Here is a 144,179-nt window from a genome sequence, read left to right on the forward strand (position 1 = left end):
CCATATGTTGAAATCCACTTTTCTATGTGAGCGATGGATAAATGTGCAATATTAACATCAAACTTTGAGAATAATCTGTCTCAGCAGAGCAATGACTCATCCTGGGAATCTCCAATCACTCCATCACAAAGCAAAACAGTTTTGACCTGACTCTCACACCCGGCATGATGGCACTTGGGCGGAACAATGTGACCAAACGGAACAATGTTTACTTTAGCCAGTCAGCCATGGTTAGCAAAACCAGTTCATAATAACACATTACGCAGCATTTCACACTAACACAGTAGTAACACGTCTACAGTCATTGGACGGTACTTTGCTTACGACAAATTTCCCGACAGAGGTGCTAATAAACAGTGAAAAACTACAGCTTTCACTACTGTTTATACATGGAGTAGCCATCTTGGATTTCGAAGTCGTGGGTGGTGCAGCTCCTCCGATCTTCTGAGTTGAAATTCCGACTGGAGGGGGTATTCCAGTTGCAACTTCCGACTCGGGGTTGGTAATTCCGAGCTCGGAGGTCTAATGTAACGCGGCATAAGCCATAGCAATATCACATGTCAACCGAATGTGCCAAAGGTGGCCCGAATTAGTTTTGTGACATCCAGATTACACCTTTGCAAAAAAGGGCCCACATTTGTCTTGAGGTATTTGTGTCACATTTGCAAGTTTACAAGTGGTGCAACTTTAGGCTCATATTGCTTTGTCCGGGCTGCAAGAAGGCCAGAAGTGCAGCGTCATCGCCTGAAGTGGCCCACATCCGTATGCTGGCCTCCACCTGGTGAAAAAATAAATACATGGTTAGTTTTTGTTCCACGTTTCCCGACATATTCCCACAGGTTTATCAAGATCATCTGTTTGTCTCATCAGATATGAAATGAGAAGGAATGATGACTATGTAGAGGAAGAGAGAGATAGAGACTGATGCAACCAGTTATGGGAGAGGCTCTTATCAGATGACTGGAGAATCAGCAGGTAACATGTGGCTCTGCTGTGCTCAGTCTGAAGGTCGAAGAGAGTGTCATCCATCCTGGGGGTGGGGGGGGGGGGATGTCGAGCCCTCCGTCGCCTCGGTGGCCCCCGGGTCTGTGTCGGTGTGATGCAGTACAACAACCTGACACTGGTGCGCGCACTGCAGCTTCAACACCGTCCAACTGCTCCCTCCACCACCACCACCACCACCAGGGTCTGCAGCAGCCGGAGTCAAGCGAGAGGCAGGCACAGACAGGAAGCTCACCGCCGTCCCTCCAAAATAAATCACAGCAAAACACAAGTTCATCGTTTTACATGAGGCATATGTAGGGTATTTAGGAAAAAGAAGAGGTGAAATAAATATATGTGGCATTCAAGCAAAACATTTAAGAAATCTATAGAAATATTTAAAAAAAGTATGTATTCACTTATATAGCATATATAAGGTATTTAAGTACTTTTGCCTCGTATTCAAGAGGCAAGAAAATAGACTAAAACTTATGATATGGGCCTATGGATCAGATCTTTTAAATTATATTTCTTTACTTATTTTAATTTAATATATTATTTCCGTTTGGGCATAAATGGAGAGGAGGTTTGGGTGAAAATGTATTTATCTGTTAAAGGCACATCTGATACTGAATAACTTGGATTGCTCACAAGTGCAAAATGAGAAGGTTTATTTATTATACATTTATATGGCCGAGTAATAACTCAAAATAACAAAATAAAAATCTGCCAAAAATACAAGCAAATATATATATTCATACCTATAATTTAACTTGGCGTTAAACCTAAGCACAGTCATTTCTTTTCCTGCACTTTCTTTAAACTTTAACATTAACATGTTTATATTTGTATCTTTTTTGTATGTAAAGCACTTTGAGATGCACTTCTTGTACGAAAGGTTCTTTACAAATAAAGTTTATTGTTGTTCCTGTTATTTGTCATCACTCAGTGACATGCAGCCTATTACATTGAAAGCTCCTGACAGGAAGTGCAGTGTGTCCCCTCCGTGTTGTTCCTTGACACCGGCCGTCCAGCAGCAGATCCCCACAGAGCAGCCTCGACTGCCGGATTCACAGACCCCCAGCTCCCCTCCTCCAGTTTCTGTTTCCGCCGCAGCCTTTTCTCCTCTATTTTACCCCCGGAGCGGCGGATCTGTGCGGCCGCCGGACCCCGGCGAACCCCGTCAAGGTAGGTCGATGCTGATAAAAACCGTCGTGCATGGCGGAAACGTCGGAGGAGGCAGCGGCTCCTTCCCCGCCGCTACATCCCGGCCTGTTGACTGCGTCGCTGCTGGGACCGCGGTGCCCAGATAGCAGACGCGGCAGGGGAGGAACGTCTGGTCCCGTTATACCAGCGCCGCTCCTCGGCGCGATGCTTCTCCTCTCCCGGGTGGATGTCTGCTGCTCACATACGTTCACATCCCTCCCGCACATACACTGGCTCCTCCGCTGCCGTCCGTGTCGCGCCAAGAAAAAGCAAGTGTTTCAAAACAACCCCCGGCTCGCAGTGCGTGAAGAGCGGGGTAGCTCTGCCGGAAGCCCCCGGTGCAGACGGCGGAGGCAGCGGAGGCTTCCCCCCCCCTGGATTGTGTCGGTGTGAACGTGGGTGTTTAATGTGGCAGCTTTATTGACGGCTAACGGCGCTAGGAGCATGTAGCCTGTAAGCTAGCTGCGTTTGTTTTCTGTTGCTGGGAGTTGAATGGGAGAGAAATGACCTCCACCCTCACACACACATATGGACATAGAGACACATGACACACGGGAGGTGTTTGACAACGTGTGTGTGTGTGTGTGTGTGCGTGCGTGCGTGTGCGTGTGTGTCCTCCGGTGTGTTCCCCGTCATTGTGTGTGTCTGATGCGAGGCGAGCGGACAAAGCTGCCTGTGTTTCAGCCTCGGTGCACCGCTGCTGGTGCCCGTCAGGACCCGCTCTGCGAGAGGCGTGCGTTTGTTTGCGGTGTCCAGAGGTGTGGTTAATGCGTAATAAGTCCCTGTGACGGGTGATGATCCTCGGCCTGGGTCTCACCTCCATCACCGCGGGACAACCAGAGGGATGTGCCCCCCCCCCATCATCTCCTCACACACACACACAAACAGCTATCCTTGTTGGGACCTTGCTTTCACTTTCCATTCCATTCATTGTAGACAGCCCAACCAGAACCTGCTCCCCAACTGCACCTATGACACATGCATGCCTAACCCTAACCTAAACGTAACCATGATTCAAACCCTACTCCAAACGTCAGAAATGTCCCATGAGGACCAGACTTTGGTCCCCATGAGGGCTACTGGTTCTTAAAAGGTCAGTGTTTATGTTAGAGCGGTCCTAAAGAGGTAAACAACGTACAAACACACATTGTTGTGTTTCCATGATTTACTCTAATCCTTAATCTAACTGTAACCTACCCTCAACCTAAGCCTAACCTAGACTTTGGTCCCCAAGAGGTCTACTGGTCCCTACAAGATCAGTGTTTATGCTGGATAAGATCACACACACACACACACACACACACACACACATGGTTGTGTCGCAATGACTTCAGAGGACAACTTACTCTAACCTGTAATCTAACTGTAACCTAACCTTAACCTCAACCTAGGCCTATGTCCCCAAGAGGTCTACTGGTCCCTACAAGATCACTGTTTATGCTGGAAAAGACCCTACACACAAACACACAGACACACGCACATAGTTGTGTTTCCATGACCTCGGAAGATGAATTATTCTAACCAACTGTAACCTAACACTAACCTCAACGTGACCATAATTCACATCCTACCCCAAACCTCAGAAATGTCCCATGAGCAGCAGACTTTGGTCCCCATGAGGGCCACTGGTTCTAAAAAGGTCAGTGTTTATGTTAGAACGGTCAAAAAACCACCAAACAAACATGCACCCACACACACACACACACACACAGTTGTGTTTTCATGATCTACTCTAACCCTTAATCTAACTGTAACCTAACTATAACCTCAACCTAAGCCTAACCTTAACCTAACGTAGGCTTCGGTCTCCAAGAGGTCTACTGGTCCTGATCCAAAACCTTAACCTAACCACGCTTCACATCTTACCTCTAACCTTAACCAGGACATCAAAAATGATCTTTTGCCTCATAAGGGCAAGGCTTTGGTCTCCATGATGTCTACTGGTCCTGATAAAGTCAGTCTGCAAACTCTCAGTATATGGATGATGGTAATATTGTCATGATCTCAGAGGTAAAGCTGAAACCAAAGCATGCCTGGGAACAGCATCATGTACGTGCCTGTGTAATCTTATTTAACAGGACAGATTCAGTGGAAAGGAAGTGCAGTATCTTGTAAGTACATCATCTCATATACACACCGTTACACACTTTTCAACCCTGATGATTATGTACAGTCAATGGCGGCACCACCAGTACACAGACAGCGTTTGTGGGTCTGTGTTCAGTGTAGCTGCAGCTGACTTCGTGCTGGTGAGGCTGAAAGGTTCAGTTCCCAGCAGGGGCTCCCATTCGAAGATGTGTGCATTCATAGTGTGGTTAAAAACAAAGAAATTGCCACCAATTGGCATTTAAATGAATGTGCAGCTCAGTCTGCAAACTCTTAGTATAGAGATGGTTGTAATATTGTCATTGTCTCTGAGCTGAAGCTATAACCATTGCATGTCAGTGAACAGTATGATGGAAGTCTCTGGTTAAATCTTCTTTAACAGGACAGATTCAGTGAAAAATAAGTGCGTATTTGTGATACCGATAAACAATGACTCTTTTTTTTTTTTTTGCTCAACTGTTTCATATCACTTAACGTCCGCTGCTGATATTAAAAGACATATGTTAGCCCTGTGAAGCACAAGGTGATTTTTCTTTCTTTGACAGCATATTGTCTGACAGTAAATTATTCGCTCGTGGTGTCATGTAGCACCACAATTATCCCCCAAGTTTCGATCCATTTGCAGCCAATATCCATTGTGTTCTCATTTGAATTGTAGTTGCTGACAAGGGAGGAAACTCAACACCTATAGACAACGAATGCATCATTAATGTTATCTAATAAAGTCAGCCTTGGTAACTGGAAGTGGATTGACTGAGTTAGTAGCCCTAATCCATTCATGAATAAGTAAACAGCCATATATATTGCGGCGACAGCAGTCTGTGCCACGGCAGGAGAGCTCAGGCTCGGATTCCAGTGGCAGGGCCCGTGCTGCTTCAGACAGACGCGTATTTGAATATTAACTGCTTTAAAGCGTCCGTGGCCAATTATTTTACATATAGTAAAGCGCTCTGGCAACAATTTGCTTTGATGTGGGCTTTGTCATTTTTGGAATCAATAGGCGTAACCATGGGTGGACACATTTGTATCAGCCAAGTGCAAATCATAACTTTAGAGCAGTTCATTTGCGTGTGTGTAATTTTTTGATGAAGCACTTAAATCCAATAGTGGCCATAACACTCAAAATCGCCCTTGAAATTCACATGGCATGTTTGAATGTTCGTTGCAGGAAGGACTCTCGGATTGTGTTGTTTCTGTTCGGTGAGTTGATTGTTTTGGACAAATGTTGCATTTGCACCCATGTACCTGCTGTAACAAACAATACCACATCTATAATACAGGAGACTGCTTTCCAGAGAAGTACCCCCTCTCTCTTGCACTTCAGCTGATCTATTTTCTCTCCTTCCCCTTCTGTCATTTCTCTCCCTCTCTCTCTCTCTGCCCTTTGTGCTTCCACCTTCCATGCTTCATGCCACTGCCTGTCTTCATTTTTCTCTAATGAGTTAATTAAACATATTAGTGTTGCTCTGCCATAGAGGTTAGATGCAGTGCAGTAAGCAAAAATGGGCAGTGACTTATTCCGTAATTTTATCTGTATTTAACACCGTGCACATTTGTCATGTGGCATTTCTCTATTTGGTTTAGTGCAACAATCCGCCGCCAAGTGGAGTTTTATTTAAAATAGCATTTGGATTTGTTTTTCATTTCAGTTCTGTCTGCAATACCAGCTTGTCACCTGCACAGCAACCCGCCTCTGTTTGCATGAAAAGCCATTCTAATTTCAAGCATCACAGTGTTTTGGCTCAGTGTACAGTGTGTGTATACATCCCCCTTTTGCACCCTGTTGTCCCAGATATATCCTGAGAACGTCAGACGGATGAGAAGAGAAGGCTGAATAGAGCTATGGAGGAAACAAACAAACACATTTTGAAGACATGTTCCCAGTTTTGGGGTCTCCTGCTACAAACACAAAGAACATCGAACTGAAGAAGCATGGAATGGCAATGCTTGTAACGAGTTCCAGTAACAATGCTACCGAAATGGGCAGGCTCATCTGGTAGCATTGTTTTGTTTGCATTGTTTATCTCTGTTTAGGGTTTTTCTGCTCCCCAAATTCCAGACAATGTACTATAAATAGAGCAGAAGTCATTGAAAAGAAGCTTTTGCTTTTGTTGTTCCTGCTTTGAGGAAGGAAAAGATTGAAATGATCATGTATGAGGACATGGACACCCACTGATTTCTGAGCCTTATTATGAAAGAGTCGGTCTGTGAAGAAAAGAAAGATAAAGGATAACGGCTACTGTGTATGGTTGAGTGAACAATCACTGTAAAACCAGTTTTGGCATTTTGCTGGCATTTATCATGTGAGACTGGAGTTTGGTCTGTTTTCTCTCCCCTCTGCCCTCCAGGCTTTAAAAAACACCAGTGGAGAGATATGAAAATAATCATGAACCCTTAATGATGGCAATGATTGGAGAATCTTAATGATGTCTTGAACATTAGGGTAAGGGCTGTAGCGCTGCGCACCTGCAGGTTGTTTGCAGCGACATACCTGTGGTCTTTAGGTTCTTATACGCTTGCAGAATGCAGCCTTTCTAAAGGGCAAAATCTGTAGGAAAAAGGCCTTTGTGCCATCACTCTCATCCTGCCGGAGGGCCATTACTATCTGTATTGTAAGACAGAGTGTCTGTCTAGTGATCGTATGAGCCAATCACAGGGCGAGTGTCGGGCAGGTTTCCATGGAGAAATGTGGGCTGGGCAATGAGGCTGCTGGAGCTCAGCTTGAGCAGGCTAGCCTGATCCATGCTGATAGCATTCTCCAGCAGCAGGAAAAGAAAAGGCCCCAACAGGCCTGCCCTGCTGTCTGCCCGTCCAAATGTTTCTATGCCTGTCTACCTGTCTTACTCAACTGAATGTCTTAAGACAGGGTGAAAGAAGGGGGGTCTGGAGAGGAATTCGATCAGACAGGCACAATAGGAGCTTGGCCCGATAGGCACGTGGCATCAGATTGGATTTGTGTAAGAGCTATCTTTGGTGGATTTGGAGGCAGTTTGAATGTGTGCTGTGTTTGGGTTGAGGGGAAGCTCTGAGTGTGCCCTATCCCTCTTAGTGATGCTGTGACCAGTCAAAGATCCTGACCTGGACGTCCCCTCAAAGAGTGTAAAACCCAAGCTCTGTTGGGCCCTGCAGGAAGGCTGATCAACCGGCAGTGCACTCACGTCAGAGAGGATGTGTATTCGCGTGTGTGTGTGTGTGTGTGTGTGTGCACTTGCTCATATGTGCTGGCTTTTGCTCTATCTTGGGGAGTTATTGCTCCTACAGCCTGAGCTGAGAAGTGGGTCTTACAACATTTCTTCTTGGCTCATTGGAGCCTTCCAGAAATAAGCAAGTACCCATCCACATGCACCACTTAAATTCTATCCTGCCATTTTTTCTTTTTCCAGAAGGAGGCATTTAACTGCCCCTTGTTGCACAGCCTCCTGTGTCAACCTTGTTTGTATTAATTTCTATAACTAGAATAATAACACAGACAGAATGTATTTATATATATCCGTAGTCAGTTTTTTTTACTGTCTCTGTGAATGACTGGCTCTAAATCAAGAAGAAAGAAAGATGCAGTGAAGTTTGTAGTGCCTCGTCTCCATAAGGAACTAAACTCACATGGGTATGACACACTGACAATTTTTAGCTCATCAAAAGTTGTGTGCAGCTTACTGTGCGACACAATCAGCCCACATGCTCCCTGCCAACCAACCACCCACCTACCCACAAAATCCCCTGATGCACTGTACCCATGGCCCATCAAACAGCCGTGTCATTCCCTCTGAGTCCACAGCTCAGGCCAGGATCAGAGCAGAGATGGAGGACTAGTGGGATTCAGCGATGCTGCTAAGAATTCTCTGCTGCCTGACAAGATACAGCACTGTCTGAATCTTATATACCCCACAGCATCTGACTTAAAACAGGATCTAAACCTACTTCAGTCTCTAAAGGGCTCTCTATAGCCTCCTGAAAGTACAAACCCATAATAGTTGCATCCACGGATGGATGGGACAGAGATTTGGAGTGCAGAAGAGGCAGAGGCATATGGAGGGGAAATTAGGAGAAAAGAGAGAGGTAGTAATTGGGACAGCTGCGCAGCTTGAGGCACAAGCAGCCAGATCACCCACCTCTTTCCCACCCCTCCACCCCTCACTCTCTCCACCCCAGAAAATAAAAAAGAGAGCCAGAAAGCCAGATGCTGGCCATTAGGATCACAGTGACAATAACCCAAATTCATTCTGTGGCCAGACCACAGAGGGCACAAGCCCACAAAGACACACACATAGGAATAGAAAAGCTCCTCTGACAGAATGGGTGCATTTCCCACTCTTGGGTAGAATGGTTGTGTGACAGGCCTGCATGTACATAGGGGTTTATGGATATTATTCTATTTCAATCAGGAAGCACAAATTCCCAGCAGCCACTCCACTTCTGCCCACACACATGAGAATTATTGAATGGCCTCCATTTAGCCAGTGGTATCTGATCCAGCACTGTCCAGGACTGGATGGCCGGCGTGTGACCCCCACGCAAGTCCAGAGAGGGTTCAACCCCAGGGCCCGTGGAAAGTGGGACTTGGCCGACGATGAAAGGCCTGCATTATTTTTCTCACATGTGGGGGTCTATTTATGCCATTGGTGCCATTCCTGCTTTCTGAAGGGTTTGTTTGCAATGGTGGGGGTGGTGTTTGTGGATTTTTGCTGTAACTCTATTGATCCCCAAGGGGTAAATTCATCTCTGTGACCTCCATTAAGAGGTCAGAATGGAGGGTCAGCTACAGTTTGTAGTGCTCGCAGCTCGAGGAGAGTCAGTGTTTCTCTTTGCACTAATCCCCCTAAAGTCTGTGCCAAGTGCACAGGAGGTGAGGTGGTTAATGTGCATGTGTCCATCTCCATATCTATCAAAGAGTTCCTTGTAAGTGCGTGTGGCATGTGCAGTGTGTGTTACTGATGGTCGGCGGTGTAGGGCGCCGGCTGAGAGGATTGTGAGGGATCGTGGAGGATTGGCCTGATTGGATTTCCGTTGCAGGAGTCCTGTCACCTGGCTCAGCGTTGCGCTCAGGAAAACAGCAGGGTAGCAGTCAAACAGCAGCCACGCTGTGAATATACAGTGAAATCTGCATTCAGGCACTGCAGACACAAACACCCACTGTACAGAATAGAGATAAACCTCCCAATGCCAAGTTGCAAACATCTGCCAAATCCTTGACTTAGTCCCTTTAAGAGGTGTTAATAAATATTCCTTGTATGGAAAAAAATCTACTTTCAGACACTTAGGAAATAATAGTAGGGGTTCGTTTCTTGAACCATTTAATTGCTTTATGATAGTTTTCCTACTTCCTGCAGAGAGTGTAATGTGATATTTTCCTGCATCTAGCAATTTAAAGCTCAAATTTCAGGTTTCCATATCCACCCCTCAGAATCACACAAAAACACTTTCTTTGTAGATTATGACGCATAAGTCATAAATACATTGTTAACCAGGTCGTGGCAGCAATTTAACCAGTATGTAGCCTCTACTGACCAGAATGCAATGCAGCTACAGCTTGTTCAGACATCAGAGCACAATGCTCTTGACTGAATACAAAATAAAAAGGTATGATATAATCTTCAGACCTACATATAGGTCTATAACCCGCAGGTGAGTTAACAGTCTGTTTCATGGAGCTTGTCAGGCCTTTTCTCTGGGGGTTGTTGAAAAGCACTCTGGGAAATATAAGAAATCACTAACTGAAGTCGAATTAGACAAGGAAGGCTGAAGGAAAGTGGCTACAACAAAATAGTAATTATAACAATTGCAGAATAACTCCTGCAGTGAATACTGATGATTTTCAGCAGCATAAGAGTATCTGGGGGTGGATTATTCTTTTTAGTTATTTTCTCACATATCTCCCAACGGACATCAGCAGAGAATCAGGGTGGTCAAAAAGTGGATGAAACATTTATCAGCATTACTTTTGCAGTTGCAATGCATTTGAAGAATAGACTTAAGGTTAAATAACTTAAAAGATGTGACTTAAAATCATTTCGGGGAGCTTCCCCTCTTTGAGGATTGTGGAAATATCTCCCACTGGACTTCTCAGTTATGTCCAGTTGTGCAGCTTAATGGTATTTCTGTGCATTAAGGAGTTCTGCGTGCCAGAAAACTCTCATTCCCAGTGTTTCAGCTATTGATTGAATTATGAAATGAATTTATAATGCTCATGTTGCAGGCTTTGCGTTTACAGTTATCGAATTCTTTTGATACTGAGACATCAATATGAAATGTTCAGCCCTTGCACAGCGCAGATGGAGGGTATCTGTTGGTTGCTAGGGCAGGTCATAGAAGTAATGTGCATGTCTAGTGAAAAGTAACTTGTATTACTCTCAAGGTAAGACGGACCTCATTGGTTGCCAGGGGCCTTCCATCAAAAAGAGGAAAATTGATTTTTTTGGTTTCACATCGCATTATATTTATCTATAATAAATAATTACAAAATTTGCTGCACAAAGTTGTGGTCCTACAGTTGCAACACAGCTTCTCACTACTAGTTGATGCTGGTGTGTCATATAAGCGATAACTAAGTAACTTGATGACAGGCCCAAATTAAACTTGGCCATTGTTGGTTTGTGTGCTCTCTGCAAACCACTGTCGGTACTTGTCACAGATAGTGTGTGAGTGAAGCACCGCCAGTCTGTACCACCACAGTACAACTGCGAGTGACCTACGTGTTTCTGCACTTCCAACAGTGATAGCTATTGTCAATTGGCCCAACACTACTCTGAAAGATGGGTCAGATACAGCTTATCTATAGTTCAGCTGGTTACATGTGGGGAGACAGCCTGAGCCTCACAATTTTGATTTTGAGACTCAAGAGGATAGTGTGGGCTTTTATCACTTCAGAAGAGTTGCTTCTTCTTTTATGTGTCATTAGGCTCCATGATTTTCAAGAAGGGGAAAGTACCAACAACCCTGCAACACTAAATCTTTAGTGCTTTGCCACATAAACACTTTTCGATCATGCATCTGGCTGCTTCTGTAAGCTTGATGATGCCCCTCAGTCCTCCTTAAGCATTTGTGAGAGTGGCAGTACTGGCATTCACCTATGGCAAAGCCTTTGGCGAACCAGCATGAGATAATTAGCATCTGACATGGTTGTCATGTAGCCCAAGGGCTGTTGCAGCACACAGTGTCATTTCCTCCCCTTTCCTCTCCATTTATGTTATCATAGCATGGTCCTCCACAACCCCACTGCTCCCTACTACCAGTGCCATAAATGCAGAGGGGACTTAAAAGGGCCTACTTGGCAGACCAATTCCTCAGTATTAGCTGTGTTCTGGGAGAGCAGTAACAACATGCCAGTCAGATATAAGAGCCCCTAATAGGACTCAATGAGATGACACAGCAGTCCAAGGCCTATTATTCTGCCTGAGCTGTGGGACAGACAGGAAGGGAGCAAGAGAAAATGACTGACCATATACCAAAAAAAAGATGAAGCATGCCTTATGGAAACAGTAGAAAAGAGAACTGTATATAATAGATTGAGGTTCTCTGAACTGGATGCATTTTGTCTTTCCTGTCTTTGTTGGTGGCCGAGGGGTAAGTTTGATGTGGATTGAGCAGACATTCATGTTATGCCAGCCCCACTATCAGGTTTTCAAATATGCATCTGTAAAATTGCAGTGTGACAAGCTGCTCCAGAAACAGAAAACAGCCTTTCCCTAGCCTATTTCTTTGTCTACTTTTCTTTGATCTTGTGACAACAGCAAAGAATTGAAGTTGACACATCAACTCAGACTAGAGCTTTAAACACATAGCAAGGGCTTTGCCCCCTCACTTTGATTTGTGGAGTAAATTGAGGATTATTATAGATGAATCCAGTGTTATGGTTGTCCTCCAACTCTTGATGTTTTAACAAAAACTAAAACAGTGCAACTGCTGTGCTGTCGCATTAGAGGAAGAATAAGGCAAACCGCAACCCTGTATGGCATACTCACTTATCATCATTCCACATGCGCAGCATCGAGAATGTGTTTTTAAGAGTTACAATGGTACCATATAGTCTTCACTGAATAAACTCCCCTGTCTGCATTTGAGAGCTAATTACATGTTCACTATAAAGGTACTTGTCCCAGTGTGAGTAGGGAAGTGGGGAAGTTTTTACAGCATGGAGAGGCTCAGGCCTGGCCAAGGTCAAGTTGTGAGGGTCAAGCTTCATCTGTAAGCTTACCCCTCTATTTGAAAGCTGACCCAGCCACTCGGTTGAAATAACAAAACGCCTCTGTTACCCAGCCTCTTTTTCGTTCATAGTGGCATCATCCGCCTCACTCAGTCTTTGCTCTCCTCTGGCAATTGGCGCCCTAATTGAGGCACTCTTGAGCCATGTTTAGCACCGTGGCAATGTTGCCCTGCAGATAATCATTGTCTTGTGGATTAGCATTACAACAGAGGAGAGGCTTTGCTTTAATTCCACTAACACTGGACCAAGCTCCTTTGTGTCGACTCGCCTGCCGGGGTTGTCTTAACTGGGATTAGAAGGATGGGCTGCTAGCGCCCACCAGGCCCCCACACTGCGCTCATGCCCCTGCCTTTGTTCTTGAGTGAACCCTCTTCGTGCCCTTGTATGTTTCTGAACGTCAAAACCACAAAATCACAATTTTCCCCTCACCATTGTATTTTGAACCTTACCTGAATTTAGCACTCTATCCTAAAACATAACTTGAAAAGAGAAGTTCACCATTAAATATTCATGTCAATTGAAACCAATACAGTAAGAATTACCCCCAGGTTCGATCCTGGCACACCTTCTGTCAAGTTAACAAGGCTATCTTTGTATTGCTAAAGAAAAGCAAAAACCTCTGACAAATTTGTCCATGAAGCTTATGCAGCATGCTCTGTGCCAAATAGTTTGACTTTCCTCTACTTGTAAGTTACCCTGTCCTTGAATGTGTGCCAAAACCTCAGCCTTTTTTAATGTAAATTATATGTACAAGCATACTTCCTCACCCTCACACACATTGAGCCTAGCGTTAGTTCAGGCAGGCCACGTTAGTTCAGGCAAGCTCAGCTCACCTGACAGCTACAGCTGCTGATCTCAAAGCCAGCCCACATCAGCTGATGGCTCAGCTGACTCTCTTCAACACATTCGTTGGCAAAGCTCAAACAAGGCGCCTCATTTAAGCTGTTTCAGTCTGCCTTCCCCGGCTGCTTCCTCTGCAAGTCATTTTGCAACCCAGCTCCCCCTTTTTCATACTGTGTTTGATTTATTCAATTATGTTTCTGTTGTCATTGATGCCCGCTCTGTTCTGTTCCCTTTGGGGGCCTTGCTGCTGCTCTCCCTGTCTTAAGATTTCCATGTAGGCACATGGAAGGACAGAAAGGTGTGATCTCTCTTTCCACGTATGCATGTGGAAGGGCAGGGAGGTCCGAGAACAGAGCCATAACGCCAAATGTAACTTATGCAGATGCAATGAAGATTTCCTCAACGAAAGTGGTCCTGACTAAACTGACCATATTATGCAAGAAGTCGATTTTCTATTTGGATTGCCATTTTCCGAAAGTTACTGGAATTGTTGCATGTGGTCCCTCCAGATCTGACTTAATAATAATATTCAAATCTCTCTGCCTGATGATCCGATCCAGCTTGTTTGAAGCAGGCTGATTCATTAATCCTGATTGGAAATCATGCGCTATTTTACACCCAAATGTAATCTTCAAAATATCACAAATCAAATACCAAGACTGTACTGAATCACAGTGGGTAACAAGTGGGTTTGGGTGGTGGCAAGTGCAGGCAGACAAGGCAGACGTGAAGCAGGCACACGCCACGCTGTCCTTTCCTAATATGTTGGTGCAATATTGGAGCTCCCATGGGAGACTGGCTGTATCCACTTGTCTGTTTTTTGTGCTGGCTGGAGGGCAGAGGGGAGCTGAGAGCACAGAGACGGAGGAGTGAATGGGAGAGAAAAGGCGTAGGGGGGAGTGGGGGCAGCTGCTGACCCTGTAAGCACATAAGATTAAGAGGAATAATAAAAAGGGGTCTTGGCAGTGCTTCACTAATATGCATGATAATTTGAAGATGCTTCGAAAAGAAATGTCAGAAATGTGTGGGTGGGCACATTTAATATATGTGTGTGTGTGAGGAGGAGACAGATGCACACATCAACAATCTCCATGGAGGATTCCTGTGGCAAAGAATTCAAAGCTCCCAAGCAAACAAGTGGTGAGGCGTGCAAAAGGAATTTCAGGCCCTCTCAAAAAGATGACCACACCATTACAGCAGAGCTCCTTTGAAAGATTAGCAGAGTCTATATGCTTTTACCGCACACACGCACACACGCTTCTTTGTCCTGTTAGTGGAATAGTGGTTTCACACTTTTTCTTGTGGCGGGCATTATTCAAATACGTTTTCCTTTACAAGGCTTTTTTCCATGGAAAATTTGCTGTGTTTGAGGCAACCAACCTACCAGCCAGCAGTGTTTAATTCAGTTCAACTTACAGTGTCAGTGCTTGGCGAGGCCACGGTGACACAACATAGCCGGTAGCACCGCATAGCATTTCTCATACTTAATACAAAGGACTTTTATGGTGACCCTTGTTTTGATCCCATTTTGGAAACAAGACAATATGATTCAATCTAAATAACAACAACACTGTGGGCCGCTTGTATTTGCCTCTGGTGTAGTGGGCTGCTTACAAGTGGTGGGGGGAGGGCGATTTGTGTGAGGCAGCCTGCTGGAGCAGGTGACATCTGTGACCCAGCACAACAGTGGTGGATGCTGGACACATGCTCCTTCCTCAAAGGCTACTGGCGCCCTTTCCGCCTCATTAGGCTCGTGCCCACATGCATGCCCTCAAATACATGCACAAACCTAATCTGAATAAATCCACTGTACTTAAGTTTATGTTGAAACAATGACCTTCAGTGGCAAATCCCTAAGATATAAAGACTAGAGCCAGGCTGATATGGATTTGTGGGGGATGATGCAAATGGGAGTACAAATTATATTTAAAACATTATCTTGAATCAGAAAATTCACATGTGTTTTTAATGTTAACACAAATGCACACCTACTCTGCCTTGTTTTTTCTGTAAAAAAAGTTTTCACATCAGCAAAACGAGGACAACGATGTGGCTTACTGGAGGATTTTATCGGCTGATTGATATACTAGTTGTTTTCGTCCTACATAGTCTTTTTGTCTGTTATAGTGCCCAGAAAGCAGGTTTTTCCCCTCTTTTATTTTAGACAGTTGACCTACACTCAAAAAGCTGCTAACGGCTACTTTGTGAACACGACAGACTGCCAAACATCCGGATCCACACAGTTTACAGGAAAAATACTCCTAACATATGCAGCTCAGAGCTGATACTAGGTCAGTTTGTCTATTTCACATAAAATCTCTCATGGAAAAACACATCTAAGGAACGGCTGATGTTACAGCACACACACACACATGCTCACTCACATAGAACATACTGTACAAACACATGTGCATGTGTCTGCTGGGACTTTCTTCAGCATCACAAAACAACAATCAGATGATTGATCTTGCTTGCTGGGTTATTAACCCTTTACCATTTACCAAATCGTTAGCTGCCTGATAACTGAACTGTTAATTAAAACAACGGCCTCAGTTCATCCTATTGAATCTCTAACTCCCCTAACTGTTGTTGCTGGAACACTTAATGATTCAATGACTGATTTGAAATTAACAAAATATGTTGGTTGGTTGATTTATTTTAATAACGTGATGCACACACAGAAAGCTTCAGTTCACCTTATTAACACACTTTAACAAGCTAGACGGACAAACCATGACATTTTCGCTCCACATCACGTTGCCCCCATTTACAGTGATTTTCTGTCTGAACGCTCTGCAGACACGGTGACCATCTTCGATCATGTTTTCTCCTAGCATCCACATAAAACCAAAAACCCACCACAGTTAAGTCTTACTCATTTCATCACGGATGAAAAATATCCAGAGCGCTGTCACTGCCTTCCAGCATGTTTTCATTGATGCTGCTGCATCTGGGAGACTGCTAAATGTGGTTGATGTCGGACAGTATTTGAAAGCGCAGACGGTTTTAATGGTAATTACAATAATGCAATGTTAATACTAATTGCTGGGATTTTTTACCAAGGTTTCCTACCTAATCCAACAGAATCCACACACGTGTTTGTTAGTACAAATATTACAGTCTTACAATAAGTCAAAATGTAATATTGTTTAATTTTATTTTAACACAGCAATGCATGATTCATAATGCAGTTTTAGCAATCTCCCTCCACATTGCCCATCCCTTCTCCTCCCCTCTCCCTGGAGGGAGTGCATTTCTCCTCCTGGTTTCTGGTTGCACTGTGATAAAGCAGACTCTCCCTCTGATGTCTCTTATCTCTTCTCATCTTCTGCAGTAAAGACTGTCTCTGTTTGTTTTATGCTTTCTGCCAGTTTTTTATTTTTTCTTGCGTTTTTTTTCTCCCCCCCCCTACTCATCTTAGGTGACGCCCAGTGCCTCGTCCCAGTTTTGTGTGCAATGGATCAGAACTGTCAGAATAACTTAATGGAGTGCTGACCCGCCGTCTGACCCCCGCTGTTTATCAAATTCTATCATATACTGTTGCTAGATACCCCCCTCCTCACCCTCCCATTGTGTGAGAGGTATAGATTTGTTGCTCCGTATTTCTGGCAGTGCAGCACTATGCTTGCTTACTGCCGTTGACAGAGTGTGTGTCCAGTTCAGGCTGTGCTTGGCTGCGTCAGGGTAATGCTGCTGGCTAGCACAGATCAGGCAAACAAACAACATATACTGCATTAGATTGGAGGCAAAGAGAGTGGTTCTATAGCCAAGGGGCCCTCACTGTGTATGACCACAATGCGGACCACACTGCAAGAAGCAGTAGACCCAGACTGTGTCAGACCTGCTCTAACCAGGCTCAAGGCAGTGGTGTAATATCAGCAAAGTCAAATTTGCCTGAAGTAGAAGCTGTTTTCATTGTTTTTTTATATGCACTCTATGCCAGTGGTGGTCCAGGAATAGAGGTAAACGTAACCAATGGAAACTGGAAAACAGACGTGAAATGATTAACCTTTTAATTTCAAAAATAGTGTGTTACTTTTCTTTGATTTCTTTAATATTAAAATGATATAAATATATATATTTCACTATATTCATCAACAAAATGATTAAAGAAGACATGAATTAGTTGTTGCCTTCGAATACTATTTTTGTCGTTTTGAATTTTGGACGAATGTCACGTTCGTCTCTAAATATTATTTTATACACATTTCATAGACCAAACAATCCCTTAAATAATCTGCAGGACAAAAAACTTATCCTGATAATAGTATCATCATATTAAACATACTGTATGATAAAGAGTTTAGATTCTGGTATTTGAGACAGAAAATATTGTCTCCTTATGCTGAGTGTGAGAACTGAGTTGCCTCATCAGCTGTTCCAGATACTGTCGGTCAGCGCACCTCTGATGTTTTAGTCCAGTTGCACTGTGGCAAACTGTGGAGCCCTGTTTGCAAAGGATTTGCCTGGTCTAGCCAGCCTGTCTGCCGGTCCACACTGTGGAGTCTTACGCCAATTCAAGGCTTTGTGTCCCTTCACTAACCCCAACTCAAATGCTTCCCTCCGTCCAAAAGAAACGGCTGAAATGAATTTTTACAGTAAGTTTCCTATTGGTTTTAGAGGCGTTGAAGTCAAGTTTGCTAGTAGTAGTTTAAACACCCCCCTATAATCTATTTCCTTTTTCACATGAAGCATTGAGCCAATTTCATTTTCACATCCATTCCTGCAGCATTACTATATAATTTTCTCTAATCATATTTGTCATTCATCTTCGGGCACGTGAGCACAAAAGCCTCAGGTGATGTGATTAATGTAAAAGGAGCAGCAGTTGTGTTTAGGGACGCCCTTGTCAATACGATGTGACACACTTGTGATGTCTCATTTTGTCTCCATCTGTCACTGTCCCTCACGCAGTTTCCCTGTGCTGTGGTTTGCTGTAGGAACACCGGTGGCTGACAGATTTATTGAGATGTGTGTAGTCTTTATATCCAGAATATTCCCCGTCTCTGTCACCACACACACACACACACACACACACACACACACACACACACACACACACACACACACACACACACACACACACACACACACACAGTGATCAGGTTTGTGCATGAGGTGACAGTCTGCTCTCTCCGTTAGTTCATCGGCTCCCACCAGCCTTCCAGATGGCCACAGCGTCGACACCCCACCTTTTCCCCACATGACACTCGTCCTTCCATCCCAGCACACACCCCCTGCTCTCTGTTACAAAGTACGCAATTACAAATGAAGTGAAAGACATCTTGTACAAAGTTCCTTATTAGCATTAACGCTGCGGTGTGAATATAGCTAAGACTGTTATAATTGTAATAATAAACTTAATTTATGAAGCACTTGTGTGTGTTACAAGGTGCTTTACAAGGAAGAAAATCACACCAGACAAGTAGATAAAACAATGGAACAAGAGCAGAGAAAATATAACGATGTATAAAAGGATTATACTGGTGACAAAAAACTCAAGGATATACAGCATCATCACATTTGAAAAGCGCAAATCATCACAATTGCAAAGCTCAATTTTTGCTTTTAAATGAGCTGAACAAATATCAAATATGAATTGTTATAGGAGGTTATGATTATTATGTTGTTGACTGATTAATCGATGATTCAAACTTTGCCTCACAACTGGCAATAGTAGCTCTAATTATGTATAATTATGTTTAAATGTAACCTTTTTTGAGACGAGGCGAGGAAGGACCCACAGTACCATACACTTAATTGTTCTACAAGAGCAAATGAAAAAGCTTTCACACTCCGTCTATTGATTGAATCGCTAATGCTTTGGATCAGTCGGCGAAAAAAGAAAATAGAAAAACCCAGACTTTTATTTTTTTAAAGCACTGGTCATTAAATTATTCAGTGAAAGTTTGCAGTGGATGTGCGCTGTTCTTCTGCAATGCCCTGTTTCACATTCATGCGGCAGCTCAGAGTTGCTCGGGGAGTTCTGCAGGAGAACCACACATTTGTTTTCTTCTTGTGCTCCAGCGCAGCCACACTGGAGCAGATTGGACGGCATGTGCTGAGGGAGTGGGGAGGGCGTGGGGGCGTAGGGTGGGGTGGGCTGTTTACCCGCAGCTGGACCACTTCTGGTTTCATCTCTTGTGACTTGTTGCTGATTTCCATTTTTCAGGCCACTTGTTCGTCTTTTAATTCTTGTTCCCGCCGTCACACTCTTTAGTCATGATTGCTGCGAGGTTTTGCTATTCAAAAGATGTATTCCCATTCAGTCTTTGTGCCCAGCAGCGCCCCTTTTCATTAACGTGCTTCAGTCACTCCATGCTGTTCTCTGTTAATACATTCATTCACTCAACTCCCCGGTGAATTCCTCGACACTGTATATATAAACTCCCCATTTGTTGTCCTTATCACGATCATCTCTCCTGTTGCCCTCTCCTCCTCTTCTTGCTGCTCCCCTCCCTTTCAATCTTCTCTCTGCCATGTGCTCTCCGTATCCCCTCCCCCCACTCTTGCGTTTCTGTCTCTCCCCGCCTGCCTCCATCCTTACTGCAGGGTTGAATCATCCCCGTTTCTGCTTGCCTTGTCACGTTTGGCCCCCGTGTGCATCAGTCCAGGCCTCATCACAAAGCGATGGCGCGAGCTGGGCTGACATCTCGCCGCAGCGCTAAGGGCCTCTGATGTCCGTGACGCTAGCGCTGACCTGTCCCTCACTCCTCAAAAGTACTGACATCATCAAAGTGGGACTTATTTCTGACCGGGGGGGTATTAATTGCTATATGAGGTATATTCATTCGATGCTGTGTCTAAATTAGAAGAGAGGAGGTGAGGAATCTTTATATCGTTGTCTTTTTTTTGTTATCAAAGATGTATTCTAGCCGGCTGCGGATTTTTAGTTCTTTTCATGTAGTTCGTATCCTGCCGTCTTCTCACTTGGTATTCTCTGGCTGTTGTCAGAAAGAGGGACCACATCAGCACTATTCTCCTCAGAGCTTTCCCTCACAGGGGAGCCACCGTTTCCCCACGCACGCCGCTTCAAACGCCACACCTCACATCACACGCGTCCATACGCTCACATGCGCACGTTCACTTCCAACAGCAGAACCTCCGTCCTTTATGCAAAAAATGCACACAAATGAAAGCCCCGGCATCCTCCTTGGTGGAAAATTGAGTCATGGTCCTTCTGCTTGCGTAAACAAGCCAAGACAAGCCAAGCGAAAAATGGAATCAAAATGTTCCTATATTGGGGAGTGTGTGGGAATGAGCACTGGCACCGTGTGATTCTATAACAAGCACATGCAAATCAAGTCGACCCAACCCCAGGCTCATTAAATAAAACATGGGACTAAGGACAAAAGCCTGCTTCCACATTAACCTTGCATATTCATAATAATCGCTCTTTCCTAATGGGGAGTGGAAGGATGTTACGAAGGGTAACATTATGTGGCTGGATGCTCCTTGTGTGTGTGCTGTTGTTCCACAGACTCCAAACAGACTTAGTTCCGTACTCGAGAATATTGGACATTTGTAAAAACCAAAGGTTTAAAATGTCAAATTTCAGTTCTCTAAAGTCCTGAGTCAACTTCTAAGGTGTCACTGAGTGTGTGAGATTTTTCAGTTACAAACTGCAACATATAATTAGTTAAAAAAACTGTGCCCTAGTGCGAAACAAAGATGTATGTACTGAATCTATTTACAGAAACTGCTTGTTCTTCAAATAGATGTTTTAAGTAATGTAAAAATTAGGTGTTTTTTAAAGATTTCATACATCAGATCATGTGTTTCTGAAAGTATATAAAATGGGACCATTTCATCTATAGTGTAGGGCAGAACTGATTCAACTTTTTCTTTTGCACTGCTGAGAACCAAACTCCTCCCTCACATTTGGTAATTTTTAAATAGTCAATGTCATGCACCAATGACTTCTGTGGCATTAAAAACTGACTATTATTTTATTTCTTCCCCCATTCATTTAGCAAAATTTTGGAAGTTTATAAATGTTAATGCAGAAAGAAAACTTTTTTTTACCAACCTTAACTGTTACTATGCTGTTTTTGAAGTGTAAATCCCCCCCCCCACCCAAGTGTTTTCCCATATCACAGACTGATCCAAGGATGAGACTCAGTTCTCTTTGGTCCTGACTTTGACTTGAACAACACCAGGCTAGCCATAGCAAACACAAAAGGGAGAGGAGCCTGGATTAGATGCCTCCACTGATCTTGGTGATCCAGAGCCGGCAGCGCTGGCCGCAGGGAGAGGAAAGTGAGAGAGAGCCCATTTAGATCAGGCCACGTTGATCCGTCGCCCAGAGTGACGGCTGAGAGATCTGCACAGAGGACTGAGACTGTGACAGGCAGTGTTCATTAATGTTCCTGCCTCTGCTGTAGGGTCCAGTCAAGGGGCTCCACACAGAAGCACCCTTAAACATGAGCGCTCTCTTGCGCACACACACACACACACTGCTATGAAATGAATGAGACAGGCGGGCTAAAGCGTGGGTACTGATGGCTTCACTGCCTCAATTGATAGGTGCTTAGAGGGGAGGGAAAAGGGAAAGCTGGAGATATGGCACCAGCGAAACTGAGTGTGTGAGAGATCCAGCGGTGGGTCTGCTCCGTCGATGACTCTGATAGCCTGAGCTTAGCACCACTCCTGCTCAACATGCAAAGCCATTACATTAACCCACATTGCGGCCCAGCTGTTTCCATTAAACGCTTCAATCCCGAAAATCTCTTGATCTGTCACCACATACACTAAAACCATAATAAAGCGTTCTCACTTCCAGGTGCTGAATTATATGTTTAAAGAGCTGTGTTACATTTTGTAGATTTCAGGCGTTTAGCCAATGCTTGTATTGAGAGAGTCAGAGCGAGGGCAACAGTAGAATTTGTACGTTTAGTTTTTGTAATAAATTGCAAACATTACAGGCAACCAATACTGCATAAACATCCGTAAGTAGAAGGAACTGGCAAAGCTCCGCTGTGGCAGAATGTGATCGGGAATCTACAGTTGCTGCTGTGTGGCAGACTTGGCAAGGCACGGAGGGGTGTCTGTCACACTACTCTGTCTGTTTGTACTGTCATTCAAATGTTTACCTCCCCAAATACCCAACTGAAATGTAATCAGCAGTGTGTGCATTGACTGTAAGCCTGTTTGGTGGTCTGATTGACTCAAAACGCTGGACAAACAGGCAGAGAGGCTGCGAGCGTTTCCCTCAGATGAAAAGGACAAATGCTGACTGCAGGCATGTCGCCCCTGATCCGTCCTTGACCCAGCTGGGGAGAAAAACGAGACTGTGTAAAGCGGAGAGCGAGTGCACGGGGTTGCTTTGTGAGCAGTCTGCTGGATACAGGTATTCACAGCTTTTAAGGACAATGCCAGTTTACGGTGTTTGATCGTTCTCTCAGGACATTCTCTTGACAAGAGATGCATGCTACCTACTTTCTTCTATCATGGCAATAAATCTGCATAAATAACACAGTTTAACACCTCGTTTTGTGGATATTTTAAGCCATAATCATGTACGATCAAGTTTAACTTTACTGTAGTCTGTGACAGCATATTTGTTTTTGTCACTCGGCTGAAAGAGAAGATGGACTCATAAGCAGAAAGAGGAAGCGAGACACTTCCTCTTATTTCTTTTCATTTCTGCTCTCGCACGCTTCTCAAATTAGCAGATTTATAATATGACACCGATGCCTTTCTGTGATGCAATTCAACAAAATGGATTAACTGAAATTCAAAGTCTCCAGCGTTGTTTTATTTAACGTTTTGAAAAAGGCAGGAAGAGATTTGGCAAAGTAGTTTTGAAAATATCTTAAATCATGGTGCAGGCATGGAATAGATTTAATTTCTCATGGAGAGAAAATGTTAAATAAGAGCAAACCCTGGAATTCTCCTTTTTAGGCAAGTGTGATGTTCCCTTGAGAGTACTTATATTTGGTTGATGGTTTCAAAAGTAGTAGTCTTTGCTCTCTTTAATAAAAAAGAAAAGATTTTCGGTCAACTAATTAGTGACGTTGTTAGTAACAGCCTTCGTCAGGTCCTGCTTGAAATGCTCTCGTAATTTCTCCTTTAATCTGCCTTCCTCGATTTGCATGGATCATGCTTTTCCCTTAAGTGTCCGTGTGTGACCACATGAGACGGACGATAGCAGGGATGAGACCAATCCGTCTCATTAGATAAGCTGATGCATGTGCATCCACTGTATGCGAATGAGTAGCTTTGAGTGGCAGCTGGATTTGTCGCAAACCAACCTGACTGGTTTGGAGCTCCCCCTCGGCGTGTGTCCCCGTGAGCAGTCGGGAATGAAAACAGATCAGGTTTTGCTCCGTCAGGAGTGCGGCATCGAGCGCGGTAATGAATTCCAGGAGGCTGAGCAATCTAACGGGTTCATTATTCCAGCTTGGTTCAGGAGTAATTACCATTTTGCATCCAAAGCCATCCAAGACTGGGTTGCTTTTGTCAAATTAAGTCAACTGTGAATTCAGATAAATATTTGCATAAGCATGAAAGCACAAGGTGGGGGCTTAGCGACAGCCAGAGATCAGTGTGGACGTGTTGGATAAATTGTTTTCCCATCCTAAGTGGTGAAGGTTTGCAGATATCCACATCTGTCCAGGAGCTGTGGAGCAGAAGCAGTGTCTCTGATGGGCTGATCGCCTCCAGGTCCAGAAAGTGATGATGAGAGCATCTCTGAGAGGCCTCACGTGAACCTGCGACTCCCTTCCTTTCATCCCAGTCTGCTTTCCAGCTCCATCACACCCTCTCGTTTCTCTGTCATTTCCATATTTTTTCACGAGATTGAATATCACACGATCCTAATAAGCAGCCATGCATAGAGCCTACATCTGATAAGCAGACTCATTTAGGTCTCAGAAGAACATCATTAATTATTTAAGAAAAAGTGCAGGCTCTCTCTAGTTGTCTGTTTTTCGTGTGGTATTCCCTCACTTCCCTGGGTGCATAGTCACGATGGTGAATCTGCAAATGTATCCACTGTGAACATCAGAGCTCTCCTATGCGTCATTAAATCCTTTCACAGTTTTCCAATCAATTTTACTGAAAGGATTTATCAAGTACAACCCAACTGGTGCGTGGAGAGACGGTCTGATTATTGAAAGTGATTTGCCGTCCTCCCCAAGCTAAATTTGTCACATTGGCAGAAAAACTAGCAGTTTTTTTTTTTGCCCCTTCACCTTCACCAGGACCTTAAAATTTCAATTCACCAACATTTCATCTTCATTTTACAGAGCCTGTGAGATTTAGGTCCAACTATTCATAGGCTGTGGATTCAGATTTGAACATCATAACTCAAAAGTAAGGTGTGTGTATGAAAGTGTTTTCCCCTGTGTAGTTTTTGTCTTTCTTACTCTGTATTAAAAGATGTATACTACCCATAGACTGTGTATAAATATGTATGAGGTGAAGCCAAATCATCTTGATAGCCCCCTGGTGGCTTGCTGCAATATAGATCATAAGCCTTGCCTCGACATGGGACTATATGTCACACTGATGTATGCTCAAGTGTTTATTTTCCGTTTTGGGTTTAACTACTTATTTGGTGCATTAAAACGGGGGGGGGAAACATCATGATTGACAGCTGTGTCGCAAGATGGTAGCATCCGTATCTTTTTACAAAGTGAGGAAGTGGATACACATCATCTATGGTTTTTACCAAAAATAACATCTTTCATTACACATGCATGAGAGACTGTAGGAAGCTAAAATACACTTGAGAACTATCACACTTCATTATATGTTTTACAGTACATTATGTGTACTTTGTGTGTAGCTGCAGTAATGTTGTACCCATGATTAAAGTACGTTACACATCCTCAGCTTTGATTAGCACACACATGATTGTGTGACACAGACATGCTGTTCACAAGAGTGAAACATGAGGCATCAAAGCGTAACTGTTCCTTTCTTAGAAGTGCCTGGAGTTAACAGTCAGCGTAACATTGCATTTTCACAAATAAATTGGCAATATTGCTGCCTGTGGTATGAGACACATTCTGCAGCGACACAGATTCGTAATGGAAATGGTGCATTACTACAATGCTGACTGTGTGCATCGCCAGTCCCCACCCAACAGCATTTATCAGAGGGCCTTTGTTGTCTTGAGTAAATAGCCATATTACTGAGAGTCCAGAGTTCAGACCTCACTGCCACCCAGCCACAGGCAAACACTCAGTGTGGGAGAAACTCGAGCGTTTGAAAGGGAACGTCCCATGATGGATGAAATACGACTTTAACCCTTATTTCATTATTCAAAAATGTCAAAAATCCATATGCTTAATGAAGGAATATGAGACAAAGGTCCTGTCTGGGCTGTTTTCAATTTATTAACATTTTTATTCGTAAAGCCCATATTCACAAATCACATTTTGTCCCCTGTCCTTAACCCTCAACAAAAGTAAGGAAAAAACTGCCAAACAGTAAAAAGATATTGTGAAAGCATCATAAATACAGCACAGATAAAGAGTTACTAACTTGAGTTACTACTGCTACTGACAGCGGGGGGGAACTCCGGCAGTGTTGAGGAAAGAAAGCCTGGATACGTTCTGGTTTGTTCATCTCACAGGTCAATAGAAAATAACCCTTCAAGTCCAGAACCTCACTATAATGTATGGTAGTTTGACCTAATCCACACAGCAGCTGCTATGTGGTGCTAACAAACAGTACATTTGAGTGGTTTTTAAAACTGTACTAATTAATTAACTTATTTGCTCTGGAGTCTGTGCAACTGTTTCCTTCTGTTGATGTCACAAGGACGGATTGTGCATTTCAGTTTTGGGAGCCAGCTACAACTGCTTGTGCACTACTGGGATTTGTAAACTTGAAATCACAAAGATATCTTTTTCTCTCAGAAATCTGAAGAATGTGGAAGAAATAATAATCTCACTGATTTCTGCAGGGTGAATATTTAGTTGCTAGGCAACAGTTGTTGGCATTCGACAGGAACCCTCAAGTATAAGAGATAGTGAAAGAGGCGGGTGAGCCGGGGCGTGTTTGTGGCAAAACGGAAATATTGAGTGGATTGAAATGGACTGTATGGACAAAATGGCAATTTCCCCAGGCCTGAAGTGGCTATGTTGTTTCGAAAAATTGGCCCACATGCAGGACAGTTGTTTACCAAACCAAGGCCATTTTAACAGCGTGGCCCACCATTATTGCAGCCATTTTAGAGTGCACTCATTCCAAGCTCTAAACTTTCAAATCCATCTTTTTTTCTACAGATTTCTAATCGTGATAACGATTTTTAACAGTGATGTAAGGCTGCTCTACATTTATTTGTTTTGATTGCTCTGCTCAACTTTACATCATGCATCTTTAACACAGCTTCCTCACTAAACCAGTAGCATCTGCAACTGTCCATCTTCATCCTCTCTCCCCGCTACTGTTTTTTTAATCTGTTTTGAGTTTTCGTAGCCATTACCCGCTTCTCTCTGCCCTCCGGCAACCAGTGACACGGCCGTGGAAATGATGCAGGATTTTCTTAACACGATTCCCCATCCAAGCCCATTTTCTTCGTCACATCGGTAGTTTGGATATTTATAATCTTGGGGCACCAGCTAATGGTATTTGTAGAGAAAAATCAGTTTAGCGCGTGTTTTCCGTAATGGCTTTGACTGCATGGCATTGCCAAAGGCCCTGTCGTGAATGGTGGAAGGATGGCTCTAATTTGGGCTAATGGGTGACTCAGCCGTCATCATCATGTGTACCTCAGTAGGATGCAGATGGCTGGTGAGCCATGGGTGCAGCGGCGCCACCGTTACACACACAGCACAACGCGATGCATCAAGTCAATGACACATGCAGCCAATGCTGACATTTGTAGAGACACATCCAGTGATGGGGGGGAGGAGGATGAAATGAGACTTGCTCAGCGATAGTTGCACAGAGGGAGAGGTTAATCAGTGGCCAAGCTAATCGAATCATTTGTCATCAGATTAGATTAAAGTGCTGAACCTTCCCTCGGGCAATCATCTAGGGAGATAGCTGCAGATGTGTGAGGCACAGGTATCCAATTGCTGTGAAACGATGGTGCGTGGTAAGTGACTGCTCGCCTATGTTCAAACTAAACTTATCGGCTCGCCTGAAAATAGGAACTAGGTAAACAAATCTCCGTGGCAACTGGAACGCAAGGTGGGTGCTAGGCAGACAGTTTAACAGGGATGGCGGCACTTTGTGGTGGATGCAGGACTGTACGGGGGGAGGTGGGGGGAACACTGAGCAACATGATGGATCCCTGGTGGGCAGAGCTCTCCATAAGCGCTGGCTGCTGGCCAATCAGCAGACTACTTATTTACAGTATGTCTACTCAGCTACTTTATTGTATTCATTTTTTACTCAAGAAAATTGTTTTGATCACCAACCTGTGATTCACAATGCATGTACATGTTAAGACCCACGTCTGCTTCAAATCAATACCAGCGTGATGATAGAGAAACATGCCTCTGTCAGCGTCAGTCCTGCCTTTTAAATGCTCCATATAAATGTGTGTGTGCCTTCAGCTGAGGATGTGTCCTGCCGAACAAAGAGCGTAGACTATAGAGAGAGAATATTAGCAAAATAATTGACGACAGGAGACATCCACGTAAGACGAGCTACTTCGGGAAACACCGGTGGCAGCAACTTGACGACTGCCCAGTAAGCATTAAAAGGTCCACTTGTAGAGCTGCATATGCAAAGTAACACCACAGACCATATGGAAAGTATAAGGACCTCTGTCATATGAGAAAAAATTTACAGATCAGGCTCACGCTGTTATTTCACTTTTAAAATGGCGTCAAGCACTTTTGTTGGCCAATTATAATGTCAGATGTCTCAAGTCATGTTTCAAAAATAGAAAACGTTATAATTGAACAGCTGTAATATACTGAACTCAAGTATATGCAGTTGCCTGCCTACTTCCCTGAGCTGTGGAGTTCATCAATAGAGAACAAGAGGGAGAGGAAGGATGCCACCCAAAAGGAAGCTTGAGTGTAGTGGAGAACAAGCTTCTTAAAGAAGAACACGGTTTATATATTGAATAAATTGATTAAAAAGAAAAACAACAATACCCCAAAATCTAATGATGTCAAGGTCCGTCTAAATAGGCATGGTTTTAAATAGCCATATGGGCTACAATGCACAAGAAGCAAGATTCTCTGTGAAAACAAACAAAAATACGTCACATCTTCATAATCAGTGAAGGCAAAGTCATTACGATCACTGTATACAAATTTGGGCTTCTGCAACCAAAGTTTTTCTTTGGGGAGTGGGGGGGCATAATCCCTGCACCCCTCTCCAGGTCATTACTCCCCCCCCACAGGCTGTCTCCTCCATATCCTTGTGGAATCCCCTGACTGAGGCCAGGCAGGAGTGCTGCATTGGCTAGTTTACATTCCACAGAGTCGGCTAAGCTTCACCAACCTCTCCTCTGCTCAGACTACATACACCAACAAACACACACACTCACACAAGCACGCACATGTGCAATTCCCGTATGTCCATCGACCCATAGCTGCCCGTACCACCGGGACACAATTTGCCTCACACCAACCATGTATGCAGATAACAAATCAGCTCATCTGTACAATCAAACGGCCGTTCTCTCCCACACCTGAGTAACCTTGGCAACAGCGTCACTTTGCTTCATTGCAGTGCAGGGTGAGAGGAAGGGAGGGTCGGTGAGGGTGAGGTTGCAGCACGGGGGAGTCAGTCAGTCCCAGAGGAGGGGCCAGCCAGTTTACAACTGTCCAGAGCAGCATAGACTTGACTTGACTCACCCCCCCCCCCCCCCCAGAGATTAAGATTACGAAGGGTGTGTGCAACTTGTCAAAGATCAACCACAAGGGTGTATATGAGTGGGGGTGGGGGGACATGGCATGCCTGGACTGTGAGGAGATAACTGGTCTACTGAGCATCATCTGTGTATGAGCTCCTGAAGGAACCAGTAGGTTACCAGCTGTTTGCAGACTCTGCAGTTCTACACATATTAATTTGAACTGGGCAGCTGGTCCAGGTAAATTAAAGCCTCATGTTAATATTGGTTCTAAATTCATTTTGGCTTCCGTGATGTCGTTAACTGGTATGCATGCGTGTTTTTTGTTTTTTTTCAAATAAAGATGTTCAAGCTGTATTTGGCAACTTTGCACTTAAAGGTCAGGTCATCCTCCAGCGGTTTGATCCCCAGCTCATCCTGTCCAAGTGTCTTTGGGCAGAGACTGAACCAGACATTGCTATTATTAGTAGCTTGTTGCCATCGGTGTGTGTGAACAGGTGAATGAGTACACATTGTAAAGCCCTTTCAAATAATGGATAAAAGCGCTGTATGAATGAAGTTATTTACATTTTATGATGGCTGCAGTGGCAGAGAAAATGCATAATGTGTATTTATAGTTACACAAAGTAAAATGTTTCTAACAGACTGTCTTTGTATTGGTGGTTTTTAGGTAGAAGTGGTCTTAAGATATTTCTCAAGAGACTTTTATGGTAGTAAGTTTTCAGTCATCACATTCAGTTTTTCAACAATAAGTAAATCCCAACATCAAGATTTCATTCCAGCAAACTGGCAAAATGTAATACCCGTGCAAGTGGAGGAAATTGGATCCGCTTTTTTATGTCATCTTTTGTGATTGTAGGCTGCAGCAGTGTTGTTTTTTTACACGCAAGATTTAAAGCTGCCAAGCAGTGAAAGACTTATTGAACTAAAATGGTCATAACACACTGCACGTATGATGCAAGATGCAGGGGTTGGAAAATGAGTACATTGATACGTTTAAACTGCAATGCAACAGTGTGCAATAGCCCCGCAATGAATGCCAGTGTACCTTTTGTGAAGCTTATGGTGTTTTATTCTTTTAGAGACTGTGTCAGAGAGATGCTGATCCGACTGTGCAGTCAATTTTGAGGTCACACTTGGTTGTAATGTACGATGCTTCTGTGTTTTTCCGGTGGAAAATAAATAACTTCCAACAGCATAGTGCAATACAACAAAAAGGTTTTTCTGTTATGCTGAAAAATAATGGAAACACACCGACAACACAACAGAACTACACAACCGCAAACTGCAGCCTTGGAAATTACCATAGGGTTGAGTCAACACCTTTCTGACAGAGTGTCAACAAAAATATATTACCGCCTTCACCAAAGTGCTATATATATTACAGGACTGTTGCACTGAGTTGCATTAGACTGTATTCATCTTGTGGGTTTTTTTTCTCCACCACTTGTGTAGAGACAGCTGCCACTCATGCAATACAGGGATGGTGATGTTTGAACCATAGCCTCCGTATACGAGATGCTGTATAGATAACCAACTGTAAAGCGTGTGTGTTGCACAGTATGTTTGGGAGCGTAGTCCACTAAATTCCCCTGAGCCAGTTAGGAAACATGAGTCTCATTAGCTTATAATAGTGTGAGGGACTTTCCTGCCCGAGGAAAGATAATATATTGAGCTGACTAAATTAAATGTCAACAATAGTGCTGCCAAAATACAGCCCCTCTTTGATGTGGACACCCAGATGAAAATGAATGAAAACTACTGACAAACAAGTGGTGGACTGAGGATTTAGGGATAGTTTAGAAGTAATTAACAAACATTCCCCATGCCTCTGTCCCTGTGTCATTCAGATCAAATGGGAAATGCTGCAAACACCATGAGTTTGTTGATCTTAAAGAATACACAGTGAGCCTCTTGTGTGTGTGTGTGTGTGTGTGTGTGTGTGTTTGGGATGATTGTGTTGTGAGCTTGTGCGCCTGTGCATTGGTTTCCTTGTATGCTTGAGTACACTCGGGCTCTGTAAGTCCAGTCACCCCCTCCCTTCCAGTGTCACCCCCGGCTCTGGCGAAGCCACCGAAATCAAATCAAATCAAGTCAGACTCATTTCTTGTCCCCCTCCTCCGAAGAATTTAGTCTGACATCCCTGGCACCAACAAAAATATAAGATGACATTAAGGCAGTGCGTAAACATCCAGTGTACATAAGATGACAGAGAGAACGTGTATGGAACACACACACACCATGTAAAGATAATTCAAAGCACTGGCATGTGACAGGTTGTATACATAATGTTCCTCCATTTCCACCCATATAGTCGTACAATGCCTAGTTGAAAGGACCTGTAGCCCAGCGTGTACATCTTGTTTCCAGTAGACAGCATATAATGAGAAAGCACCATTATGGGTCCAGCAGGAGCCTGTGCCTCTGTGCTGCTGCCGCTGCTGCTGCTACTGCCTCTGCCACTGTTACCCGTGAGGTCTCTCTCTTTGTTAGTTAAGGGGAAGAGCAGCCGCAGACGTCCCTTGCTCTCTGCTTGTTAGCCAGCAGTAATGACTAGGCGGTGGGGAGCCAGGCAACCAGGCCAAGGCGCTGGCAGCCCGTTCCCCTCTGCTGGCCCTCAGCTCACTGACAGGAAGGGGAACAGAAGCAGACACCACAGTGGACACACTGGGAGGATCAGATTCGACAGACTGAGGAGGCAAGAAGGGAGCGTAGGGGGAAAGGAGATTTTTGCCTGCGGACAGACCAAGACTGAACTAGACCATTACTGACACATGCAAGCACATGGGGTCCAGCTAGCACCCTTCATTCTAGATCAATGCTAGTTGAGCATAGTTAAGATTAATGCGTTCGAAATGTGCCATGCAGGTCCGTGTGGTTCACCAGGATCATGTTTTTGCAGGAATGTGATTAGATTTTCTAGGTTGTTAGAATTGGAGCATGTTAGCCGCAGTATCTTAAAACACAATCAAATGAGTAAAACTTTTATCTCAAGTTACAAAAACAAAACCCTGCTTGTCCTGTTTCAGTTCACAAAAGAGGAATTTAGCAAATGCATTTCACAGCTCAGTTCTTTCTATGAGCCCATGTTTTAGTGGCTTCCAGATGGTCCATGGTTATCAATGATAAGAGATCTATACACACACTCATATCCTGTGTGCAGTGGCAGCGAGATATTATTGTGTCCGTTAATTGTGTTTTCATTACATCAGCAGATCAATAATTCAGAGGCGGACACACAAGCAGTCTATGTAACAAGGTAATATAGAAGCAATAACATGGAATTGCCTGTTTGTCAGCATGCCCATTCCATGGCCTTCATGAAGAGCAATGGTTACAACTCTTGTGTCTGCCATATGGTAATAAATTTGTGGATTCAGATGTTGTATGGATACTAATATGCAGTTTAATGCACTCGAAGGGCCCATAAACAATGATCTGTATGAGGGAGAGAATCTGGATGACTCGCTGTTGATTGCATTTTTCACACGCCAGAATTTTGGTTTGCTGAGTTGAAGATGAAGCCATCGATGCCGCCTGAGGGGCAGATTAAACAGCGGGGAAGCATTTCATTGCTCGGCTTGACCAGTATCGATAGGTTTGCATGGGGTAAGTATTCAAGAGCCACACCAACAGGGCTCGGGAAGGAGAAGAGGCAAATGCAGGGTTCATTTTAGTAGTTACTATCAAATTAAATGTATAGGGATTTATTTTAATGTCAGTACACTAGAGAACATGGCTGTCTTTTTCTATTTATAATTATCATCATCATCCACCACCCCTTCTGGTGGATTGCAGCTCAAGTTCAACGACGCACAAACATCATCTGCACAAATGGCAAACAAGCTCTCCCTCTGTGCCTCGTTCTCCTGCCAAGTCCACCTACGTTCTCTCTCATCTGCTCAGGCCATCACCCCCTTTTAACCCTTCCTCACTGTTCCTACTGTTGTTGCCTTCAAGAAGACTCATCCTTCGTCTGGACTGTTGACACAGGCCCGGTCTGTCAAGCACTATGAACTTACTTGAATGGAACTGAGCTGAGCTGAGTGCAGTGCCGAAAAACAATAGGCCGTGCATTATTGATTATGTTTGTGATCTAACCTTGGTGCACAGGAGTACTCTTCCCCCTCTGTCCCAGTGCCCATGCATAATTTCTAGAAAAAAAGGCTGAAATATTTCGACCCCTTAATGGAAAGTTGAGGGAACTGTAAGATATTTCCTATAACTGGTTTCAGTATTCAAGTTCAGCTCCCTCTGTTTACCCAGTTGTGGAAACTTGTTCTGGGCCTGTTAAAGGTCACCATGGCAGACGGAGAAAATAGAGAGAAAGTCTGAAATGGGAGCAAAAAAAGACAGCGGTCCATTATAAATAGATGCCATCAATCAGGGGAATGTCCTTCATTTGGCATGCATCAGTCCTGGAGGGAGAAATGCATATTCAATCTTGAACAATGACTGTCAGTCACACCGCTTTCACCAGACACATGACAGCTGTGCACAGTAGCTGGGCGGCGGACTTGGAGAATAGAGGCTGCGAGAAAGTGAGGGGGTGAAAGCCCAAATTATTGCACAGGGGAACTGAATAAGCAACAAACAGAAGAAGGAACAATCGAAGGAAGGAAGATTGATGGACTTCCCTCTGCTGTCTAGACCCGTGTCAGCACCATTGTGTAAGACAACATTACATATAACACCGCGATAATATCTGAGGTGTACAACATGGCTGACACGTAACGTCCTAGAGCACAGTGAAGGAGAGCTACAGTCAATGTCCCCACAGGTTGTCTCTCGACTAATCCTTGCAACTGGAAGGGCGGGGGGGCAGGCACTGTGTTGTTGGTGTGTTATTGAATCAAGGATGCAGCTGCTCCCAGTTGGATCACAATGTTCTGCCAGCAGTTGAAGTGTTTAGTCTCTCCCTTCACTTTAAGCGTTTACAAAGTCACATTGTGTAAACTCCTGCTCTGGCTCGACTAAGTCCTAATAAGGCCTCAGTGGTGCCTTCACAGGATAGAAAGAAGGCATGTGAAGAAATATTCCCATTTGAGGTGATGTGTGATATTTACTTTTCTATATTCCTTTGTGAGAGACGCAGCAGTAAAAAAGGTGGGATTGTGTTTGTACATGTGATTGCATCAGCTCGGCGTTAGCACTGCCCGGCACGCTGTGTATTGAGTTCTTTCATCTGCTGTTAGTTAATGTGATTTGAGCAACGGGTCCTGGTTAGTGGCAGGTTGTGTGGAGAGGGGGCGGTTTTCTCAGGATCCTTTAATTGGGGGTCAGGGAAAACAGTGTGCCAGTATTTCTCTTTAATCGCATTTCGGAAATTTCTTCCTCCAGAGGTGAAGTTTCCCTTTTTTTTCCCAGTGATTCTTCTGTCTTTTTTATTGTACTCCAGAGGAATGCAGAGTTGTACCATTTAAGGCCAAGCCCGAATGACTACACTAAAAAAAGCCTGTGGTTATGAAAAGCCACTGTAGCCTGTAATTGTCAGTTTCATTACGCTAACAACCTATGGTATATCCAAGTCAAGCGAGTCAAGGCTGAATGCAGTGAATGTGAACAGCCTCTCCAGCGAAGCAGAATCACTTCATTCTTGATGACAGGATTGTTTTCCCACAACACCAGAATAAACTCTTGTTGAAACGCTTAAATAAAATCATGTTAGCCATTGCTGCAGTGCTGTATCCGCTTCCAAATGAAGGTCTACACGTGGAGCTGTGACACATCTATACGTTCCAAACATTAACTATAAATTAGACATTGACTACGAAAGACTGGTAAACAGGTCACATCAAGCTGAAGGGGTATTCAAGTGGAAGCTGATGGGCTCAGCAGACACACACACAGTGTCAGATGTAGAGCCAGAGTCGAGGAGACAGAGGAGAAGTCAGGCGGACAAACAAGTATGGACCCAGAGCAGAAAACACAACCTGACTGCGACGAGGAGCTCTGTCAATATGGCTTGTGTTGTGACGCATGCAGGATGCTTCTGTGGAGGGACAGGGAAGAAGCAGGAAAGATGGAAGAAAAAGGAAAGAGTGGTGTGAAACAAAGCTTATTATGTAAAAAACTTAGAAATTGGGCACAAGCCAGCCCACAATCCAGCAATATCTGTCTACTCCCATCAGTGCTAAGTTATGTCTCATCGTCAAGTGAGGTAAAGTGTATTTTAACATTTTCAAACAATCCTGACCCAAAGCAAAGCAATTAAATGGAAAATTCAGTGCAAGCTTACTCAAGTCTATTCTAGGCAGGTCCCAGTGGATTTGGGTTTAAATGTCAAGCTCTAACAAAAATCTGTAAAGATGAGGAAGAGGAAATTGAGATGAAGCCAGCAACCGAAATCAAGCAATAGGGAGTCGAGCAGAGAGTTGAAAGAAGGACAGCGGCGCACCCGCGTAGATGCAGTCAGGCGGGAGCGCGGCACAAAAACACCCATCTCAACTTGTCAATTATTAATTTCGTAGTCCGCTTCAACATTTATTCATGCCAGTCGCCAGTCCATCACAAGGCCAATACAGACAGGCCAGTGCACGCAGCTGTGGGCAATTTCAGGGTTTCATTTCATCTCACATGTCTTTGGAGTGCGAGAGCACCTGGAGGAAACTCAAAAGGAAGAAGAGACACGGGGGTGAAGTTGATGCAGAGAAGTCCACAGCTGAGAGTTGGCGACTTCACCATCAGAGGTGACATCCTGACTTTGAACTGCCGAGTTGTTTTCAGCATCTGCGGCAACGTCTTTCAACACATTTATGCGAGGACGGAGCCACCGTAGAATGGATGACATTTCAAAATGTTTGGAATGGTGCTTTTTTCCCCCCAAGATGAAGGCAATTGTTTGAACAAATGCTCAGGAAGTTATCTCGCAATCAAGCTGCCGGATATTTTTTTCCTCCCTTGTCTTGGAAAAGGCACGATTTTGAGGCCCAACAGAGGATGAATAAATTTGTCACTTGTTAATGCTGACGTGTTTTGGCAGTCTGGGGATTTAAGGTCACAGAGCAAAAGAGCTAAAGGTTGAAGACGAGAATGGAGGTAATGTAGCAGAGAACGATGAATCGGTGGGAGCTGTGTGTTATTGCTGTTTATAGAACTCCTCCTCTGTATTAGTCAGGACTCGAGCCCCTTGGGGGGGAACACTCTTCATTCTCTCCCTCTGTCTCTGCATCTACAGCCGCCATCTTTCTTCTGATTACCACCTCCCTGGCTCCCACATTTTCATATTTTCCCCTCTCTCTTTCAATGGCTATTTTTTTCTTGGAGCTTTTTCTGTCTGGGCATTCTTGTCCCTTTTCTCTTCCCTTCTCCTCTTCCTGCTGCTTAGTTCTCTTCTGCCACAGCTCTCTCTCTCCATCTTTACCCTTCCATAGTCATTGCTGTATCATTTAATCCTTGGCCTTGGAGAGGGCACTTTTGCCCTGAGCCAGGATATAATGGGAGTTAACCACTGACGGTAAATTCTGCCGCAGAAGATGAGTGAGGTTAGTAGTGTTCAGGAGTATGGTACACTGCTTATTGTGTTGGAAATGTAACTCATTGCTCGAGAGCTAGCCGAATCCCCCTGTTCTCCTCAATCATGGGTTTAATGGAGGACTGCAACAGGAGATCAGGACAATTTTTTGTCACTGTCCTCCTCTGTGGTTTGGTGTCCCCGTAACCGCCGGCTTTGGCACATTCTTTCTGTCTGTTCTCAATGTGGTGTCATTTCTGATTTCACTCTCTTTACCTTCCTGCCAAACTGTGGTTACAGTCCATTTCAGTGTGATTCATGATATTTGATCACTGGCTAACACAGCCGTGCAGCCGATGTTTAACCTGGAAATGCCTGTTATACTATCACACTAATATTAAAGCACCCCTTTTCCCTCATGTCGCGCTCATTGCGGACTGCAGCCAAATTACATAGAGCTGTTATCACAATGTGAGCCTGACCACTTCCAAGTCTTCTTTCAAAGGTCTGATTGTAATCTGAGCAAAATCCATATTCAGTGGATCTGGGCGTATCGCATTATGCGTCACCGCATATTCAGAAGATAAAAATCACACAATTTAGCACAGTGTAACAGTAGCTGCTCTCTCTCCCTGTCCTCAGTTTCCTCCTCCTCTCCCTCTCTGGCTCCTGATTTATACTTCTACTGTTCCTACTTTTCAGTCTCTCTTTTCCTCGTGAGCATTCACACACTCATTAAGCCGCTTTAAAGTGACCGAATGAAGGTTGGCACCCTCTGTATGAGGTCACCGCAAGCCCCCCCCCGACACCCTCCCTCCCCCACTGCCTCCACCTCTCTAGCTCGTCCCGGGCACCCCCGGCCGGGAAAGGTCAGCCGTCATTGGGACTCATTATGAGGAAGAGAAACTGGAACAGACAGGAAGTGTGTGCGTCCTTGTGTGTGGATCTGAGCAGGCATATAGCTCAAGCGATGTGGTTTTCTGTTTCTTATGAATAAGGATGGACAAGTTTCTGTGCGGCTTTTTCAGAGGAATATATTTTTATCAACGCTGTTTTGCATAAAGTAAAGGATCAATTTGTAATGATGCTTGATTTCAAGATTTCCTTACAACTCTCCTATGCCTGAATCAACACTTACTCTTACTTTCTCACACTGACACACACACACTTTGACACTTAATGTCCTCCGTGCTCCAGGCATGATACATGCAGCTGCTTGAGTGGCACTGGCTCTTGCTCTTTTCCAGTCATTCTCAATGACCCTCTCTGACACAGTGAATTTACAATGCCGTCCTTGACCACATCTCTAAGCTCCGTGGTAGGCTGTCACTCGTCAGGTGACACATTGGGTTTTTGTGGCCCCTGCACAGGCCTACATTTTTATTTGGGCATAAAAAGTAATAAAACAGAGGAATGATTGGTGTGTTTTTACTGCTAATCACATGTTCCTCCATCCCAATTAAAAACCTGTTTGCATAAACCATCAGCACAAACAAATCGCACCCCCTCCCTCTCTCCCTCACACACACACACACACACATAGAAGCAGAGCCAAAGAGTTTGTTTGTGTGTGTGTGGGTGTGTTTGCCTATCTGTGTGTCGCCGTGTGAGTGTGCGTGTGCACGTGTGATTCCGTGTGCATGTGTATCCTGCTGTCAGCGAATTCTCCACAGAGATAACCTTGAAGGAAAGGCTGTGTGCTTGGCTTTGATACCGAATGCCAAGCTACCGCGGGCTCAGCGGTGGCATGGCTGGAACTTCTCTGACACCTTTAGCCACTTCTGCGAGACTTAATCCCAAAGTTGCGACGAGGTGGGCTGGCTTCAGTGTTCAAGAGGGAGAGCTGCGCAGATGGCTGGTGCCAGATGATGAAAGTGTGTCACTCTTTGAGAACAAGACCCTCTTTGAAGGGAGCTGACAAATATTTGTATGGTGGCCTGAATGCTGTTTTTAAAGAACGCCTTTCTGTGCCAATAATGCACATATTATTCTATAAATTCCTTGATTTCATTTCGGTTTAAGTTTTTAGAGCAGCATGGTGTTACAGTCTGTTGCATCACAGCAAGAAGGTTCCCGGTTTGAATCCCAGTTAGGCCAGGGTCTTTCTGTGTGGAGTTTGCATGTCCTCCATTCTGAGTTCTCCCATGTTCTTTACATGTTTTCTGTGGGTACTCTAGTTTCTTTCAAAGACATGCAGATTAGGGTTAATCTGCATGTCGTCTCCCCCCCCCCCCTTCTAGACCCTCAAAGGATAAGCGGTATAGATAATGGAATAGATAAATAATCCATTATCTGTCCATTTTTCTGCAATAAGTATGGTGCACTTTGTATGTCATGCGTTTTATTCTCTCGGCTCGCCATCCCTCTGCTGCCTTCTCTCTCCCCTAGCTTGTCCCCCACACCAGGCTTCCACTCTGCTGTTTAGCCCAAGATAATGGACTCCTGCACATTCAGCTCTGAAATGTTGTAAAGTAAACAGCAGCTCATGAAATATTCACTGCTCTCCTGTATGTGTGTGAGGGCGCACATCTGTGTGTGTATCTGTGTATAAAACACCGGAGCGGCCCGAAAAGCGAAGGGTGTCTCCGCATCTCGGCTCTGAGCCAGCTGAGAAGCGAAAAGAGAGCGCTGGGAGATGGAGCACTCTGCTGCTGAGTGAGTCAGATGTTTGCTGATATTCATATTGCAAAAATCACGGAGTCACACTCCAAATTTAATCGGGATGTTTTTGTTGCAAATGGCAGGAAACAAACATTTCAGGATACAGTCCTCCTCCCTGAAGCATCTGTGTTGTTTTCCCATGTTGCTGCTTTTTTGTGGAATAAATACATTTTGATCAGTTTTTAAGTGCCATCTCCTGATTTATATTTTTTTGTCTCCAGAAGTGTTGAAATGTGTCAAGCCTTGTGTTCCTGATACTAGTGTGGTCCATCCCTTGGGAACAAGGCTAGAGGCTGAAAGGTCACCGGCTTGAACCCCGGACCAGCTGAGAAAATAACGAGTAAAGCTGCTCGGTGACCATTTGTTGGAAACTGTTTCCACACCAGGCAACCATCAGGTTAAAATGAGTGTGGCTTTATGGCTTTAAATAAGGCATTGTGTTTCTCAGAGAGAGTTGGGTTTAAAAGATTCCAGTGGCAGCTGATGTTTCAGTTATTTATACACCTGCGAGCTGCCCCTTGGTGAGGTGGAACGTTTTATTTCTTCCAAATAATCATCTGCTCCACAGTCATAGGTCACATTCAGCTTCATTCGTCAACTAGATAAGATTGTAACTACAGATGTGTAAACACCTTTTTCTATTTTTGTTTTTTTTCCCATTGGCATTGTATTTGTCCCTGATCTCCTCTGTTTGTTTCCAGACACGCACACTAACACATCATATCTATGTCACCACGTTACATATACACCTCAGGGCTCCCCTCCAGTTGTCCTCAACCTGTAATGTCCGTGTTGGAATAACGGGAGCTGTCCTTCAGTGGTGGGCCTCATCGCAGTGCTTACCGCCTGGAGGCCGGAACCCGCTGACATGTGACCTTTGCTGCGGCCTGAGTCACGTTGAGCACTGAGAAGAGGTCGTCTCTGCTGATGCCTCGGGTTCCTGCATGCTGCTGCGGCACAGGGGCATTCTGTGGCAGCGCTGACAGGCCGCCCCGTAGTTCCACCTGTACCATGCCAGCCTCTGCCCTCCGAGCCATGAAGGGCACCGTGAAGGGCAAAGATGATGAGTGATGATGCTGGAAACTCAAGGTTGACGGGAAGATTTGGGGAGTGAGTGTAAAGGTGGTGCAGATGAGAGGTCCAATTTCTGAACAGCATAGGCCTGCTTATTCCCTCCGCCCATAAAGTACTAGAGGACTGCGCATTCGAAAGGAAGCAGTCACGTATTTCATTCTGTCTTGAGTAGCTTAGGCTTGGCAATCATATTTCCACTTTACTTGGAAGAAAGCCGAATAAAAAAGAGGTACCATATGAACAATTTCTCTAAGATCCTCTGTCAGCACATCTGTCACTGGTACAACTTGGAAACGATCAAGCCACAATAGGGAACTTTGACATTATTATAATTTCTATCATGTATGTAGCCCTGTGTTCATGGCAACTCGAGGGCAGATGTGAGAGTTTTCAAGAAAATGCAAAAATCAGCACTTGGCTCCCTGGCTACCGTATCTCTGGTGGAATATTACACTGCCAAATCTTTATCAGTGGAATAAATTGCAGTCGAGTATCATTTTCTCTTTAATAAGACCACGTTCTGCTGACACGGGGCTCGATAGATGTCTCCTCATTCTTTTAGTTACAACGCAGCAATCTCAAGCTGTTGAATGAGGGGCCGTGATCGTGTTTCCCTGCTTCTTTGCGACTTTACCACAACCAAGGCTAAGCTGAAAGGCCCATTGAAAATGAACAGTAAAACCTCACTTCGCTCGTTTTCTGAAGCCATCGACTGGAGTTGATAATTGTCAAAGAAAAACAGAATCAAGTAGTCATCCTTCAGGATTTGTACCTTGTGAGGTGGAGTGCAAGTTTTAAATATTCTGTTTATTTGAAGCTCCATGTCCTATAGTGTAGAGCTGTGCAATATGACCAAAACCTTTTATCCAGATGGAGGTCATTTCATATCCAGATTAGAAAAGCACTCGGAGCACAGTTCCCTTAAATTCAATCAAGCTGCACCAAATTGCACACATCCATAGGTCAGTCCCCTATATATGTATGTTTTTCATCAAGACCCATGAATTATTTCCTGGGAAATTTGTGAAAATGCATTGTTGGAGCAACTGATAAAGAATTCCATTTCAGACCATGTAAGACTTTCCATATGATCAGAATCCTTCTGTTCAAAATTAGCCCGTTTTTAGGCACATTCACTTTCCACCATTTTTATGTATTTGTGTTACCTTCATGCAGATTTCCAGCCTGCATCCATGTTGTGTGGAACAACAGAAAACTTGCCATCCAAATCATGACAAATTTTACTGTAAAGAATAAAGATTTGATTTGCAGCACAATGGAGTAAAAAACGTTTTTTTATTGTCGCACGATATGCTATATTGCACGGCCCTATTTTGTGTGACAGTGTTATAGTTACGTACACAGCAAGTTTTAGCATTATTAGCTTTGGCAGTGTACCAGGTAGACCATTAGGACTATGCTGGTGTTGATAAATTGGGTTTGACTGACAGCTCCACTCTCCTGTTAAGTTTTTATCACCCGTTTGGGTGGTATGACTTGTTGAGCGGTTTCATTCTTACTGGTACTTAGAGTTTTGTCACATCATAAATTTCATCCTGATCAGTCGACACATTTTCATCCTGATCAGGTCCAATCAGCCCGTGGAATAAAAGGATTCTGGTGTGGGTGAGCAGAGATTTTGGACATGCGTAATTTTCTCTCACTCCCGTTCTAATATACTAATATGCTAGTAATGTATTATTAGCGTGGCTTGACTTTCAAGTATATCCAGAACCCATATCCTACTTGGTCGCAGTTGCGTGCCTCACTCAACTCTTTTATATTTATCAGTTTTAGTTTTTTGAGCACAAACATCATTATGGCTCATCAAATATAGTGACGAGAGTTGTTGCAGCCTGCTTTTTACTGGAGTCCCAGTTGTGCAGAGCTGGTGGAGTGCTGCCCTCTCACAGCTCTTATTTTCCATAATAAAACACAGCTCAGCACATCCTTGTGCTGCATGAATAAAGAGGAGCCACCCTCGTGTCAACCCAGGTTAGTCACAACAGGAGCACGGACGAGGAAGCGGCGACTGCACAGATTTCACTAATCCCATATCACTCAATAAGAAATGAAAGGGGAATAGTTTACTCCTCATTGTTTTAGTGATCTCAGCTGTTGTATTCTGGGCAGTTTACACCAGTGAAGCATGAACGTCATTACAGCACGGAACCCTTTATGTCCTACATAACAATATTGTGCCATGGTAAACATGATGAGCTACAGCTAACCCACTCCTCTGCTGCCAGGAGGAGCAGGAACACTTTTCTCTGTCTTGAACACTCTCAGGCAGAAACACCAGAGAAACAGCAACACGTCACTCAACCCCACCACTACTCTGGTAAAGTCTAAGATACCTGATATAATTCCAGTGTGCCGTGGTACATACTCGAAGATAATAGCACGCACACACACATTTGGATGTTGCGCACACACACCTGCCAGTCTTCATTTCATCGCACGACTGGTCCCAGTTGCGTGGTAGGGCTTCGTTGAGGAGTTGACAGAGAAGGTTTCTTCATAAACCCGGCACGAGTCCATCTCTGTCTCCCCCACTGCTTTGAGATGAAGGGAAGTGATGATCCAGGGATTTTTTCCGTCTCCCTGTTCCATTGATCTCACAGTATCACCTTGACAATGTTGCATTCTGTCACGTAGGCAACGAGGAAGGCAGCGAGCTCACAGGAAGGAGACAAATACTTGAGAACTTTGTGGGATTTAGTTGTCTCTAAACAAATCCATTAACCGCCAGGCTTTAAAATAATAGTGTGGGGAGAAAGTGTCGGAAATGTGTTGTATCAGGTTGTGGACGAGGAGGCAGTGTGGGTTGTTCGGGAAATAAAAGATGTGGCTTCTCTAGGTGTGTGTGCGAGAGCTTTCAAGAGACATGGGTGTGTGCGTTTGTGTGTGGAACAAGTGTGTTTGTGTGTAATGTGCAAGCCGGCAGGACGTGGAAGTGGAACATCCCTGTCCTGCCTCGACAGCACTGCAGCACAGCTCAGGGACTACACGTCACTATGTAAATGCAAATTGCAGTGTCATGCTGATCAATCCTGTAGGCTGCTGAGACAGGGTTATGTCAGGACCAGTCAGTGGCATCTTGGCTGTATCTGTCCCTCTGTCTGCCCTGCTCTGTGCTCGCTCCCTTTCTGTGTGGCACTATATGAGGCACGTCACATGATTTATAGTATTCGTCAAGCCGGTTTGCTGGCCCATTCCTCAAATGGATTTCATTTGCTACTGTTTGAACGAGACAAAACGTTATGCAATAAGCTCATCTAACCTCCCATGTCTTTCTTTGATTCAACAGGATGCAACACCAATAGAAGAATCCTGTGGGACTGGAAGGCAACAACAAGACGGTGTGGGAGAAACCCGGGTCAACGCGGAGCTGGGTGGAGGGGAGAAGACGACAATCGCGCCATCACAACACAGACTTCTCACCATGTTAGCCATGCTTTAGCACACACAGGAAGGACTAGTTCATCTCTGGAGAAACACCATCTGCCTTTTATCAAACACTCCAGAGCCACAATTGCACGCATCTCCCTCTCATCCGTCATTTACTGAGTGCCGCCCCCTGCAAAGATGCCGATGCCAAGGTTGATGCTGGGGCACTTGTGGTGACGGGGGCACAGAGTGTGTGCGCACATCCGGCAGGCAGGCCGGTGGGTCGGTGGGTGTACAGGCACACCAAGAGGCTTTTTCAAGGGTGGGCGTGGTTGAACCATGCGGCCCTGGGCGGGGTCATGGCGTTGGATTACCCTGGTGCTGCTGGCCTGGGGCACACTCCTCTTCTACATCGGCGGCCACTTGGTGAGGGACAGCGACCATCCGGAGCGGTCCAGCCGGGAGCTCTCCAAGATCCTGGCCAAGCTAGAGCGGCTCAAGCAGCAGAATGAAGACCTGCGGCGCATGGCCGAATCGCTCAGGTAACATTAAATGCTGTGTTACACCACAAGTATGTATTTTTTTGGTTGGTTGCACATGTAAAATCATATCCTGGTGTGGATATTACCTGTATTTGTGAAACCTGAATACTAATTGGAACACTGTGATTGAAACCAGTGGAATGTAGTGGAATGTTTATATACTGTATGTGCTCTCCTTTTTCATAACTGGTGCCAAATCCAAACAGAGGTAACTACAAGAAGAATAGTCTTTTCAAGTTTGATTTGTATTTGCGGGTCCAGACGATGTTTCATCAAAGTTCAGAAAACATTGTCATAACTGCACAAGCTACAACTGTAATGCACCCCCCTTTTGCTTTCCTGTTCAGTATCCTTCTGCCTTTCGTTAAAGTTTAAAGGGCTGTAGTGCAATACATCATCTCCCTTAGATTTTTGCAAAGTCCAGCAATTAGATTCAGCCTCGAGCTCCCCGCTAGTCCAATCAGAGTAATTTCACAAATGTCAGAATGTAGCAATGAGATGATTGTTTCTGCTGGTTTTGTGAAAATGTAATCAGCATCTGATTAAATTAGCTCCTTCTGTGTGACATACAGTTAAACAAATGCTGCTGCGAAGTTTCATCAAAAGCTGATCAGTAGTGTCAGAGAGACTGCGTTTGACAGACAGATGGATTGACTGTCACACTCTTGTTATTTTGGCAGACAATAGCACATTGTACAAGCCCATTTACCACACGGTGTCTTTCACGCAATCAAGCTATGTGTAATGGAGAGACAGATGGTGTTGCTCTTATCTCCACACACTGACGGCATTCCTCTTTACACATTAAACACTGGGTCTGAACACGGGCGTGTGCCTCTCTGAGCATGCATGCATGTGCGGGGATTGCAGTAGTGTGTCCTGGTGTGTGCCATATTAACTGGGAACTTAGGCTTCAGATGTTGCCATTGCTGCTCCTCTGTGATATCCAGATTCACTTTGATGCGAGGCCCTCGTCAGCGCACACAAACATAAAAAAACACACGGACACGCTGCTTCAGACAGCTGGTCCCTGATTAAATCCCTTGCTTTGGTAATTATTCAGAATTGGCGGAAAAACAAAGGTGGAATTCATGGCATATAAAGAACAAGTGCAGCTTTCAGTTGACCAGAGTCCAGATGGGTCCCCGACACACTGCGTGCTTGGTGCTTGTTCTTGAGTTCGCTTGCTGATCTGGGACCGAGGCCTCAGCAGTTGTTTATGGGGCCCGCGCTGCAGTGCCGTCTCAAGTCCGTCTAACCTTCAGCTAAGTATTCGGCACAGCGAGTCAAAAAGCAGGCTACTGGCACCAGAGGTTAAGCTTCATGAGCTATCGGCATAGACAGGGGGTTGGTTTGTCTGGCAGACCCAGGAGAGAACCACCACCTCATCCTGTAGTGTCCTTTATCCTTATATTGGGACCCTAATATACGCAAAGAGGCCGTTGGTGAGGTGCCCATCACTCGTGCCATAGCCCCTCCCTTCTCAGCTCATTACCTTCTCCCAGTCTCCTCCTTCACCTCCTTCCTCCTCTTCCTCTTTTCCCCCCTCTACCAAAATGCTGACAGAGGCACGGCGCCAAGCCAGACTCCAGCCAGCAGGTTGTCACAGACTGACTGACTATGTAACAACTCACTAACTCGCCGATCGACCATCTCGATGCATGCCCAACTCGATTAACACGTTGTGCAGAATCTGATTGGGACTAAGAGCATGACCCCTCTGGCATTTGATAATAAAAGTTTCACCCAGAGACCCCAACCTTTGCATTAATGCATTCATTTTTCATGAGCGGCCTCACAGAGATTTAAACCAATAAAACTCAAATTATTACACCTCTGTGCCGGCATGTTATGCAGTAGAAACCCACTTCAACGAGGCTGATTTATAGTTTAGAGTAGGGTTTAACTTGGTTAGTGTTGTTGCACTAGAGACTATTTTATTGATCACAAATTGTAAATTGAATTGATTCAAATTAGTATCACCCGACTGGCCTGCAGATTCACTCCAGTGATTCGGTTATTCAGGCCGTTAGTGAGTGTGTTGACTGACAGGCACCGTGCCAACCTACCAATCACCCAGCGGCATTAATGAGAGGTGAGCACGAGGTTGACTTTGCTCAGTCTGTCTGGCTCCGCCCTCTCCGCAGCTGTCAGTCACCTCGGGCACGAAGCCACGGCTGTTGCGGAGACAATGACACGTGCCAGCCGGATGGTGCAACATCGGAGGGATCGAGGGGTGAGAGTGACAGCTGGGCTGAGCGATGAGGACCTGATCGATCCCCCCAGGCATGCCAACACAGGGATGGAGAGAGGGTGGGGGCAATGCAGGGGAGGCAAAGAAGTGGTGAGCATGATGGATGGCGTGAGGACTGAACTAAGTAAAGAGCAGCAAGGAGGAAATGGAAAATGAGGACTCAGGGGGCAAGAAGATTTGCAGAGACCACAGTCATGGCGCTAATCTGTTTTTATATTTTACTCTAGCATAGTTCAGTGCCAGCATTATGAGATGTTTGGCGTTGTACAATACTATCAAAAACTAGGTGATAAAAAGCAATGTAGCAGACTTTTGTGTGCGATCAATGAATTGATTGCGTCTGTTTAAGTTGACCTGTTGCAGTAAATGGTGTTAAGTGCGCTGCACACTAATGCAAAGAATTACTTGCACGCACAGTACCACATGACCAGGTTCACGGTCAGACAGAGAGGAGGGCAAGATTGATGCAGATACTTTTCTTTGCTTCAGTAGAATTGTCTTTTAATGGAGCAGGCCACTGACCATTAGACCTCAATTACTCTCCTCTGTGCCCTTGTGTGTTTTATAGTTTGCGTCTAGCAACATTAGCTCATTAAAATCTACACATGGCTCTTTTTGCATATGGCAAACTCATTTGGTTTCTTCTCTTTCAAGTTGCATGGAAATCTAAATGTAAACAGTAGAAACAGATGTAAAGTTTGAATGTGAAGTAGCCACTCTCTCACTCGTATGTAAGGTGACAGTGAGAGGACTCATTTATCCTGCTATGGTTTTCACGGCTCCACCAAACAGACGTCTGCTGCTTCCAGACCTGAATTCCCATCGCCCTGGCCGGCGCTCAGGCCGGGTAAGGGAAGGTCTTCTATCACATGCAAACACACAATCACACACTAGCCCCATTGTGGGATCTGTTGTCAGGACATCTATGTCAACTAGGGCTGAATCTGGTGTCAAAAGCATGTGAGGCAAGAATGCACCATTCAGAATCAGTTTCTTACAGATGAGATTAACTGTTTCCATGCAATGCAAACACAACAGATGCAACTAGAATTGCACTCAGTAGAGAACATGCCTCCACCAAGGCCTTGCAGTCCCCTTAAATTATAATATACCTTACAGCTAAGGCCACATTACATCTCTCAGCTATCCACATTGGAGGAAGTTACAGGTTTCCAGTCCTATTTGCTAACAAAAAGCGGCTGAGAAAGCTTATAAGCCCTATGAAACCACATTTCAATCGACTAGTCACAGATTTTTATATGAATTTGCACAAAATTGCACACACTCATCGATAGATCCACACATAATTCTCTAAAAATTCCATCTTGCAATGTTAAAGTGAAAATAATTCCTGGATTCGCCTTCAATCCGTATCTGAAGGATCTGCCTTAGCAGAGATAATAATACAATTGATACAGGCCCCTCAATGTTCCTATTATTATAACTTCAATCATAACATTCCTTACAGGCCAGATTTGACCAGTTCTAACTGGTTTTCATGGTGATTTGATTCTTTTCCCCTAATTTGTAGTGTTTGCTTGTGTCTCCCCATTGCCACATTCCTGTGGTTTATTAGCTTGACTTATTGGAGTCAAGTGGTTTGTTGCACCACACAGTCTGTTCCCAGAAAATGGCTGAAACATGTCAGTCAAGTCTTTGATGCATCACAGTGGAGTGATGGCACATATACGCACATACGCAGGAATAGTAAATCAAAGTTACACCTTCATCTAAAGGCAAATTGTGTTCGTGTGCTCTTCTTTCATCTACACCTCCCAGAACATTTCACATTGGCATCCATATGTATGGTTTCCCCAGCCCAGCACATGGGTCTTTCCTTTTGAAGTCGACCACAGTATATTCAATCTTACCACGGAAATATGCATGCGTCGCAGTGCCACCTAGGCCCCCACCGTTCAGTCTGCTCCGCCCGGCCTCTGATCACCCTGTGAACTTCACGGTTACTGGGTGCAGGGGCGGGAGCCAATGAAGCGACAGCTGGGGCTGCATTTCAGAGGAAACTGGGTTACATGCTAAACCTCACCTGCTTTCCGACTCGGTGCGTAGTGCCGGTGGGTCTCATCACCCCCCTCTGCTTTCATAGCTTGTCTTTCACTCTGCAGTACCCCCCCCTGCCTCCCCCAGAGTCAGAGTTTTTCCTCATCTGTTACCTCTCGGTATCGTTTGATTAAGACGCTGTTGAATCCAGCTGCCGCCGCGTCTAGTCTCCGCTACAGATCCTCTAGAGATACAGCCAGGAATCATTTGTGGATGGTGTTTTCCTCCTTCCTGTGTGTGTGTGTGTGTGTCTGGGTTTGATGCCACTGATTGTTTGGATATATTTTATATCTGCATATCTTGGTTCAGGATGCTTGTGTTTTGTGTCTCAGCAGTTTCTGTTAGCTAACCTCTGTGCGACATCTCTGCTCCTCAGCCTGTGCTGCCCTGCACTATTTCTTTTGCCTTGCTCAAGGGAGTCCTCACGCTGCGTTATATATGACAAGTTTAGCAGCACTTGAGACCCCTGGGAAATGATGTCACTGAGGAAATAGTCCTACTTCCTGTTGCGTGGTGTAACTAGCACATTAGGGTGTGGCCTTTTGGGGGATCCCGTTGAATATTGTTTAAACAGACATAGCGGTGAGTATAGACAGTAGAGTTGATTCTCGGAGAGGAAAAGCACCTGGGTCTAATTTCCAAAGATCTGTGTCGTGCAGCTGAAACGGGAGCCCCACGGATTTCACAAAGGAAACAAGCGTGAATTTAAGACATTCATATAAATATCCGTGAGGCCTCGGAGGTATGGAAAGGTTTATCCTTGTCCATCACACGGTTACATAATGTTAGAGTGAAAATATCCTCCCTTTCCTCCTCAGTTATTTCCATGGCTTTGAAGCACAACGCTCAGTTAGTGCTCAGTGATGTGAGAGGCCGGGACTTCGGAGTAACCGGGGCTTGAACACTAAAGGGGGAGTTGTGCAGCAAGATGGGCTGCTGCAACTTTAAAAGTCTCATCTTTATGCCTGCCAGCGACTGATGTTCTTCACTCAGGGAGCAAATTGAGTTTGCATGCCTTGATTACTCATTAACATGGCCTTTGCAGCACTCCACCAATGCCCCTGTGCATTCAAACATTTTCCATTTTTAATAGTTTTATGTAGAGGAACTGATATAGCACAATGTCAGTGGCAGCTTCTTTTTCTCTCCTTGGCGGATTTGAACTCTGTGTTCTGTGCCTGAGCGATTGCTCGTTTGTGTTTTCATGACATGCACGCAGCAGTTACTACACAGTGGTGTGAAAATGCTTATTCACAGCTTTCATATCTATTTATCACGGAGCCATATTTGGCAAAAAAAAACTGAAAAGGAGCCCTGTGAATGATCCATTGTCTGGGGTCTTTGTTTGTTCTTTCAGTCCCTCCTCACACATCGTAGAAGGAAGAGGCCACAATGGCCACTGCAGCATTAATGCAGCATAGATTATGTGCGGTACAAATTAGAGTTAATCTATTTACTGCACTTGAATAGATTTAATGTACGTGTGTGTGTTTTTTTCAATTTTTAAGTTATTATTACCCTATGTATTACTCAACATTATGAAATAGCATTGTTAACATGTAGAGAAGTTAGCAGTGCCTTTACCTGGGCTATATAAAGCGTGTACAGGGTAAACATTACCGCTCTAATCCTTTCATTGGCTTTGATTTCTTCCTTCTTCTATACAGACTGTTCAGTGGATGTTGTAGAAGGATGTAGTGCTCGGGTGTTTGTACAATGATGTAATGCAGCCGTCCATGATCTTGAGCTCAAAATAAATAAACCAGGACAGAGCTCCAGGAGGCTGCACTGTGGTGTCTTAGCAAATGAACTAGACTTTTCAGTGGTGAACACTAAAAGACGCCTTCACAGCTGCATGTTCACTGCAACTATTTGACTCCAGATGAGACCCGCATGAGCCCACATGAGATCCGTGCTGGACGAGTCTCGTAAACATTCTCTCTTCTTCTTGGAACTCCTGCACCTCGTTAACGTCTAAAAAGACGAGGCGCTGCCAAAGTAAAAGACGCGGAATGCTGCAAACATGTGGCCCGGTGTATTTCTCCACAGATTTATGGAGAGACAGATTTAATTTTTGATGGTGTAGGAGGAATTTCACAATATTTGCAAAACAGTCAACCAGTTTTTTTTTTCAGATTGCAAATCATGAGCAAAAACTAATTACAGCCAGTGGTGTGCATCCAGTCAGTGTTCGGGAAGGTTAATATTGAAGTCTATATTATGTGGTCGGTTTTGAATGGTGTCTGTCTCAAGATAATTCATCCATGGCGCTGCCACACCAAAATGAAAAAAAAGCAAAAACTGGGGGCTTGCGAAGATTGCAGAGATTAATCTTCATCTAGTTTGTATTGAGATTGAATAATCACATGTTGCAAGGTTTTCGTGAGGGTCCAGTAACTTTAACGTTAGGTTAGTGGTGTTTACTTCATGAGTGACAGCAATTGTAATTACTTTTTTAAAGACTCTTTGATAAGAAATTCAGGAGGTGTTGGCAAACATCTGGTCAGAGGATTTGCTGCTTTGCTCTGTTACATCATTATGAATTTATTGTGTTTTGTTATCCAAAACCCAACTTTATAAAATTGTCATCACTTACGTTTACCCGTATACAGCCTTACTATTTCAGCTGAAGGTTTTTCAAAAAAGAATATTTCTTTGATATTTTCTCCTCCGATGATCAATTCAGACACGCTCCCATGCTCAGCCACCACAACCTCTGCCTGTGTCTTTCTCCCCCAGGATACCAGAGGGTCAGGCGGAAGCCGGGTCCTTGGCCGCCGGGAGACTACGCTCTTTGGAGGACCAGCTAACCAGAGCCAAAGAGAAGATCCACAGCTTCCAGAAACTCACTGGAGACGGTAAGCAGGGCAGGGCCACCTAAAAGGTTTGTGGGAAGGATTTGGCACAGTGCTTGGAAATATGAAAGCATCGATTTTGAAGGTGTGGGGGCTTGAGTTTTTATGGTAGGAAACCAGTCGGTGGCTCTTTTGAGCTTTTGCCTGCAGCGAGAATCTCAGTCTTGTCCAGTGTTAAACCTGCTGTAGCTCAGCAGCGATGATGGCGGAGCCGTGCTGTCGGACGTGCAGGGTTATGTGTATATTTGCTGCTCTAAGCGGCAGTCAAAGGTTCAGGGGAGCTGTCAGGTGAGTGGGGAAATGTGTGAATGAAGTGGAAGCAGTATGAATGCCCCAACGGCAAATAGGGAGAGCGGGAAGGAGGGAGGAGAGAAAGGAGACAGACAGAAAGAAGAAAATAAAGAAGGACATGTGAGCTTGGAGGGCAGCACAGGGTCAGCCTTTCCATCTTGCTGCAGGGGAAGAAAATGCTAAAAATACCCTCCAGCTTTTTCCACCAAGGGAGGGAGCCAAGAGCGAAGTGAGTGTGAGATAGGAAGGTTAAAAAAACAGTGATTTTTTTTCCCCTTCTCCACCACCTCCTTCTCCTGCTTGAGGCTGTTTCCCCTCCCTCTATTTTTCTTTTTTTTTTTTCATTTCTCTTAGCAGAAACCAGAGCAGGCAGCTGTGCTTCCATGTGGGTTACTCAACATTGTTTTGCTGGGGTGGGGTATAGAGTTCTTTCCTGTTGTTGGAACCTTGTGAGGGTAAAACATGAGAGAGAGAGAGAGAGAGAGAGAGATGAGACACAAACAACGTGATCAAGTCATCCTTAATGGGGTCAAAGCAACACCTAAGGACAAAGTATGGAAAGAAACATTTTCATGGTTGGTTAAAAATGAAACCTTGCTTTGGGCCTTTAGCCTATTTACACCTGTTGGCCTCTGTTCCTCCCCTCTTCCTCCCAGCTGTGTTCCACAAGGAGGTGCCGTGAGGTTAACGTCATTGATTCATTGTTTTAGATCGTACTCGTGCCTCAAATGTCACACCAGCTGTGCGTCTTTGTTATGTTGTGTTTTGTTGTGAGCTGTTCTCTCTTACCTCTGCCCGCAGGCCCTGGCCCCACTCAGGAGGAGCTGCGGAGAAGGGTGGAGAACGGCGTGAAGGAGTTCTGGTACTTTGTCCGCAGCGAGGTGAAGAAATTGACCACCGTCGAGCCCGGAGAGAGGCAGAAGTACGCCGACACACTCCTGCAGGACATGGGACACCAGGAGAGGTGGGCAGAAAATGTTGAAAAAAGGAAAAAGAAGTGAAAATGTTCCACAAGGATAAGTGGGAAACCAGTAGATCCATGGAAAAGTTGATGGTGAAGAAAATACAAGTCATAAATGGGGCGGTGCTTTAGTGAATAACACATCATCTCCCAGTAACTGACTGTGTTTCTGTCAGCGTTTATTCTCATTGTCCACACTTACTTTTCAGAGGTGTGAAATTGAGAATGAATAATGGGATATCCTGCACTGTTTAGTCTATACAAAAGCCAAAGTGTAAAGTTGCACAGTCAACCACATAACCTCACCTATTTGTACAGAACAAAAAAACCACAGAAAGCCCAGCCCAGTAAATAAACCAAATAAAGTGTTGATTAATCTTTGAAGTAAACCCTTCAAGCTAAAACAAACATATCACAGCTTCTTAACTGTACCTGTTATAAACACTCAATAATAATCTGTCAGTGAAAAATTATGGATATTATTGGTGCTTCTGCGTAAGCTCCGGATCCTTGTAAAACAAATATTGTCTCTTTCCTCCTTTGTGTTGAAGCAACATTGACAAGATACAGTTAACAGCCTGCCGATGGTGTCAAAGGTTGAAACATGAACATTGGCCAGAAGCAGGACTTGAAAGCAGGACTTGTGCCGGTTGCTGAGAAACAAAGGGCAAAGGTCACGTGCACACCCTCTCTGTCATCTGGATGGCCAGCTTCCACAGGGCTGAATGAAGAAAGGCCTGTTGTCATTTGGCCAAGTGGTTCATTGTAATCCCGGTGAAGTGGTTTACACAGCCCATTGTCTTAGTCTTTTCTGCCCTAAGCAGCTTTCCAAAGACTGATTCCTCACCAGGTACACACACACACACACACAGACTTCTATATGCTTTCACTTTCATTTTAAGCCCCCCAGATCTCTTTGTATGTGCTGCAGGCAAAGGCTGGGAGAGGCAGCACAGATAGGGGCAGAGGTGGAAAGAGCAATGAAATGTTTGACTCGAATAAATGCACCGCTCCTTCATTTAAATTCTGCTCAGGGAGGAGGTGAGGCCCTTGTCTAGAAGATTTCCCAAGTAAAATAAAAATGTAGCACATTAAAGAAAAAGTGTGCATTATACGGAGCCGTCGGTTTCATAACATATTTATGGCCGGGTGATGTGAAACCGTGTGAAAGTTCATACAGATATGAAAATAATACTGAACACTTATTGCAAACAGGAAATGAACACCGCTGCAGCTACGGGAATGTATCTCTATAAGCGACTCTACCAGTAACATACAGGTAAAGAAAACTATACCACAGTGAGTCTTGATGTCATCGCCTCTATATTAAGATGAACGACGCATCTCCACTTCCTCCCACTGTACAAAAATGAAGCCCAAATATCAGTGTAATTAGACCTACACTAAAGTAACAGAAACCATCTGTGGGAAAAATGTACTTATAATATAATAATGATTTATTATCTGCTAACATTGAATACGTGTTTTTTTCTTAAACTATACTGCAGCCAACCACCAGGGGGCAATCAGGATGCGCTTTTGGGTGGAGCTGTCATGTCTGTGCTTGATACCAAAACCCATAGATTTTGGCTTTATATAATTATAGTGAGGTATTTGTAAGGTGTATGAAACAGTACGCGCTAGAAGAAGACAGACCATACTGTAAATTGATTTCTGTCAAACTATAGTTTATATCTTATAACTGTAATCTAACAGGGTGGACACAATGGCGATCCGATATGGCTGAAAGTATTGTGTCATATGTCGTGCAAGCCACAAAACCCACGTCAGAGGCTCAGTTTCAAACTTGATGGGTGTTTACCAAATGCATCATTATGCTGGGTCATTCAACTGCACACCATAGGGCGTTAAACAGGCAAAACACACATCTAGTCTTTCTTTCCTTTTGCCCATCTTTTGTCTCACTGTACGCATGGTGATACTCGTGCTGTAAATTAAACCCGAAACCTTCTCCCATCGGTGCAACGTCAATACTTGGATCTCCTGCGCTCGGCTGCCAAGCCCAGCGGCTGCAGCCTCAACATCAGTAAGAGACAATCAGAAGCACTGGGGGAAACCGCACATTATTTACATGCACACAAGAGAACACCTCTTATACATATGCGGTACGTCATAGACGTGTGGTGTTCCCTTGTCTTGCTGCCAAATCCCCTCAGGGCTCTACTGTTGTTAAGTTTTGCGGCCAGCCAGGTTTGCTTCTCCTTCCCACAGAGGGCCAGTGAAGGCTCCCCTGTGTGCCACTGGAGGAGAGTTTGACATCCATCACACACTGTGGTTTCAGCTTCAGACCGGGACATTGAGTAATAATACCGCGTTACTTGTCGAGGAAGACGCTATTTGCCGCCCTGCTGAAACGGGATGTGGTATATCTGTCTGCTTTGTATGTGTATCTTTGCATGCACTACTTCATATATGCATAAGAAGTCACACAGGATGTGACTGATTTGGGTCAAAGGAGTGAGTAATAAATTAAGCTTGCATAAGTGCATGTGTGAGTGTGTGATGTGTTTTGCATCTGCCCTTAGCTGCAAATATCAGAGCTCTTGGGCTTGTTTTTAAGTGGATGGCCACAGTATTTGGCAGAGTGTGTCACGTAAACAGATTCGCTGTCAGAGGCATGAAGATTGCGGATTTTTTCAAAAGGGCTCAACAACCAGAAAGATGTCGTTGTCTGTCGGCGTTACAAAAAAACGACACTTTGTCCGTAAATATCCTGAAAGTGGAGACTTGTCGATGTTTAACTCACATCCCACTGTATGTGCTGTCAAGTGGATGTTCTTATCACACGTATTTGTAGTCTAGGGGGTTGCCTTCACTCTCTACCTGCAGGAGGACACAAATCACATGATTTAGAGGTTTTCTGAAACGTACCAATAATTTTTGTTGAGGAAAATCTCTGTGGAAGGCAGCCACAGAGGCTGAAGTTGTGCTGTAGGGCAGGAGACGTCTGCCCTGATTTGAAGATAAGCTCCCTGTCTGGACAGAAATAGTGTCACAGAGCAGAGCTGCAGATTTGTAACGCAAGATATATAAAATATGCATGATCACTTGGTCAAGAACATGCCAACATAATTAATCTGCATATCCAAGTAGACGTGGGCATATCCATAAAATCTTCTGTCACAGGATATATGATCTACTATAAGATTTAGTGAATTCCTAGAGGTTCAGTTGAGAAGCTGTTTTTAGAGCCGCTAGTGGGAATGTTTTTTTTTGCCTAATCCAGTTATTGACATGTAGCAATCCTGTTGATTACTTTGCTGTGGTTCTGATGCTCTTGCACAACCAGAGATTACAGGTCCTCACAGGGATTCTGGAGCCCATCTGAAAAGGACCTCTGGAAAATCCAACCTTAACCCAGCATGTATAAACTTATCTAAAACAACAGACCTGCAGCAGCACAATGGGGGCGCTGTTGCTCAGTAAAAGATGCATAGTGTTGCCTCAGGTCAAAAAAACTATTTTCAGCTCCTGTGATGATTATGAGTTCACTTTGATTCACATCTGGATCACACTGGATATCATTTTTAACTGTTCATACATACCAACATCGATCTACTGTATGAAGACCTACGATAAACGTATATAAAATCTCATATGGTTGACACATTTTTACCTCCAGAACCAATAGTCAAAGAAACATTTGTCTCTTCCTCACTATTAACCCAACCACAGTGTTTTAAATGTCTCTGTGTATTTCTGTGTGTGTATAAATTGTACGTGTGCCTGAAAACCTGTGGATAGTTTCGCTCCCCGATCTTCCAGTTGATAAATACAATGGTTGATGAACTCTCTCTGATTCAGTATTTGCATGATAACCATGAATTTCCATCCTTTCCATTTGCATCCTTCTGAATGGCTGCTATGTGAACAAAGTTAAAGCGTCACTTTACAGCGCAAGGGTATTCATCATTTTTTAAGAATGTACACGTGTTGCCTTACAGCTGAACAGTTATGCCAGACGTTGTCATTGTTAATGAGAGCAGAGGAGAAGTGATGTGAGAGTGGGGAGGTATGTTTGTTTGTGAAAACGCTCCCTTGCAAAAAAGCTATTAAGTCCCAACCTCTCAGAAATATAATTTTGCTGTTTGAATATGACCCTCGGCTGCTGCTTGTGTTCGGGACAATAATGTCTGTAAATTTCACAAGGAATGCGTTTCACATCACACTGATGGCAGAGGAAAAAGTATTGGCGAGGTGCTGCCCTGTGTCTGCACTTATTAATCATCTGGAGAGGATGTAGTATTTTTGTACAAGACAGTCGCACAAGGCCAACAAAGTTTGTATCACGCACTGTTTAGGGTTGACCAAACTTTCTTGGAGGTGGATATCTTGTACCTGGAGCATGCTCAGTTGATGTAGTACATTCAGTGCAGGCACATGGGTGGAGGAGGACATTTATGTCACAAGGACCAAACCGGACTCCATCAGACTGGTAGACGCGGAAACTATGACTCTGCCTTTGATGTTCAGCCGGTTATTTCAAAGTGAACTTGCATAATAATTTAAGTATGAAAATGTGTGTCTGCAGGTCCATCATGACAGACTTGTACTACCTCAGCCAGGCGGACGGAGTGGGCGAGTGGAGAGTGAAGGAGGCTAAAGACCTGTCGGATCTGGTCCAGAACAGAATCACCTACCTACAGGTAACTGCAGACGCACCTGCTGCTTCACCAACTGGCCCTATATTCTGTCACACACACACACACACACACACACACAGAGTCACAGAGGACATCTCTCACACGTGCTTGTCTCATTTGCATCATCCATAACTGTCCGCATCAGTTTCCACGAGGAGCAGGTGAGGGCTGCAACAGCAGACGGTTCCAACAGTGGGATCTGATCAGCAGGATTCTTGTTGCCTGTCAGCAGTTTAGTGGCAAACACATTCGCAAACACACAAACGCAGACCAGGAAAATGACGGATCGGGAAAAGTAATACAGATGCACCTGCTTACTCAGGCTTAAATGGACGCACCTATGTTTACAGCTCCACATACACAACCTGAGACCCCGAACACTTCCTCTCACACCCAGCAGCCCCCCCCCCGGCTGTGGTGCTGCCGGGCTCTCGGGTGGGGCAGTGCGGCGCAGCACCGGGCCCTGCAGCTTTAATGAGCCGGTGTGTTTGATGAAGAGGACCCAGTCAGTCTGGCTGGGCGGAGACAGCACCACTAACAGCTGCTGTCACCACCGCTGAGGGATCACACCGCTCCACCAGCTGCCATCACTAATTCATCACACATACACACAGAGAGTCGGGCTCACATGGACTCACCCACACCTACGCAAGCAGCACACACACACACACACACACGCGCTCAGCCACAAGATTGATGCACATGCTTGTACGCAAAAGAAATGCTCTGTGTGTGTCTCTCACTATCTCAGTCACACACACTCACTCACACATCTATATGTACACACACAGACAGACTCCTCCCTGCTATCCTGCTGTCTCTGCCACCCGCACCAGCCTCTCCCTTCACTCCCGGTTTAACTAACTCCATCTCTGCGTCTGCTCCATCTGTCCACTTACAGCACTCAGTGAACATGGTTGGCGTCTTCTGATGGATTTCTGTTGGACATGCTACCTATAAGATCCCTTTCACTCAACACATCTGTACTTTAAAATAGCAATAATTCACATTTTTATATATTAACAATAGAGCCTATGTTAATTGACCGTAAAGAGAAGAATCACCAACTTTTCCTTGGCTTTACAGAGCTTCATTCTGTCTTTCAGCTCTTTGTTTCTGTTTCTAGCTACAGCTTTACAGATTGAGCTCACTCTCATAGTGTTTGGTCGTAGCAGACACCTGGCAGCAACACACCAGCCTGCATATGCAAATGATTCTGGAACACTTCAGTTCATTTTCGATTTTTCCAAGGGGTGTTATCAACGGTTGCTGATCAAACTGCCGCTGGATACATCTGAATAGTTCTACAAGCAATCAGAGCAATGAAACAGGACGTGAACACAACAGTGTGCAGTGAAGAGCTGTGATGTTGTAGCACATGTCAGTGTGTGAGTTTTTGCTAACAGATTTTGGCCATTTTTCCCCCAGTCGTGGCTTCAATAGACCAATCCACATCAGCGACAGTCCTCTTGGTTGTTAGCGGGCAATGCTTCAGCGGTGCCCCTGTCAGTCATTCCATCAAACCTAGCCCATTTTAAATAATTGACTGATTGGCCCGGCATGTCTCGGGATGGATGGAAATCTGTCTGAGCGGGCAGGGGGCCAGAACCATCTGCGAGAGCGAATAAACATGAGCTTGCTGATCTGGTCTGGTCTCCAGGCTACTCAGAAAGCTTTAAAAAACCCAGTCGACGCTTTACCTGCAAGGCACCAAATGGGCAGACAGACACGGTGGCTGGTGAACATGCTGGAGCTTTTAGTGTCTCACGAGCCAGGTTTTTCATTCAGAAGCTGGCAGAGAGCACAAAAAGGCTAAAAGCAGTGTCATTATTGGTCTATGATCATTAGATGGCCTCAAATGTGACTCTAAATGAATGCTCATGTGTCTCCATTAATGCTTGATCTATGATTAGTTTCCCATACCAAATTAAAAAGGGCTATGTCAGTGATTTTACAGTTCAGTACTGGTTGATTTTGGTCACAGCGGTTACTGTTGGTAACGGCAAGTTAGTGTTGATAACACTCGTCCTAAAATTCCATTCAAATCCCCATATTCCACACAGCATCTATCATGTTCATTTTGAAGATGCATATGAACTCTTGATTTCCTTCTGAATCCACTGGATCTCAGCTCCACATTGGTAGTTAAAGGTTTATCGCCCTATTTGTTACCGTCTTAGCTGAAAGCATTAAATCCACTAGATCCAGACTTTTGTTTGGATCTCCAATATACTCATGGATATCTGTCCCCTACATATTCATGAGTTTTTCATCATCAAGATCAATGAATTATTGCCTTAATAAACATCTTGAAATGTTGAAGAAAGTGGATCTGGATCCTCCTTTGTCTGAATCCACCCCAACCTTTAATGGGTTCTTTCTTGGCAGATGTCCTTCCAACAAGTTTTATAGAAATCCGTTAAGCAGTTTTTGCGTAATCCTACTATAAAACAAAAAAACGGACAGGGTTGAAAACACAACTTAACGACATGCAGCAAACATCGGTTTAGCTGATAATCCTTTGAAAGGTACAGCACAATCAAATACATAAGGGAGTGACAGTTTGTCTTTCACATTCCATGTAGCGCATGCATCTTTTTCTGTGAATGCAAATTCTAAAGTTGCAGGAAAGGCAGACTCAGCCAGCAACAATGAAATCTACCGCAAGTAGAGGCAATTACTGGATGCAAAAGATTAAATGGCCGCTATAGAGAAAAATTGCCAGCAGCAGCTCTGGAGCAGAAAGTGGAGCTTGATAGCCTGCACTGTATAACTGTTTTCACTCAGAAGGCAAAAAACTTATAATGAGCTGCTGAATTTACTGTAAATCTGCAATGGAGAGTAGCAAAGCAGGAATTTACCTGCACAAAACGTTGTGGAGTCTTCAAGAGTGCGGGCATCACAGTGGATAATTACCCGAGCTTGACATACTATTCTTCATTTCCAGTTGTTCCCCCACGTAAACAATATCACTGTGCTCTTTCTCTCTCAGCTGAATTTCCCTGCAGCTGCCTATATGTGTCGCACTCAAAAAAAAAAAAGCACAGCATTTAAACCGGCACTTAACCCACAGTGCAGAGCGGTACTCAGACGGCTGCCTTTGTGCGTGCGTCTGCCGTCATTACCCTTGAACCGAGGCTCTCTGGGCTCTTCTGAGTCATTCCAGCCTCATCATTATCAACCCCGGGACCCAGAAGCAGGCTCCCCACGCCACGCGGCTCGCACCGTGCATCGATCTCATGCCGACACGGTGGTTCAGGAGCCAAACTCTTTTGACAGAAAACAAGCTTTATACGCGGGCCCCTTTTGTCAGAGTGCCACTGTAGATTATTAGTATAGTAAGTTGGTTTTTACACCTATGGGGCCAGTAGTGAGGCTGTGTGCGGCTTGTTCTGTCACCTCGATGCTGTTCTCTGTTCATGTTCTTCTACAGCAGTGGTGGTAATCACTTTTCTGCACGTCTCCTCCTTCCCTTCTTTTTCCTCTCCTCTCCTCTGTCCTTTCCTTTTTCTTTCTTCTCCTCTCTCCTTTCCTTTTTTCTCCTGTCAACTCTTCTCTTCTCCTCTCTTCTATCCTTCTCATCTCCCCTCCTCTCTCATTTATTTTTCCTCTCCTCTCATCTCCTTCCCTCATTCCTTTTGTTCTTCTTTCCTCTCCCCTCATCTAGTCGCCTCTCTTCTTTCTTTTTCTCCTCATGTTTCCTTTCATCGCCCCGCTCCACAGCCTCTTTTTTCATTTCCTCTCTGGGTCTTTATCCTCTCCTCTCTTTTCCTCCTCACTCTCCTTGCCTTCCCTCGCCTTTCCTCCTCCTCTCTTCCTTCCTCTTCCTCTCCTGCTCGTGTGAGATAGGCAGCGTTCACCGGTGGGTGCCGGGCGGCCTGATTACTGTGAACCATCCACAGCTGCAGCAGCCTAATGAGGAAAACACTCCCATCATCTGGTAATTGCTGTTTAGGAAGCTGGTTGGCACGAGCGTTGCGGAGTCACTCAGACTGGCTGCAGAGCGAATCGCAATCCGCCCGGCAACTCATCGACAACGCAGCGTGTGTCACTCTGCTGGTTCCCACTTCTTTTCTTTTTTTTTTGTTTGTTTTATGCCAAAAAAAGAGAAAGCCTTGTTCTTCCTCCAGCGTCTCTCATTTGGTATTCATCCCCTCAGACTTTGTATGATATCGAAACTAATTTATGGGATGAAATGGTAGAAAGTAGGTGGTGGAGAGAAAGTGAGGGGAAAAAGGAAAAATAATGAGAATGAGTGTAAGAAAAAGACAGGAATGAACAGCGGCAGTGAAAAGTAATGAGAGAGTGCAAGAGCAACAAGAAATATTATTATAGACTGTTCAATCTTTAAAAAGTGGCTATAGATATATGTACATTCGTAAAACAGCTGGGCACAGCAACACAATGCTGTCCGGGAGTTAGACTTGAAAAGAGCTACAGTAAATTTTTTATAGTGTCTGGATGACAATGGCAAAATAACGCTTGTTAATATAAAATCTAAGAGAAGAACTTGCAAGTGCATCCCAGGGAGAGAGAGTTAGCGAGAGAGAGAGAAACTTGCAGGTAAAGAGAGAAACGGAGAACAGGATTGAACCAGGCTACATAAAATTAGAGTGAAGTGGAGAATGAGACAGACAGGCGAAGGGAACAAAGAAAACAATATCAGCCGTGTGTTATTACAAGTCAGGGAGCAGGGCTTTGAGAGATTCGAGACGAAGGTCAAGCAATAAGAAAAAATGTTGAAACACGGTTTGCTCTCCTCCTCCTCCTAGAACCCCCCAGACTGCAGTAAGGCGAGAAAGCTGGTGTGCAACATCAATAAGGGCTGTGGTTATGGCTGCCAGCTCCACCACGTCGTCTACTGCTTCATGATCGCTTATGGCACCCAGCGCACGCTCATCCTCGAGTCCCACAACTGGCGCTACGCCCCCGGCGGCTGGGAGACGGTCTTCCTTCCCGTCAGTAACACGTGCACCGACCGCTCCGGGGCCACCACTGGACACTGGTCAGGTAGGTGCACTCACCCTCACGCACACACTGTGCACTCAACAAAGTCATAGCCACAGTCCTGTCTGCTACAGCTGTGATTGGTTGCTTAATAATCTTATAACCCTCGTTCTTTTCTTTATTTATTTTTTTCTGTCTGGACTGTCCCAGCTAAAAAATAGCGTCGGCCAAATCTGTCTTTTGTGCTGCTGCAGCAGGAAAGAAGTGTGAATTCCCTGGCTAAGCAGGACTATTCTGCAATTTCTGTTAAAGCACTTTGGCAGCAAATGTAGCAGCAGCAGGTCACTGCTCAAAGGTTTCATTGCCAACAAATGCCTTTCAGTAAACAACCTACTCCTCTGACCCTCAGTCAGTTTCCACTTGTGGCCTCTGATAGCAACAGAGATGGTTGGAAATATGTTTTGTCCCCTGTTTGTTATCCCGGGATTTTCACTCAGTTTTATCTCATCATTTCCTGAATAGTGAGAATATCTATATCTCTTGAATCCACTTCAGCATCAGTATTCAATTAAGCTTTTAAATGTGAAAAACATGATAATAAGAACCAGTGAAAATCTGTTTGAACAAACCTCTGAATCATGAAGCGCGTGCCTCCTTTTTAATTTAAACATCCATCCATTGTCTTCCACTGTTTGGAGATCGGAGCACTTAGGCAGCCAGCTAAGTAGGATATTCCACACATCCCCCTCCCCTGCCACACTTCCCAGCGCTTCCTGGGGGATCCCGAGCCGTTCCCAGGCCAGATGGGATATGTAGTCCCTTCAGCGAGTTCTGCATCTACCCATGGGTCTGCTCCCGATTGGGCGTTCCTGGTAAACCTCCAATTGAAGGCGCCCAGGAGGCATCCACATTAGAAGAGCGACAACTGCCTCCTTTAAGGAGCAGCGGTTCTACTCCGAGCTCCCCCTCGGATGCCTGAACTCCTCACCCCGTCTCTAAGACTCTCTCAATCTTAAACAGTCAATCAAATATAAGTGTCCTGTTTTCAGGATTTAATAACGTTTTTGTTTCTAATATTTTCTTCACCCCATTTATATCATTAGCAGAAAAACTTAACTGTAAAATTAAATACAGCTCAACAGCCCCAAACACTACATTCTCCAAAACAATCATCCAGTTGAATTAATCCTTCTCTAAAACAAATTCAATATAAAAGTGATTAAAACGTTAATGAAGGCAGGATTTACTGCAGCACTGTTAAATCACACCGTTTGTTTCCTCTGGATGGACTGTAGATCCTAAAATGACAGATGAGTCTATGTGAGAAATTCTGTGAATGTGTGTGTGTGTGAAAATCTTGTGAAAGGAGTTCCCTCTCCTTGAGCCAGGTTGGAGAAGGCAGGTCCACTCTTCACGGGGGGTGTGGTTGGGCGCAGCCTGAAAAATACTTGGGGATTGTGTCAGGTTTCGAGAAGTGATCAAATTAAGTAAATTTCTATGAATGTTTATGAGAAAGTGACCCTACTTCTCGTCAAGTGTGTAAACGATGGCCTCAATCGCTAGTTTCAAGTCTTTGTCGATACAGCACGATGTTCAATTAGTAGATTCTGGTCCCATTTATTGCGTGGATACCGCTCCATTGACATTAAGTACTGTCCAATGGGTGCAGGTCACACGGCACCGCTCCATTGGACGATGGGGTTACCTCTGTGCAACTTAGGTGTGGAAAGAAAGAATCAAACAGCTGTGTGTGTTGAGTCATAATGGAGAGTCTGGGTTGGAGTGTTGGAGTGGACTGCATAGTTGGGGGATTTCAATTCTTACAGGGGGGATGATGGTATAAAAACCTGGAGGAATGGCCTGAGCTCATCGAGAATGGTATTTATTTTTAGTCACGCTGGCCACACAGCTTTATGTGGAATTTGCTGCAGACATTCGGCTGATTTTTTTCTAACGACTTTGGGCATCAACTAAAATTTTATCTGCTGTTCATGAAGTTTATGAACAAATAGCAGCAAAGCTAATAACATTTACACCAAACCCCAGCTGTTCTTTATATTAAGTGCATGGTCAACATTTTACCTGCCGACGTCAGCATCTTGGCATTCGCTGGACTCGCTCGTACGGCTGCAGACGCTTAGTCTTGTTATTTATGTGGGTAATTAGAATTCTGCACCTCTCATCGACTGTCCATAATGAACACCATGTTCAGGCGCAAGGTAGTTCATATGTATACCAGGTAGCAGAGCACCTCCGACCAGAGATCAATGTGCTTGTTTGGAGTATAAATAGGTCTCCCTACTAATGCAAGGGTGGCAGAATCATGTATGAATAGAAGTATGAATTGAAATAGTGGTTTTAATGTGATTAATGGATCGTCCCACAGTGAACATGTGTTTGCTTCTGCTAAGCTGACAAAACCAAAGCATTTGTAATGGAGATCGTGATGATTCGGAGGTTTTTCTATGTGACTGTGCCTGGCCCCACCCCCCCGCTCTCTCTCTCTCTCTCTCTGTCACGTCCTTCCTCATTGCTTTCTTGCTCTCATCGCTGCATCCTTTCAGCTCTTCATTTTTCTCGTATCGTTTCATTTGACTTGTGCTCTCCTGGGCTCTCTCCCTTCTTATCTCCTGCTTTCCCAGCGCCTTCCCCCCTGTTATTCTCCTGCCTTTCATGTGTCCTTTTCCACTATCTAATGTCTTCCTCTGGTGTCTTGCAAACAGCCTCCTATAGATCCATATAATGCCATCTGGCTGCTTAGTAGCCACCAGCCAACACACTAAAAACACCACAGCTTGTCCCTATAGAGTCCTTGCTACGCCTGTGGTCATTCCTATTTTAACAGTGCAGTGAAGAACGTTCCTCTGGGTTGGCCCACAAAGCGATACTAAAACCTTGGATTAATAATTAGATACACATGGAATATCCAATTAGACTTACAGTGTTTGAATGTAGTGAATACTGATCTCTTGAAGTCAACTAGTGTTCATTACATTCAATGCAGATGACGACACCTGCGACCAAAAATCTGTGCAGGGCGTCTAAATATCTTCCTTGGTCGCAACCGATGCACCAAACGCTAAGCTGGTCAGTCTGTGTATGTGATTGAGTCGTGTCACTTCCTCATCTCATGTCCTCTTCTGAGTTTACACTCACACACTCAGGCCCCCGGGCTGCCCCCCCCCACTCGAGGCGGTAAATGTCGAACAGTGGCAACAGAAAGTGTGACCTGTGGACCGCTAATACCAAACGATTAGCGCCGCTGTTTCAGGATCGGAGCAGAAGCTGCGGTTGGTTTGAGTCTCTGTCTGAGCGTCCTCCCGCCACCACACTCCTGCTGACCTGCGCTCACTTTACACTCAATAAACACCAACACTCATCACAAGGTGTTAGCACCTGAACAGTGCTCATGTAAATCATAACCATCCCACCCAGTTTACTGAGCTGGTAACATGTATCCTGAGCCAAATGTTTCATATTCATTCAAGAGAATTTTTTGATACCAGAGCCATTTCATTTGTTGTTTGGGTTTTCTGTGGTTTATTTTATTATGTCGTTATATAAGCCCATTTTTTTTAGCCCATTTTCTGTTCAGCGTTTCCCCCTAGAATGTGAGACACTTGCAGACAGAGAGAAAGAGGATGCATGATGTGACAAGGACCCTCAAAGATAGAAATTAATGAAAGTTGACCTCGTCCTGCGAACTGTGGTTGAATTTTTATGGAACTAATGCTGATATAACCAAATACTGACATAAAATGTTATTATATATTATGATAATGTCATGAGAATATTGAGAAAGGTTGGATACTAGTGCCTTTTACAATATGTACATTTAGGACACCACAATAATATATCTTTTAAATTAGTTGTTCTGCAAAACCCAGTTAATTTACCAGAAGAAGCCGAACGTTTTAAAAGCAAACGTCTAAACACAAGCAGCTGTACCAATACTCAGAGTAGAGCGCCTTAGAATAAGCACTACATTTAAAATTGGCAACATTTAGATTTTTAATTAGGAACCACAAATACGAATCTGAACAGACGTTCGCTGCCAGGGTTTTTGCGCTTGACAGTTTTTTGATTCTCATCGCTATGGACACATTTCTGTCAGCACCAAGAGGCAGTAATGAGTTCTGACAACCAGCTTTAGTGTCCGTTTAGCCCACGGTTGCGTTTTTGCTCGTTTTACGGCAACTTTTGTGTTCAATGGACAAGATTAGAGACCCCTGCACCATCTCAGATCTGGTAAAAGAGGAAATTCTGAACACACACATGGGGAAACCGGTCTTCTCCCGGAACAATGGTTCGTTGATCAAAGAGCTAATTTGCCAAAGAGAGTGTATTCTTTTGAGGTCCTCTCTGTGGAGATATTACTGCCTTATGAGTGAGTCTGAGAGCAGCAGGAGAAACATAATGTTCCCTGCCATGGAAAGACTGGAACAGGATTTCCCTAAGTTCATAAACTCAATCTCAAATGTATTATGAATAGAGAGGATCTGTACTACTTCTTCTTTTTTTTTGTATCTGGATGGTATCACACTCAGTTCTCCGGTTTCATAACAACGTTAATATGAAACATGTATTAGGCTCGGTCTACATCATGGGTTTAAATACAGGGATTCTGCGTCAGTGCGGACAAACATGCTTTTAAGTCAGGATGCATCCGGGAAATATATTCAGAGGCTTTGGAGATGAGATGAAATTTAGAAGAGCTTTGTGATCTAATTAAGTAGCTGTGGGAGGAAGACATACTGCATGTCTGTACATTTGTTCCAAGAAGTATATAGGCCTCGAAATATGCCCGTTCCCCCTTATGTGAGGCATGCCAATACTGTTATATAAGCAAAGACAGGCCTGGGAATATCTTTTCTTTTCAATATTTAATGCTTCTACCAATTTATATTCAGTTCATGCTCCAGTGTACACACACACACACACACACACACACACACACACACACACACACACACAAACACACAAACACTCTGTTTCTGTCCTTGTTTTTGACACGTTTTTGTTTTTTTTACGTACCCTCTCTGTGAAAGGCCATTTTTAATCACTCATTATGCCCTTTATTTGGAAGTGTGTTGTGGATGCTGGGTTTTGCAGCTGCGTTAGGGCCTGTCGGAGGAGCCTCTTTCGTCTGACAGAACACAGGCCGCAAACTTATTTTTTACGCAAATCAGGGGTTTATGCTCCCAAATAAAAAAGAAAAAAAGAAAAAACAACTCCTGGTTTTAAGACTGAAAGAGAGTGAAGGTTGTGTCTGCCAGGCATATCCCTTCTGGTGAGATGAGATTAGCTGGGCCCTTTGTGTGTGTGTGTGTGTGTGTGTGTGTGTGTGTGTGTGTGTGTGTGTGTGTGTGTGTGTGTGTGTGTGTGTGTGTGTGTTGTGTGTGTGTGTGTGTGTGTGTGTGTGTGTGTGTGTGTGTGTGTGTGTGGTGTGTGTGATTGCACATTTCTTTTATTGTTATTTTATCTGGATCCCCACTGTTGAGCCACTTTTTTCCTACTGTTCACAAGACCCTGTGTATGCGGTGGTGGGTGTACGCACATGTTGCTTGTATGTTTTCCACCTTTGTTCACACATGCAGCTGTGCGTCATGCACACGTGTGTGTCTGTGTGCGCAGAGAGTTGGCCTTGATGTATAGAGAGCTCTGGCACTGCATGGGGGCTTTCTGCCCTCTGCTCAACCCTCAGGGCTTTCTGCCAAGCAGGAGCGAGACTGGAGGGGGCCAATGCCAGACTAACACCAGACCCATCCCATCCCACTCCAATCCAGGTTCCTGCCTCAGCCCCACACAGCCTTGATAGAAAGGAGCTTACTTGGCCTTTGAGCAAGGACAAGCGAAGAGCAGCTGTCAGTCACCAAAGCCGGACTCTCTGGGCTCACAGGTTTTATATTTACACTGGAACAGAGCAGCAATAAACATGAAAGGGCCGGGGACTAACTCTGAAATAGCACACTGCGTCCCTGTGTTTTATTTTTGACAACAATATGGTGGCATTTATGATGAGAAGCAGTAGACACACATAGTAAACACACAGATATGTCATTTTTTTAGACCTGCGGGTGGCCAAAGCTCAGCTGAGAACTTGTTGAACTTGAACTCCAAATGCAACATACTGTTGTAAAAATATAGAAAGAAATAAACAGAAGATACAGCTTGTCTGACCTGAACTGGTAAATCACACAATAAACCTGTCACTATAACAAAGTGTGAAACTGGACAATTTATGTCAAGTCATCCCTTAAATCCCAAGGAAGTGTTTCTAACCAGGAGAAATAAGTGAAATATTATTTTAATTAAAATAAGTGCTGAGGTATTTAGTCTGCATTAAAAAACAAGTTTGATGATCAGTTAATCACGTTAATCTTTTATGAATGCAACATTTTAACATTGTCTGGTTTCAGCTTGTCTGTTTGGGATTGGCTGTTTGCTTGGCCTGTGGAGATGCTGGTTGCAGCTCGTATTCTGAAACTGTGACCTGCAGTAATTGAGCTGCTGCTGGTAAAGACCGGTGGCAGGACTCAGTCCACAGAACCCTGCAGCTGCAACACCGCCGCTGCACAAAGTGCTGTTCATCTGTTTATTCAAAGCTCGGTGAAGCTCGACTCAGTAAATCGAATCCCGATCTGGTGAATCGTTTGTCGTTGCCGTAAATGTGCTGTTGCCGTGATCGACAAGGTCACTTTACTTGATGAGTCCCAGTCAACGCTGCTACAGAGCGCTGTTTTTTCAAAGTTTATCAATATTGAACGTATCACGTCAGTGACACGACACTGCACTTTCTTGGGCTCTTAACAATACCCATGCTAATAAAATGAACGGTTCTTGTTCCACAGACAGTAAATTCTGGAATTATTAGACAGACTATTACATTATTATGAGACAAATTGTAAATGGAAAAATCTTTGGAATTAGAACTGTTGATCCGCAAAACAAGAAATCTGAAGTCATCATTTTTGCCTCTGGGAAACTGTGATGAGCGTTTTTCACTTGTTTCCCACATTTTATAGGCTTAGCAATCAATGAAGAGAAAAAATTGAACTTCTGCAATAAAGACGATGAACATAATCATTAGTTCCAGTCTGAAATTTCAGCTTTGCTTTTTAAGTGTTGAATCCTGAGTGTCTCACACTGCACCTGCTCTTTTCTGTGATACCTTCAGGCGAGGCCCACGATAAGGACGTCCAGGTAGTGGAGTTGCCCATCGTGGACAGCCTCCACCCTCGGCCCCCTTACCTGCCCTTGGCGATTCCCGAGGACCTGGCCCCACGCCTGCAGCGGCTGCACGGCGACCCCTCCGTCTGGTGGGTGTCCCAGTTTGTCAAGTACCTGGTGCGCCCTCAGGCCTGGCTGGAGAAGGAGATCCAGCAGACCACCGCCAAGCTGGGCTTCAAACATCCCATCATCGGGTGAGGAACGCTCAGCTTTCACATTTCACTGGTTTCCCCTTTTCTCCGTGGTTATAAACACTTAAGTAATAATGGCCTTGTCTCTATAGCATTTCTCTACATTTACAAAGTGCTTCACAATCAAAGCAAGCAGAAGGCATAGGAGGAGGAAAACAAAGACATAGCCGCGAGGGCTGTGGAGGAATACAAACACAGCTCTGGGTGAGGTTAATACGAGGCTAATACAATAGTATTAAAAGTAACTTCACTTGATGGTAACGTTTTGTTTGGTTAATTTTCTACTCTTGTTTATGCTTGAGAGGCGTTTTCCCTTTCATTACTTCACAGCTCATGAGCCCATGAGTTGATATTTTCAACATTCTAGTCAAATCCAAGCCAAATAATACTGGATACCTTTATATGAAATACTGATCTATTTTTTTCTTTTTTATTAAAGCGGTTTTATAGCTCTGAACGCATCACTGGCTGTTTTTAGAATTGGTAAATCCAGACGACGACGTTTACAAGACGTTTATGATCCCATTAACAATGAATGGCCTGGTATTTTTATCGCCAATAGTCTTGGTCAATTAAAGGATAAGGATGGCTTTACCCCACATTTCTCTTATTGTCAACAAATCCAATGAAAAGACCGAAAACAACAAAGAATTCATCCGACTAACAATTACTTTCTGAAGCTGAAGCCGGATGTTGTATCTTTCCTCTTTGCCACAGACCTCCATTGTTGTCAAAAGACTGTAAGCCACACTGTTGCACTGATGTATTCCATCATGACAGGGAACATGGGCACTGTAGTGTATACACAATGCTGGTAGTACAAGTAGTACAAATACTGTCTGTGTTTAAATGAACACAGACAGGCTTAAGGCTGAGTGCCACAGACAGGTACTGTATGGAGACACAGATTTAAAGCCTTGTTCACACTACACAATTTTTAGTAGCTCATTTCTTCTTGCGTGTGTTGTCGTGATTAAACGTAGTTTGGAGACCGGACGTACTAGTCAGTGGTTTCTCCTGGTGAAAGACCCTGTGGTGTGTGACCCTCTGTCCCCAGTCAGTTGTGTAGTGTGAACTCACGACCTCAAGACTCCTGATCACAAGACTGCAAGTCCAGTCGTGTGAACTCTGATAATTCATCCTGAAGCTCTGGTGCAAATATGACAATTCATGCAAGAGCTTTCACTAAAAAAAGAAAGAAAGAAAAATCTAAAGCAATTCCAAATGAACTTATGTTTACAGAACTTTTAAATATCTATAAATTGACTCGATAAAAGCTTTTTTTTCTCTTTTCCCCGGCTTTATCCTGATAACATTTCAGTTTCAAATGTAAACAGCCAAGTCCTGAGCCACATATATGAACCTGCAGGTGACATGACACAGGTTACAACGCTAGATGAAAAGTCAGGGGATCATTTAAGTCATCATCCTCTGGGGACCATGAATGTCTGTGTAGAATTCAATGGAACTCCTATCAAATATGTCAGTTTGGACCATAATGGTGGTTGAATGTTCCCATCCCCTGGAGCTGTAGCTAAAAGTAATACCCCCACTTATTCTGCTACAATCCACACTGCAGACCGGATGCAATGCATCACCGCTAATTTCCTAATATCTGACTACACCTCTGAGATGCCTTTCATGAAACTTGGCACAAATAGTTCAGATTAGATGATAGCGATCGTTCTAAATATGCCATCATTAGCTCTTACTTCGATGTTTGATCTCGCCTCAGCTTTTATTCTGACTGCTCAGAGCTGTGCCGTCTCCCGAGACTCTCCACTCACCGTCTCTTACGTCCGGTGCAGCATAATTGGAAAGTGTTGAGGTGCTCAGTTCCTATGAGAGCCACCGACTCCGTGTGTAAATGTATGCAGTCACAGTATTCCACAGTTAGCCAGCTTCCAAGAAATAGGATGGACGTGTTTTCCCTGTTTATTTACCCGTGTACTTTTCTCTGCATCCCCCCCATCAGGTGCTCAAGTCCGCCAGCTTGTCTCGAAACGCATGTAATTCCTCCCATCTTTGAGCCTGGATTACAGAAGGCTCTGCAAATGATCCTATGCAGTTGTTTTAACCTATTTGGTGGAGCAGAAGGGGGGGGATTTAGGACAATGCACACAATTACTGGCTCAGGGAAAGTACGTGGTATTACTTTCGGGTACTTCGCCGAGGTTGTCTGAAACTTCTGCAACGTCCCACGAGCCGAACTCCACCCGCCTGGTAAAAGGAGCGGTTTAAAAACAAACGCTAAGAATTATATCGTAACGGTTTGTGAAGGCTGCCTGGTTTAGTGCTGTCATCCACCTCATAAATCCCACATCCACATGTTCGTAGTCCCCGTGCCAGCTTCTCTCCCCCCCCCATAACTCTTCTCTTCCTCACCTTCTTCATTACATTTCGCTGCAAGCCATCGTCACCGCTCTTCCTGTCCCGCTCCGCTTAGTCCTCACTCCCTCTTTGTTACGCTCTCATTCTTTCTCCCCCTTTTTCTCAGATGCTCCTCTCTTTGGTTTTCACCTCTCTTCCTTTCATCACCCGAGCAGCTGTCTGTCTTTCTCCCAGTCCTCTTTGACTCTCCTCCCCCTTTTTATTCTCTCTCTTTTTGACTCATGCCAACTTTTTTCAATCTCCCCCCGTCCTCTCACATCCTCTCATTTTTTGATCGTTCCTGCGTCCTCATTTGTTCGTAGCTGCTCCCAAGATTTTTCCAATTTTTATATTTCACACTCTCCCTCACGTCCCTCCGCGGGGCAAATCTGTACCCACAATTCTCTTGCTCTCATAGTTTCCACTCATCTCTGTAAGTGCTCTTTGTGTTTCCCACCCCACCGCCCTTGCACACGCACACATGAACACACACGCACACACACACATATATATATATATATACGCCACCCTTTTCTCCATTCATATCACCGGGGAAAGGGTTATTGAAATGAAACAGTGGGTAGAAGAAAGTTTTTATCCCCTCTTTTTTCCTTTCCTCCTCAGGAGTGTGGAGAGAGAGAGAGAGAGAGAGAGAGAGAGAGAGAGAGAGAGAGAGAGAGAGAGAGAGAGAGAGAGAGAGAGAGAGAGAGAGAGAGAGAGAGAGAGAGAGAGAGAGAGAGAGAGAGAGAGAGAGGTGCAACTGAAATCCATAGTGTCAGCAAGAGAAAGGCGAGAGCAGGGTGGTGGTGGGAGATGCATGGGTTTATGGAGACAGTACCCAGAGGGACAGAAAGGCGGCTTGTCCCCAGAGCACCCAACAATCGCCCACCGACCCCCACACGCCTCAGTTACCCCCGGCACTCTCGCGCTGCGGCTCCTTAAGGACGCCACGCTGCAGAGAGGCTGAAAGCCACCCACTAAAAGCAAATATCACTGCAGCTCCATCCGCCAACATTTAATGCAGCCTAATGGTAGCAAAGACAAAGAGAAAAGGAAAAGAGGCCGCTGCTGCTGCTGCTGCTGTTTCTGTGTCTTCTGCTGATACCATAGAAGCATTATCACCATAGCAATGCAGTTTCCAAGAGGTGAATCCACTGTTTATCTTTCATAAAATCTCTTAGCAGATTTATTTTATATTTATATATATATTTAGATTCATGAAAAGGGTTTAAAACAAACTGTTTTTAGAAATCATAGAATCTCTCTGTGTAAACCACAGGTGAAACTAGAATGGCACTGAGTAGCGCACACACCTGCACCAAGGCCAAACATTCCCCTTACGGTAAATCAAGCTGCACCAAGTTCACACACTCATAGATATCATTTCTCTCAATGTGCCTATTTTATATCATCAAGATCCATGAATCATTCCCCTGGAAAACTGTAAAATGTTTTAAAACGTATAGTGTTGAAGAAAAAAAAATCCTGATCCGCCCTCTGATACAGATCCGCACAAACATTGTTTGTGTCCTACCTTCAACAAAGTTTGTTGGAAATCCGTTCAGTTGTTTTCGTGTAATCTTGCTTACAAACAAACAAATAAACATCCAAACCAACCAAAAACTGTTAATTAAGATCATTAATATCCAGTAAAATTCTGTGTGAGAAATCTTATTTAAAAAACACAATTTGCAGCAGAAACTCTTTCTTCACTCGGAGCGACTCCGGTGAATAATTAGCAGCTCATTTTCATCTCATTTTCATTGTTAACAGGTTAACGGTTTTCTGATTTCCGCTCATTGTAAGAGAGCCTGTTTTACGACCGTCTACATCAGCTGACATGTTCTTACAGCAGAGAACACAACAAGTTTGGCTGCATGGGGACCGAGAAGATAAAGAGGACAAATGGTCTGTATTCTCAAAATCACTAAAGGATTCGGGGTTACTTAGGAATGGCGATAAACAAGCATCAATGGAAATGTTCTGAATAAAGAGAAATACACTTTGGCCTCGGGGAGACAAACGAGAAGCTGTAAACGGTGACATAACATGTTAAGGTGACACAGCAAATCTTTAATAAAACAGTAACCTATTCTCACATTAGGCAGATATGAGTTTTATTAGTATTTACGACCTCTGCCGTGGAGGTTATGTTTTCACCCCTGTCCCGTTGTGTGTCTGTTGGTTGTTTAGTTGGTTTCTTTGTGTTTGTTGTAGTAGGATGAAGTATGGGTCAGAGCGGAACAATTACATTTTGGGGCAGATCCAGAAATAATTCCCAGGCACATTTAGGGGACTGCTATTTATGAGTGTGTGAAATTTGGTGCTGAATTTAAGGGGACTGTTGGGCCTTGGCTGAGGTGTCGGCTCATTGAGTTCTGCCATTCTAGTTTTAAGTTGTGTTTCCTGGTGGTTAGCACTGTCGCCTCACAGCATGAAGGTTCTCGGTTCGGATCCTGGTCTGTCAGTGTGGAGTATGCATGTCCTCCCGTGCATCTTCCGCTCTTGCAAATATTTCCCAATAATAACCCCTTTTTAAACACGGGAATGGATTCCATCAACAGAACCGCTGGAGTGCTTTTATTTTGAAAAGGCATACAGAAAGTGTTGCAACCATTTGTTTGTGACATAAATTCATCAGATACACATTAAAAATCAGGTTAAAGATCATTTTCTCTGTTTATTCTGCTGTGAACCACAATGTTAATCTCTCTATGACACAAACGTATTTACAACACTTTCCGAGCCCATTTCAAAGTGAAAGCACTGCAGCGTTTCACCTTCTGAATCCACTCATTTGTTCCAACGGGGCTTTGATTGTTATCGACAGACCGAAAGATGCGCATCTTCATACCGTAGAGTCCTGACATTTACTTTAGTACATGAACCAACTGGTTCTTGAAGGAAATGCAGGAGATAAACCTGCAACTCCACCGCCAGTAACCGACACACAGCTGGTCTACGTCGCGACGACAGACAGTGAGTCCAGAGAGTTCGGGGATCGACAGTGAAGACTGCGAGATCGACCGGTAGATCGCGATCGACGGGTTGGCGACCACTGGCCCAGAGACTTTAGGATCCGGGTCAGGTGGATTGGAGGCTCTAAATTGACCTGTGTGCCCTGCCTCTTGTCCAATGTCTGCTGGCTTTGGCTCCAGCCCCCACAACCTTCATAGGAAAACTATATAGATAATGGATGGAGGGATTCCTGATGAAAACAGGTGAAAGACGCCATAAAACCAAAACAGTGAGTTGAGCTGAGATTAATTGTAGAGGCACTGATATTCTTCATCAGCACAAGCGATCCGCGTTCACACACACATCGTCATTTGATCCTTTGTTAATATAAAATATTGATAAGTGCAGCTTTAAAATCCCATTTTACTTGAAAATTGTCACATTTTCCACTGGCACAGATCAGCGCTCGCACTAAATTTGATTTACAGCACATCACACAGAACAAGTTTGGGTTTGTCATCTATTAGTTTTCAAAGGGTGACAAAGGAAGGAGAAATTCGAACACCTATGGGAGTTTTCAGAGCGATGTGACGGCGCTCTCCATCATTAAAATAGCAAGTGAGATAATATCCTTCAGATAAATGCTGTTCATCCCATCAAATGCCAGCGGTTTATGAACCAGGAAGTTCCCTCAGATCCTCTGGTTCTTCTCTTTAGTCGTTCCACTGGAGCAGAGGCTGAAAATGATAGTCTGGCTTTATGTAGTGTTCTATAATTTTACTGTTATTTAAATCTCATCATTAGTATTTATCTACATCTATTCTATGTTGTTACACTAGAATCTTAGTGTTGATTATATCTAGTTTATTATTTTAACTTTCTTTTGTTCTTTTTCTATTATTGATTGATTGGGCATGAATAAGTGCATGAATTTTTATTCAATTTTAATCACTTGTTAAGCACTTTGAATTGTTTGAAAGGTGCAATAGATTGATTGATTGATTGATTGATTGATTGATTGATCAGTAGAGTTCCACAGATTTGTTTGAAATAAGGACACTGAAGCTGTGGAGGCTCACCCAACACCTTTTGATTCAATGCCAAAGTAGATGTTGCATAAGCAGTGATTCCAAACAGGGTATAGATACAATATGATATGAAATTCAAATGCAGATTGAAGCAACAGTTTGAAGCCATGCGGCCAAGAGTTTCTGCACCGGCAGCTGACAGGCAGCCAGAGCACTGAGGTCAGCGTCGAACAAATAATTTATTCCGTCTATGTGCCTGTGTCACAGTCTGCCACTGCATCCAGCGTGGGTGCGTTTGATGCCTTTTAATGTATGCTTCTTACGCCCACCTCGAGGACCCGCTCTGCCCTGCCAGTACGACTGTGGCGTTTTAGTGTTGGTGAGATGAATGCTGGATCGGGGGGGCCGATGGAGGGGGCGAGGGGAGATCGCTAAGAGCCGAGCAATGTCTCAGCGCGGCCTCTGCTGCTCTGACAGAGAGAGAAAGGGACGAGACAACGAGGGTTCACGGGGACAAAAACCCCAGCGGACATGAAAGAATCAAGGAAGCAGGAGGAGAGGGAGCCTGACAAAGGATGGAGAAGCCTGGAGTCAAGACCTCTGTCCGACCACAAAGACGGGGACTGAATGAAAGACTCCAACGCGCTCCGCTCACCCACTCCCCCTCCTCTTCCCGCCTTCACTCTGTGGGGTTTTGTTTGTCACAGAAATAAAGGGTCTGTTTCTCCTGAGCTTCCCAGATCCTCGCTGATTGATCTCTGGTCAGTGGGAGAAATTAGCTACAGCTTGTTTATTCTCTGTCTCTGAACCTTCCACTGTTTCCTCTTCACTTTTCTCTACTCTCACCTCTTACAAAAGAGTCGGAGGCGTCCTTGATGTGAGGGAAACAGCTTCAATCCCTTAAGCAAGTGGAGGCTCCTGAGAGGCAGGAGTGAAAGGTATAATATTCTTAACTGAGGTGCAGCCCCTGACCCTGCTGGACGTTCCAGTGGAGCCGCTCTTTGCTCCGCACTAGATAACTGGTTGGACTGGGTATTGCTCCAAGCGCAGAAGTGTCTGAGTGAAAGTGTGCGGCGTGTGCTCACTTAATTCTCCCTCCCTAAGTGAAGGCTGGAAAATGCTTTTACCCATTAGATGTCGGAAATTTCTGTTGCTCCTCAAGGCCAGGAGTCATCATGCAGATGTGGCTTTTGTAATTGAATAGATCCGGCTGGAATAAAATTGTGTTTTTCTCGGCGTCCATCAGTTTGAGGGATGCTTCTTTGTCATGAAAAAAAGAGAAGGAAGAAAAAAGCGAATGTTTCCGTTCTGGCCCGTCCTTTGTTCTGTTTTCAAGCTGTGCTCTTTTTCTCGTACATGCAGCCGGTGACAGCCTTCTCTCTTTGTCCTCGCTTACTGAGAGCGATGACAAGGACACTGGAGGGGGAAAAAAACTCACTTCTGTTGGTTATTTCTCTTTCTGACCATTGTTCTGCTTCGATATATTTCTTCTCTAACTTCTCCTCTCTGTCACTGTTTGCCTTTTCTGTTTTTTTTTTTCTTTCTTTTGTGCCATCGGAAAGACAATCGGAATATTCCCTGCACACGTTTAAGTGCTGCTTCTTCTGTGGATTTTACTTTTGTAGAAAAAGAAGGGGAAAAAAATACACTGTTGTGAAAAGGTAGAACAAGACATGGATTTACAGCTATTGTCAAAAACTGTGTTCAAACTAGGTTCTGTCAGTAAAAATAAGAAAACTGTCAATCATTTCTTCTTTCACCGCTGTAGCTTTTTTTTATTTTTTTTTACCGAAAAACAAATGTCAGCAAACTTCACCTTGTTTCTCTCAATTAAGATCGATTTGTAAATCTCTGACATAATGTTTCAGGAAATCCTACAAAATCGTTTCTTGTTGATCAAGCAGGCATCTGCATCTGAAAGGGTCAAAAATAAATAAAGGACAATACTAAAGAGACATCATTTTGGACTTGATAGCGTTTTTCATTTAGTTTGGAGTGAATAAAAAACGACATATATCTACGTGGTTGAGCTTGAAAACTGCTTTGACCTAAAAATACTAGTTTGTAACACTGTGTGTGTGTGTGTCCCTGTTTGTGTGTGTGCAGCGTCCACGTGAGGAGGACGGATAAAGTGGGGACCGAGGCGGCCTTCCATCCCATAGAGGAGTACATGCTGCATGTGGAGGAGCAGTTCCAACATCTGGCCCGACGCGTCCACATCGACAAGAAACGAGTTTACCTGGCCACCGACGACCCCTCCCTGCTGCAGGAAGCTAAAACCAAGTCAGTGTGTGTGTGTGTGGGGGGGGGATTTTTAAATTTGTCCCATTATAGTGACAATGATGTATAGATAGAAGAAAATTAAAAAACAATTCAATATCTCTTTCTATGAGTCCAACACCAAAAACAAATACCTGTTCCATACTCATATAGACCGGGGCTCACACTGCCACCTACGCTCTAATTCACTGTATCCATGGCAACATTACACTTCCTGCTTCTTGTGAAAGTGTATGTTTTCACACAGGTGAAGACTTTTAATGTGACATCTCACACAGCTTATATTTATTTCCATGATATCAGGTCGCACCATCACCTGAGTGTATTTGCTCCAAAGTGATAATCAAGCGCAACACAGGAAGAAGACAGTAACTTCCTGCTCACACATAAATTGTTCAGATTCAATTTCAAAGATGCTGATTTTGTTGGTATCTAACCATATTCATTTTTACCTTCTCACGTCCAATGAGTCTTTATCTGACTTTGTCCTGTTTGTCCCCACCAGGTATCCAGAATACGAGTTCATCAGCGATAACTCCATCTCGTGGTCGGCAGGCCTCCACAACCGCTACACTGAGAACTCGCTGAGAGGCGTCATCCTGGACATCCACTTCCTGTCCCAGACCGACTTCCTGGTGTGCACTTTCTCCTCACAGGTCAGTACTTCAAAACAAGACGATACAAAGTGCTGTTTTGATGTGTTTTCTCTTTAAAGTAGAAGTTGGGTTTGATGCTGGGATGAAAGCTGTCAAAGCTTAAGAAAAACTGAATCAGATTTTGATGTGGGTTTGTTTTGAGACCAAAAATTAATATGTAGTTTAAACAAACAGTTTTTAAAGCAATTTAGTCTTTCATTAGGGGGCATTTATTATTAACTGCAGTTCCATCGTATGTAAATATTCACATTTGACTTCCTTATTGTTCCAATAACTCTTTTTTAAATCCGATTAGAGGTAAATTGTTAGTTTGACAAGACAATAAGCGTCGCACACAACCCACTCACTGGACAATTCACGTACATTCCTCTGAAGGTGCACGTAACTATCATGCTAATACATTCTCATAAATAACGGTGAAATACTGCACCACTGACCTCACTCCTGGGTTTTACAGTTTTGAACACGGACGCATCCACGGAGGAAACGACGACTGCCTCAGTCTGAAACTATCACACACACTCTGGGCTGCTGATTGAATTCACAATTACAACGAATCAAAGAGCTAAATGAGATTGTATGAAGAAGAGGGAGAATAACCAAATACCAATGATGGCCCCTTTATTCAATAGCAAGTTACCACGCTCCTAATAACAATTGATGAGATAAATCAAAATTGCCTTGATTATTCATTATAAAACAAAAATCAGGTCATAGCTGCTGTGTGAACCAGATAAACTGATAAACTCAGCGGCTCTATAGCAAGTTCTACCATGGAGTGGATGTGCTTCCTGCCAAACCTAATATGAACGTGTTAGCCACGTAATTCCTATTCACACTCTGGGCTTATTAGTGCACTTCAAGGATCTAACTGGAATGAGTTGCTTAGCACATTTTATCCCTCTTTAACCAAGAAGTGGAAGGAAACGTGTTCGTCTTGTAGTGAGAAGTCCTTTGTGTTCCCGCAGCTCTACAGTATTTCCATTAATACAAGTTCCTTTACATGCATAGATCTAACAATGAGAATAATCCCTGCCTCCTCTCCAGGTTTGCCGTGTGGCCTACGAGATCATGCAGATGCTGCATCCGGACGCCTCCTCCTTCTTCTACTCCCTGGACGACATCTACTACTTCGGAGGCCAGAACGCCCACAACCAGATCGCCGTGTTCCCGCACCAGCCGCGCAACAGCGAGGACATTCCCCTGGAGCCCGGCGACGTGATCGGCGTGGCGGGCAACCACTGGGACGGATACTCCAAAGGCATCAACCGCAAACTGGGCCGCACTGGCCTCTACCCCTCCTACAAGGTCAAAGAGAAGATCGAGACTGTGAAGTACCCGACGTACCCCGAGGCGGACAAACTGCTCACCTCTCAGAAGAAGTAAAAGAAGAAATGAACAAAATTAAAAAATAAAATAAAATAAAGGAAGCGAAGGAGTGAGGAGAAACACGCAGACTCCGATTCCAGGGAAGGAGGCTGCTTTTGTACAGAGGAGAGAGAGACATACTTAGTGCACTAAGCTGAGAAGAAAAGAAAAAGCCTGTACCCAGGGGTGATAGGAATGAGAATGCACTGTGTGTTTATGCCTGAGAGCGTATGTGAGCGAGAGTGTGTGTGAGAGCGTGTGTGTGTGTTCAGGCGAACGTGCGTGCACTTGTGTAAATGCCTGTGCATATGTCGGGTCATGGAAGACTTGCACCCCACCACTACTCCCCCGCCTGGCGCTCTGACGCCCGGTCTGTAGAGATGTAGACGTGAACATTGATTTTAAGTAAAAAAAATTGGGAAAAAAAAAACCGCGAGAAAACAATTAAAAAATCCACACGAATGACCGAGCTCACTCTCCCGTGACGCCACCGGGGGACGAACTGAACGACTGGCACGCTTCACGCCCGGGAGTGAGCTTCGAATCGATGACTGAAAAAAAAGACTAATGACAAACTGGAAGAATCTGATTTTTATTTAATTCTTTTCACTGGTTTTGATTCTAATCTTTGCCTTTTTATTTTTTTTGGGGGGGTTCTTCGTCTCCTGGTTTATTGTTTACTGAATGTACTGTATCCTCCTCTTGCCATGCTCACCGCTGCCCCCCCCCCGCTCTCTCCCCTCGACTCCTGCGCCACTCACTGTACTTCCTCCATCTTGTCTCTACATGTGCAATTAATTTTATAATACCATACTGTGCTTTTATTGCGTGTTTTTAACGGTCTTAATTTTTGGTGTGTGTGTGTGTGTGTGTGTGTGGGGCTTGTGCATTCTAAACTGTACAGTGTGTGTGTGTGAAACGACAAAATGCGTGTGTGTGCCTGTCTAAGGGGCCATGTGACGACCTGGTGCCTGGTTGTGTGTGTGTGTGTGTGTGTGTTTTTATTCCTGGCTTTTCCTCCTGACTGAATCGTGTTTGTGTGGCCGGCAGCGGGAGACTGGCGGTGACAGCGGCGGGGGGGGGAAACTGTCCTCACTCCACCCCACCCCCTTACCCCCACCCCACCAGCACTTGGAACAAGGGTGATCTCCAGTCGCTGCGCTGGTGACCTCTAGTGAACAATGGTGAGATTTTTTGAGGAGTGCGGTGGAACTCGCGGTGCACGCACGCACACACTCACAGAAACAGGAAGCCGTCCTGAGGCTTCACCGAAAGCACTCCACTGAGATACTGTCTCTTCTGTCCATCTCTCTGTTTGTTCTTTTTTTTTTTTTTTTTTTTACTTTGCTGTTTTAAAAAAAAAAAACGAGGAAAAATCTGTTTAGAAATGATGATGCTATGTCGAATCAAATCTCAGAGTCCTCCCTCCACCCCTCCACCCTCCACCCACACCATGAAGGCTTTTTTTCATAACTTATGTTCTTGGGCATTGTCTTTGATAACCACAGATCGAATAAACTTGAGAAACCAACACGTCATTTCTCCCTTCGGCCTGATTCTGTTTTCGCCATCTGCTCCGTCTCCGTCTCTGTCGGCGGGCGACACCTGCTCGTTCAATCAGGCTGAAAACGCTTCAGATGCATTACGCACATTCCAGAGCGAGAAATCAAGTCTCTCTCTCTCTCTCTCGTCTTATTTGGAGAGTTCATCATTTCCTGAAGGGTATCCATCTATTTTAGAAAAGTCATTACTTGAAGTTCATCTTTTGATATCGCAACCCCCCCAAGAAGGAAGACCCTGCTTCTAAAATTGAAATCAGTTTTGCATCCGAGGATTAGAGCGGCCTCTCGTACCTTTGAGTGAAAGCACCAGTTTGTTTTATGAATCATTCAGAGAGAGCGTGAATCCATTTCCCGAGCTTAAACTTGTCCACGATTTACATTTCAAACTGACGACTGAGATCAGAACCTTCAACAGAGACATTCACCGTCTTTCATTTGAATGCGGCTCCTGACAGCGACACAACATTTCTGCCCCAAATTCCAAACATTTCTCCTCATCGCAGGTACGTCATTAAATCACCGGCACACTTCCTGTTCAAGTGTCCCACTTCCCGCGTGTGTCTAAACCGCTTATGATCTCGTTCTCTGTGTCTTATTTATGGGCTGTCTTGTTACTTTCTTACTCAGGGGGCTCTGGGAGTTTCATTACAGATCGCTCTTTTATTTCAACGCTGATCTGCATGCTTCATTGGACACCCATAAGGAACGCCACAGCGGTGGTAGCGGAGATTAGCTTTTTTGTTTTGTTTGTGTGTGTGTGTGTGAGGGAGGGAGAATAATAGTTTTATTGCTTTTCCTCCCTGCCTGACAACAATCCACAACCAATTGAGCCCACATTGACGAGGCATTCACGGTTCTGTTCTCTCGGATACAGCACTTTCATTGGACGAGAGTCCCTCATGGGCTTTATAAAATGCACACGCTGACTGGAGGGCACTTTGATTAAAATACACTTGTTGCTGTCACAGTAGCCGGTAACAGTCGTTTAAGAGAGACATTAGTTCAGTTAATTATTCCGTTAATTGGCTTCTGAGCGAGAGCGTTCAGGTTTCGTCAGCAGCCGGGGTTTCTCTCACCGTCTTTATTGTTGAGCGAATGATGAGGTCGGCCTCACAAAGTTCACTAAACATGAAATTTTCCCGACAAATTGAACAAACAAATAGTTATTGATTGAAACAAGGCCCCCTCATCACGGGACACAATCCTCAATCGTCTTTTCATGCCCTCCCGGGCACAGTGATGCTTTGAACCAAGATAAATGTGGTGACGCCATACCACGCTGAAGGTTTCATACAGACGGAGCCTCTCTCTGATCAAAGCAGCACAAGACCAGGCCATAAGCACCGGTGACATAGAGGCTGGGGTCGGGCACTGCAGGCGCCCCTGAGACGGTCCAGCCCATAGTAGCAGGGTGGGACAGCTGAGAGGAAAGTGGCTGAGATAGAGAACAGGAACATCTGTGCTGAGTACGGATTTGAAGAACTAATCATACGACCAAAAGTGATTGATAAGAACACAGCTAAGATCCTGTGGGGCTTCAAGATCCACACTGACACGCAGCTGCTGGTGAACCAACCACACACACACACACACACAGTGGAGGGGGAAGAAGGAAGTAGTGATGTTTGACAGTAACATCAGGTAGAATGAGAAGGTTGAGAAGTACCAGTGAAGAAAGAACAGCTGGAGCAGATGTAGGCGGTGACATGGTCCCTGTGGTGACACAAACCAAACTGGCAGAGCGTCTCCAGCAGATTCCAGGTACAACATCTGAGGCTGGGAGCTTGAGGAGGACCCACACACCACACAGCTACGAGGGGACGAGAGGGAGATTTAACATTTGGTTTTATCTGGTATGACTTCTTAAAGCAACGTAAAGGGCAAACTTCAATTTAGGAAAATGTCATGTCAGATGATCATAAAACTTTTATCGTCTGCACACCACGATTTATCCGCACAGAGCATTGACTGTATATAAAGATGGACGACACGTCTCCAGTTCCTCCCACTGTACAGAAGTGAAGCCAAAGTAGCCCGGGTACGAAAACTGCCATCTAATGAAACAAAACCAAACACGGGGAGCTAACTTTGCTTGAGTCTTATTGGATCGACATGCAATTTGATTTTGTGCATCTTTTTGACGTGACCTTAGTGTCTCTGATCAAAATGCTGAATCACGGGTTCAAACTATTTCCTGTCCTCTCACTGTACAAAAAAAATGAAGCCAGAATATCGTCTGTCAATCTTATGTTCACCCTGTTTCTATAGCATCAAATAACAAACTGAAATCAAACCTAGTGGGTAAACGAATGAGAACTACCTAAAAGATGTATTTTAAATGTTCTCTGACTTTGTAGTTTGACCCACATCCCATTGATTAACATGTAGGAGGTGGATTTATGACCTACACTGCAGCCAGCCAGCAGGTGGCGATCAGGACGTTTTGGCTTCACTTTTGTCGAGCTGTCATGTCGTCCATCTTTAAATACAATCTATGCTACAGAGTTTAATGGCTGTTCATGTAATGGTTGAAGTATTTCAGTGGGCAGCTCAGGGCTGTGCTGACCGACGCTGCCATCCCTAAAGCTAAGAAGCTAATGTGGCTACAAAGATCGTAGCCTCAGAAGATACCGACTCAGCCTAACTAGAACTGCGACTGCTGAAAACCTCATTGCTTTTGACTAAGCTGAAAATGTAGGGCTTTGGATTTTGTGTCCCACCTTTTCCACCGGAACGCTCCTTAGAAGAGGTTGTGTGTGTACAGATAAGGATGAATAACCCGCACAAGAGTATTGTTTTAAGGCAGATTTAGAATAAAAATATGCTTACTTATCCTTTAATGCTCCGAGAACACAGAGCAAGATTTCAACGTGGCTGCGGAACTCTGATGGAATTCATATTATGTGGAGATAAGTGGGTGTGCCGTCGCCTCGTGGAATTCTAATCCCGTAAAGGGCAGCTGAATTAATTCTGAATGACTCGTGAAAAAAAGAGTGAGAGGAAGTGGAAATGATTATTGTCGTCCTGAGCGGCTCATCGCTGCCCGGCGGTTACCTGGCCCACGTCGACGCCGAGGGGAGGAACCGTCTGGTTTTCACAAGGCAAAGAGGATTTTAGGGCGTCCATCTTTCTGATCCTCAATCGGACAAAGTTTGGCTTTTATCAGCTCAGTATGTTGTTGTTTTTTTATCCCACCTTTTGTCATCTGGACTCGCTGTAAACCTGATACTTGGCACAGAGCAGGTGACGTAGATCCTCGCCCGGAGGCACAAAGGCTTTTTGTTTGGCACTTAAATGTGATCTCTGCTGTGAATCCACTAAATCAGTGTCTCTAATGGAGCGCTGACACCCCAGAGGACTGTATTGTTGTTTGGAAAACAGCGTTCTGCTTGATGAATCACCTCTTTTTATCAACCAAATGAGGGATGTGTGCCCAATACTGTCGTTTTTTAACATTTCAACAGGTCTCAAAGTAAAATAAACCAATTATTATTGCTTTTTAGACAATTGCAAAGAGGTTTTAATGGATTTACCGTCTGTTGGTTGGTTTGTTTGTTGTCAGCAGGATCACACAACATCGAACAGATTTCCACGGAACACGGTGGAACGATGGGACATTTTGCTGTTGATCGAGAGAAAGGTGCAAATCCAGGATTTTAGTTTTTTCACTTTATTTAACTTTGTGAGATTGTGCTGTGGCTTGATTGAAGTTAAGGGACTGTTGAGGCCTGTGGATAATTAAAATGAACTGTATTTAAATAGAGCTTTTTACAACCACTTGAAGTGTTTCGCATTACACGTCACATTCACACACATTCATAAAGTGCTTCTATACACAACACACAGTCGTAATTGGCAATTTGGGGTTTAGAACCTTACCCAGGGACACATGGAAATACGGACTGGAAGAGACGGGGATCGAACCACTGACCTTCTGGTTAGTCGACCACCCTCTCTACCTCCTGAGTCACAACCAGCCCCTCTTCCCATCCGAACATCTACATATGAACCTGTGACCTACAGCGGCTCTTTAGAAGAGTTTATATCTCTTTTTGAATTTTTTGATATTCTAAAGAACCAAAGCAAAAAGAGCTGGGTGCTAGAGGGGATACTCCATAAGTATAATAGTATAATACTGTTTCTCCGTAGGTGATTAAAGATGAAACAAGATCTAAAGCACCTGAATAAAAATCACTGCGTTGAGAGCAGAATGCTGTTTTTCAGACGAACGTGGTCACAACAAGGTCGCGATTGTTGCGTGAATCAACAATGGGATCGTCGGCGGTTTCATGAAGAACGCAGCTGAGCTCTGAGAGCTCCGTGATGTCGCTCGGATAATGGAGCCGCAGTCGCTCCACTCTGTGGCTTCCTTTGTTGTCGAAACAGACAAAGCGCTTTGTATTAGCAACGAGATGAAGAGCAAGAGTGTTATTAGCACGGTGACTGTGATGTCACAATAACGGTACAGCAAGACATGGTAATGAGGCCATGAATGTGATGCTGTGACAGCACACGATCGTGTTTTATAAGATAATTGTGGTTTGTTACCTATAGGTGTTATTTTTATAGTTTGGGCCATTACTGTTAACGTAGTGATTTTTGAGATCTGGGAATCAAACATGCGCCGTCAGATTATTACCCCTTTGAATCGTGGGTATTTCTCTACAACATTAAATATTCATTTAAACAGTGAATATGTCCGTCAATCTGCTTCATCAGGACTGTGAGTGGGGTCACATCACATTTGATTGACGGTGACCAAACAACCCACTGTTTTCAGATCCTGATTCAAATGACGTTAAATCCTGATTGCTCCACATGAAGCGACATAATCGTATCCAGCTGACCCCTGATCTCTGTAACCCGATGAAAAAACAACAAGCCAGAGATCGTTCATGACTGTAACGGAGTGTGTTCATGTAAGACCCCATCACTCAGAGTCACAGGCTGATTGAGAACGTTGTCAAGGCCTTTAAATAATCCCCTGTGATGGCCAATTAGTGTGGGAGGAAAGAAATAAAAGCAAACAGGAAAATAACTGCCCAACGCTGCAAAAAATATTTTCTAGATCATTTGCTACAAGGTAAAATGATGGGATTTGACAAAAATATCCTTTTATACAGACTATTTTTACAGTGATAAACACTGTACAACAACGAGATGGACGGCATGACAGCTCCCCAAAGGTGAAGCCAAATAAACCCCACTTCCTCCATGTTACGGGATGGGACCGAACTAAAGAGTCAAAGATTAAAATAAAGTCTTAATTTTTACAATAAGTTAGATTTTACTTAGTTATTTTATGCTTTAAAACGTTAAGCGTCATTGACAGCTTGATTGCTACTCAAGATATTTTAGCTGAGGAAGTGGAGATCGATCCTTCGTCACTATAAACAGTCTATGGTCACCATATTTGTCATCAGCAGGCAATGTACCCAGTCTTTCATCAGCACCTTTCAGCATTTAGCAGCACTTGGAATCTGTTTCTTTCCAATTTGTTAAGGAACCACAATAAAACACAACCCATTATCTAACTTTATCTTGCCGTGTGAAAGTAATTAGCTGCCACCACCGCTGCTGCGCCTGGTTTAGATAATCAGGTTAAACTCTTGACTCGTCTCTTGCCCCAAATGGAGAATATTGTCCCCTCCCCAGATACCAGCTATTAAAGTGTTATCACAACCAATAGAAATGATGGCCAACACTCTGAAAGGGAAATCCAATTTGTAAGAAACAGAATCCTCCTTTTGAAATGCAGTTTGGATATTATACTTCTTCCTGGATAGTGATGTCACATTTAATAGTAACCTAATGGGCTGCAGGTCGATGGGGCGTCCGCTCTACTGTACAGCACAAAGACTAATGCTCCTGTTGAAACATCCGCTATCACTCTGTGTGTCCACGTGAAGCCTGCTGCTGCTGCAGCGCTGGAGAGGAGCGTCCAGCCTCCGCTCCGCCCCCCCCCCTGCAGCTGTGATGACCATTAGCGTCTGGCTGAGGCTGCGGGAGATAACAGGTGATTTAAGGCCCTGTACCCCAACACAGCCAGAGAGAAATGGCCGGCTGCTGCTTATCTCCCCCTCCGCCATACTCCACACACTTTTACATTAGGCTCCCCTATTCAAAGCCATCTGTCTTCCCAGTCAGGGTTTGATAAAACCGCCTGCGTACCTCACGTAGCAGGGGGAGCAGAAGACTGAGGAGACGCACACCACCACTCCACCTGCATACTTATACACAGAGCAAATCAGAGGATCAACAGCACTGCGCTGGCTGAATACTTTATCCACGCTGACTTAGAGCCCGAGGCGACACAGTGGGACTCGACAACAATAAGCTGAGTGCTGCTCACAAAAGATACTGTACCTGGTGGTTAAAAAGAGAGACCTGAGTGTACCATCACCCTTGGACTAATTGCAAATCAATGGTCTCGGCGAGATGAATGTGGTGGGGATAATAATCGCCTCCGGCTGCAGTAGATCACCCATTCACGCACAAAGCCAAACACTAATCACAGCAGGTGCACCAATAAAGCTCTGGAGATGTTATCATTTCTCAACAGAAGAAAAGGCATTACATGACGTTCAGGGTTTTCTACCCAGGAGCAGCCCAGTGACAATGACGGGAGTATCATTCCCACTGATTGCTCAGAAGGCTTTGGCAAGTCTGTAGAGTGGTGATTAAATCTTAATGCTGTAACATGTTGGGCCGCCTCCAGCAGGAACGGTGTTTACTTCATCCCTCTTGGATGTGCATACGTGAAGAAATATCCCCCATCTTTAGGGCCACGAGAGAAACAACACTTGTGTTCTTAAACAAAACCCGCTGCAGATCTGGAGTAGAGTGGATGTAAAGATAGAGACGTGGAGCAGGAGTTGTATAGCTGCTGTGTGTTTGATACGTGGAAGGGCTAAGCAGGCTTTCTTCCTCCGCTCTCTGCTCTGTAATTATACTGTCATTGTGTGAGGAGAGTGGCCTCAGCGGCAGCTGAAGGACAGAAAGTTCTCTCGTGTTTGGACGTAAGAGGAGAGAAGAGTGGGCTCTCTCTTCTCCTCTCTCTCTTCTCCACATCTATCTCTTTACTTCCTTTACCCAGGCCTATCTCCGAGCTCTCAGTCGTCCATCTCCCCCCACTCCCTTTAGCGGTTGTCCCCTCAAAACCTGATGACTAAGCACAAGTGAAAAGAGCTTATGCTATTAAGTGCATTGCACAGCATTTCCCCCAATGGCAGATTATGGTCCAAGTCTTGAGTGCATGTCAACATTGAGGAATATGCTATCATCTCTGTGAGGAGTAAATCAGATGAGTTGGACGGCCTCATTCGAGTTGGTTGACCCTTTGCAGTCCAGCATGGGGGTGACACATCCAACCACAAGACTGAAGCTGGGATGTAAAATTTGGAAGGTAAGCTATTGGCATGGGACCCTGTGAGGGGGTTCTCACATGATTATCGATGCTGTGGAATATTAAATTGTTCTCAAGGGACCCTCTCATCTCAAGGTAGCTGCCTGCTTCCCCGACTCCGTTACAAGGCCCCTGAGGCTGATGGCAGTAATGTTATCATAAAGCTAAATATTGGACAAATTAGAAGTTTGGCCCGATGATGACCTTTGATAAAAGGTTAAAGGGTCACCCAAGTCATCACAGATCATCCTGCGGGGGACATGAATCACTGAATTTAATCACAGGCCTTCTCACCTGTTCACACAGTGGACTTAGTGTTAGTTTTAGAGAAATATGGGAAATTCATCAACTATCTTGAGAGTACTAGATTTTTTTTCTGCAATAAAAGAAAATAACTTTAATTACTCTACCTGAAATGTCCTTTTAGGGTGTGTCCCTCTGGCTGTGTGCCTGTCAGGTCACGAGCAGTATGTCCTGGTTAGGATGGTATAAAACTTTAAATCAGCTCCGATAGGAAAAAGGTTCCCCACTACAGGTAAAGACATTTAAACTCAAAACTCGATAGTGAAGTTTAAGGATCATGAAAGTCCTTAGGATACATCATCTGGAAATCATATATCTTTGTACATTTTTTTCTAATATTCCTTCAAACGGATGTTGAGATATTGGCCTAAATACTGGAAGTGAAAATACCTCTATCACCGCTGTCTCTCTTCACATGTACTGTGCATTTGTTTCTGTCTCGAATGAAAATTGCAGACAAACAAAATTCAAATTGCACAGCGTGGAGTCAGGGACTATGGGAATTTAAGCGGGTGGATAAAAACGTCTTCCATCAACACCAGGGGAAAGATGGATTTTGCTTGTGTCATTTTAATGCAGAAGAATCACATGGTGCCGTCCACCTCTGCTCTGATTGGTCCAGCCTGAGAGTAGATTGAGTCACACACTGAATTATGAATGTGTTTGCATATTTATATATATTTGCCTCTGCTTTGTGATGGTGATTTGACAAATCCCCGACGAAGATGTTGGGTGGATCAAAACGTTTTGTCGGATTCTTGCCTTCAAAGCAGCCACTCTTGTCATTTGGCCTCCAACCAGCAGAGGCCACATTCATACATTTATGCTTTCCGTGATAACTGACGGCCTTTTTTTTTAAACAGTCCTCCAAAAAATCTCAACTGGCCTGAATTCAAAGAAAAGAGGTTTAATGTCGATTTGATTATGCATCGTTTAATCATATGTTAATTTAGGTGCATGTGTCTGACATCACCCTACAATTATCCAGTTAATATTAGAAGAAGCAGGTGTTTAAGGAGCCTTGCATGAAAGGTATTACCCATAAGCCTTATTATGAATAAGCCCCAATGTTCCTGTCCATGTTAGTCACCGGTGTAATTCTACAGAGGATATTTTCTCCATCACTTAGTTTTGTTTCTCTTTTTTTTGTGGGGATTAAAGGAGAGTTAGCGCTTTTAGCCCTTTTAACTACGTGTAATTCTGCGACTGAGAATCTGATATCGCGACGTGTGACGTTCTCCTCGAAAGCGCGATACTGTGTCTCGTCTCGGTAGCTCTCCATCGCTCTGAGGTCGTGAGACATGTTCTCCTGCAGCACACGAGCATGCGGCTCTGCCTTGTGAAGCTCGTCCCAGGGAAAGTTTTAACAATTTCAAGTCCCTCCACTCTCCCATGCAGATAGGTGATGTCATGGCGTCTCGATTAGACATGCCGTTAGATTACTGCCTCGAGCTCCGGCCTCCCTGTGATGATGGCCTCGCCCTTGACCCGATACGTAACCTGCTTCCCTTGCCACCGTCATCCTGGGTATATTATTGAAGGCTGCTGGCTGCGCTCTGTGTGTGTGTGTGTGTGTGTGTTTATGTGTGAGGACGGCTGCGTCTGCGGGGAAGCATGCAGGTGCACATGTTAACACACGGTTGAGCTCCGTTTTTTCTGTTGACCTAGAAAAATGCCACATTGGCTTGTTCATCACTGTCTTTCATCCCACCCGCCTGATCCCTCCGAGTTGTCTATTGTTAGCCTTGCGGGTTGTGCATTGGCTCGTATTTCACAGTCGCCGTGGTGACAGTGTTTTCAAGATCGATGGGCACTTTTACTCCCTTTTGTGAACGCTGCTGAAAGGGCACGCAGCATATAACTTTCAGTTTTATTCTCACTGTGGTGTAATTTCACTCTTGACACACATTGCCGTCGGGGGTCAAATCAGATGTCAGCTCTCGTGCTTCCTCATGAATCACAAAGTAAAAAAGCCAGGATGTTCTATCGATTAATTAAACATTAAGAGATGCTGCTTTAACTGCGGTTTCAGTTTGAGTTTTGAAACGCGAGCGGAGAAACCAAATTAACCCAACGCTCGCTCACGGCGCTTTTGTTCTCATGCCCCCCTTTGAAATCAGTGCGACCTCGCCAGCCGCCCCTGTCGCCCTCTCTCAGCAGGAGAGCGGGTTGAAATTACGAGCAAGTATTTATTAGGATGCCTGAGCACACTGTTCATCAGACGCCCAGCGGGGGTTATTTCATTTTCCCAAGTTTAGTGGAAAATTCAGGTTATTCATATCCTTCCAGATGTTTGCCAATTTACTTAACATCCGTAACGCATCTGCAAAATACCTCCAAAGCAAACAAGCTCCCCGGCTAATCACAGTTTACTCACTGAGAGGCTGCTTCAATGAGGCTGTCAGTTTCCACGCAATGTGACATAATCCTAATGTCACCCAGCCAAAGGGACACGCAGCGGAGGCTCAGCATTAAGTGTGAGTGTAGAAAACACCTTATTACGCAGAGCTCCTCAAAGGGTTGGTCCATTCCGATTTGTTTCACTTACCTCAAGTTATATCGAGTCATACAGGAAGTTTTGAATTTTCTGTGTCTGCAGAAGAAGGTGATTTACCTGTTTGAACTTCTTTTGTGTCACACACATACAGTTCAGAGTCTCCAATCAACCTAAGCTTGTCTGTGGTGGTTTGCTAATTTTATAGTTTGAGTATTTTGGTGTGAGAACACAGGTCGGTAGATTCTGACTCCGGGTCAATGTGAGTCTCTGTCCAGAGGACCTGAGCACTGTCCCCTCCCCAGTGACCATCTTCCCGCTGAGTTAAGGACCACTTTGCTTTCGCACTGCGATTTGGGAATCGAACTTAATATCAAACCATTCCCTCCTTGTTCTTGTCACCGTGCAGCCCTGCAGTGACACAGCGGTGACGATACTTCACTCCTGAAATATCACAACTGACTGTGCAAATTCTTTCTGCTGATTTCAGACACCAGCACATCAAGCTCTGCAGTGTAAAGTCTTTTTTTTACTCTTGGGCGTCATTATCGTGAATGAAACCTCAACTTTAGCAGAACAGAAATCCTCATGTAGCAGTTTGGGGGTATGGCAATTATGCTAATGAGCAAATCTCACAAATGGGCAGCGACTCGTGAACAGGTGGAATTCATTAGGTTTCTGCTGTTTTAAAAAGTTTTGTGAACTTGGAACACTCACATGAGAAAAGCTCACAGCAAAGTAAACGCTCTTTAGGAATGAAAGAAGCCTGATGTTCCAATGGATGGTCCATATATTTCATTGTGAAGAGTTGTCTTGGTTTGTTTAACACTAGTGGTAAGAGAGGAAAACCTTATTGGTATCTGCGTTTATGTTGGCCGACAGAATAAACAACATATTTGTTGGTTGTATGTGTGTTTTCTTTTTATTCATAGGTATTTATAGTAAAGTTTATGGTTACACTGTAAAATATCAATTACTTTTCATTGATTTATAACAACATCTTAGAAATCAGTGCCAATTGTTTCCTACTATATATATCGGCCAACATATTTGTATTAGAAATCCTTTATCCCATAATATCAGTATGAGCATCGGCCCCAGAACTCTGTGTGGAGTTCACTGTGAAACCGTTCAACTGAAGACTGGATGTTTTGTTTGTCATTGTTTCCTCAGTATTCAACGTGATGTGTTTGTTATATCTAGAAATGCTGGGATGTCCACTGTTTCTATGGAGCCGATAAATGTTTCATGAGTGTGTGATGACCGACCAAGCTGCATGTTTAATGAGTTAAAATTCCCACGAGTGTGTGTGTGTGTGTAGTTCTCCTTGTTACACGTATCTTCAAAAGTGTACAGTAACCTTGCTGTAGAGTGTGATTGGTGCATACTGTATCTGACAGTTGAATAATGAGATGCACGGCATCAGTGGGTCTGTGCAGGACTGTTCCTTCAGATTGTCACAGGATGAACTTGAGGCTTTATTCATCCAGGGAATGCTTAGCAGGCATGTTCATTTGCATACTTGTTCTTTTTTTAAGCTCAGCTCCGCTCCTCAGTGCGACTCGATTACCCACACAGGAGTTGCCCGGCCTCCACCAGCCGAGCTCCACTGTCCGTTACCGAGCCGCCTCACTCGGGGCAGTTCAGTGTCAAGTGTGTTGCTGAAAAGCACCTCGGCAGCAGTCAGTGCTTGGTTCGTTCGCAGGTTAGTCCCAGCTGGTCCGAGGGAGCCCAGAATGGTTTGACTAGCCTGTGGGGTGGGAAGAGACAGAAAGTAAGCTTCAGCCTCCGTCTAGATTAATAATGCAGTGACACTATTCAGAGTCTCCACGACTAATCCAAGCCCCTGAGAGCCCCACAGTGTGTTTGTACCTCCATGTAAAGGCTTTCCCTGCTGTGCCTTGTGGGCCGCCGAGATCACAGGGAGCTCATAACACGGTGCTAAAATCCCACTCTAGCCGTCCCAATAGAGCTCCAGCTCTATATCTGCTGTGTGCCACCGCTGCAGAGAAGGCCTGCCACACAAGGGTGCCATGATCAATATTCCTGAGAGGGCCTGCCAAGACCCCCATGGGATGAAGTAAAGACAGATCGTATCTACCTAGTGTGTGTGTGTGTGTGTGTGTGTGTGTGTGTGTGTGTGTGTGTGTGTGTTTGAAAGAGGGAGTGGGAGGGGGTTGTGACACAGAATGAGCAAGAGAAAGACAGATGGAGTAAGAATTAGTTGGAGAGAATTCGACACCGATTGAACAGCCAGCCTCCATCGGAGATAAATGTAGGGTTATGCAGTCTGAATAATTCATACACACCCAAAATAAAATCAAACCCCCTTGTTCTCGCTCCTTACAGATAGATGAGTTTCCTGGGATCCCGGGAGACTCGCAGACAAAGTAGAGAGGGTGGGGGACCGAGCCGGGACGCGGCAGCACGCAGGTCTCGCCTTTTATCCAGCCGCCATCACGGCTCGATGATTCATAACTGCTTAATGAACATTTATATTTCATCATGGAATTCATTGTGGCTCGTTTGGTCCAACTGATATGGATTTGGAATTAAATAATGAAATAATACAGGGGCGATCATGTGTGAGCATAAATTACCACCTATAATGCAAACCTGGAAAAAGCTCAGCATCGCCCGTACTGACAGAACGTGCAGGAAGACATCAGGGAAACAATTATTTCTTTGTACATAAAGTTAGTCTTTATTTAAGAATATCTATGATAATAAATACTCCTTATTTTCTGTGTTCGACCACCAACAGTTGTTTATACAGCTACATAATTTAGTGAAAATGCAGGATTCATGCAATTAAAAGCACATCGCAAAAAAATGTGCACATCTGAAATGAGAACCAAACGAAATATAATCAAATGAAACAATATGAACAAGACACTGAATAATATTTCCAGATGATTAAAAATACATGTGCATATATTTGCTTAAGTGGATTAAATATCTATTTTAATCTTTGAATGTACCTCACATCAGCCGAGGTCTCCTGCAGATTTCCAGCCTTTCTACATGTAATATAGATATCCAGTGCACTCAAGGCACAGGGAGGCCCTCAGGCACCTGCAGGTTACTCAACACATATTGGCCTGGTGTAAATGGGTTGTCTCGACCAACAACAATCTTGATAGTGTCATGAATTGTTAACCACAGGTTCTAGCCTTTCGGGCACTCACGCCTTAAAGAAACAGATGTGAGCGCTTAAAAATGATGAGATGTTGTGTTTTCCTCAGTGTCCCTCATTTCTCATCATATTGTTAAGAAGACAAGGCTTGAATTAATTATACACTAGTTTACATAAGTCAGCGATACAGTGAGTCGGCAGGATCGTCCTTTTACATTCGTGTTTGCAGTAATTGGAGAAAACCACGGTTTTACAAAATGTAAAGCTCAACATGTCTGTTTGTTAAATTTGGAGGTGAAGGCAGAAGGCGGTAAGTGGATCAGCCCACAAACACCTAAAGGCAAATGTGGCGGTTAATGTTAATATTGCGGTGGTGGTGGTCACAAAAAAATCAAGTGATAGGAAACTCTGAGAAAACTAAAAATACATTTGGTTGAATGTGAAACTGTCGCTTGTCAAAGGACTTAGCTGAGTGGGCGCGTTCTCACCACAGACTATATAAAGATGGAAGCTGGTCTTCACTTCCTTATATTGTACAAAACATGAAGCTTCAATATTCCAGATACTGGTGCCGCCGTTTTCTGCTTTTGACATAATTAGGAGCCGGTGAATGTGCAGTAGTTGTCATGTAGTGAAGCACTATGTCAATGTCCAGCCCATACATGCGTTTGACCAATTCACCAAATCATTAGAACGCAACCAGTTTAAAGAGCATCAAAACCAAATTTATCAGAAATGTAAACACTTAAACATACACTAGTGTGATAAGTTCTACCTAGTGTGACAGAAACAATTTTTTTATGACGTGTATTTTTGCTTTTTAGTTTTGTCTATTTCCCGTCCACCAACATGGAGGCGGCTGCGTTTACCACCTCTTCCGCATCGAGCCACCAGGGAGCGCTCGAGATGATTTGGCTTCACACCTGTACTTCCAGAAGCGACCACTTGTGGTTGGATCACCTGAGACAGATACCAGGTCTGAACAGGCGCTCACCGAACGCATCAGCTGAGGGATCAGCAAATCCAGAGGGTCGGGCCCTGATAACGTGGATGTGAAGCCTCAGGATTTCTCATTGTGCCCTCGACTCGTTCTGTCTGAACCCTCTGGTCAGAAAAGTGACACGGTCAGCGCTGCATTCAGTTCATTGTGAGACTGCTGCGGATATTTCTTGTACCAACACTTTCACTTCCACAGAGTTAACACCCTGACAATCTGATGGATTATCCTTTATTGTACATTTTACCTGCAGAGCTGGGCATCCAGTGGCATCCATTCTCATTTCTTACACATAATCTAAAGTGAATGGGTTTCCGCTTCCCTCTGCTCCTCCGAGCCTCGCTGCCATTAGTGGGTAACATAACCATATTTCTTCCCAAGGTTTATAAAATTTATGTCGAAAGACTCCGACATTGAAATGCAGTATTTCATTTTTCCACTTCCCTCGTGTCACATAAATATGCTTTTCTGTTCAAATGTAGCATCAAATATACTGAATGGACATGAATTATAAGAATTTTAAACACAATCTTTGGTTTGTGAAGTTTCTACAACTTGATTTATTCTTACCATGTTTTGGAACCATTTTCTGACTTTTGATTTTTGATATAATATTTCTAATATGATTTAATGAAATATGAATGTAACAGTATGTTCTGCTGTTATTTATTTCACATCAAGGTGAGAAATCAAAAAAACAACTTTGTATTTACTATTTTGTATAGCAGCACAAAATAACTATTCTTTTATAATAATTGCGTATAAAATTCTGACAATGCTCCGAAAAAATATTTACGAGCACATTTTTATTTTGTATTGTTTGGTTACACAGTCACCATTCTTCAGGCAACAATTTATTTAATAAATTGGCCACTGTAATACTCCACTATCATATTTGAATCTTTCTTCTCTGTGTGCATTGAAAGAATAACATTGAGACAAACTGCTAATGATCGAGTGCAGTGTTTAAAGTGTGCATTAGCTCCTCGACACTACCAGAGCTATGGCTGCGCTTCAAGTATCTGTGGAACATGTTTGCTTTGGTTTATTTGCACATCTAAAGCAGACGAGGAATAAAAGGCTCTGAGAGATATGCAGGAGCAAAGTTAACTAGAGGTTTGAAAACCAGATCCGTGATCGTGCCTAACCCTGAGCCACGACCCACAAACCCACTCGGCCACACATTCGCACTAAAGTAAGCAGACCATAAAATGCAGCAATAAAAGCAGAAGTCGTAGAAAAAACGAGGATCGGCTTTATTTTCCATGTGAGCACATAATAGGAATTTGACTCCGGTGTAGTTGCGCTCAGTGCACCTTCACAAATACATACAACAAGACAGACAGTTGCTTTTCTTGTTCTGCTGCCTGTATATATGAAAAGAGATGCATCTGTTTCATACAACATAACCGTCTGCCATGCGTCCTTTACGTCGACATGGTTCTTAAGCAATACATCCACTAGAGGGCAGCGCAGAGTCGAGAGTTTCTGACGGAGGTTGTGATGATACACCTCTTAAGAAAACGGGAAAAGCGGCCACATTGTAAATTTACCAACCCTCCTCAAAAAGTTCTGCCATTGTTGAAAGTGTTTCCTCGTGTCCGATGATCGTCTGGCTTGTACTATTGGCTACACTGCCCCCCAATGATTTCTGGTGGTACTGCTGCGCTTTGTCTTCAGGAGATGTGCACAAGTCCAGATGAAACGAACGCAGAGTACAGACGGAAGACTCGCATACATATCTAACGTTAAGCATTAATTAGTCTTTAGAGGTCTCATAATGCTGCAATGCTCATTACACACCATAAAAAAGGAGGTGATGGGTCAAACATATGATTTTTATCTTTACAACTACAGGGCTCCGTCTGCACTGCACTATTAAAGGGTTTCTCCTCCGTGCAGTGATCGTTTGAGGACATCTCACTCACTGACAGCTCCACAGCGTCAAAGTCTTCTCAGCTTTCTTCTACTTCTTATGCATAGAAGACATGTTGAAATCCCTGAAATCAAATGTAATGACATCCCTTCCTGTACAGATGTTGTTGGGATAGTTAACTCCAAACCCAAAATTCTGGACTAATCAACTGCATATGACTGACTGGGCAGACATTTATTAAAGTATTTTTCACGGAACAGGGTTAGATAGATAGTTCTGTATCTCCGGTCTCCAGATTAATTATATTTTACTGAATGTTTCTGCTGCCTGAAGATAGGCTGCGGTTCAGATAACAGTGAGTCCAGACAGAATTACAATAACTGATGAGAGGATACCACGGGAAGATGTCGGGAAATTGTCTCTCCTCTTATTAGGATGGGAACAAATTTCAATTACTCAGCTTCAGCCGACATCACAAACCTGACTGCCCCATGGGATTGGGGATCTCGTTATTATCGTTTTTTTGTTATACAGGATCCAGGCACATTTTGTAGGAGACGAGTATAAAGTCTAGTTTCTTATGTTTTAGCATTTTGTTAATACAGCCATTTCTTCTTCTTTGCTCCAAACCTTCTTCTCCACAGGGGGGCGCTCTCTGCATGTTGCATTCTTGATCTTATGTACGACTATATCCAGGATTAGTGTTCATTGGATTCTGTGATAGCCGCAGCTGGGATACTGATAGCTGTGTTAACATAATCTGCAAGTATCTCTTCCGATGGCCGACTTTATTATGTATCCGTCTTCTACCTACGTCACAGCCATTTCTATTCATGAACATTTCCCTCTGAGTTATGAAGAATTCAGGAGGAGATTGACAAGTTCAGACACGTTCATGAAAACAGGAAAATGCCCCGAACATTCAGGCGATGGCTGGTGTCTGCGTAGAGCACGGAGGTGACGTACAACTTTCAATGTGGAAATCATATGTTTTTGTTTTGGGACGTTGACACCGGCGTTTGCCTTGTATCAACCAAAAGCTCTCGAATCTCCAAGTTGACGTCTTCACCCTTATCTTCTACTTGTATGACCTGTCCTCTTTTGCATCCTAAGATATTTGAATTCTATTTTATTCTCACACGGACATTTTCCAGATATTTAACTAGAGGAGCTGGCAGGTAAAGTTCTGGAAAATGTCGGAAGCAACCGACTGAGACGTCTCACATTCAGCCCCCGTGGAAAATGTCTTGAAACTGTCTTGTGCATGTCTGAAAGCAACTTAAGTGAAGCCTTACCGAGTCAGAGTTCAAATTGAATGAACTTTGACAGAGTGTTTTAAGTGTTCGCTGCTCAGCTGATGCAGAAAGGCCCTGAGCTGCTTCTTATAATGGCCACTACAGGACATTTAACCAGGTCAGCAGAGGGATCATAAGGAAACAGTAAAGCAGCAGACTTCTAGTCGTAAGGTTTAATTTCCTAATAATTCATTTCCTTGTTGAGGCATATCTGTTCTTATTGGAAGTGGCCTGTAGATGCCTCGGAGTAATATCACTTGCATAAGTCGCACAAATAGCACAACTAAATTCATCTCCCAATTTACTGTAGGATTTACCAGCTACACATCCAATCTGTTTTGATATTTTAATTTCAGAGGGTGGAAAATGTAGATAAATTCAACAACATGAAAACCAATAAGCACCTTCAACCTCATATTTTGAGGCTTGAAGCCGTTTCCCTGACAAACCTGATCAGCAAACAGATCATTTGAAACCTGTGTTATTACAGATATCAAGTTACCAGCTTTCCTATGGGTGTTCACTGACATGCACAGTTTTCCTTTGTGTCAGGTGCCGGGTTCGTCCTCCTCAGTGTCTGGATCACATTCGACTGCATTGACTGCTTTAGCCTTAAGGAATCACTGAGTCGTTTAAAATTTCGGATTTTCAATATTGGATTTTTGTCCCTAAGGCAGAAAGTAAAATAATGATTTATTGCACTGAGGGTTTTAACTGCTGCTTCTAATGACATCCACTGAAACCAGAGCAGCGTCAGAGTCTCTGTGAGGCGACGCTTCTCCGTACCAGGTTTGAAACTCTACTTTAAATAAGCGTGATCTTCTGTGTGTTTTATAATGAAGGAAAGGTTTAGTGATAAATCTAAGAACTCCTTCTCGTGTCATTTTTTTTTTTTTAAACGGCCCCTCCGTCTCCTCACCCCCTCCTCATTCTCACTGGGGTTTAGCTGAGAATGGAGTGTGCACGTGTTTTCTGCTGATGAATGGGAATCCAATTATCCGATCTGAAACCAAAGTGCTGACTTCACAGAGACACCGGGAGGTTAGTCGTCTTCTGGATCCCGACGCCCGGGGGACACGGGGGAAGTCCGTCTGCTGACGGCAAGGCCCCGAGGTGTGTGTGCTCGAACAAATAAGTGCGTTCTTGTATTAACGGCATTGTGGGGTAGTAGATCACACAGTGCACTATAAAGATGGACTTCTCCACCTCATTCCACTATCCAGAAATTAAATCACTTTATTGCCGGTACGAACGCTGCCATCTTGTGTATAAGAAGTTAATTGCAGCCAGACACTGCGCAGTAGCGATCGAGGTGAGTCAGACTCAACTGTCAATCATGAAGTTTCACCGCATTTTTATAGGAACTAATTAAAACCAAACTTACTGGATAAATTTGCACTTGCACAAACTACTTAAAAATGACAGAAATCAGAAAGAAACACTTATTTGACGTGTATTTTGAATTTTTTTGGACTATGTCCCATCCACAGACATGGAGAAGGTGGTGTTTATGTACCAAATTACTGCAGCCAGCCACCAGATGCCAACCAAAATGCTTTCGCTGCATGTCATCCATCTTTAAATACATCAATAGAGCAGCATTAGCCGTTTTCATGGAGTCACGTCCCTGCAGCTGTGTTCTGATTTCCTCGACCAGAGGATAAACTAAATATTCCATTATTTTCACGAGCTTAGTTAATGACGTGGTTTATCTGGTACCTGGTGCCTGGCAGGTGTTTTTATTGACAACAGGAATCATTGCCAATTTGTTTTATAAATAAATATCTGTATCTATAAATGAAATCTATATTAGTGGGGCTGGAATGAAGACAAGGTTCATTTTGAATGGACTGCTGTAAAACCAGTACACTGTCAAACATCAACATTTGTTCATAACCACTGTACAGAACATTACATCCCAACCACAGTAAAGAGAAAGTGGAGCAGGTGGAACAGGTTTGATAACATGCATCACCGTTGTATGAGTCATAGATCATCTTGAAGGTTACTTCATAGGTTATGTATTTACCTGCTTTCTGCCAGTTAATAGCCTCCCACACAGGGTGTACATTAAATTGAAGGTGAAATGCTTCTGGTGATTTTATAGAAAAGTTATTTTTCCACGAATACGTTTTATTAATCTTAATCTGCAGATGCTCATAAGAAACACATCATCACCCCGATTGCCTCGGCTGCTTTAATCAACCTGTCACTCCAGTTTTCATGTTGCTAACTCAACTGAAATCGTCGGCGTTCCCCTGCTCCAGCTCTTAAATCCAGTATTTTTTTTTTTTCTTCTCATATTTCTCTGCTGTGTAGTGAAAGTATTTGTCTTTTTTCCATCTCGTATCTCATAGAAAGATAAGATGAGGACAAGCCAGAGAGCAACCCTCAAATCCACAGACGGGCCTTGGCAGATGATTCTGACACCTATGAAGATAATTAAGTCTCTTTTGTTCAGGGTCTGTAGACTCCACCACCAGGTAGAGGCGGCTGCCGCAGTGTTATGTCACTCTTTAAAGACTCCACGCCTCAGAGTCAGACCAATATATCGGCTGATTTTTATCATTCTGTCCTATTTGAGATAAATCAGTATCCATGTATAAGATGTCTGATACAAAAAGGTATTTTTTTACAGAAAAAAACATTCGTTAGATTGATTTAGAAATGGTGAAAATATATCAATAGATTGATTTCAAACAAAGAGAAGAGATGCTTTAGATCAAGTCTAGCTAGCTAAGTGTTTTCACCCCTGTATTGGCATCAGTATTGGCATCCGGCCCTTAAATCCAGTATCAGCTGGACTTAACTACACACCCACGGTACATGCACACAAGTTGTCTTCATTAGTTGTGACTGATTAGACCTTCTCTCTCCCACACTGCGGTTGATTGACATTTCCCTCACAGTCCATTAGCTCTGTCGCACCTCTTCGGGCAGAGTAACCTCCACCTTTATCATTCTTATTGGATTAATTATTGTGCAGAGGGACTGTACAGGGACTTGTTACACTAGAACATTGGATGTCAGATTGCATTTGACTTTGTGCTCCTCCAGCTGGGTTTCAGAAAGTCTAATGGAGGAATGCCCGGCACAAAGGTAGACGAGGACAACAATGTGCACTAGTGAGAAACAACATAGTAAGATAGACATCTGTTATTTTATTATAAGAAGTGCAAAAGCATTTTTGGACCTTTATGACACTTTTGTTGGACATATTTGAATATTGCAATCTAATATGTCATGTTAGTCATTATCCTTATTTTGGCTCGGTGAGTGAGTTTCTTTTAAATTCATACTCTCGGACAGTGGTTCGTGATTTCTCCATCAGTTGATGTGATGAGTCTCTGACAGTGGAACAGATGTCGTGTGAGGATAGTTGTTGGCAGAACAATGGTAAAAAGCCTAAGTTATAGTCCAGCCGGGTACAAGAGTTTTCGAGTTGTCTCCTGGTTAATAATGGCCGACCTACAGTTGATGATAGGATCTGTCAGACATGGTGGAGGAGCCTGATGAAAAGTTCACTTCTCAAGTTGTTGTCAGGCCAGTAGAGGAGGCAGATGAGATGGAGGGCTGGAAAGGCTGTCGGAGATGTTAGAGCATGGTGAGGTAACCAGTGGAGGGTGGTTAGAGAAAGATGTATAGCTCGGGGTGTAGTGTAGTGGAGGTCCCTCAGGTTTGCAGTGATGATGATAAATGAAGGTTTGCTGCAAGACAATGCGGGAGATTCATTTCACTGTGTACTGTGTAATATGATGGCCAGGTGTTTTAAATTTGATGTGCAGAGCCGACCAGAGTTCGGGACGTGTGGACGCAAAGAACCTTGAGGGTTGAGGTCAGGTCATAGTAACTATGGAGGTTATGTTTTCTCCTTTTGCCCTTGGTTTGTTTGATAGTCAGCAGAATTAAGCAAAAAACTACTGGACAGATTTTTACGTAACTTGGCGGAGGGATGGGTCATGGGCCAAGAAAGAACCCCATGAATTTTGGTGCGGATCTGGACAAAGGGACATATCCAGAACTTTTTTTTATCACTTTTATTAACATTGAGATTTCCCAGGGAATGATTCATGGATTTTGGTGAAAAACAAGATCAGCCACATTCGACAATCTTCTATCTACGAGTGTATCCAGTTGGGTGCAGCTTAATTGACTTTAAAGGGACTGTTGGGCCTCGGTGAAGGTTTGCACGCCATTTAATGCCATTCTAGATTGTTTGTTGCTTTAATTGTCAGCAGGATTATGCAAAGACTACTTAACCAATTTCCACCAAACTTGCGCCTGGGAATCATCCATTCAATTTCAGTCAGGATACGGAGTAACAGACTAGATTGGCCCATACCTCCGTCAAGGCCCAACAGTCCCCTAATGAAACCTCATTTAAATTAACTAGATCTGGGCTTTTAGTTGGATCTGCACCAAATTGCACATTCTCATAAATATCAGTCCCTTAAACAAGCCAGATTTATAAATTATGATCCATGAACAATCAACGGAAATGTTGCTTAACGCCCCGTCTCGCAATGTGAAAGAAAGTGTAATAAAATATTACTGGATTCGCACCCTGAACTGGATCCACACTAAAATGTAATGGGTTCTTCCATGATCCATGCAGTATCTTTCTAGTAGGTTTTGTGGTAATTCCTCCAGTAGTTTTTAATCATTCAACTAATAGTTCAACTCTATTCTGCTATTCTGGTTAGTAGTAAAATCACATTAGCTTTCTTCTTGCCTGACATTTACCAGATTTGCGTTTTCGTCCATGCTGGAGGCTTCAATGCACCTTTTATAATAAATATCTATGACCCAACTCAAACAGCTACAAGATCCATATAAATGGATTGGATTCCTTATTTTTTGTCTTCTCGTACCAACACAAATCAGTTTTACATTCCCTCAGCCTCTGCCCACTTCCCAGCTGTTTTAGTCCTTCCACCTCCTAAGCCTCTTCCTGTATAAGGATTTAGATCTATGGGAATTCAGCGTGTTTGTCTATTCAGCATGAGCACATATCCATTCTGCTGCTGTGGATCTGTGCCGGCTGAGCTCAGGGGGAAATCTGAATCATGTGTGGACTTGTAGCATCACAGGAGCAGAGTCTTGCGGCCAAATAAACACACGTTATCGCTGGAACAAGTGGCGGAGATGTCGTGGTTGAGGAAATTTGTTGACACTGGCGCTGCTGCTTCTAGTTGATAGACGCTAACACAATCCTTCTCCGCTCTCCTATCAGATCAAGGTTTCTGTGTGTGTGCACCATTTGTTTACCTTTTTCTTCTCCTTTAAAACTTTTCATTATTCAACTGAGGGTCATTTTTATTTTTTTACTTCTTCTTGCCCTGTCAGACTGTTTGTGAGATTGAGGGCTTTACTGACATTATAAATAAACTGACATTATCTGTGCCCGCGCTGTCACACAGACAGCACCGCAGCGCTTCCCCCTCACAAGAGGCGATGCACCTCAGCACATTCTTTTTACAGTGTGAAAAACAAGTCTCTCAGGGTGAAGTTATTTCAACAAGGAGGCTTCATTTGCCTTTGCCGGTGGTTCTGCAGCTGCACCTGTGCAGAGTGTGTTTATGTCGGTGTGCACAGCGTCTCACGCTCCTTCTGCTGTCACTCACCTGGAACCCACAGGAAGAGATGGAGGCTCCACCAGGAAATAATCCCTCATGAACATGTTGCCTCAAAAAACCCCCGTCACAGCCATATTTTTATATTTAGGCCGCCTCTGTAGCTGAGACAGCAGTTAACATCAAGACATGTTTGACAGCGTAAGTCTACATTTTGGAGAAGCACAAAAAATAAAAATGCATGGAAATGTTATACAGCAGAGAATGTAACCTTATACATAGATAAATAGACTTAATTAAGAAGAAGTTTATGAGCATTAGTCCAGACATGGATCTGGTTCTTTATCTCCGCCAAGGGGTTTATGTTTTTAGATGACGTTTGTTTGTTTGTCAGCAGGATTACGCAAAACCTACTCAACCGATTTCCATAAACATTTTGTGGAGGGGTGGGGCGTGACCCAAGGAAGAGCACATTACATTCTGGTGCGGATGCAGATCAAGGGGCGGACTCAGGTAACATCGCATTGTTGATTTCTCAAAGAATAATTCATGGATCTCGATGGAAATAAATGATGTTCAGGAGACTGATATTTATGAGCATGTGCAATTTCTTTTGCTTATCCAATTAAAAATCTGAATCTAGTGAATTTTAAACGTGGGTTCATAAGGGGACTGTTGGGCCTTGGCGGAGGTATGAGCTCTTTTTAGTTGTTATATTGAAGTTTTAACATTAATCACCTCCTGACAGTTGTGTTTTGAGATTCCTCCCTGCAGTCAGAAGTGTGAAATCCGTTTTTCTTTTAACATGGTGCTGAAAGTGTGAGAGTTTTGAAGGCTGATCCCCTAAGAGACATTTGCAGTGTGAGCTGCCTCAGCAAGTCTAGCCAGGAGCTCTGTGCTCAGACCCAAAGCCGTAATATCCTCCGTGAGATCCCACTGATCACTGTGCTGGCTCGGACACGTTCTGAGAATAGACCAGAACCAGACTCTCTCTCAGACGAACACTATCAAGCACAAGAAGATGAGGACGACAAGAAGCTGCATTTAACTCATGAAGAAGAGAGACAGAAAGGCCACAAGCAAAACATGGAGCCACTGAAAGAAGATATACATATATAAGTATATTTAATGGAACATTTAAGTTCAATTTTAATCTACTTTATTTATTTTTTCCCAGTATTTTCGATATATGCTCCTTTTATCCTCGTACTGCACCAATGTGCAAAGTGAAAATAGCTTTTCTTACTTTTTCTCTGGGAGCTTAAGTAACATTTTGCTTTGCAGGAAAAGATTTAAAAATACACCATGATTTGATACATTTCATTATCTCATAGATTAAATCACCCAAAACTATAAAAAAAAAAGTAGTTAAATCAGTTGAAAACTTCCTCTTAAAAGTGCAAAAATAAGCATAAACTAGCTCAAGATCTAATCATGGTCGATGCAGTTTTTCCTCAAATAAAGGAAACATCATATTTCGCTTATTAAAATAAGTCTGAACTCCGTGTCCACATACAAGCTACTTAAAGCAAGTAATAAAAGCACAGAGAACAACACAAATATAAAAATCTCTCATGTGATTTTTACCTGTAAGGCTCTAACTGTAGCTGATAAATGTGTGTTCATGTAGGATGCGTATATTAAAAAAGCTAATTAGGAAAACAGGCTTTCAGGGCCTTTAAGCTTGGTTCCACCTGGACCTGCTGCTGCAGTATTAAGCTGCTGTTTACACATCAAGGCATCGATTAGGAGGAGTGCTTTAAGTAGTACAACGCCTTGCAATACATTGTGCTGCAAAAACTGCTCCCTACTTCCAACCGGGTATTACAACTTTACTTTCACACCGGATTTTTAATACCTCCTCAGCATACAGGTATATGGATGTGAACTCGCCTTCGCATGCCAATCTCTCCCTGTGGAGGTGGTTGAGAAAGGGGAGAGGCTTCAGCTGCAGCAGCAAAAAAAAAAAGGTGGGAGTGAGCTGTTAACTCCCACACTTATCAGGAGCAGGAAGGCTGCAATGTTCACTTCTCAAGTATGCACACAGGTATTTCCATCGGGCGGCTTTCCATCCATCGTGTGTGACAGGTACTCAGGCGCCGGCTTATGATGACATTGTTGCGGGGCCAGGGCCACTGACAGCGAACCAATCTATTGCTCATCTGTATCCGCTACATACACATGCCCACATGTCTTCTTCATTGTCTTCTTCACCCAATCATCTGGAGTGCGCCACGCTTTCAGTTTTTTTTTCTCCCCCAAATGTTACCACCTTCTCCTCCTCCTCCTCCTCGTTATCCTGTCACAACCAGGGAGGCTGCCGGATTAGGCTCATGATGCCACTTTATGGCGCATAAATCAGGAAGAATATCACAATGAAATCTGTAGATTCTCATAAGTAATTTCACATCAGGATGATTTATAACACAGTGATGGATTGGAACGGATACCTGGAGGTTTGCAGCGGAGCGTGTGCTGTGCGTATACAGTATATAAATATAGAGAAGCGAAACAGAAGGAAGCAGCTGTCCCAGGCGTATCCAGCCCAAATGTAAATCAGCATTTCGAAAAGATTTCCTTAAATAGAAAGTTGAATGTTTTCTAGCAGAGCTGCATGAGCGTCTCAAGGGGTCTCAAGGGTAATTTAGCAACACCATAGGTTTATGTTAAGGCCATGACTTGTATTTCTCCCAGAAGTAATCTATTTTCAATTTAGTGTAGAAAATGACTCCAAATGCTGCAGCTTCCACAGCAGCTGTTTGTATGGTGCCATCCAAAGAAGGAGCATTTAACCAATTCACAACAAAGCAATGCACCACAGTTAATTGACCCAACACTGACACACATGTACATGCATGAAGTAATTTAATCTGGTTAATCACAACTTGCCATAAGTGGTGCACCCAACCAAATGTCAAATATGATCGATGTTTCAAAACGAAGATGCTCTTTGGGTGTCACAATCTTTCTCTTTCCTTTATGGAATAGTTTTTTTAGAATTATACATATACACAAATATGCTTAATTGCTTTCTGGGTGAGAAGATGAGAAGTTCAATGCCTTAAGTACGCAGCCAGGGCTGAGAGCTGATTAGCTTAGCATAGCATAAAGACTGGAATCAAGGGGAAACCGCTAGCCTGGCACTTCTGGCTTTCCTGTATGTCTTTTCATGAACTGTGAGTTTTTCATCTTTAGTACTGATGATATGGTTGAGATTAGACCTCTCACGTTGTCTGTAAAAGAAATGAACTTGACCTTTACAGACGTATTTCTAGTCAACAGCCAAACACTTGAGAGGAGCTCCCTGTGCTGATAATTCTTTACGGCCTGAACAAATCCTGGATGAAGTCGGCTCTAACCCCAGCTCACAGTAAGCAAAGGCACCGAGAGAAACAAACTTGGCCGGTCTTTTGATACGATTTGACGTGTTTAACGCTTCCCTATCAGATCATGAACTCAGGGGCCGCAGGTACAGATCACATTTTATATTCCGGCCAGAGAGACATCTCTGAAGCGGGCATGAAGAACATTGTTTGCTGTCAAACCTTACTTAGTAATGGCTGACGGAGGGGAAGAATAAAAATCCCTCATAAATTCCAGAATGAAAAGGTAGGGCGCCGTCAGAGGCGGACGATGGCTCGGGCGAACGGAGATTTCCTGAGCTTTGGTGCGTTACATTCATAGTAATGGAAATTAGGTCCCTCGCCACAGAAATGACCCCAAATATGAGACAAGGCTTTATCTCCCGCTGTCATCTGACAAGGATTATTGAGTCATGAATGTAAATGATCGTTCAGGGTCTGATATGCCCTTGAAGTGTCTCTTTCTCTCTTTTGAATCTTTTATCAGGTCCATGTTAGCTGCGGTTGGCTAAAGGTAAGCGTGACGCTGGGGGTTGAGGGGTTTTCTTCATACCCTGCAATATTCATACTCTCCTGTGTTGTTTTAGCTTTTTTTTTCATACCTCAATAAGAATTCCATGTTTGCTCTAAATGACAGTGGGAGCTGGCGCCTTCCCATCAATGAATCAGATTTTTTTTTTTTTGTGCAGCCATGGACTAATCTCCTAATAATGAGGTCCATCTGCGGCAGTGACAATAAGTACAGCACCTTCACTTTAATACTCAATCTTGCTTGACACAGACGGCATCATATTGCGAGACTAATCCACTGTTCGATGCCACGGCGTCCTAAATCTAATTTACCATTCCATTTGGGGCCCAGATATTGCTGTTGCCACTACACCTGTTGATTGCTAACACTGCCATCCTCATGCACCGGCCTGACACACAAAGATGCACACACACACACACACACACACACAGATGTACACACACCCCTGCCACCCACTCTCCCTAAAATGGTTTCTCCCACATAGTTTCCATAGCAACACTCCACTTTTAGTGTTCTTTTGTTTTTCCACAGACCAAGAGTGGCTAATTTTTCAGAATGAGGGTCTTTGATGATAAAGAAAGCTAGGTTGCGAGATTTACATAATGAATGGATGCCACGCTAGATCAGTCACCACCTAGCACTGATGATTGCTTTTTGATGAATTTCTTCCCTCCATGGCCTCAGGTAGCTCAGCTGCGGCGGCTTCATTGTGTCCAAAAAGAGCAATGCTCACATTCATCTATTTAGGTCAGTCTTTGTCTCTTTGGGACGCGTCAGCCTTAAAAACGTGGTCAAATTGCCCAGAGCCTGAGGGCAAATGTCAGTGTGTCACTTGAAGCCGTCCACCGAGGTCTCTACAGGTGAAAATGGTCCCTGTAAGTTTCTGTTTGAGTGCCTGTTTTGTGTGTGTGAACATGTGTATATTCATTTGTGTGTGCGTGTGTGTGTGGGTGGATGATGTCAATAGAAATGGAGACTTTAATCAGAACCTCACAGATGTTTAGGTATTGATTTGTGGCTGTTTTGTGAGCACTGCTCCGGGCCCTTTGGGAGGGACATAAACCCCTCTATCAAAGCGACCTCCCCACAGGGCTTCCACCGCACTAGTGCGCTGTATCCATTTGTGCGTATAAGAGTGTGTGTGTGTGTGTGTGTATTGTTGGGGTTGGGAGTAAAAAGGTGAACCAGGGGTACTTGTTAAACCACTCCAGTGCCCGCGAGGGAAATGCATAGTTCTCAGCAGATGGAAATGGTCCGTTCCTCCCCCGAAAGATAGCAGACGTTAAAAATAAACACAATTGGGATGACGCTCACGTTTTAGGGGCACAAAACCCAGCAGCTATCATTAGGTTGCACTGAGTGCGTTTCCTCACGGGCACACATCTGCAGTTTGTTTGGCTTGGTGAGTGTTTCACTTCCTGCTGTCAGATGGCTGAAATTACATGACCTCTAGCGTGAACTGGTGCCAGTGTGATCCGACCCCCACCAGTGGGACTGTCTCTTCCGCCTTTTGTCTTTTCCAGCTCGCCAGGCTTTTACACACACACACACACACACACACACACACACACACACACACACACACTTTCGGTTACTGTCTGGCAGTGCAGTCACCTTCGCAGCCAGGTGGATAAGAAGAGAGAGCTGAAAGCGCGACACATCCTCCCTTCACCTGCTCACTGCCAAATGGATCAGAGGAAGCGACTGTGTTTACTGCCATGGCTAATATCCTCGCTAATCTGTGGGGAGTGTGAAAGAAACAGTGAAGGAGGGAGTCTGCTCAAGAGAGGCAGAGAGATGGAGGTATAGCTGGGGAGAGAAAGAGATTGTGGGGAAAGCGTTTAAAGTTGAACACAGAGTGGCCGAGCACAGGACTTGTTCGGGCTCTCGGTATCTTCCCTGATGGACTGTGATTATCTCGGTAACCCCTCCGCTTCAGGCCGGCTATACTGCCGGCAGATATTCCCACATACGTGCAAACAAATGTGCTCATTAGCAAGCCAGTGAAGCAGGAGAGCATCCACATGCAATCTATTTCTTCATTAGACACACAGCCAATGGATCATTACACTAAGTATGCTCTCTGTCAGGCCTGAACCATGAACAACAACAGTCCCCGAGTGGTGCGGTGCCATGCGAAGTTCAGACGTCCACGCTGCGGTCCCACCAGAAGAAAAAACATGGCCTCCAGGTTTAGTTTTGTGGGCTGAAATAAAAATAAAAGTTCTAATCTGTGTTGCAGAGTGTAAAGCTGCGTCTGACAGTTAAAATTTAATAGGATATAGTAAAACTCGGCTTTAAATTTGGCTGAGGTTTGTTTTATTTTTGGAAATGGTTCAGTTGTGTAAAGAGCCTCTGTTAATCTGATGGTTTTTGTTGAATGAGTAAATTCCAAAGCTGAAGAATAACTTTGAAATGTACAGCTACAGCTGTTCATTTTGACAAATAACTGTTGCTGTAAAAATAGTTTTACAGCAACAGTTTTGTTTAGTTGCTGCTCAAAGGGTTTCTCTCTACATTATGGGATGCCTGCGTCTTCCTCAGCTGTTCTTAAGCTGCAATAAAACACACTCTCGTAGCTCAATGCTCAGTTAAAATGATAAATGGCGTCAACAAAAATGCAATAAATAGTAGTAAAAATAAAAAATGTTGTTACATTAGATAAGGGACCAGAATACATAAAGTCCAGTAAATACAAAGCAGTCATTGGTGGAGACCATTTTGTGTTGAGTATCTATTATTAATTGTATCTTATATTTGTGGGTATAGAATTCCACTTCCTCTCTACTTTAACAGAGACAGCAGATTGTGTTTGTGAACTACCCTGCAGTCACCCCTAGTTGGCGCTCTACTGGTACAGCACTCCCACTGCTCTGATTGGCTAGGCTTCTTCTAAGAAGAGGGGGTGCAAGATTAATAATCATTTCAAACATCAGGCAGACATCGAATTGAATTGAGAAGTTAACAAAACTGAGGAAGCTATTTTTTACCAGGATATTACTGTGATTTTAATGCTTGTTTTTTTTATGTAGAACTTTTAGAATCAGTTTATAGAGTGAGAACAGAGGCTGTGACCAGGATGTCGGACAAACACGCTCTGTGCTAAAAGTGAGACTCTGTCAACATGGAAGCAAAAAGTCGGCGAAGATTGAGAACACCTTGGCTGTCAACTTGACTGGTCCTCCGTTGTCAGCCATTCCTCACAGCACGTCCAAACATTTTGTTTTCATAGTCACCCCCCTCCTGATGCCATCACCCCTGTCACAGCAGAAAGCCATTTTTTTTCTTTCAGCTATGAATCATCGCTGCGGATCCCTGTCACCGTTTCAAATAACAGATTGAAGACTTGGACGAAAAAAAAATCCCCACACAGCCGTGTACAATCATAAAATCAACATGACTGCGCCCATCTAGTGCATTAGCCACTGTAAAAATTCCCCAGCGGTGCCCACTCGCCTGATACACATCGTCTAACAGCTCAAAGTTGAACTCTGGCTGCATGCTCACTGGTGAAATAACAAACATTAGTCACACATTACTGCCGAAGCCTCCTCATTTGCTTAGTCGCGTTGTTATTGTTGTTTATTTCGGAGTGGCAAGAGGTGTAATGACCAGGAGGTTGTTAACGATGAACTACGACTGTGTGTTTTGGTCACAATCCTGTCAGATATTTATCGTTCTGCGAAAATAAATCCCAAGGACAAAGGCTGGAAATGTGACTGCCATCGTGGTTGTAAAACAGTCACCATTGTGCTTTGGCTTGCATGTGTTTGCTTATCGGGTTGTTAATGGTGGCTCAGGTAGAGGGCAAGTGGTGCAAGAGCGACGCCGTGCTTACCAATGAGATCTGTGCTACAACATTTGGAATTTAAGCTAATTTGTTTTTAGGGGAAAATGCGAGACATTTAATAGCTGTATTGAATTATACACAACTTGCTACTGCTGGGCTGCTCCTAAAAACCTTTCAGTCATGGTTCGCATTAAACTTAGTTGTTTGATAGCAGCTTTATGAAGCCTGTAAATGAATTGGTTTTGCTAATAATTGAGTATCATAAGAAAAAAATACATTCTGCTCATCCGGCATCAGGCCTGGCCAACACGCTGGAGCTTTAATGGAATGATGTTCTGCTCATATTCAGGTTTATAGTTTTAATTTGTGTTATTACTTGAAAAAGTTGACATGCTCTAATGCACAATAAACACATCACTGTCCTGAAGCTGTCCATTGCTGCAGATCCTCTTTTCAGCCTCTGTCTGAAACACTTGGTTTTCGCTCCTGCCTCTTGAAGGGCCCCCCCTCCCTAAAAAGCCCAGTCTGCTCTGATTGGCCAGCTGACCCACTCTGTTGTGATTGGTCAACTGATTCCAGCACATATGAGCCAGTGTGATAAGAACTACCTAAAATGACAGAAACCATCTTAGCTCTGTTCCATGTTCCATCCACTAACATGGAGGAGACAGGGTGTAGGACCTATACTGCAGCCAAAACGCTTTGTCTTCACTTTGGGGAGCTGTCATGTTGTCCATCTTTATATACAGTGTTTGGCTTTAAATACACGCTGCAAAACATGAGGCCAACAAACACCACTTCATTAACCTGAATACGGGAGCTTGGCCCTATGGGAATTGTAGTCCCAGTTTCGATGAACTACAAATTAAGGACGCAGCGTCCTCAGAGACAACTAAGAAGCATTCAAATAATCATGTATCAAAATTCAGAGATGGTTGTGGTTTGCTAAGCCCCTCCCCTATATAGTAACTGTCCAATCATAGCATAGCAACCATACACGGACACAGCAGGTGTGTTTATCTGTGTCAGAGTTTTCGCAAACTGTCGGTTCTGTTTGAAAAGAGTTTCTGTTCTGTCAGAACAAGCAATGGGCCGTTAATGTCTATTTGAGGGTCATGGTGGAGGATTAAAAACATTCCCTTTAGGAAGAGTCACCAACGGCTGATCTTGCAACCATTGTTTCTTCTACTTATCACATACAATACAACACAATGCAATACACTATAGCTTTATTAATCCCAGAGGTAATTCGGTTTAGGGCAATTAAAAGAAGACCAGAGAACAAGATCCAGACATTCACTGAAACAATGACACATTAAAACACCATAAAAGACCTGTTCAGCTGTGTCGAGCTAAAGAGCTATTTCTCTCAAATTAAGACATTATATTCCATATAAGGGCATTGGTCAGTAAATCTGTGGTTATATGGATTTATTGGTCATTCTGCCACTGAACATTCCACTGAACACTGAACATTCCAACCTGTCCATTTCATATTCACGTGTTATTTTTTATCACATGTTGGGGAGCGTTTGATTTCATGTCTTTCCCTTATTTCCATTTTAATGGACTTCATTGATTTACCCTCATCAAATCCTCATTCATCACCATTAACAGAACGTTTCAGTGTGTGTTCATCCTGGTTACTCCAGTGGGAAGTCACCGGAGCAAACGTATAAAGAACATTTACTGTATACATGTATAAACCTTGTGCCTTATTGTTTATAAGATGTTTACATCTATCTACATCAGCCTCAGTAGAGTTTCTAAACATACTGTATGTCCAGCTGTATGTTCTTATCGGCACACACGCACGCCAAGGAAAGGAGTTTGTCTTCTTGTGTGGTCGCACACAGTGTAGCTGAAAAAGCACAATCACTTCCTCGCTCTAAGCCGTGTTCGTCATGTGGCTCCACTGGAATGAGAGGACGTGGCAAAATGTATATTAATCTCCATCCCTTATACTCCGCATGCTCCAGCACTGGGACGATGGGCCGAACACCAGCGCCAGGGCTCTGAGTCAATATTAATCTGCCAATATGAAAGACTGGATTATCGCTGGGGTCGATTGCCCGGTGCCTGATGTAGGGGAAGCGAATAATAAGAGGGAGAGTCTGAAGGAGGCAGAACCAAATGGACGGAGACGGAGGGAGGCAGTGGAGAGAGATAGAAAACTTCCACTTCCTCTGCGGTGGTGAAACCTTGTTGCGTGTCTTGCAAGTGAAGCGCCCTGAAATTGATTTGAATCAAGAGGAAAGAGTTATAGCAGAGGGCAGAATTACAGGAAAGGGGAGGGGGGGGGGATGTGAGGAGGGCGCCAAGGACACTGGAGAGGTGGCTGTCATAGCATGAGCCCATCTGCTGCGTGGATGTGTGTATACATTACACATTTACTGTATGTGTGTGTGTGTGTGTGGAGAAGGTTAAAGAGGACGAAACTAAACGTCGGCCTCAAGGCTTCGTCTGCATCCACACTTTTGCGATTTAGTTATAAAATGTCAAACAACTCTGAACTTTTCAAGACACCTAAACGGAGAATTTTGGAAAAGCTGTCTGCCTCGGTTTAGTTTGAAACCTCCAGGGATGCGTTGACGTCAGGACTGGTAGAGACTCGATGGACACAGTCAACTGCATTCTCTTCCTCACTGGTTCTTAGCAGTCACGACTGGACGACCAGTGGTGAGAGTGAAGCGTCATCAGTCCAAGGAGAGACATCCCTCGTCTTTCTTTTCACCATCGCTGTTCCTCATTCACAGTAGTTTTTGTAAATATGCAACCAACTGAGGAGTAGACAATTTGCTTCCTGTTTACACCGGCACGCACATGCCCAGTGTCTGTGAATGGCCACGTGATATATGTTTTCAGGTGTGTTAGTGTGGATGGGGATTATTACTGAATCTGATGGGGGAGCTAAAGTGCTCGTGTGGACGAATATCATTTAAACATCCACACAGTATGTATACAGGATATTAGAATGGATGTAGCCTTCGTCTCCAAAGAAAAACTTGGAGGTTAAATCAAACTTTAAGTATCTTTTTATTAAGACATCAAAGCTGGTGCTGTTCTGAGTCGTCCCCGTGTGCAGTGACGACTCTGAAGAGCAGTAAAACATTCAGCGGCGCAGCCCAGATTGCGACCTCCTCCCTGGCCTTTATGTCGTCTTATCTCCTTCCCCACTGAGATCACTCCTGACTCCTCCTTGACCCGCTGCTAAACTATCCCTCCATTATCCTCATCCTACAGAACCCCCCACCCACCCCTTCTTCTTCACCCACAGGCAGTTTTTCCCAGTCCCTCCCCTCCTCGCACCTCTTCTGGGCCTGAGAACCGGCTCCCGCTCCTCGACAGCCATCTCTGCACTGCGACACTTAGTTCCCGTCCGTCGCCCGCTGCCCGCCTGCTAATCGGGATTGGTGGGGAGGAACGGATCGCTGTGAGACACGGGCCGTCCTCTGGAGCCTGCAGAAACAGGCCAAGGTCACTCACATCATTCTTGCGCTGCCGCTGCCCACAGCAAACATGGGAGGATAAAGAGAGCAAGGGATGCTTGAGTTAAATGAAAGCGAGATAAGACGGCTACAGAGCGGAGCTTTGCAGCCAAATGAGGTCTCATGAATGGAGCAGAACACAAGTCAATAGCAAGACTAGTGTTCATTTTATTTCTCAAATTAGCAATTACAAGGGAAGCACTGGAATATTATCGTGATATCATATTCCTATTTACCCCCTTTGATGAAATATTCAGGCGTGTCACGGTGTTTGAGTGTGAGCTTATAGGTAACCTATTTCCCGGCTCTCTCCTTGATCAACACTCATCAATAATTCACTTCTGGCCCATTAGTTTTGTGAGAAATGCCGGGGAGCAAGTTAAACTCGTCAGGAATTCATTATTGCACGCGGAGACATATGGCACAGGAGCCGCTCTCATTGAGGAGGTTTAGAGAAGCTTCGCCGGGCAGGATAGTCGCATCAAACACAGCTCAGAGTTAACCTTGAGGTAATATTTACATCCATTCCTGTCCAGGGCCACAACAGATTGATGAGAATGAATCACACACATTTACACATTTACAAGACACACACACTCAGATATCGGTCAGGAATTGTTGCCGGTGTGGTGCCAGTCGGCGGCCCATTTCCCCTCAGAGCTGACGATGTGCTTTTGGAACAAGTTGAGAGATGGATACTAAAGTGGGGGGGCCCCTGACAGAAAAGCACACGGTGTTGTCATCAACAAGGCTGTTCCTTTTTCTTTCTTTTTTTTTTTCCAGCCCATTGCCTTTGTTGTAATTTGCACTCTCTCGTGTTCTTCCCCTCCCTCCGCCACCATTATTTCAGACAATGTTTTAGAAATCACAGCCGGTTCCCCAGCCAGTGTTCGCGCATTTGTCATTACATGTCAGCGGGGTCTGGGGATTGTGCTGCTTCGCTTGGCAAAAAGCAATTGTGCGCGTCAAGCTGCGTCTCTTGTCGAGGAGGCTGACACACACCTGGAATTAAAAAGGGCTAGTGGGTAAAGAAGCTTCTGATGTTATTAGGCTGCGTCTGTGGTTGTAGCGTCCGGCCTGTTTTACATGCCCCACCTGTGGATGTGTCTCTTTTGCCTGGTTACCATCCACGCCGTTGTCTCTTAGCCCTCCTGAGCGTCCCCTCTTCCTCCTCAGCCTAAATCTCAAACCAAAATCGGGCTCTGGCGGGCCGCCGAGTCCCCACCGCCGTTACAGAGCCAAGCCTCCTGGTCCTGTAATCTCTCTCCGGCTGTACTCACTGGATTGTCAAAATGATTTCTGATTAGGTGCTTAAAATTATTGTATTTTACTGCTGGAAGACTGTATGGTGTTTCATAATTAAGTACACTGGGTGCGGACCAAGCCAGTGAAATCTCTTACGACAGCATAAGCAGAGTTTGAAGGGAATTTTCCTTTTTACAGCCTGTGTGAGAATGTGGGTGGTTTCATCGTTATTATCGATCAAACAAACAGGATTCTCATGATCAAAGTAACTTCTGGTTAATTCTGCAAAGACCATAAAGAGCAAAGTGTTTTTTATGAAATGTTGATGCCTTTTTTAAAGCACTTCTTTCCTGGGAATAGTGTAGGAGGGAGGTTATATGTACCCACATCTCAGTAATAAACTTTGTTAAAGTTAAAATCAAATGGAATAATGGTCTCACTTTAAGAATGAGGTTCCCAACATGAGGGTCATGGCTCATCAGATAACGTTGAAGATGATTAGCAAGAAGGAATAAACATGTTTCTGCAACAGAAAATAATTTCTCCAAAAACATATTAAAAAAAACAATCAAATGAATCCGAGCAGGGGCCACAGATCCACAGTGGAACTGCTCACTGCTCATATTGAATTCAGTCTTTGACTTTGGGTCACGGTGAAGCATCGCTTGGCTAAAAAGGGTCACAGAGCAAAAAGGTTTAGAGCCACTCGATATAAAACGCAATTAAGCGTGATGCAAAACAACCTTCGAAATGTAGATGAATCTAATTCATGAATTCTGTGTAATACCTGTATTTCGTGGTGTTTGGTACAGTTGTTGTACAAGTCCCATGCCTAGCTTGATATCCAACAGTATTGACAGCGGCTTGATAATGGGGTGTCAGAAACGTGGCCCCCAACAAGGCTCCTCATTGCTGACGTTAGGGGAGCGGAGTGAGAGCCACGCTCCCATCACAGAGTGGTGCAGCCGTGAAGGCAGCAAACAGCTTCAGGAGCCTCTACAGGGTGGGATTTCACAGCAGCCCCCCTTTTCTGTCTATTTTTCAAACAATACCGCTGAATGAAGACTCCGAGGGCAGCAAATCTCTCCCACTTTGCTATCGCAGGCAGGTCTAATCCATTACTGCCACTGGAAGAAATACCAAGGTAATCTGATCATTGGCTGAGCTGATTATTTGTGGGATTACTCGGAGCATGTTTAGCGGAAAAAAATGGTGTTTTGATTGTAAGCGTCCAGACGCAAACGCAATCTCTCGCATCTTGAGACAATAGGCGCAGATAAGACTAATGAAGTTGCAGCTTGAAAACTGAAGTGAATTGCTTTAACAGCTTGTGTCTGAGGCAGAGAAACTCAGACAGGAGTCAAAATAAGCACATTCTACCAGCAGGTTCGTGCATGAGTCTCGTGCTGCTTTCAGACGTGCACTGAATCTGGACATTATCCTGTAATCGTCCAGACGGGCTGCATGGAAGAATGAAATTGTCCAAGTCAGTTTCTCTGGACATTCTCCACAGTCCCCTTGGCCCCTTGTCGAGAAAGTCCATAGAACTCAGTCACACGAGTGGGTGTGTTGATGACGTTAGTAACACTCAACGGACGCAAACTGGAAAAAAAACTAAAAGAATCCAAATATTTCAGGATGAGAAAATTAAGATATCAACTTGGAAAGACAATGAGATTCCAGGTTGCAGGTGTCTGATGTGCTGTAGACAAAAACACGCAATCTATACACATGTCCTGCCTCATACAAGCCCTACCCAGCAGCCACTGCTCACCAAAACGCTCCGGACATTTTCCTGTTGTTGTGAACATGTCTGACCTGGACAATCTCCTGCTGCGTTCTATAAATGGGATGGGCAACGTCTGTAAAAAGTCTGGACCCAAATCTGAGCCTGAGCATGTAAAAGAGCACGACCGTGAGGCGAGATCATAGACACGTCTGAGCTTCACAGTTCATTAGTGGCCCAGATCTTTTGGTCCACAGTGGACATTCACCCCCACCCACTTGTGGCAAAGGCAACACATTAATTAGGTCAGTAAAGGACTTTGTGGTGGCAGGGTGCCACAGCAAACGCTTTCATGTCCATCAAAGATTAGTCTCTCTGAAAATAGTCTCTGCTCACCACCGGCGACACACATTCACCTCGACAGGGCTCAGACTCAGGCCGTTTACCTTCAAGTTGTAACCTACACTTTAATCAGCCGCCACTGACCCACGCTGCACGTAGTCCGCTGCACGCACCGACGGCAAGACAAGTGATGTCTCTTTCATGGAGAAGCCTGGTTTAATTTAGTAAACATTAAACTGGAGTGATATAAGTCGTTTCAAATGGACCCTTACACACATGCACATGTGTCTACTCAATGCATATTAATGTGCACCACCCTTGGCACGATCAGCGGCCAGTGGCATTAATATTCCCTCTGATTTCCATGCACACGGCCATTAAAATAGTGCCATTAACATCATTACCACCGTGGAAATATATCAACAAGTCATGTTGAATTAGTGTTAATGTGGCCGCTGACGGGGCGAGCGCTCCCTTCCGCCCCGGCTGAAATGCCAGCATGCTGTTTTCTGCTCGGCCTGGCAGGAGGCTTGCTCCGGCTGCCCACTCACGACCCTCACACACTTGCTGTTGTCAGGGAAATAGATCTGCCTTTCTGGTGCGCTAGGTTCTTTTTTTTTTTTAAATTGGATTAATTGGAGTAATAGGAGGTTGTCCTACCCTCCCTGCCATGCTTTTTATCTCTCACTAATTGCTCTTGCGCTCTCCCTGCCTCCCCGTCTCTCTAGCTCCAGACGATATTTGCGCATGGTGTCTCTTCCCGTTTCCCTCACTCCCGCTGTCAACCTTTTACACAAACCATCTCCAATCTCTGTCTTTTCTTTCCTTTTCATCCAGCCGTTGTTTGCTGCTGAGTGACTGCTCACATTTAGAGGTGGGAACTGTGCTTCTCTCACACAGTGGTATTCAAAAAGAGCTGCTTATCTCGCTTCATCCTGCTCCTCTTGCACTGGAGGCCTTCGTGGAGTTGTGTTAACATAAGCCAGACTGAAACGTGGACATGAAGAATGAGAGAGGAGGCACCACCTCACACAGCTTCTCATAATGTACAGTGCGCACAAACCTGACTGACTCATGATGCATGGGCCGAAACACACACACACACGCACACTGTATGTTGATTCACACAACGGGTAGAAACTTGTTGCCATGGCGAATGCATGCCCGTGTGGATCCATGTTTGGTGTTGGCAGAGACAGCTGTTGGACATATTCTATTCTATGTATGTGTTTGATCTGCAGCAGCGAGCAACTGTGCTGTGCTAAGAAATATATGCATGAGCCAATAGTTCATTTACCAAATTCCATTCACAAATTACAATTTTGATAATTCATTCAAAGGAAAATTAAAGCAATAATTCCATGACGTCTGTGATTTTCTGCTTTTATATGACTTTTACGTGCTGAGAATAAAATGAGAAAATCAACGGGAACATTTTTATGTCTGTCTGATAAGAAGCTGCAGCCAGAGGCTAGTTAGCTTAGCTTATTTAGTTTATTATGCATAAAGACTGGAAGCAGTCTCTGGTTCTTTGGGTTCAACTCAATTAGATTAAACAAAATAATGAATGAGCCGTAGACGTGGTTCTGGATGAATTGTTTTTACCTTTGGACAGAACCTGTTCCCCCCAGTTATCGTCATAATGCTGAGCTAATTGACTGCTGATTGTTCAGTTGTTGTCAGTGGAACCATATAAATAACTTTATTTCCCACTAAAGTCAAACAGTTGCTTTAATTGTGAGGATTTTCTGCTTTTCTTTGCAAACTATGACAGTAAAATGAATGTTGTTGGGTTTTAAAAGTCAAAATATGTCACCTTGGTTTGTGGGAACTTGGACCTGGTATATTTATCTTTTTGCACCAGCGACAGCCAGTTGCAGAGGCATTATGTTTGAGGTTTTTTCCCGTCCCTCCGTCCCATCTTTGTGAACACGATATCTCGTCAACACCTGGAGGGAATTTCTTCAAATTTGCTCCAAAAGTTCAGTTGGACTCAAAAAACAAACTGATTAGATTTCAGTGGTAAAAGGTCAAAGGTCACAGTTGCTATGCCCTCATATGAGTCTGGGGGAAAAGGTGTGTTGACTTAAACCTCACCTGTTGGCGGAGGCATACAAAAATAGAGTGGACATTTTATAGTCACAGCCCAAGAACCAGTTCCTATATGTATACAGTAAAAAAAAATCCAGTTTCAGGTTCCTCCCCTTTCTTACACGAGCTGTGTATCCTAACCGAGATGTGACTTTTATGAGCATTGAGCCTTATCGTTTTAAAACCAGATTACGCGGCTCGTCAGGTTAACAAGGAATTCCTCTCTGTGTGTTGTTATCAGCAGCAGAGGACAAAGTCCACACGGGAGCCGTCCGATGTTTGTACGTACCGTGTCACCCACAGTGCGAGATCGGAGATTAACAGAATAATAAAACTGGAATCAGGTGCGTAAACCCTCAGTGTCACCACCGCCCTCTCACTGCTCTGCCCTGTGTGCAATCTACTCGTTTATCTGCATTGGTTGTGCATCTGGAGACGGGATGGGGAAGTATTTTATCACTTTTAAGTCCAACTAAGACTTTCTCTGTATCACACACACACGCACACGCGCACACACACACACTCGTAACAGCATGTGGGACAAATTTATGTCCTGAGTATCCGACACTTGCTGATGGTTAAAAATGAGTTATACTGAATGAGTTGTAAGATGCTCGCGGGCCAGAGGCGCCATAAATCCTGGCCCCGGCCGTGTCACACTGCCAGTGTCGCTTATTAATAGCAATTTGCCCACCTTGTGTTTGATGCAGTGCGGCTCTGGCTGGCCAGTCCACTGCAGGCCGCTCCCCTCTGTACTCCACTCAAGGTTCAATCCCCCATTCCAGCTGGCTGCAGCCGGGGCTGAGGGCTACACTGCCACCTGCTGGTCACTGGAGGTACCTCAGCGTAAAAACTGCCTCCCATCTCCCCTCATTAACCCGTGCAGTGATCCTCATGCCGGAGCGATGATAAAAATGTTCCACAGCTAAAGGCGCACACCACAGTGGCTGCATTCATATGGTGATTTGACCATTAGCCTATGACTCTGGACAAATGGCAGCCCATTATTAAGGTGTGATGGGGGAGGGCTAAGCCTTTAAGAGAGGCTTCAAATCTCCCCTAAGTCATTAAATCATGTCCTACTTTCGCTCACTACTTTTTTTTTTTTTTTGAAAGAAAAAAAAATGCCTTTAATGAATTACAAGACTGAGGCAGTCCACAGAGTGGTGTCCTACTCTGGCTCCAACTCTTTTTTTTTTTTTCAATTTACAGTTAGAATATGGAGAATCGTCTCATGAATGAGTTTCTGTCTGTCTGAACTTTCCCTGCTCTTCCCCTCGAAGACCCCCAACTGCAGCACTAGCAGGTGTATTAAAACTGATGATTGGAAAGGTGTGATATTAATGCAAATTATGTGAGAGTGTGTGTGTGTGTGTGTGTGTGTGTGTGTGTGTGTGTGTGTGTGTGTGTGTGTGTGTGTGTGTGTGTGTGTGTGTGTGTGAGTGCAACGTCAATTTGATTCCCCATCTTGTTATGTAACTACCCAGGTAGTTCAGAGCTATTTCCCCCCTGGGGCTTCTTCATCACGAAAATGTCTTTTGCACTCCCACATCATCTCTCCCCACACTCATTTGTTCTCTCTCTTATACATATACACACACACACACACACACACAGACACACACTAAAAACACACACACACACTCTCCCTCCCACCAGGTAAATTAGAGTTATTGGCTCTGAGGCAAAATAGTAATATCAACATGTCATCGCGGGGTGTTTTGTAATAATATCAGCAGGATTATATTGACAGAGAGGATTAAATTGTTTTACATGGAAGATTATGAATCCTCGGAGGGGATGTGGCATTGTAAGATGCAATTAACACATAATGCAATCTCGTGTCCCACTTAATGCACGTAACCGTCTCCTCAGAGCACTTCAACATACAGTAATGGCCAGTGGTCGGATGAAATTCACCGCTACCACTGTTTCAAAAGGAAACCACTTAATAAATATGCTGTATTGATTCTTCACATCGGGCCGTAGTGAGGCACACTTGGTGGGTTTTAGTAATAAGAGCTCAGGTTCAGGCTCTGATGCACGGCTGCAGTTTAATAATAGCAAAAGCTCATTGTGTACATCCTCTTGATAAATTTAGAAGTGCATAATAGTCACTTTGTTCATGTCTCCACGCTGACCTTCTCAATTCCACAGCAGGAAATTAATTTTAACAAGCGATTAATACTGTATTGATTCTCAAAAAGAGCAAAGTCGTCATCCATTCTGGTGAAACCGCTCTGCTGAAATGATCCAACCCCAGGGGGAGGTTTTTATGATTCTCTGCAAAGATTTAAATAGATTCAGCTCGAGATTAAATGGCTTTCTATTTTTTTTTTTTCTTCCCAGGAGATTTGCTTCACTTTTGTGCAGATGCAGCTTTTGTGGTTTGAGGTTCTATAGAGACGTGACGAGATCCAAACAGCCAATTCATTTCCGCATAATTGTTACAGTGAGGAAGTTGTCTGGTCTGTTGTCCTCAGCCATCTGCACAGGGGGTGCACTGTGTGAGCAGAATGCTGGAAGAGCCCGCTGCCTTGGTGGAATAAGAACACAAGGTGGTGCTCTTGTCCTCTGGAAAAGAGTCATGGTCAACCTGATGCTGGTGCACCGGTAGATATGGAAACACTGAGGGTCTATCATAACTCACTGGCTTCTTGATGTTTTCAGCTGTTTGTCAGAATGTTGGACTTTGACGTGCACGATTAAAGATTAAATCAGATGATGGGGAAAAGCAATGAATAACCCAGAGAGGAATGTTTTCATGATTATCTTTATATCTGCGAACCACAAAGGCTGTAATGTGCTTCCTCTATCTTGAGATGATCAGAGAAGCATCCAAAAATATGATATGTTCAATAGAAAAAATGTAAACAGTTACATAAAAATCATAATATTTGGTGTCCGGTGACCTGTGATAATGACACATATCAGATAACCACAAGGTAAGAAGCCCAAAAATGTACTTTAAGCATTTGAATTGGTGGAAATTTTATAGATCAACTACACAACATTGACTTGACTATGACCACATGACAAACTAGGCCCAACAGTCACACACAACAATTGCACACACTCATAGAAATCAGTCCCGTAAATATGTTTGATTATTTTCATCAAGATCCAGGAATTATTCTCTGGGAAAACAATGAAGATATAGTTTTTTTAAATGCCCTTTCTTGCAATGTTAAAGAAAACTCCTGGATCTGCCACCTAATCCCGATCCGCGCCAAAATTGAATGGATCCTTCCACCAAGGTTGTGGAAATGGTGGTGAAAACATAACCTCCTTGGCTGAGGTAATAACACCATGGATAAAGTTTAATATTATAAATTATGTATCATAGAGGTGTGGTATTCTCCACAAAAGACTACTACTACCAAAGTGCTGTTAAAGCCACTGTAAACGTCCCAAACTAAAATTAGGGAAACATGCGTGAATGATCTATATTGAGTTTTACACCCCATAACGTGTACTAATCTGCTTCATTAACTCTGTGTAGGTGTGATCTGATCAGTTTTGATTGACAGTGTCATTATTGAATATTGCTCAGGCTCGATTGGGGAAACAGGTGACTTCCCATTTTTCCAAAAATGAAGCCCTGTCTACTTCAAACCGGAAATACTCACAAATCTACATGAAACGTTTTAAATCTCACATCTGCCCATCGCTCATCATTCTTGGGAAGAATCTAATCGATAGATTAGGTTTTCAAGGCCTTTAAGTATTAGTCAGGTTGTCATTGTAGATACGGACGATTATGTCGAAGCTTTATGATGAAATAGTGTCAAACCAAACAATCAGGCCTTTTGGCTGAGGGCCTTGAAAATGTAACTTCATAACGCATATAATGAACAATATATTTTGGATGCCCTAAGAAGAAAAGTATTTAATAAAGCGGTGCCAATATTGCGCGTGGAGCAAGAAAAGTGTTTTCTCTTCTCTTCCATTAGGCGGGCAGGGCTCAATATTAGGACACAGTGCGTGATCCGTCTCAGTCGGCGCAGCCCTCGTTAAATCGTTTAGAAAATTGCACTGGGCCGTTTTAATGTGATTAAGACACAAATTGAGCTCGCTACCCACCTCCTCCTCATAACTCCTGTGTCTCTGGACGACGCAAATTTTGGGCACGTGTAGTCGGGGGAGCAGAGGGAGGTGGCGAGATGTGGACGCCGCGTGGAGCTCCCCTTGCAAGCGTGACCCAATCAGGTGGGATCCCAGGGTAGTGGAGATCAGAAGAGGGTGTGGATGGATCAGGTTCAGTGCATATTATTCAGCAAGGGTGTGTTGGTATGTGTGTGGACGGCTGTGTATGTGTTATTGTTTGGGGAGGGCCGGAGCATCCTGTAGCTGTGAGTGAAGCGTGGACGTGCCCCCCCCCCCTATCGCCTCTCTCTTCCTTTCCTCTGTGGTCTCCTGGCCGTCCCCAAGTCATTTCAATCTAAATGCAAATTTCATCAACCTCCAACTAAAAAGACTGATATTAGTATCAAAGCCAATGTGTTACAGCCGTGTCGTGTAGACGTGTCACTCTCAATAGCATCTCCAGCGAGGAAACCTGCCAATCTCCCTCCTCGGCTGAGAACCGAGCTCAGCTTTCTCTTTCTTTTATTCCTCTGTTTGTTTTCTCAACCCTCTCCCTCTGCTCTCTCTCTCTTTCTCTCTGGCCAGCCTCTTCACCTTTAGTCCACTTTCATCCCTCCCCCAAACTCCGCCCTCTCGCATCCGCTCACATTTGGCCTCGTCTAACCTCTCCTGGAGAAGCCCTCCACATAGAACCTCATTAGTCCTCCATATGTTGTGTTTCGCCTCCCAGAGCCCTCCTGCCCCTGCCCTGCACTAAGCTGCTCACTGGGTCTCGTGCACATGGCTCGCCGACCAGCAGAGACACACAACAGTAGCACACCCTGCTCCGCTCTGCAGTCGCACACAATCTCTCTGTGTCTTCTCCCATTTCTCGTTCTCCTCTCCAGCCTCCATTTTCCTCTCCTCTCCCCTCTGTGTTTGCAGTGAGGTGAGGCGAGGTGGAGGTCCAGGATGGAGGGATGGGTGGAGAGGGGGAGGAGGGAAGGGGGGGGGGGCTGAGAGAGAGGAGGCAGAGCGCCCCAGGGAGGCTGCGCTCCAGGGTTTGTTAACATGCAGGTTGCATATTTCTGAATTGCAGAGCAGCCTTATCTCCCCGTGCTGGGTCACTGAAGCACTTCCTTTCCTCACAGTGTGCGTGCCTGAGTGTGCACTGCTTGTGCCCGCGTTTTTGTTTTTTTTTGCAAGCCTGCTCTCACGTGCATGTCTGTGCATGTGTGTGTGTTTATGTGTGCACGTGCCTGCATGTAAATATGTGCATGTGTGTATGCAACTGTGCCGGACCGGTAACAGCAGGGAATGTGATGCTGGGATGGGGAGGGATTCTCTGCCCCTCTCTCTCTCTCTCTCTCTCTCTCTCTCTCTCTCTCTTCTTTCTCGCACTGCAGCAAGAAACACTCATCAAACTGCAACACGCATCTCACAGAAGCCCTCAGATACAGCAGCAGCAGCAGCAGCAGCAGCAGCAGAGGCAGCGGCAGCAGCAGAGCCTGGGCCTCCTGTTAACACACAGACATGACACAGGGACAGCCAACAGCTTAACACTCTGCTCCCCAGCTGGCTCTGCTCTCAGGTGGGCCGCCGAGGTCTGCCAGATAAAAGCTTGCTCTGCAGGGTGTTAGGTGCTCGAGCCAGGGGACCGAGTCCCTGTGCCGCTTGCAGCCCCACCCCCCTTTTAGTACCTGGTGTCCCTGCCTGGTTGCTGCAAGTGAAGGATTCTGGCCTGTGAGTGTCCTTGGGAGGTCAGGCTGTGCATCAGGCTGCGGTGCACGCCGGGCCCGTCCACCTCCAACATGCGCCGAGCTCCAAACGAGCCTCGCTCCTTAACATCTCTGTCACGATCGCTCCATTTGTCACAGCGTGGCAGCAACACTGTTGTCATACACCGAGCTGTCGTCATTATCCAGTAATGCAGTGTCGTGCAGAGGTCAGAGTTTAAACCGGCGGTTGTGTGTGTGTGTGTGTGTGTGTGAGAGGAGGATCACATCATTGTTATGGTGGAGATGGCGTGGGGTTCTGCTGAATGTTTAATTAGCTCTGTCTGTTTTGACCTCGGTAAATAGTTTTTGAGTGCAAACGAGAGAGACAGTGCAGGGAGAAGTATGCTTCCAATAAATCTTTCATACTTGCGTTTAGCATGTATCCTTGACCGGTAGTTTTCACAAAACATAGTCGGTGGAGACCCCTCGACACAGACTGCCGGCGTCCGACCTTTAGATTGTTTCATTTCAATTATTTATGGACTGCACATATAAGAGATGGATGGATGACATGAGGGCTCCTCAAAAGTGAAGCTAAATCATTTTTGGTCGCCCCCTGGTGGCTGGCTGCACTATACGTGATAAACCTCACCTCCTCTATGTTAGAAGATGTCAAATATATTTTTCTTAAAGATGGGTTCTGCTATTTTAGGTAGTTTTTATCACACCCATGTTTGCCAGAGACTGACCTGCAATTGGTTGAGTGCATGTATCAGCCTGACGCTCCACATCACAATTACTACTGCTCAGACTACTGGCGACACCCGGGATAATTTTGTACAATGGGAGGAAGTGGAGAAGCATCATCCATCTTTATATACTTTTATAATCTGAAGATGTAAAACTATCCTGATACATTACAAACAAACATTACAAACAAACATTAGCATTGTTAGCATTGCACTCCAAGACAATCATTGCAAAATATTCCTTCCTTCCTTGTCGGAACCTGGGGAACTACATTACCCACAATGCAAACCGTCACCAGCAGTCCATGCAGAGATCAGGGTGTGTCATGTCAGTAGCAGTTCATGTGACTGCAGGCGGTGGCAGCAGACGTCTGGTGAGCTCACTCCTCTTTAACTCCACACCCCCAGATTTTAGTCATTTTTCAAACTCTGGGTCTTAGATCCAGCTGATGCCGACTCAGTTGACATCACTTGAGGCAGATTTTGCACGGCTTCCGTAGGGTTATTTTCTTTCAGATAAACCCTAAACTGTAAAAAAAGTACAGGTCCGATGTGTAAATTGATCAACTTTTGAACCCTGGGAAATATTCTGTGACCCTTGAGGTCCCAACCCCCAGAAAAGTCTTTACTGTGGAGTGAAGCTGGTTTAAAAAAAAACATATTTCCCTCTCAGCTCATTAACTTCTGTAGAAATGTGTCTCCCTCCATGTGCACCCATGCATGTTTGTCCGACTGTGTATGTGTGTGTGTGTTTGGCGTGAACTGCAGCATTTTATGTATTTGCGTGAGAGGAGGAGACGGGATCGGAGGGGGGGACGCTGTGACCCGTCCCTGGGGTCTCTTCATGACTGAGTGGACTTGCACTTTGCAGATTCAGGTTCAGACACGCTGCTTATTATAGACACACTTTAGATCTTAGCAGCAAACATTGCTCTTGCCTCCGATGCAGCTCAAGGTTGAATGGAGCATGTACTTGTCGGGAATATAACATGTCTGTGTTAAACTACAACATGTGCATCCTGGGTCCTTGAGGAGCACTCTACCAGAGGCAAGGCTCTGTGCTTCTGCCTCATCTGGCTCCATTGTTGATCCCTGGCCCCTGCAAACGCATTACAGCAATATATTTGCCACATCCAGGCCAGTGTATTTTCTCAGAGGAGTCCTTTTCAGCTGCTGATATGGCTTAGCTTAAATCCCCCGGCCCTGTGACGACGCACCAGCGCAAATGGGCCAGACAGAGTATGGGCTCAGGGTTTAGAAAGCGAAGGATGAGTGAGGCTGCTAATTATTCTTGTCAAATCTTAAATAATGTGTATAAATCTTAAAATCACGAGCTTGAAATGAATAGATATGGACTTTAAGAAAATAGAGCCATTATCTATGTATTCATTCATGTTCTACATAGCATTCATTCATGCATGTTGTCGTGGAAGCCGACCCTTTTAGGATTAAATATTTAAAAAGATGTTTGTCAGCTGTTATGTCAAATCTTTGATGCTCAGTATCTCAGCTTTTCACCCAAATAAAAACATTTTAATATCGAAGCATAGAAGAGATAAATCAACTTAAGAATATGTATTTTTCATTTCTATTAATGTCACAAAGAGGATAAAAGCACAATCTGCGACATCAACCCATCAGCAAAATTCAAAACACAGGATTCTAATCTGCTACCAACCCCAAACTGATCAAGTCAAATATAGCTACAGCTGTAGATGGTTTGTTTAATTCAATATCAAGTACAGTTTCAGGGAAATGATGAATGTGTTGAATAACTATGAACCTTTTCTTGCTTTTTCTTCCTCCACCTTCGTTTTCCCTCTTTATCGCCTCACGTTGACTGATGTGCTCCCTCCCTGCGTCTCATCTCTTTTGCATGGCTGGCTCATTTTTCCGACTGGCCTGGGTGTGAGTCAGTGGCTCCCGCAGTGAAATGGGAGACCATGCAAAGGGGCACCAGGGGTGGCCGGGCCGACGGTCTGCACGGCCATGCGATGCCGGACGGGAAGGAAGCGGCCAGGTGTGGCACGGACCCTGTGGCTGTTCTGGCGGTGTAGTTTTCGGGGGGGTAAAAGGTAGGGGGCACCCGGGCCAGAGAGAGGAAGGGCCTGACTGCATGGCTGCTTCCGTGACTGACGGAGCGGCTGGCTGATTGACAGGCTGACTAGCAGAACAAGGAGAGTGTAGGTTCACAGCTCCACGCTGCTGCCAGCAGGCATCAATGAGGCTCTGAGGCCCACCAAAGGCCTGGATGAGTAATAAGTCATGTAGCGCTGGCTGCTATGGACATCCGCTACTCCCTGCAGCACCTTCACTTGAGGGATGGAGAGGAGGAGGAGGAGGAGGAGGAAAGGGAGGCTCATAACTGGAAGAGGGAGGAGACGGAGGAAGACCGATTAACAGAGAAGACAAGGAAGACTTCTGCAATCTGCTGAAATTGGTTTGTGCACGTTTGGGCACAAGTACATGCGTGTTTATGCGTGTCTGTGTGTGTGTGTGCGATGCTTCAGGAGAGCGCTCTCTGCAGGAATATGTCCGATCCAGTCAGCAGTTGGTCTACGCCGCTGACTCCGCTCCAAGGCTCTGTCATGTCCAGCTTCTCTCTCTCTCTCTCTCTCTCTCTCTCTCTCTCTCTTTCCCCTCCAAGTTTCTTACCTCCTCCCACCTCTAACTCTGCCACGGAGCTGACAGCTTGGCCCCAACAGCGCGCTAACCACATTACCTGAACTCACCACAGTCATTATCCTGCACTGGACCCACTGGAGCTTGAAAGTCATTCCAACTTCTCTGCTGGTAGAGGTTAATAGGTGTGTGGATGTGAGATTACATCCCAAAGGCCACGCGGCGTCCGGCAAATCCCGAAATTCAACTCTTTCCTGGGAACAGCTTAGAAGGACAGGTGCTCGTGGGTGTTGTGTTTTTTTTTCCTCCACTTTTTTTTTTTTCCATTCAGTTCACGCTCCCTGACTTGCGTATGAGATTTGATGAGTTTGATGACAGGCGACAGCCACAAGTGTCTGGAACATTCCTGTGCATCTGAAGGCATAAACGCATCAACAGTGGAAGAGGTGGTTTCTTCATGGACTCATCATTCAATGGCTTTAAAATGGCACTTTACTCTCTAATTGAAAATTGATCATTGGTTCCATGAGGAAAAAGACTTCACCATTAAAACTGTGCTTTTATGGCAAAACAAACAAACCTGTTTCTATTGGAGAACCAATGGTTTGACAATAGACTGTAAATAAAGATGGATGACATGATGGCTCCTAAAAGTCAAGCCAAATAATTTTGATTGCCTCCTGCTGGCTGGCTGCAGTACAGGTCATGAACTCTGCTTTCTCCATGTTAGTGGAGATATGGACCAAACCAAAAAGTCAAAGTACACTTTTCATTTTAGGTAGATCTTGTAACACTGATATGTGAAGTTTAGTTTTAATAAGTTATTTGATGATATAAAAGCGGGGGGGAAATAAATTGAGCATGTTTTGGCGAGACCTTGAATCGACGGCTGCACTTTACGATCACTCCTCCGCAACCTATGGCTCCAAATGACGTCAAAAGTGCAGAATGCCGGCATCCGAATATGTTATATTTTAGCTTTGTACTACAGAAGTGGAGGATGCGTCATCCGTCTTTATATAAAGGTTCAACAGATGGATTCCATTTAAGTATGTTCTTATTTAATTTGACACAGCTAATAGCCATTTTAAAGTAGCCATCAGCTGCTGTTTTGTGCAGATCAACATCCTTTCAGATTCCACCCTCCTCTTGCCAAACAAATGCATTTTATTAATGGACTGAAAAGAGCAGCTCCTTAACACCAATGCACTTTGTAAGTGAAACGTTTATCATAGTGACAGAAGGATAGTTGTGTGAAATATGTGCACATATATATAAATATATATGCTAGTAGAATAAAATCAAAAATAGTATTTTTCATTTATTTTTTGTTATGGTGGAATCCTTCAATACACTTGCAGTGAATAATATAATATGATGTAACATTATTTATATATCGCCTTTCAAAACACAGTAAGGTGTTTTAGAAATTAAAAAATTGAAAAATATAAGATAGATATTTAGGGGAATGGTGAATAGTGAAATACACACTCCGTAAAGTGTGGCCTCACAGTGCTTGTATATAAAGCTAATTAAAGAAATTCAGGGTATTTCTTCAGTATAGTCCTAAAAAAAAGGATCAAATTTCAGAATAAAGGTCAATGAAAGACATCTGTTCTATTTATAGCCGTTTCCTTGCAGGGCTCAATAAAGTAACTCTTCTAAGAGGTGTTACGCAGTGTGTTTAAAAAACCCCGGAGCGGCCTTACATAAAGTTTCATCCCATACTCTGCCAATTTACCGGAGATTGCATGTAGCTGTCAGGCGAGTTGTGTTCAGGACGCAGCGTTGACATGATGTGCAAAGCCAGCTATGCAGCCACAGAGAGTATGGTTGCTTACACAAACATTACATCAGACGTGTCACTACGAATAGGCAGAGAGGCAGAGATGGATGGACGTGTTACCTTCACTCCACCACAGTGCAGCTCACACAAAATGAAGGCCAGGCTCAGCAGAGATATCGCGCTCTCATTCACGGCTTTGTTTAAAACTAATAAGGGGACTCGGGCACATTTGAGAAGTGTAAATACAATACGAGATACCGAAAATGATGGTTTTAAAGGTGAAAGCAACCCCGGTCCCTTCCTTAACTTCCAAGAGTCCAAGCTGCCCGATAATCACCGGCAGGAATCCGGGAGCCCATTAACGAGAGGAGATTTTTTTTTTTTGCTTTAAGGGCAGAAAATCTCTATGTTTAACTCCTCTGCATTAGGAGCCAATTACACGGCTGAAAAAAATGACCCGGGGTAGTTTGGTGTCCAAGGTTGTTTGTGCTGACATTCTGCTATTCAAATGCCACTCCGTTAATTATGCAAATTGACTACAAGGCCCCTGTATAAACATATACGTAAAGGAGCCTTTATGTGAACACGCTACCATATATCCTGCAAGTTATTAGAGACAACCAGCCCTTGTTTCGGTATTGTAAAAAAATACAAAATTGAAATACGAAATGACCCCTCCGGCTGCAGCGAGCCTCCCTTTCTCCACTATCCCTCTCCGACTCTCAGGCCCTCACTCTCCTCCTCCTCCCCTGTCCTCTTTTTTTTTTCTCCTTGTGGTGCAGCTCTTTCCACAGCGATGCTATGCGACACTGGCCAGCTTTAGAGAAGGCGAGTCCACATTGCATTAATTCTGAGCAGAGAGAAATCCAGTATCAGATGTAATGGGTTTGATTCCAAAGCCCTGGGGCGATGTTCTGCGCTGCTGTAATGGTGGTGGGAGTCGGCAGAGATCCTGCACTCATCAGAATCCTGCCTAACACACTCACGCGCGCGCACACACACACACACACACACTTCCTTCTCATGTCTGCTCTCTCATTCTTCCCTTCTCGTCTACTCTCGTTTCATCTCCATCCCTCCATTTTTCTCTACCCTTGACCAGAGGTGTACCCCGCCCCGCCTTCAACTCTCCCCAACCTCCTCGCCATGTTGTTGCCTAATTACTGTCTCTAAACAAGCGACTCTGTCCCCAGCAGTCCTGAATTAAGTGTCTGCTGCTCATTCGCGGATGGATAATTGTTTTTTTTTCCCTTCCTCGCTGACTTCTCCTCTTCAGCTGAGGCCAGATTTAGTCAGGTATTGTGGAGAAGGCATCACGGGATAATGTCGATTAAGCCCCAGGGTAAGTTTCCCTTTTCTTCTTTTGTTTTTATTTCTCTTATTTTAATTGAAGAGCAGCCTGCCATAACGAGCGGGGCGCCTTTCCAACACGACATATGATTGGTTAAAGGATAAACAAGTCTAATTGTGTCCTGATCGCTGCCATCACATCCTGAATGGCTGAAATCCATTGAAAACCTGATGTGCTATTGGCTAATCAAAGCCACATCAAGTGCAATTTGATATTCATTGAAATATTTGACCCATATAAAATAATGAGGTACACTGCTGGAGCCATAAAGAGGTGTTTAACTCAGTGGAACTCAGCTGCATGCTTTATCATGCATTTAACAACTTTAGCCTGGTGTTTTCCTTTTAGGAATGGGGCAGGCTTGGGCTCATTGGGGTGGAAGTAAAGCTTTATGGCTCTTTGGCGACCATGTCCTGCATGCTTTATGACAATGGATGGATGTGCACCTTTTTCCAGCCTCTTCACGAGTCCACAGGCTTCGGGGAAGACACGAAACAGGAGCAATAAAACGGCATCCAGAAATATCTCCTGTAATCTTTGCTGTTGAATAAGTCATCCTCCGTCCTCCGTGCTCCGTGTTTGCATCGATGCAGAGAGGCCTGGCTTCCATGCAGTTTTTTTTGGGGGGGGTTGGAGATTTCCCTCCTCCACCACATGTCCCTGCAGCCTAAAGGCAGGGCTTAAGCACCTTTAATGTTACATAACACAAACACCCAGAACAAGCTGCTGTCCCCTGGTGCCACCACCACCACCAGCACCACCCCCCTTTCTGGAGCCCTCGGGGGGGTGGGGGGGCTTCCCTGGGATCGCCACAAAGACGACGAAGCATACGTTTCCAGCTCCCACCGTCTGCTGGGGCTCCTCTTATTATTGTGATGGATGGTGTGGGGGGGAAAAGGCGGGAGAGCGATGGCCCCGGCCTCCTCATCACCTTATCCATGAAGAGCGAGCAGCACGAGCGATGGTGGGGTAATTGCTCCGTCATTATGATACGCACTTGTGCACAAGCATACACACTCTGACAATATATAAACAGTCCTCTACGCAGCAGATGGGGTCTTCAGTGTCTTCAGCCTGATGGCTCCCTCCCTCCTTCCTCACCATCTTCTCCTCAGCTCTCTCTCTCTCTCTCTACACCAACAAGGGAATTCCAGCCTTCCAGGGAAACTTGCCAGCTCTGGACTATGACGTGTGTGTGAATGTGTGTGTGTGTGTGTATTTGTTTGTTTGTGTGCACGGTATAAAGCATACAGTGCCTGCTGGTTCTCACCGTTCACGGGGCCTGTTTAGAAGAGAGCTCTCTCCGTCATTGACAGGCGAACAGATGTGGATGCTGTCGTGATGCCACGGAGCGAGATCTCCTCACATGTTGTGGAGCAGCAACTGAGTTCCTCTCCACACACATGACGAGGTTAAGAGCAGTAGCTGGAATGAACAAACATATTATCTGAATTTAATTTGAACCAAGTCAATTATAAAGCTTGAAATCTTGTTTTGATGACCGTTAGTTTAACTTCTCACCTTGCATCAATGATGTTGAAGTTTACTCCAGGGTGTATCAGTACTCTGTGACATCATGGCAGAACTGACCACAGCCTAACCAACCACTGACACACAGGTAAACTATGTATATCCACTTTTTTCCACTGGTCAAAAACTCCACTAACATCTGGCTTTATCGTGTCTTTGTCTTTATTTTGGCAGTCCGGACGCTGATGCTAAACATTTTCTGGTGCGATGTTGTGACGAGCGTTAGCCGTTAGCGTACATAGTCACCAACGTTTGTGTACTTATTGTTTGTTTTTTACATCTTGCACAGTAGCACAAGTACAAGCACAGTACAAGTGCTACAGTGACTTTTCATCATATTGTGCAAGATGCAACACTGACAGAACAGTGACAGTTTCTGGCAGGTTTGTGACGTCAAACATGATGGAGGAAAAAACGAATAGGCAAACTCATTGAGTGGCAACGGGAAAGCAGCGTTTAATAAGCCTGTGTATATCTGCTAAAAGAAAGTATATGTTACAAGATAGTTTTGCGACGCAACGATTTTGTTTATGCCACGTAGAGTATTACATAAAATAGGTTGTAGAAGGTATCTCCTTTACCATTTACCGTTTGCGCTCTTTTTCTGAATTATGAAACATGGAACTATAGCTTCCTATAGTGTTGATGTGTGGATGCACATACTCATGCATGAGTGAGTATTACGGTGCATTTGGTGTCACCCAGGGACGGATGCATTGAACCTTGCCAAGAAATATTTACAGCACATTTCTCCATATACACCCTCAAATTTTTCATTTTACATTATTTGTTTACACATCAAACCTATAGAATGTCTGTTGGTCAGTATATTTTTTTACTTCGAAAGGAGGGTTTTTCCAGCTTTTACGCTAAGATATAAGATGATCAGCTCTCTAAAATGTATCCATCCTTTAATCTGACATAAGGCAACAAAGCAAATAAACTTCTTTCTATAAACGTCAAACAAATTCCATTAATTCTGCCGATCTCCTGTAAGACCTGTGTGTTTTCTATATGAAAAATAAATTAACCTTTATTTGCTTTATGTATGTGGACAGCTGTTCAATACATTGTCTGTGAGGATAGCTGGAAATTTGTATTGTAAATTATTTGTATGAAAGTAAGTTTACTATGTTCCTTGTGTTTATGTAAAGATCAATAAAATTCTGTTTGAAACTATGTTTTTTTTTAATGTGTCTGCATGTTCATTATAGCCTTTAAGTTTATTAGCATCTATGGCACATCTATGTTAGTTTTTGCATAATCCTACCAGCAACAAAACAACCTATGAACGACAAACGGGTTAAAACATAACGTCCTTGGCGGATGTAAGAGCCACAATAGCATTTCATCTGGGTTGGTACGTGTCCAGTAAGTCGGCTGAACTCTGCGTCATAAGAAATGTGTCAAAACCAACATTAAAATGAGAATCTGCATCCCTCTGGGTTCCATACATAGATTCTTGTTTAATTTTAAGTTATGAAAAGATGATTCACCTCCTGTGTGAATCAGGGCAGTATAGGTCTGTGGTCGTGTTGTGCTGGAATTAAAAGGAGGAAAAGAAGTTCCACTGAGTCCAAACTCAGGTTAAGATGCCAGATAAGGCCTGAGGCTTTATTTCATTACCTTGGCAGACTCACACCTCTTGTCGCTAATTGTAACACAATGGAGGAGGGAATTGGCGCACTATATAAAGTGTGGAAATCGTGTCACTTCTCTTGGTCAGGTCACTGGACACAGACGAAGCCAGTCAAGCTGGAAGGAGTTGCCCCATTTCCCCCCGCTGTTCCTGCGCTAACGTGTGTTAGTGCATTATGTATATTGATAGATTCCCAACAGAAGCTGGAGGATGGGCGTGTGTGTGTGTGTGTTGTTTTTCTTCCATGAGAATAAACAAGAGAAATTATACACCATGGAAGCGTGCAGCCAGTCTATTAATAGCAGCAGTGCTTTTTTGCTTCAGGGATGTGGTTGCATTTTTTACAGGTCAGACCGTGATCCACTCTCAAGCCTCTGCGTCCAGATGCAGCACATCTCAGGGGCGCTGGGCTCTTAGAGGGGCCCCGGGCTCTTAGAGGGGCCCCTTTAATCTGCAAAAAGCCAGGGTGCATCTCATCTATAGCAGGAGTTGGGGGGTGAGGGGACATTTACTGGGGGGCCCCTATCAGATGATGCTCTCCAGATTGGAGAAGCCATCCTTTGATGCTATTACTCCTGAAACCAGGGGGGGGTCAATTCTGAGGCCTTGCGGCAGAATACGGGATCTAAAATGTGCGGGTCTCAAACATGGCATGAAATGAACGACATGAGAGAGCGCCAGTGGAGCTCCGCGGGAAATCAATAGTGGTCTCCATGAGAATTAATCTGGGATCCACACTACAACCATGGCAGGCGGCCAGCTGAGCGATGCGCGCGGTTTGAGCGGCCCCCGCATCCTGCCCGCTTATCCGGAGGTGTCCCACTGATCACTCGGCTCTCCACTCATCTGGCCTGGCTGTTTTTTTTTCTTCTTTTCTCTCCCTTCTCTCTCTCTCTCTCTCTCTCTCTCTCTCTCTCTCTCTCTCTCTCTCTCTCTCTCTCTCTCTCTCTCCCTCCCATCTCTTCCTCCTCCTCTTCCTCCTCCTCCTCCTCTCCTCCCTCTCCCCACTGAGTTCGATGCGCTCGGCTCTGGGCCCTGCCGCGAGTTCTCGGTGCGGGCGACAGCGCTGCTGAACATGGCGTCGGACGGGATGATTTTAACGAACCACGACCACCAAATCCGGGTCGGAGTCCTGACAGGTAACACGCAAGGAACCCCCTCCCCCTCCCCCTCTCGCGCTCTTTCTCATATTTCCATGACATTTCCATGCGTTCGTTTTGGATCGTCATACATGTCGGCTGGATTTTGCGCGGCGGCGGCGGCGGCTCCTCGGTCTCTCTCCCCTGGCTTCTGCAGCCTCTTGCAGGCGGATTTAAAAAGCCTTCCACCCAACCCCCCCTCCATCTCCATCCCTTTAATGCTACATATCATCCGGTGCTTATGCGGTGGAAGTCGTCCCTGCATCGGTGTGCGTCCGCCGCTGTAGCCTCGATTCCTTGTCGAGAAAAAAAGGAGAAGGAAGAAGCGGCTCAGTTTATGTGCATTGAATAATTAATGTCCCTATCTGCGTGTCAGGGCTGGAAATTACAGCTGATCGTGTGTTGTGTGGAGAGGCTCCGGCGGTAGATTACATTACTGACACCTCAGCTGACCACAGCGGTTTCCTTTTCCTCTGAAGTGTGGCTCACGACAGCAGCTGAAGGTGGATGGTGTTTGGTGTTGGCAGATGATAAGCGCATCCTCGGCCTTTCAGGAGCCATGGGATGATGTGAGGAAAAGCAGTGTGTGTGTGTGTGTAAGGGGGTGAAAAATGTATAGATGTCGGATGTGTGTTTTTTGTGTGTGTGTGAATAGCATTAGTGAGTAGAGAGGGGAGTTTATACATGAGACATGATGATGAGGAGGAGGAGGAGGAGGAGGAGGAGGAGGATGGAGGAGATGAAGAAGCTCTGGCGGCGGAGCACACGCGTAAAAAAAGCCTCCTGCACATTCCTCTAAACGCAACGCGATGACGGCGCGTCTCTCACTTGGCCAGGATTGGAAACGGCGGCGGATGGTGTCAGATCTGGTCCCTGCCGGCCTTCATTGTGTGTGTGTGTGTGTGTGTGTGTGTGTGTGTGTGTGTGTGTGTGTGTGTGTGTGTGTGTGTGTGTGTGTGTGTGTGTGTGTGTGTGTGTGTGTGTGTGTGTGTGTGTGTGTGTGTGTGTGTGTGTGCCATTGCTTTGTCATGTTTCAACCATCACACACGGAGAATCCAGCGGTTGTCGTCTGCCATGATAGGAACTCCTTCCACATTTTTTCAGGATAATGTGAAAGAAAGGAGTGTGGTGGTGGTGGTGGTTTTGGTGGTGGATGCATGTCCAGATGAGGAACACCCCCCTCCTCCTCCTCCTCTCTTTTCCTCCCTCATCCTCTCTTCCTCCCTCCTCTCCTTCTCTATCTGTCCATCCTGTGTGCGAGGCTGGGTCGATCAATATTTCATGAAAAGCCGTGATCTCACACATCACGGTATTCCACCGTATGTAAATCCGCACACAGGAGGAGGAGGAGGAAGAGGAGGAGGAGGAGGAAGAGGAGGAAGAGGAGGCGGTGGTGGTAGGCGATGTGTAGCGATGGAGGAATGACTGTGTTGGAGACCCCTCTCCTGAAATCTGCCAGGGAAACCCCCACCACCAGAACCACTAACAACACCAGCACCACAACCACCCGTCGTCTCTTTCATGCCTCCTCCTCCTCCTCCTCCTCCTCCTCTTCCTCACTCAGAGAGAGAGAGAGAGAGACAGAGAGAGAGAGTGAGAGCGCTGTCCGTGGTGCTGAAACCCAGCGTCACTCACAAATCAGTGCGGTACTGACCTTACCACGGTAAATACTGCATCAGATAGAAACACCCAGGCCTGTAGAAGAGGATCGACCCATCTCAAGTCACTTTCTTCACCCCCCCCCAATCACCATTTGTCGAGCCCGCATCACTGTGTGATGTGGAATCTGGAGAGTGTGTGAAGGGAAACAGTGAGCAGTCGGTGTTAGAGGGGCGAATAAACATGCTTGTGTGTTGGTTTCTGTTTGTGTAGCATGTAGTTTGCCTAATTTTGTATCACCAACTGCAGGTCAGAGTATTTTAACCCTATAGTATCGCCCCTGCCACATCAGAGGGGGTTAATTTCTCTGGTTGTCACTCAAATCTCCAACTTTATCCCCAGCAAATATGACAGATTGCCAGAGACAGAGAGGATTATTTCTCTTTCTGATGTATCTGTGTGTGTTTGGAATCGGGGGGGGGGGGCTAAACGTGCAAGGTGGCATTAAGTCGCCATGTTGTACCTGACCTTTAGCCTTTTGACAATCCAATCACGGCAGGATTGCACGTGGCTACACGGACCGCTGTGTGATTCCCTCATTAGGCGGGGAATATTTGTGAGATGATGTATTATGACAGCAAAAGCTCCCCTGTCGTGCCGCTGCGAGGAAGCACGGCTCCAAACATTCAGGTCGACTGGATCTTCCTTGCCACATCCTTCTAGACAGGTGACAGAGCCCAGGGGACAGCTCTGTTTAGACCCTGGACACAGTGCAAGGGAGGTGAGGTTGCTGTGTCCGAGCGTGTGTGTGTGTATGCGTGTGTCAGATAATGTATGTATTTTGTGGAACGTGTAAATAAGTGATGGGGTTCATTTGCGAGGAAGAGGAGGGGTAGCTCACTTGAAAGAGGATAATTGGGGTGAACATGGTGTCACTTGTCAAAGATGTGACACTGAAAATGTGAGCTTTGTTAGGAGTGGATGAAAGCTTCTCACGCTGTGCTCAGCCTATTGTGATGTGTGTTTGTATTATTATTATTTTTTCCTTCTACCTGTGCGTGAGTGTGTGTCTGTGTGTATTTTGATGCATGAGTGCTCAGTGCCCAGTCTCTAGCTGTCAGTGTTTCTCCCTGTTTAGTTTTAATTGTCCTGTGTCTCTCTCCCTGGGTCTGCCTCAGGGTCTGAGACACACACACATACTCACTCCGGCTAAATATGTGTGGCTGCATCACTTGATGCATGTATGTTTGTGAATGCAGAAATACAGATGTGAATTTAGGTGATGCTGAAAAGTACCAGGCAAACGTACCTGAGATTAAATGTGCTTTCAGACATATGTATTTACTTTCTTGCAGAGATACTAATTCAACATGGTGTCATATTTAATACACACAATTTACATGAACACTTCTGTGATGTGCATCTATCTACTAATTCCAGAAATCTGTGTCCGTCTGTCAGTGGAACACGTATCTCTCTAACTATTCATCGTATCGGCTTCACACTTATATGTATATGTATTTTAAGGGCCCAAGGAAGTGCAATGTCAGATTTGGACGCGTAATATGATCAATATTAATAAACTTTGAAAAAAGCTCTGTAGCAGTGGCGGTTGGGACTCTTCATTTTAAGTGACGTTGTCCATCACGTCAACAGGAGGGTTCATGGCAATGACAACTCGTTCAGGGTCCTTCACCGAACTTTGTATGAACAGGTGAAAAGCTCTTTGTGCAGCAGTGGTGCTGCAGCTTCAGGGTTCTATAGACCGGGTCCTGCAGCGAAACTTTACTTAATAGTTCCTGCAGGTCACTTCTACAGTTTCAGAAAGGAAGCTACAACCAGCATCACCACAGGTCATGTGTGTTCACATGACCTGTTCACAATGGGCACTGCGCTATAAGGTGTATAAAAAGTCTTGTTTTCTTTTATTTAGGAAACTCACTTGTCATGATGACTGTGTATCTGTGCACACTAGATTTATTTGTCCATGGCTGAAATGGACAGTCACGTACTGTGTGTGTGTGTGAAATATGTGTGCATGTGCGGCATGTGCATATATGCATGTGACTCTGCTCTGCTCTTTGTCTTTGCACACTAATTCTGAGCTCTGGCTGGAAAACACAGCTTAGCAAATCCCCCTAGCCCCAAATATAGCTACTGTATGCATACCTCCCATGATCATACACTGAGAGAGGATGACAGAACGAGAGAGAGAGAGAGAGGCTAGTAGCTACTAGACAGAAAGAGAGAGAGAGAGAGAGAGAGCCCTGCAAAAGGCATTCAGTGTCTTTTAATCTGTGTAAAGCCGGTGTGTTTGTGTGGGACCATACGGTATTATTACACGGCAGCGCTCCATGCATGAGCCACGGATGCTCTTGGATGTGTGGCTTGATTCACAGCCCATAGAAGGCCCCATTCATGCTGGCTGCTAAAGAGTGTGTGGGTTAACTGCAGCCCTTCCTCAAAGAGACGTGGACTCTCCTGCGCCGAGCTTCCAATGAGCAGCTCGGTGCAGGAGAGCTCCACTCCTGTGACAGACAGCACACATTTTTCCCTCTTCCCTCTCCGTCTCTCTCCATCCCTCTCTCTCTGTCTGTCTCGCTCCTCCATTTTTTCTTTTTTGCTCTCTCTCTATCTCCCTCGGTTGTAACCACAGAGAGAGGCTCAGGGATGTGTGGGCAGCTCTCCAAACTTACATGTCTATCAGGAAGAATGTACAGCAGACAGGCGTCCCAAAACAACCATGTTTAGATCAGTCTCTCAATCCCGCTGTTAACTAATTCTGGGACTTCCTGCAGAATGGGTGTAAGCTTTTATTTTGGCGTTGCGGAGATCCATTTGTACTGTGGCAGCTTTTCAACAAAACACGTGTTGATAATAGCCCATTTTGAAAGGATACATGTTGAACCGTCATTCAAACTCGACTCAAAATGCTTTATCCTTTGCTGTAGATCGTGTGTGTGTGTGCGTGCGTGTGTGTGTGTGTATTTCCCCTTTGCCCTCGTGCATTGTGTGTGTACGTATTGGTTCACGAGCATGCACGCGTGCTTGCTCGTGTGTGTACTTGTCTGGCTGCAGATAGGATAATAACTATTTAATCTGCTTTTCCACATGATTTAATCTCTGGAGTTTGTCCCAAGCTCACCTTAACAGCTCAGGCGCCAAAGAGGCTCACTAGAGAAACAGGAGTCATGTCAGCGAGAGGCGGCATCGCGTGCCAGAGCACCTTGACCAAAACTGGAAGACACAGTCATCTGTCTCCGACGCGGTGTGGGTGTCTGCCAGGTTGTGGGGCAATCTTCTCTCAGCATCTGTGCCTGAATGACTCAATCTACCGTCTACAATACAAGACAAGTGTTTCACGATTATAGGAAATCTTCAATCACTCATTCAAAAATCATCAGATTGTGACATTTGGTCTTGCCAGAGATATTTTTGTGATTGTAGTTTAAGTTGTTGATTTGGATTTCCCCCATTTCCCCCAGCCTGCTTTGTCTGCCTCAGCTCTTTGGGAGGAAGTTACGTTTCCCAGAATGCCTTCCACTGTACTATTGTTCTGAGCATGTGATCTAGCTTCAGGTTTTGTGACATTTTGGTAGCATTACTAAAAGCAGAGCTCGAGTTCCATTCGATAAAAGGTGGATCTCATGCTGCTGCGCAAAGTGCAATATGTCCGATAATCTATTTGTATTTATATATCATGGATTCTCTTATTATAGAAAAAGGATTAATTGCAAACACAACAACAAAAACCACAAATGGCTTTATTTAGTGGTGGGCAGCCAGTGAGGGATGCTGCACCATGAATCCAACCAGTTGGACGTTTTAAATATTTATAAATTTGCCCCAAAAAATATATCTTAAAATAAGAAAGGAGAGCAACTGGAAACAACATGTGTGTCAGAACACGGAGCAGATCAACAGTGACTGACCATAGCACAGAGGAACTGTAAATTGAGAATGTAGTTTGTAAGCATTTGTACCATCATGTCTACTTTTTCCAGTTATCCAAGTGAAAATGCGAATCCACCATTAAACCACAAGCAGACACAACATGGACATGAACTGTTATTTTGACTGTAGCTGTGTCTCAATTCGGGGGACACATCCTTCTGAGGCTGCAGTTGAAGACTGATTGTGTCACATTGGTGTCCCAATTCAAAGGCTCCTCCAAATGCGGCCTACAAACACGTCCTTCCACACCCCCACCCCCCCGAGCATCGTAGGCTCCACGTAGATCCCACATCCCATGATTCATTGCGATTCTGTGACAAACTTTTTTTCAAAGAGGTAATGGCGACTAAAGGCGAGGAGAAAACGCCAAGAAATCAAGTACTCAACTGAACAGCTTCGTGTGCACATGATAAAATAACACCTCAACATTTTCAATCGACTGAAAAACTTTTTTCCGGTTGTAGGTCTGTTGCT

At 44.3% G+C, this 144,179-nt stretch overlaps 2 protein-coding genes across 14 annotated transcripts in view; both read left to right on the forward strand.

Moving 5' to 3' along the window:
- Positions 1–1,977: 1,977 nt before the first annotated feature.
- fut8b (fucosyltransferase 8b (alpha (1,6) fucosyltransferase)) lies at positions 1,978–81,867 on the forward strand. Its single transcript, XM_035144044.2, has 10 exons — positions 1,978–2,169; positions 43,604–44,225; positions 51,277–51,395; positions 52,485–52,647; positions 57,197–57,311; positions 62,081–62,318; positions 69,433–69,679; positions 78,139–78,315; positions 78,818–78,968; positions 80,016–81,867. Exons 2-10 carry the CDS (start codon positions 44,023–44,025, stop codon positions 80,352–80,354), a joined length of 1,752 nt encoding a protein of 583 aa, XP_034999935.1. The 5' UTR covers positions 1,978–2,169; positions 43,604–44,022; the 3' UTR covers positions 80,355–81,867.
- A 56,120-nt stretch (positions 81,868–137,987) lies between these two features.
- gphnb (gephyrin b) overlaps positions 137,988–144,179 on the forward strand; it is a 76,017-nt gene continuing 69,825 nt past the window's right edge. For 6 of the 13 annotated variants that reach the window (XM_035144553.2, XM_035144554.2, XM_035144557.2 and 3 more), the window contains exon 1: positions 137,991–138,152. In XM_035144553.2, the coding sequence (XP_035000444.1) occupies positions 138,089–138,152 (64 nt within the window). In that variant the 5' untranslated portion in view covers positions 137,991–138,088. Of the gene's footprint in view, positions 138,153–144,179 lie in introns of all 13 variants that reach the window. The other 7 variants (XM_035144565.2, XM_035144561.2, XM_035144555.2 and 4 more) reach the window with 4 other exon arrangements.

This window comes from Hippoglossus stenolepis, chromosome 20, assembly GCF_022539355.2.
Source record: "Hippoglossus stenolepis isolate QCI-W04-F060 chromosome 20, HSTE1.2, whole genome shotgun sequence".
In the NCBI taxonomy this organism is placed as follows: Eukaryota; Metazoa; Chordata; class Actinopteri; order Pleuronectiformes; family Pleuronectidae; genus Hippoglossus; species Hippoglossus stenolepis.

What these genes read in the sequence shown, in the direction of transcription:
- fut8b (XM_035144044.2), top strand. Translation starts at nt 44,023, where the DNA reads ATGCGGCCCTGGGCGGGGTCATGGCGTTGGATTACCCTGGTGCTGCTG. An exon ending in CCAGAAACTCACTGGAGACG is followed by an intron (nt 51,396 to 52,484) that starts GTAAGCAGGGCA and finishes CTCTGCCCGCAG; the next exon opens with GCCCTGGCCCCACTCAGGAG. An exon ending in GACATGGGACACCAGGAGAG is followed by an intron (nt 52,648 to 57,196) that starts GTGGGCAGAAAA and finishes GTGTGTCTGCAG; the next exon opens with GTCCATCATGACAGACTTGT.